Source organism: Odocoileus virginianus, chromosome 17 (genome assembly GCF_023699985.2).
Source record: "Odocoileus virginianus isolate 20LAN1187 ecotype Illinois chromosome 17, Ovbor_1.2, whole genome shotgun sequence".
In the NCBI taxonomy this organism is placed as follows: Eukaryota; Metazoa; Chordata; class Mammalia; order Artiodactyla; family Cervidae; genus Odocoileus; species Odocoileus virginianus.
This window is the reverse complement of record NC_069690.1, coordinates 35,486,370-35,615,742: the sequence shown is the minus strand read 5'-3', so window position 1 is coordinate 35,615,742 and position 129,373 is coordinate 35,486,370. Positions and strand designations below refer to the sequence as shown.

At 42.9% G+C, this 129,373-nt stretch overlaps 2 protein-coding genes and 1 long non-coding RNA gene across 9 annotated transcripts; 1 reads left to right on the top strand and 2 right to left on the bottom strand.

Moving 5' to 3' along the window:
- Positions 1-16,270: 16,270 nt before the first annotated feature.
- On the bottom strand, positions 16,271-79,869 carry ZNF652 (zinc finger protein 652). Of its 4 annotated transcripts, XM_070479319.1 has the most exons (7): positions 79,521-79,869; positions 41,767-41,863; positions 37,154-38,321; positions 33,852-33,999; positions 33,400-33,515; positions 32,801-32,945; positions 16,271-25,381 (listed from the first exon to the last, which is right to left on the bottom strand). In XM_070479319.1, exons 3-7 carry the CDS (start codon positions 38,054-38,056, stop codon positions 24,870-24,872), a joined length of 1,824 nt encoding a protein of 607 aa, XP_070335420.1. In that variant the 5' UTR covers positions 38,057-38,321; positions 41,767-41,863; positions 79,521-79,869; the 3' UTR covers positions 16,271-24,869. The 4 variants fall into 4 exon arrangements, with proteins under 4 accessions (XP_070335420.1, XP_020726894.1, XP_070335422.1 ...); XM_020871235.2 differs by lacking the exon at positions 41,767-41,863; XM_070479321.1 differs by lacking the exons at positions 41,767-41,863; positions 79,521-79,869 and adding an exon at positions 78,566-78,679.
- Positions 79,870-79,879: 10 nt separating this feature from the next.
- Positions 79,880-96,709, top strand: LOC110123382 (uncharacterized). 3 transcript variants are annotated; one of them, XR_002309508.2, is made up of 6 exons: positions 79,880-80,143; positions 85,246-85,358; positions 85,696-85,924; positions 87,157-87,455; positions 91,128-93,742; positions 95,525-96,709. It is a non-coding gene; the product is annotated as an uncharacterized lncRNA (long non-coding RNA). The 3 variants fall into 3 exon arrangements; XR_011492285.1 differs by having other exon boundaries at positions 95,494-96,709; XR_002309509.2 differs by lacking the exon at positions 95,525-96,709 and having other exon boundaries at positions 79,899-80,143; positions 87,160-87,455; positions 91,128-91,914.
- Positions 96,710-110,696: 13,987 nt separating this feature from the next.
- On the bottom strand, positions 110,697-121,303 carry PHB1 (prohibitin 1). Of its 2 annotated transcripts, XM_020871255.2 has the most exons (8): positions 121,215-121,253; positions 120,409-120,465; positions 119,860-119,974; positions 118,248-118,409; positions 115,668-115,810; positions 115,416-115,532; positions 113,181-113,276; positions 110,697-111,852 (listed from the first exon to the last, which is right to left on the bottom strand). In XM_020871255.2, the coding sequence occupies exons 3-8, from the start codon at positions 119,945-119,947 to the stop codon at positions 111,640-111,642; spliced, it is 819 nt and encodes a 272-aa protein (XP_020726914.1). In that variant the 5' UTR covers positions 119,948-119,974; positions 120,409-120,465; positions 121,215-121,253; the 3' UTR covers positions 110,697-111,639. The 2 variants fall into 2 exon arrangements, with proteins under 2 accessions (XP_020726914.1, XP_070335428.1); XM_070479327.1 differs by lacking the exon at positions 120,409-120,465 and having other exon boundaries at positions 121,215-121,303.
- Between the last annotated feature and the right edge of the window lie 8,070 nt (positions 121,304-129,373).

The following is a 129,373-nucleotide window of genomic DNA, read 5'->3' as shown; positions in this document are numbered from 1 at the left end:
CTTAATTGTCCCATGGCTGTGGAATCTTCCCAGACCAGGGACTAAGCCAGTGTGCCCTGCACTGGCAGGTAAATCTTAACCATTGGACCACCATGAAAGTTCTTTTTTTTTTTTTTTTAGTTGCAGCATGTGGAATCTTTAGTTACAGTGTGTGAACTCTTCGTTGTCGCATGGGGGATCTAGTTCCCAGAAGGCCTCCTGCAATGGGAGTGTGGAGTCTTTGCTGTTGGGCCATCAGGGAAGTCTTTGTTTCTATTATCTTGAGATGACTTGGTAGGGAAGCTGGAGACCTGAATTCCTAGCAGCCTGCAAAGGGGCACCAAGGCAGCAGTCTGGGAAAGGCCATTCTTATGTTCAGCCTTGATCCAGTATCCATCAGAAGACCAGCGGTGTCTGGGCAGTAGGAGGAGGAAATGATAGACAGCCTCACAGATGGACTGTGCTAGGCAGCAGCAGTGGAGATTTGAAGCCTTCAAAACCTTGGCATCTCGTGGAGGAAAACCATGATCAAGTTGTTCCATTTCTCCTAGGCAAAGAAAGGAGAGGTAGTTTCCATTTCTCTTTCTACTCGTAGGCACCACAAGGATAACCTGCTGAATCTGAGCATTAGACTCTTGATTATTTGACTGTGGCTTATCTACTAGTAAAGAAGCTATTTCCCAGATCCCTTGGTCTCTGCCTTCTGGCATGGGTGTTCAAAAGATGCAAATATCTTAGCATAAGACAAACCCAACTCAGAATGGCAACATGCCGCGTTAAACACATGCTTATAGAATGAATATCTAGTAAAAATGAAGTTGGAACCTGTTGCTGTTTTGGATTAGTCTCTATATTGCTTCCTCTACTTTAAAATATGAATGGACTAGAATTTTCATATTATTTTGAAAGACTTAAATGAGAGAAATACCAATGTAACAGAGCGCGGTGAGTGCAGGCCACAGCTCACAGCCATTGCTGAGCATCATCACTGGCACCCTGTTACTAGGCAACGGGTCCTGCTCAGTCATTGGTCAGTGCCTCAAATGGGCCCCACCCACTGGCAATCAACAGTCAAGAAATGACAGTGAGGAGATTCAGACAACAGTAGGGTGGTGGTTGTGAGGTGGGGAGTGAAATAAGAGGCAGATCCTGGCCTTCTCCCAAGGCCCTCCTGCTCACCTGGCCTTGGGCCAGTGGGTGAGCTGGGGGGCTCAGAGAACAGGCTTGGGACTGTGTCCTGTAGGGACACAGGGCTCTGTGTCCAGAGCCCTCACCAAGGCCACCCACTAGCCTTGGCCCAGGCCTTGAGGCAGCAGTGAACCTCTCCCCGATCCTTGTCTCTGCAACCTAATAGCAGTGGCAGTCTGCCTGGGTTGCAGTCTGTGGGACCTTGTCTCCTTGCCTTTGGGCAGCCTGAGGAGCCTGAGGGCCAGTTGGGTTGGGCGCCTGCCTCCTTCAGCAATGACAACTGGGCAGGGTCTGGGGACCTGGCCCTGAGGAAGCTGCCAGCTGAGAGCTGCCTCCTCTCAACCAGGATGGGGACCTTGAAGGCTAAAAGTTGTGCCTTGGGACCTGGCCCTTTCTTGTCAGGGCAGAGAATAATATTCATTTGGTAGAGATTTACAGCTACATCGTTACTTGACCATGACCTGACTTCAGGAACAAAGGATCTGATACCAAGAAATCTGCAACAACTAATCGCACCCCTCCCTCACTTTTGCTTTTAAAAGGGCTATGATGAAAGCTTTCAATAACTTTGGGGTTGTTAAGACATGAGTCACCCATCTCTTTGCATGGCCCTATAATAAACCTTTCTGTGATCCAAATGCCAACATTTTAGCATTATTTGGACTGATTGTGCATTGGGCACACTCACCTGCACTGTTTTGTAACATCAACATACAAGTGGAAGGATGAGAAAGGAGTGCTCCAAGGAGGTTCTGGAACTGACCTTCCAAGGGTCAGCTCTGCTATGAACTTGCAGTGTGGCCTTGATTGGTCACTTCTCTCCAGGAGTCAGTTTCCTCACTTATAGAATGAGGGCAGAGACTCCAGGGACTATGAAACATGGAGTTTAGTCCTGGAGAGCTCAGACTCAGAAACTGAAACCTACCTGTCTGACTTTATCCCCTGTCATGTGGAAATGTCTCCTGGTGACTGTCCTGCACATCAGTCTAGAACACAAGAGCAAAAGTGGAGGATGAGAGTCTGAGTCTGGGGCCCAGGCCTGGGTGAGCACAGGGGGTGAGCTCAGGGCCGGGCAGAGGGGCCGTGTGATTGTAAGACAGCTGGTCGGGAGGGAGGTAGGGGTGGAGGCAGAGGGGTTGGAGACGGTTCTGCGAGTTGCTTGTTAGGTGGCCTTGATGGATCCTGCTCTCCTGTCATTCTCACAACATGTGATTCAACAGATGGGGCAGCTCTCAGGATTCTCTAGAATGGGTCCCCAGATATGGTGGAGTTTTCAGATGCTCCACCATTGGTCTACTGAGCTGAAGTTCCCAGCTCTCTCCTTGACCCTTCCGTAGGGTCTGGTAACTTGGATCATAAAGAGATGGAAAAAAACAAATTCTTTGACAAGGGCTCTGTTCTTTCACTGAAGACAGCCAGTATGGTCTTCATAGGCCCAACCAAAACATGTCACATTACCCCCAAGGACATCATTCTATTCATCCTCCTTGTGGTGCCGACCTGGACAGAAAGATGTGGCTCCCTGAGGGCGAGGAAGGTAAATAAGATGGTCTTAATTTGGTAACTAGCTAATGTCTGAAGTTCTAATTTTATAGCTTTCCAGGGTGAGCACTATTTTGTGGTCTGAGATTGTCTGGAATATTATTTGCTAACCCAAGCCACCATCATTTACCTAAGCCTGCATGCATTCCTGTTCTTTAAAAGTTCTGCTGCTCCATGCCCGCATTGGGCTGGCATTTTCCCAGTGATTTCCCTGATTTTAACCCTCCACTGGGTTGGCCTGTGGTGATGAATATCCTTTCATGGGCCCAGCATGAGATGAAGACAAACACAGTCATGAAATCAGAGCATCAGTCAAGGCAGATCAGTGGCTTCCTAAACTGATTTTTACAAAGTCACAACCGGAAAGCAAGAAAAGTAATTTTCAAACTCTGAATGCTGACTGTTCTCATTTTTTGGTCCAATATTCCTGACTCCAGAGGAGCATCTCTCATTACTCTGACTGGTCAACTTCTCATGCCTCTGCTTCTGACCCCTTTCAGGGCTTGATCCGGTCACTTCATACATGAGGGGCTACGGGGGGTCATGCTGCATTCATCCTGCAGGGTCACCTGACTTCACCCCAACTTCAGCACCTGCCCATTTCCTCAAGGGGGAGACTTTTCAATGAAAGTCTTCTTTGGATGAATGTGAGTGCACCCTCCTAGACTGGCTACACTCTCTGGTTACCGTTTCTATCCATCCATTGATAACATTGCCAAATGCAATTTGCTACCATCTGTGGTTATTAGCCTGGAGAGTTATGATCCTGAATAGTTTTCTTCTTCCTTGGTCTTGTCTTTAACATCAAATCTGTATTAATGGATACTGCAGCAGGTGCTTGGGACAGGTGAGCTGTGGACTTATGGGTTCCCTGGAAACTGGTGATTTGGGAGCTAGAGGCTTTCTGTCCACTCTCATGCTTTTTTTTTTTTAGTAAGCCCTCAGATAGTGATGCTGGCACAGGTAGGAGATATATCTGTGTCTACCTATAGCTTTAGAGATGTATTGCAAGGGACTGGCTTATACAATTGTGGGGGCTAGCTAGACATGTCCATGATTTATTAGACAGATCAGCAGTCTGGAACTCTTAGGCAGGGGCTGATGCTGCAATCCACAATGGAATATCTTCTTCCTCAGGGAAACCCCACTGTTTCTCTTAAGGCCTTTCAATTGATTAGATGGTAGTGGATTAGTCGCTAAGTTGTGTCTGACTCTTGTGACCCCATGGACTGTAGCCCTCTGTCCATGGGATTTCCCGGGCAAGAATACTGGAGTGGGTTGCCATTCCTTTCTCCAGGTGATCTTTCTGAACCAGGAATTGAACCTGGGTCTCCTGCAGTGCAGGCAGATTCTTTACTGACTGAGTCACCAAGGAAGCCTTGATTAGATGAGGCCCATTCAAATTATTGAGAAGAATCTCCTTAAAGTCAATAGATGTTAACTAACATAACAGCAAAACCTAGATTGAATTGGTGTTTGATTGAATAAGGGTGCTATAGCCTAGCCAAGTTGATGCAGTCCCTATTAACTTATCTGTGGCAGGAAAGGCAAACACATAACCAGAATATGTGTTGATTCCAGTCAAGATTAATTGCTGCTGCATCCAGAGTAGAAGGAATCCAGTGTGGTCAACCTGTTATCAAATGGCTAGTTGATTTCTCTGGGGAATGGTAGTGCTGTATCTGTGCCATGGCATTGGCCTCTTAGAGAGAGTTGGTTGGCAGTAACTAGATGAATCTTGGTGAGTGGAAGTCCATGCTAGTTGGACCAGTTACAACTTCTATTCCCTGTTCTCATGGATCTCCATTCATGTGCCCACTGGGTGAGCACTGGATTGATCAATGTTAATGGTTAATGTCAACTGGCCCAACAATTCGTTCTACCTGGCATGTAGGGTGTAGACATGGTGGATGTCTGGGATAGTCCTTAATGTGTATTGTGAAGATCTTCACACTTCACACCCATTCCCTTAGGTCCATCTGCATATTTCTTTACAATGCTTCTTTGTTCCTGATCATCCAAACTTTATTTCTCAAGCCCCTGGACAACTAGTCAGACCATTTGCGCCTGTGCATGTCTCTGGCATATTCTTACCTCAGGCTGCTCCTCTTTCCACATGCAATGGATGTTGGCATGGGTGGCCAAAGCTCTGCCCATGGAGGATTCTCCCTCACTGCTCTTCCTCAGGATGACCCAGAGAGGGTGACGATGTAACACTAATCTTTCCCAGAGTGTGTCCAGCAAGCCAAACCCTCTGTGAACCAAGCTTTTCCTTCAAATGATCATAGAGGGCCCCTCACCCCTGCCTCCACGTATCCACCACACTGGATAACTAGAAGAGAAGTACCCATGTGGTGGGAGACATGGGGGTTTGGGCCACACTTCTGTAGCTTATTTGCATGTTTTACTTGTGCCCTCTGTCTTTGCTCAAGTTCAACCCTGAATATATTCCTTACATCTTAGAGTGCTGCTCAGCCCACCTGACCTTGTGAGTTGGTGAACCTGACAGACTTGAGCTCAGGATGGGAAGTTCTGGCTGCATGAACACTGATAGCTGAGGTCAGGTGTTCTGTTTATACCAGGGTTCAGTGGCATTCCAGAAGCTGTTTTGCAGAAAGTTTATAATGATCTTATGCAAATAGAATAGATCTGCTCCAGATCCCATAAGGAAAGTGTTAGTCATTCAGTTGTGTCCAACTCTTTGTGACCTCATGGACTGTAGCCCGCCTCTGTCCATGGGAATTTTCCAGGCAAGAAGACCCCATGTCTATGTAATTCTCCTATTTGGGCTTGCTATAAACGCCACATAATTTCACAGATACCTCTAATGCCACAGTTGTATGGCCCTAATGTGTGAAGTGGTAGGCCTGCTTGCACCATGGCCTGGACCTGCTGAAGAACTCTTTTAAACTCTGGACCCCACTAAAGTTGGGCATCCTTTTGTGCCACCATTTACATGAGTTGAAAACAAGTATGGAAAGATGCCTCCAGAACCCACTGAGGCCCATCAGGCATTACACTTCTTTCTTTAAGTTGGAAGGTGCAGGATGAAACCATTTGTCCTTTATTATGGATGCCCTAGGGGGCTTCCCAGGTGGTGCTAGTGATAAAGAACCCACCTGCCAATGCAGGAAACGTGAGAGACACAGGTTTGATCCCTGGGTCAGGGAAGAACCCCTTGAAGGGGGCATGGCAACCCGCTCCAGTATCCTTGCCTGGAGAATCCCATGGACAGAGGAGCCTGATGGGCTATAGTTCATGGGGTCGCAGAGTCAGACACAACTGAAACGACTTAGCATGAATGCATGGATGACCTAGATCACTGGACCCCTAAACATTTCACTGATGTAGCAGGCCCTGGAATTTTAAGGATAATTTCCCACTCTCTAGAGAACATGTGTCTTAGCAAAGCCTACAAAATACTTGCCACTTCTTGGCCCTGCAGTCTGATTAATAATATCATCAATGTAGTGTATCAATGTGATGCTTTTCAGGATGTCCAGTCATGTCCCTTTGTACTATATTATATCAGAGGCAGGAGAGAGGACACAGATGGAGGGTAGGGGGAATAAGGCTATAAAATATACTTTTATCCATCTAAAGTGAATGTAAATTTTTTCTGCTTCTCTTTGACCGGCATAGTCATTCACTAGGTCAATGGCCATAAACTATGTATTAACACTTGAGGCTGTATCAGTTACCTTTAGCAAAGATACCAAGTCTGACACAGCAGTTTCAATGGAGCTACCATTTGTTGAGTTTGCAGTGAAGCCTGTTTTAATCCTTGAAGCCCTGTCTGTTTTTCGCAAAGGCCAGACTGGTGAATTTAGTGTGGATATAATGGAGATTGTCACTCCTGCCATGTTCTATTAATCATCTTTGTAACTCTTTGCAGATCAGCTACCCTGCCCCCCAAATCTGACACAGCCACTCATTATAATTGAATCCACCTTGCCTCTGATGTTTAAGTGCTACCATCTGCCTCCATTATGTAAGGATCCTAGCATCCCCATTGCTATTAGGAAGTCTAGTTCTGTACCATCAACTCTGGTCAGCAGAGGACAGACACATGGAGCTTCTCAGCCACGGTCTCCCTCTCACCAGAGATTTCTAATTCCTCTGGTAAAAGGCACGTGTGCTCCACGTCCTCCTGTGGAATAGTTATCTGTTGAATTTTCTAGCTCTTCATTGTATGTTCCACTCAAGCATGCCTACTTCTTTGAACCTCCCATAGCAATTTCAGCTTATCTACCTCTCTTAGTGTAGGCTGTTTGCTCTCCCCATTTCCAACAGCCTTCCTAGCAGCAGTATATTAGCACCACCTCCTGTGGAATCTTTCAGTTCAGTTCAGTTGCTCAGTCATGTCCTACTCTTTGCGACCCCATGAATCGCAGCATGCCAGGCCTCCCTGTCCATCACAAACTCCCGGAGTTTACTCAAACTCATGCCCATCGAGTCGGTGATGCCATCCAGCCATCTCATCCTCTGTCGTCCCCTTTTCCTCCTGCCCCGAATCCCTCCTAGCATCAGGGTCTTTCCCAATGAGTCAACTCTTCTCATGAGGTGGCCAACATATTGGAGTTTCAGCTTCAGCATCAGTCCTTCCAATGAACACCCAGGACTGATCTCCTTTAGGATGGACTGGCTGGATCTCCTTGCAGTCCAAGGGACTCTCAAGAGTCTTCTCCAACACCATAGTTCAAAAGCATCAATTTTTCGGCACTCAGCTTTCCTCACAGTCCAACTCTCACATACATACACAACCACTGGAAAAACCAAAGCCTTGACCAGATGGACCTTTGTTGGCAGAGTAATGTCTCTACTTTTAAATATGCTATCTAGTTTGGTCATAACTTTCAAGGAGTAAGCGTCTTTTAATTTCATGGCTGCAATCACCATCTGCAGTGATTTTGGAGCCCCCAAAAATAAAGTCTGACACTATTTCCACTGTTTCCCCATCTATTTCCCATGAGGTGATGGGACCAGATGCCATGATTTCAGTTTTCTGAATGTTGAGCTTTAAGCCAACTTTTTCACTCTTCTCTTTCACTTTCATCAAGAGGCTTTTTTAGTTCCTCTTCACTTTCTGCCATAAGGGTGGTGTCATCTGCATATCTGAGGTTATTGATATTTCTCCTGGCAATCTTTTTTTTTTTTTTTTTTTGTGGACTCCCGGCAATCTTGATTCCAGCTTGTGCTTCTTCCAGCCCAGCGTTTCTCATGACGTACTCTGCATATAAGTTAAATAAGCAGGATGAGAATATACAGCCTTGACGAACTCCTTTTCCTATTTGGAACCAGTCTGTTGTCCCATGTCCAGTTCTAACTGTTGCTTCCTAACCTGCATACAGGTTTCTCAAGAGGCAGGTCAGGTGGTCTGATATTCCCATCTCTTTCAGAATTTTCCACAGTTTATTGTGATCCACACAGTCGAAGGCTTTGGTATAGTCAATAAAGCAGAACTAGATGTTTTTCTGGAACTCTCTTGCCTTTTCGATGATCCAGCGGATGTTGGCAATTTGATTTCTGGTTCCTCTGTCTTTTCTAAAACCAGCTTGAACATCTGGAAGTTCACAGTTCATGTACTGTTGAAGCCTGGCTTGGAGAATTTTGAGTACTACTTTACTAGTGTGTGAGATGAGTGCAATTGTGCGGTAGTTTAAGCATTCTTTGGCATTGCCTTTCTTAGGGATTGGAATGAAAACGGACCTTTTCCAGTCCTGTGGCCACTGCTGAGTTTTCCAAATTTGCTGGCATATTGAGTGCAGCACTTTCACAGCATCATCTTTCAGGATGTGAAATAGCTCAACTGGAATTCCATCACATCCACTATCTTTGTTTGTAGTGATACTTTCTAAGGCCCACCTGACTTCACATTCCAGGATTTTTGGCTCTAGGTGAGTGATCACACCATTGTGATTATCTGGGTCATGAAGATCTTTTTTGTACAGTTTTTCTGTGTATTCTTACCACCTCTTCTTAATATCTTCTGCTTCTGTTAGGTCCATACCGTTTCTGTTCTTTACCAAACCCATCTTTGTGTGAAATGTTCCCTTGGTATCTCTAATTTTCTTGAAGAGATCTCTAGTCTTTCCCATTCTGTTGTTTTCCTCTATTTCTTTGCACTGATCGCTGAGGAAGGCTTTGCTAGGGCTAGGGTCCATTTTCAGAATGCTCCCATATCAATAAACTGTGACCTATTCAACCTTACACCACTCTATATCTCTTGATCTTGATCATAATACTGTCCTGGCTTCTGTCAGTACATACTGGCTAGGTCCTACAACTTCAGAATAAAGAGTCTGAATCAGTCAGAGTCCAATCAGGAGTCAGAAACCACATTGTAATTTGGACATGGAAACTTTAATATGTAGAATAATGAAGTATAATAGGGAACTGGAATGATAAATGATTGGCTAGTGAAAAACAAAGAGAACTGAGAAGAGTATAGAGCAGCAAACATAAGGAAAAGCCACTACCCTTAATGTTGGGATGGAGCAGTCAGGAAGAGGCCAGTCCAGGGTTGAGATCCAGATCTTGTTTAGAGGACATAGTCATGACTCTCAGGATGGCAGAGAAGTCACAGTGGTGCTGAGCAGGTGGAGCGGGAAACTGGCCCTGCAAACTCACCAAATCTGTCCTCCAGGCTGCCTGGGTCAGTCCAGTAAGAAACTTTCTGATGGGAGTGCTGGGAAAGGTTGCTGGCCGCTGGGTGCTGCTGAATGTCCTGCACCAGAACTGGACATGGAAGCTGCCCATGCTGCAGAAGCTGGGAGCTGGAGAAGCTGCAGGAACCTGCCAGGAGTGGCACACGAGAACCAGGAAGGAAAGTGCCTTGCTCCTGCAAAGGTTCTCCATGGCCCTCTAGTGCTGAAGCTTAGCGTCAGGCCAGCTGGCAAAGAAGAAACATGTAAAGGGCTCAGATCCATTCCTACAGAGCAGGCAGTGAAGGGTATTTCTGGAACTAAGAGGCAAAAATTGACAACTGGCACAACTCTTTTCTTCCTTTGGCAAGGCCAGCACTTCCCTGCTAAGGTTATGTTGTGACTTGATCCTAGTTATTGGTCTGGTAGCCAGGAGGAGAGATGGGGTAGGCCCAGAGAGGTGTGCATTATAGCAAGGCAGAGGTCTCTGCATCCTTTTTAAGCAAGAGGGGGATGTTAATTTCTTCCAGGAAGGGGTAAACTGTTTCTGCAGAGCTAGGGGGTTCAGGGAGACCTGGGATTCCTTGGCCCAGTTGTCCCCATTACATCTTTTCCCAACCAGACCCCTGGACTTGTCATAGTAGACATGGAATGGATGAGAATTCAACTTTATCTGGAATTCTGCTACTCTTACATTTAAAAACTGGACTTGATCTTCAGCTATTCTGCTTTCTGACTGCAGAAGATGAGGATCTGTCCTTATATGTTGCCAAGGCAATTAGATTTCTATTGCTGTGTAACAAAAGCCCACAAAGAGTTGCTTTAAAAAAAAATCCACTTAGTATCATGCAGTTATATGGTTTAGGAGTCTGGGCAGACTGGACTAGGTTCTGCTCAGGGTGTCACGTCAGCTGTGCCATAGTATATAACATAAATATGGGGGTAGAATCTCATCATATTAACAGGTTCCAAGGATTAGGGCATAGAATCTTGGGAGGCCATTTTTAGAATTCTGCCTTCTATAGTCTAGCCTGTGGTCCCCAAAGATTCACAGTCCTCCTAAATGCAAAATATACTCAACCCCTTCCAAAATTCCCAAGGGTCTCATCTCACTACAGCATCAATTCAAAGTCCAAAATCTCATCTAAATATCATCAACTCAAAAGTACAAAGTTTTATCATCTAAATCAGGTGCAGATGAATCTACTGAGTAACCCTTACTAAGTACAGCTCCTGGGCACAATTCTCCATATATTGACCCATGAAACTAAAGAAATAACAGGCTCTGGTTCAAAAAGCAGGAAATGTCATCAGTCCAAAGCAGTCATTAAATCTAATCAAGCAAGCTCTTAGATTTCAAGGCCTGGGACACTGGCTCTTGACTGCCCTTGGGGCTCTTGGATCCCCTATTCTTCATTTTTCATGAAAGATAGCACATGTTTTCAGCTGAGATGTCTTATCAACCTGCTTCTTGCCAGTGAAATTTGGGGGACCCAAAAACCTTCTTTCATTTTCCACTCTGTCTCTTTCCCTGTGGGTATAAATTTCTTGAGAACCTTGTGGGCTTTGCATCAGTTGCACAGGGATTAACCAAACATTTAATGAGACAAAAGTCTCTCCCACACATCTTTCTGGAATAATCCCTTCTCTACATTTGGCTTCTGCTGAGAAGGCTAAGGAGCAACAACCCCTAAGCTTCCTATAGGACCCCTGGTTTGCTTGAGATCCATGACAATGACAGAGACTGAACTGTGTTCTCCCCAAATTCATCCTTGAAATCGTACCTCCCAGTACCTTAGAATTTGATTTTATCTGGAAATAGGGTTACTGCCGAGGTAATTAGTTAAGACGAGGTCAACCTGGAATAGGTGGACTCTTAAGCCAGTATGACTGGTATCCTCATAAAAAGGGGAAATACACAGACACACATAACACACACACACGGAGATGCAATGAGAAGACAGAAGCAGATATCAGGATGATGCTTCTACAAGTCATGGAATTCCAGAGATTGCCAGCAACCCCCAAGAAGCTAGACAGAGGCGTGGAACAGACGGTCAGTCTTCAGAAGGAACCAACCCTGCTGACACCTCAGTCTCAGAAACTGTGAGACAATACATTATTGTTATTTAAGCTACCAAGTTTGTGGTACTTAACTGCAGCACCCCAGCAAACTAGTACAAACCCTGATCTCTGGTGACTGGCTCATGGATCTTTCTGAAGTTTCAGCAAAAGGTTTTATAGCCACATACCAGGGCTTTTCTTTAGGCTTTTTGGCAGCCACTTGGCTTCCTTGGTGGCTCAGATGGTAAAGAATCTGCCTGCAATGCAGGAGACCTGGGTTCCATCCCTGGGTTGGGAAGATCTCCTGAAGAAGGGAAAGGTTACCCACTCCAGTATTCTGGCCTGGAGAATTCCATGGACTGTACAGTCCATGGGGTCCCAAAAAGTCGGACACAACTGAGCAACTTTTATTTTCACTTTCTGAATTTTAGTATCTTTTGCAATCTAGATAGGCTGAGAATTTCCCAAATCAGTGTCTCCATTCCCTTTCAACAATTCTTCCCTTAATTTCTTTCTCTCCTCTTGTATTTTACTATCATTAGCAAAAAGAAACCAGGCTTTGCCTAGAGAATTTCGGCTATGTATCTACATTCCTCGCTTATAAGTTCTGTTTTCCACATAATGCTGGACACAATTCTGCTAAGTTTTCTGCCACTACATAACAAGAAAATTACCCTCTCTCCAGTTCCAATAACATATTCCTCACTTCTGTCTGTGCCCTGTCAGCATCTTAAGTTTACGTTTCTATTAATGATTTGTTCATGGAGATTGAGGTTTTCTCTAAGGCAGTTTAGGATGTCTAAATTTCCCTCATGTTCGTTTGACCTGCAGCATCTTGAATGTACATATTTCTACTAAGAGTCGGTTCAAGGCAATCTAGGTCTTTTCTGTCATGCCCCTCAAAATTCTCCTGGCCTCCACCTGCTGCCCAGTTCCAAAGCCATTTCCACCTCTTTAGGTATTTGTTTTGGTACTCTGCTTCCATGTACCACATGTTTTAACTTTCTATTGCTGAATATCACAAATTGCGGGGGGAGGGGGCTTGAAACAACACAAGGCCCTTGGCTTTCACGCTTGTCTTCCGTCGGTCACTAAGCAGCCTCAGCCATTCACTGTCTCACTCCAGTGCGTCAGTGGCATTCACCAATAGCCTTCAGAGTCCACTGTCTTTAGAGTTAGTACTTATTCCGCCTCTCAAAAGCCAACAACTGCACCCCTCAACCCCCACGCCCAGCGCATTCCCTTCTGTAGGGTCACCACTAGTGACAATTTGAACAGTTGTCCCACCTATCACTAGTGATGGTGTCTTCATTACCAGCTGCCCAGCAAGGGTCCCAAATCCCATTTTTGACTCTGCTTCCCTGAGCCAATCCTAGTGCCAACTGTATTAGGTCAGGTCCAGATAAAACTTGGAAAGTCTTCAAGAAGAAGGACTGGACAGAGGTCAAGTTGGGCAGAGTTGAACTGTGATGCATTCACAGCAAAGAACTCAGCTGATCTCACAGGAGGTCAGGAGAGGGCAGCTCTTTAAAACTGTGCACCCTGAGGCAACAAGTCCGGGTCTTTATACTTCTGCACCAACCAGTCACTGGATGTGGGCTGCCCTTGGGGAAGGGAGGAGGTGTGACTTTGGGGGAGGTGGCTGTCTTCAGCTGAGAGCAATCCTGGAGAGACTCAGAAGCTGAGGCAGTGGGGTGGGGAGGGGGCAGAGGGTGCTGGGGGGCGTTAGAATTTGGAAAAGCACACCACAACATCTACTGCAATTATTGTTTTCTGTATCTGCTAATAGGTAACATTTATACTTTTGTGTTCTTTATTGTTGCACAAATTACCCCCAAACTTAAAACAACAGATGTATCATTTCATCATTTGTTGGTCATGAATCTGAGCTCAGCCTAGACAGGTGTCTCTGCCTCAGGAGAGCCAAGCTGCTGGCCTGGGCTAAGTCAATTCCAGACTGTACTGTGCTGGACAGCCCGCTTCCAAGCTCACTGATGTGGCTGTTGGCAGGCCTCAGAAGATCACTTCCAAGTTCACTCACGTGGTTGCTGGCAGGCTTCCGTTCCTGGGCAAGTCCTCCATAGGCTGCCTTAAGTGTTTTCATGACATAGCAGCTGGTGATTAAAGAGGGAGAGACCACGACCCGGAGTCCTTTTTCTTTGCTCCCAAGTCTTCTTGTAACTAATCTTGGAAATGAAGCTGCATCACTTCTGTCATATTCAATTCCTTAGAAGCAAGTTTCTGAATCCAGCCCAACTAAACAGGAGAGGATTGCATGGGGTGCAAATATCAGGAGGTGGGGTCACTGGGACCACCTGTCACAAATACTACCTGGCGAACACTGAGCTGAGCATTTTACCTGCCTGGTTTTATTTAATCCTCAGTGACCTTAAGGGAACTGCTATTAATATCTTCCTTTGCAGATATGGAAATAGGCACAGAGTGGTTAGATAACTTGCTCGAAGCCATACAAGTGACTGTTAGAGGAGAGAAAAAAAGAGTCCAGTTTTGTAGACACACACAAGTCTATGTGTTTCTAATTCTTATACTATCTCCATTAATAACATCTTAGGAAAGTCAAAATTGTTGCAAAGATCAAAGCTAGATTGGGGGCTACCAGCTTTAGGTGCAGGGGCTGGAAGTGAGAGGTACCAATCAGAGGGGTCTAAACCCAGGCAATTCCTAACTCAGGAAGCTCAGGAAAAAGGCTGGGAACACAGAAGGCAGGCCAGAAGTCTGGATAGAGGGGAATTTTGAACTGGCTGTGTTCTTGATGAAATCAGCTATGGACATGAGGAAACCCCTCCTTCCTTTGCAAGTTTATAGTTGCTGAGTAGGGACTAGAAATAGAAGTAGCAGGGTTACAAATGAGCTACAACGATCACTTAGTCATGCCCCTCAAAGTTCTTGCAGAGTTATAAGCTTTTAATTGTTAGACTTAAGTTTTAACTGTTTTAACTGTTAGACTTAAATCTTAGGGCTTTTCCAAGTTATCTTATTGCTGTGTAACAAACCACCCTGAATCTTAGTGGTTTCTAACAAAAATAATTTCTAGTGATTCTCTGAGTTGGCTGGGCAGTTATTGTGCTGGCATCACCTGGGCTCTTAAGCAGGCGTTTAGTTGGAGTGTTAGCTGAGCTGACAGGTCTGTGATGCCCTCACCCACAGGCCTGGAATCTTGACAGGGACACCTGGGACGTCTGTTTCCAGCAATTCTTGTCAGTCAGTGGTCTCACCTGAGTTACCTCAGTCATGTCCCCAAAAAAACAAAGACTGCTGCTGCACTAGGCTCCTGAACCACATCATCACTTTCCTCACATTCTATTGCTCAAAGAAGTCACGAGACAGCCCAGGTTCAAGGTAGTTGAGAATGGCCACTAAGTGCCTACTGGGAGCTTAATGGAGAGAGGGGCAAGGCCAAGACTACAAAAGGGTATGGACACAAGGAGGCATGGCTCATCAAGGATCACTATTATTACCGTTTACCATGCAGACCTTGACACTGCAAGAAAGTAGTTCTAGCTACCTTGGTACAGGCAGCAGGTTAGAAGCCCCACAAGATAGGACTGCAGTGTGCCCAAGACTGACCTGTCTTCACTGCAGGGCACTGGAATGAGCAATGGCTGATCTGTGCTAGGAGCTTCAGAGTCTGGACCCGATCAGAAATAGAAGCATGTAAGACTTAAGATTTTGGAAGACCCAGTTAAAATAACCAGATTCTACATGAAATTGAATTCAGGCTGCTGTTGGGATAAAATAATACACATATACATATACCTTGCTTTAGAAAGATTCTTCAACTGCAGGCAGAACTTAGTGAGTCTTAAAATTAATTTTGTAGTTCAAGGTCAGCATTTAAAAAATAGAGAATATCAAAGTGGATATTTTTCTTGAATTAATTCACTTATACAAACAAACTCATCAATATATATATTGGATAGCCAACTAATGAGAAAATACATTTCTTACTATGGGTCACAGCCAAAGTTTGAAAGCCACTGATTTAGTATATGCTGGCGTCAGGGGCTATCTACTTTATATTCATGAAAAAACAGTGTTAACATCAGTATTTAGTCAGAGTTACAAAATGATAGAAAATAAGAATGTCAGTTCTATGATTTGGGCAGTTATGTTCCATTCTAAGAGGTTTTAAACAAAAGGAACCTTGAACGAGGTTTCCTTTCTAGATGCTTAACTCCCTCAGTGGAATCCTTAATCTGAATGAAATAGGGTGCATCCTGAGCTGAAAGGCTCCTGGCAGAAAATGGTTGCTCCCCCAGTGGCCACAGTAACAGCTCATGTGTTGGAGAATTATTTACTTGCTTGTTGTCGGATTTCCTCCACTGGAACACAGGCTCCATGAGAGCAGAGACTATCTTGTTTATGGTGGAACCCCCAGTGGGCAGATCAGTGCCCAGTTCGCGTTAGGCACTCCATAAACATTTGTGGAGCAGACAAATGAATGCATGAATGAATGGGGAAGGGAGCCTCATCCAAGCACCACATTTTATAATCATTGCTTTTCACTGAATGTGCTCTGTAAGCGTTTTCCATCTGGCTTCTTTTTCTTCAGACTGATTCAGAACCCAATCATGATCCTTTTTTCAAACACTGTTTTCTAGGATAGGTTCAGATTATTGCTCAGTAGACAGAGTAGTGTTACTGAAACCAATCAGCACTGTGCCAGGCAGCAGAGAAAAGAGAGAACTAATCACCCTAACTTTGGCCAGCAGCCGTGAAAACATGCTACCCTTCATACAGAGGTCAGCAGGCTTAGTGGGCTAGACAGCGTGTTATGAAGACTGTCAACTGAGGATAAGGAAGAAATGAAGTGAAGAAAGACACGCAATGGATATGGCTACTTTTTTTTTTTACTGTGAACATTAGCATTAAATTGGTTACCGTACACATCCAAAGGCCCAGCATTTTGGAAATATCATGAAATGGCACACCTTGTACCAGAGTCTCACAAGAATAAAATAGACAATGCTACATCAAGTGGTTAAAAATACACAAAAAAGTAGTTTTAACAGTCTATAAATTTTTATACTTAAAATCATGATTGAGTTGAAATTAAAAAAGTGCATTTCAATTGCTAAAAAAATAATATTGGTATAGTTAACACAAGGGGGGGAATCAGTACATTGAGGGATCTGACAGGATGCTGGAATACAGAGGACTCCAGGAAGCTGGGCACACTTGGAGACGTGGGAGGGAAGCTTGGTTCCCCCTCACCAGGGTTCCCTGGGGCCGGGCAGCTCTCCCTCCCGTGTCTTTCCCATCTTATGAGATCCAGTCCCATTACCTGTCACCTCCCCAACTGAAGACTCCTCTAGACTTCTTTGCAGCATGAGAGGTACCTGCCCTACATGAGTCTAACTTGACCTTCACCTGCATCCTCACAGAGGTAGGAGAGGGACACTGCCCTCTTCTGGACTTGACACAAGTACCCCAGCCACATGGCCTTAATCCTTATGACCGAGCAGGCAGAACAGGGACCAAGCAGCTTCTGTTTCGGCAAACTCCTTTGGACAAATGTTCAACATTCAACAACAAGCTCTGTAAACCTAACGCTGAACAATTCCTGGCAAGCCAACGGGATTTTTTCTTTAAGAAATGAGGAAAAGTGCAAGTGATTTCAGTACTGTCAGGGAAAACAAAAATAAAGACAAACAAGTTATACCTGGCCCCGTTACCTAAACCAATCACAGCTTCAGTTCTCTTTTTCATCAAATGGAGTTACAAGCAGGCGCCTCTGTCTACCTATAATGCTCAGGGTCAGATTTGGCTGGGGAAGAAGGGCCAGGCAGACACCCGTTTGGAAGGCCATTTCAGGTGCAAATACCTCCCACTTCTACAGGCTAAACAGTTAGGGTCTGGGGTTTCCTCTTGGTTGATAACTGACCTGCTTCTTGTGAGGGAGACGCCGCTATAAGCACAAACAAACCTTGTGATTAGAGAGCTGACGAGGATTAGGAGCCCGAAGACAAATAACTGACACAGAGGGGACATGAGCTGAACTCTAACTGGGCAGAGTGGATGCTGTAGCAGACCTCCCACAGGTCAGGATGCAGAGCTGACCCCGATGACTTGCTCCCTGCTATAATGGACACGTGCTCGGAGCAGAGAAGGTAAGAAGCATTTCCTCATTCATACTCTAGTTATCCCTGCCGCTCTTCTTCTTCTCAGAGGTGTGATGGCCCTGCACTGGTGGTGGGATTTGGGAAGCAGTAGTAAGGAGGGTGGCCTTCCTGCTTTGCATTTAGCACAGGACAGATCCCTCAAGGGAAGGTTCTGGCTTTCAATTCAGATGCCTGACCCACAAGGACACCTGACCCACACATCAACCTTTGTTTCCATAAGGCTGAGCACTTAGTAATATGGGGAAATGTCTTAAAAACCAAGATCTGAAAACAAATATTGAGCCAAGAAAGGATATTCTGTAAGAGACTTTAAAGTGGGACGTTGCTTTAGAAGCTGAGAATAAAGAAGCTGAAGTATTTTGTTGCTCCCTTGTGGACAAAGCCAGTACTGCTGGTGGAGCAGAACCACACTGCCCGTGTCAAGAAAAGAGGAAACGGCATACTCAAACTCGCAGAAGATTGAGAATTCATCTGAGGCTGCCTATGTATGGTTGGGGATACAACTCTAGCAGGAAACACCAAAATTATGCCACATAGTTTCTTTCTTTTTCACTTTTGGAAATAGTCTCAGGAGTTGAATGATCAAGCATAGAAAAGGTATTTCTAGGTCAAGTTAGAGATTCTAAGAGAGTAAAGTATTTCCCCATGAGCTTTCAAATGCAGTTAAACATAGCCTCAAGTCCTATGCAGAAAGTGAGTTGGAGTCTCTGGCCTTGCAATCACACAGTCCCCTTCCACCCATAAAAGGCAGGTAAGAAGGAAGCTGTGTTTGTCAAGGGAGCTGGATATTTAGAAACAACGGGACTCTTTGGCGCATCCACTACAGAGACAGGCTCTTTGGTTGACCAAACCCAACAACACAAGTACCAGATTTCCTTCCAAGTTTGGAAGGAAAATTCAGCTCCTACCCTTTCTTGCCCTGTCCCCCAAATCATTTTCAAGTAATTTGTAATATCCCGGATCTCATCAGGGAAGCTCAGATAGTGTGAAACTAGAAAGTGGAGGTGACACTTCTCCGGGGCAAAGATACCTGTGCCAAATGTCTCATACAGACATGGACATGAAACAAGTCAAGTCTGTCTCAGGGATGTGGCTCCTCAGTGTGAGCCCCCCATCACTGCCACTGCTGTACTGCCTGAGAATCCCAGGAGGAAAGCCAGATCTACACAGTGGTTGCTTTCGGTAGAAAGTTACTACATTAAAGAGGCAAACTTCTAGGTCAATAAAGGGGACTACCAAGGCATATTAGAGTAAAAAGATTTAAAACAACAAGAAACTTTCGTTACTTATTTCTGTAGAAATCCACTTTTTGCATTTTGTAAACTAGTATTCCCATTCCAAATAGCCATTGAAATCTTCAAATGTCTAGAACGTATTCCTTATCAAACATAAGCATTCTCACAATTTTGCACTATCCCATCAATAACATACTGTCACCAGATAAAAAGCAGTAAGAATTTATTAACAGCTGCCTTCTTAGACTCCCACTTCATGTGGTTATTAGTTAGTCTTGAAAACCTGAGTACTAGAATTATTAACTTTAAGGAAAGAGACATGACATTTCAAGTCAGAAAGGAAAGATTTTGACTAAGGCCAATATACTCAACTCAACAGCCTTCTTTTACTTAAAAAAAAAAAAAGGCAATCTAATTTCCTTATTTGAAAGAATTGAATTTGTTTTCAGTTTTGGAGGAGAACTGAAAGGGAGCAAGAGACCTGTACACAGCACAGACTACAGTGTTGACCGTGAAAGGTGAGCCAATGACTAAAACGTTTTTATCAATAAGGTGCTCATATCACATGGAGAATACAAAGAAACCTCCTTCTTATTACATCCTTCATATATTACGTATCAACAATATTTTAAAAATTAATTAGATGAGAACAGTAGAAGAGAAAGTAACTGGAAGTTTTTGAGGGATAGGATAAGAGGCAGATCAAAAATCAGTAAGGGACTTCTGATAAACCCAGAGCGCAATTTGAAATTAGACTAAAATAAAATTATGAGTACAACCTTGCAAAATGTTTCTAGAACAGAGCGAGCACATAGAAAGAGGGCATAGCAACAGCAGCATTCATGATCCCTTACTCAGAAAGGGGAGGCATTCAGGAAGACTAAGATGAGAAAAAGATGTTTGGAAGAGATACTTAATGACCTTTCATTTGAAAGGAACATCTAGTTTCCGGTGAAAAACACATGAGGAGTAAGATAAGGATAAAATATTTCATCATTAGAGATGTAATACATGAAGAAACAAGATATAAATAAAAGTTTAAAGTGTAATCTAAATGGGGGAACAAAACAGAAATGCATAAAAAATTCACACCCAAGGTTTCAGCGAGCTGGTAGAGACTAATCAACTGGAATATAGGTGCATTCCAATAGTCATGGAGGATGAAATAATCAGAGGTAGGATTCAGATCAGGAAAAGAATGTTCCAGGATGCTGGCTTTTTGAAGGCACTCGAGAACAGAGTGAGAGGGACTGAAGCGGCAGTGAGAGAGATTAGAGAGATGGACACTCACTAATCTGTCATAAGAAGATTAAAAACAACTCCAGGAGCACTGTGACAATACATTTATTACCAAGTTATACACAGAGTCTAACAAGGTAGAAATCCACTTTGTAAGTAGTTTCTGACAATAGTATAGCTTCTACTTAGGGGATAAGGAAGAGAAGTTTGTTTTCTGGATATGCAATTCTGCAAATGATAAATGGTATACTATCTAATTCTTTAAACAAAAGTACTGAGTTACAGCTTCAAAGCTGGGACAATCAAGGAGTGTGATTTTCCTTTGAATATTGCAAAACCTATCCTCTAAGTCAAAAAGATCTGATCACAAAGTCTATAAAAAGTTCAGAGAGTATAAAAGTACAGAACTACGAAAGTAGATATCTTGATGGCAACTTTTATGGCTTCCATAGAAAGTCTAGAGAGGATCTCTGGTTTGCTTTATCGAGGTAGTGTCCAGGGTTGGAAGGTCATTGTTATTTGTCACAAATGCTACAGATGATAGAAGCAGGTTAGCTAGGCTGTTGCTAGTACATAATAATGCCAGTATCTCTTAATGGCTAATGACCTTTCATTCCTAAAAAAAGAAAGAAAGAAAGATCTTTTGGGAAATTTCCTATCTTGGTTCAGGCAAAGGAAAATTAAAACCCAATATTTACTTGCTCAATTTTAATAGTCTGAAGAAATCCAAGTGAGTTGATTTTTGTAATGGGACATAGTTCATAAAATTCCTAAATGTAATTTATCCCTTTTTCATCAAATACTTCCCATACCATCTGGAACAGCATCAAAATGTTCATCATGTTGGTCAGCAACATAATAATAAAAGTTGTCTCTTCTATACAGTAGCTCAAACAGAAGGGTTTCTCTAACTTTAGTTTTTCTCTCTTTTTTCAGTCATTAAAATCCCACCCACCATTCTGTATTTCATTAACTGAAATCTTTAAGATGTGGTAAGTACACACACACACACACACACACAGAGACACAGACACACACATATATATAAACACACACATCTGCAATGAATTTCTGTTTCTGCTTGATTTTCTTAAAATTTCCAGTGAAATAAAAATTAAACTAAACAAGCATATCCATTCAACAAACATAAAAACTGAAAAAAAAAAAAGTCAAGAAATAGAAAATCAAAAGTTTACAAGCATCTCTTCAGAGTATTTTGCCTTTAGAGTACAAGGGACAATCAACCATATATATAGAGTGTATATAGGGAACATTCTAACCACAGTGAAAATGTTCTTCCAATCAATGTTGGTTTAAGAAAGATGGTATGACTATGGTAATGTCCATGCTGTCATTAATTCAGAACAGAAAATGTAAATGGTAGACTGTAAAAGTATATGTAACTGATTTGTAAAGGCTACTGTGAACTATGTAGTGAAGCTTTATGTGGAGACTTCCCTGCCTGCTAAAAATAGGAATCAAATCACAAATATGCATGGAAAGGAAGCCACATGCTTTAAACTGCTCATCTTATTTTCTTCATTCAAATGTAAAAAATATAACTCTGTATAAGCCTGTCCCTCTCAATTTGAGAAAGCAACAAGCAGCCTTTCATTAAGGCTAAGGAAGAGTTTATATTTGAATGACAAATCTACGCGAAAGAATAGAAAAATGTAAAAAGTAAATTAAAAAGCAATTATCAACTCAAGTTGGGAATTTCTAAGTAAGTCTTAATTCTAGCAATGGTACAAGCCTTTGAAGACAGTAAAATTTAAGTCATGAAAAACAGCCTCAATTTGATATCTATATTAATGCTGAAATGTGGCCTTTGTTGTCTTTAAAATTTAAGTACAGATAAGGGCTGAGAACTCAAATTCCTCCAGAGTTCTTTTTTTCATAAACAGATAACAAATAGGTAATAATTTCTGAAGAAGTCACAGGGTGCTGTACTATAGGTGGGAGGGAACACACCACACAACACAACTTTTATCTTAGTAAAGGATCCCAATCAAATCTTTAACCCTGAGTTTGAGTCTTAAGCATGTTAAACCTGATGCACATAAATGTTTAAGGCTTCATCCTGCAGTTCTTCTATTCAGAAACATTGTTATGAATATTCTTAATGCATTTCATTAGGCATATGTAATCTGACACTGATGAACAGCCAATATGCTCTGAGCAGTTTTCCTGAAGACCACAAACCCCAAATCAGGGAAGGTATACTTAACTAGGGGAAAAATTTAAGTTTCCAGATTGTTCCATAATACATTTCAATAAGAATTGTATTGTGTGACAATGCTGAGTTTTTAAAAAAGATAATACTTTTCTTTTTTTTTTTTGCTTCCATTAAGGGTGGTAGTGATTTTTCTGCTTAGTATTGGTTTTCCTATGTAGCAGATATTTTCTTATGGCTATATTCACTTGAATGAAAAAAGAAATATGACTACCTGAATTTTCCAGTGTGTAGTTTATAGTACACCTCATAAAATGGTTGATTCTGTAAGTCTCCAGTTAGAATTCACAACTGCAGCCCAATACTGTAAATTTATTTAGAATAAAATAAGGTATAACCAATTAATTAAGTTCAATTTACATCTTAAAAATCATTTTAATATTATAAGCTTGGACATGAAAAAATGGTATGTCCGCACAAAGGTGTATACCCACAAACTTGTCATGGAATGGAAATTGTGGAAGTAAGGGGAGGCAGCCACTAAAGATAGAGCAGTCATAAATAAAGAATTAGCTTTTCTTATTGGTTTGGGTACTTGAGTGTTCAAAGAATGTATACAAGCATTTAAAACAGCATTCTTTAGAAGTTACATCCAAAAATAGGGAGAAAAGTATGATACTGAAGGTACTTTCTTGCCTCACTTCCAAACTTTGCTATGCTCACTATAGAAGACAAAGGCAATAATCAGAAAGAAAAAATTTGGAAGTATTAAACCAAAAAGCTAGCAGAGAATGCAGTATTTTAAAAATAGGGACTTAACCTCAATGGAGAGTTCCAGTTTTTCCTACCACAGTTTTTCTGAGCTAATAAGCCAGAAAAGTGCTGCAAATATTTCTGCACACTTAATATTAAAAATAAAAAATAAATAAAAGTCAGGGTTCTGAGTCACACAAAGATTTAAAAGCCCGAGGAAAGAAAAATGAAGAAATTTCAAGATTAAAAAAACTGAGGAAGGAAGAGAGAGAGAAAGTAGACTTCGCACTGGAACTCAGTTCACTGACATGAAAAATTACAAAACTTTTAGCTATACTGAGTCTGGATAAATGTGATCAGTTAAAAATAATCTGTTAGCCCTTCTTCTCAACCTTTCCTATAATGAACCCCCGATAGACCATGCTCTTTAGAAGTTACCCAAACTCTTCCAAACCTGCCCCAAATTAGAGATTGGCTCTTCTTATCACCAAGAAGACTGCTACCAGGTAATTACTTGCAGAGGACAGGGCAGCAAAATGTCACGTTCTTTCCCTCACTGCAATTTTAACTGTGTTGAACAGCTTGAAGTTGTGATTATATCCACTGATACAAGAGATATTTTAAAAGTCATAACCCATTTGTGTTCTTATCCAAATTTCTCAGCCACTATCAGCAACATCATGTTTTGATTTTAATGTACTATTTTATCTTTCCACAACAATTCTAGAAAAACAAAGCAACCTCAAAATGAGCAGTGTAGCAGGAGACTTCAATCTGTCATCCCACAAAGGTTGAATCTGAACACAGTTCTGAGGGAAGTGAGACGTGACTGAGATGAAACAGCCTCCCCAACTTCCTCCTCTTGATGGTATACAGCTTGACTCACATTTTCAAAACAGGCCAGCTTCAGGTGACTTCCCTGGAAAAGGCTCAACCCCCTGCAAATCATTCCATTTAACACACTAACTGAACCAAACAGAACATGGAGGACAGAGCATGTCCATAAGCCTAACAGACCCCCCAAGTGTTAAGCAGAGATTAAAAAACTACCAAGGACTTACGTCAAGTTCTGAAAGCAAAACCTCATTTTTTGCAGTAACTTGGTCTGGAGACCCTCTGAGATACATCTACTTTCTGAAGCACCTTTGAGTTGTACGGATGTAAGAATAACTTTGAACTATAGAAGTTATATGCATCTTTAAGAATCACATTTTGATGATTATAAAAATTTTTTCTATTTTACAACATAGGTCCAGCTACACTGAAAAAATTACACCGCTTATTGAAATACATTTCATTTTAGAAACAGACTACTAAAGAAGTCTATACAAAAACTCTAAAATAATTTCTGTAGTAAAATAAAGAGTGCATTAGGAGAGCTACACAAAGAAGAAAATTTCTGTCTTTCTCTATAATGCTTGATATACTGTGAAACACAGCTAGCTCAACTCTGAAGCCAGCACCAAAAGCTGAAAATAATTTGTTACGATACACAGTGATACAATTAATGCTCTGGATTAATCTCACAGCCTTCCCGATTAGTACAAAGGAAACCAGGCCTGTCCCCTCTTTGAGGAGAAGTCCAGGATATAAAAGCAAGCATACCTCATCAGCTGATATGAAATTATAAAATTCCACAAGTCTGAGTATTTGAAATTTATAAAAGTCACCAGAAAATGCAAGCAAATTGGGCTTTACTTCGGTGGTTCCCTGGTTTAGATGACAGTTCCCTCCGTGAGCTCAAGGTCTTCTCGTTCACTCCCTCGGATGTGCTGATTCACCAAGACAATGACAAAGCTCCTGGTGGAGGCTGAGGGTCTGACAGCTACAGAAACGCTCACCAACCCCCTCTCTGCAAGCTCACACCGGGGCACGCGACTCGTGGAGAACACACTTAAGGAGATGGATGTTAGTGATGCTGTGCGGCACTGCTCTTCTCTGCCAGGTGCCGCAGAAACGTGTCCTCACCCTGGCCTCTGTTGTTTAAAGGCTCACTCTTAAAGAGAGCTGGAGGTGGGGGGAGGTGAGGGACGGGGGGGATGGGCAGGTGGTGTGGGTGGTGAGGGTGAGCGTGGATGTGAAGGTGTGAGAAGGGGTGCGGGATGGGCCGCGGGGGCAGAGTGCCGACAGGGTTCATACTGACGGGAGGGGCGGGGGTCGTGGGGGTGTTCACCGCAGAAGGAACTGGGGTGGCTGGGGAGGTTGTGAGTGGGATCTGGACAGCAGGCGGCACGTTCACGGGGCTGGTCACCCGGAAGCACTTCTCCTTGTGGGCCTTAAGCATGTTGGAGAAGCGGAACCGCTGGCCGCACACGTCACACGGGTAGGGCTTCTCGCCTGTGTGAGTCCTACGGTGCCTCTTCATGTTGGGGCGGCTGGTGAAGCTTTTGCCACAGATTTCACAGATAAAGGGTTTCTCTCCTGAGATGAACACAGACACAAAGACATGATTAACACTAGGCGGTAAGTATGTGCTCCAGCTACCCCTCACATTAAATAAGGAGGTTACCACTCCTCTCCCTTACTGCATGTTATATTCTAATAGTCATAAAAGAGTCCCCCAAAGTTGGGACTTCACAAAAAACAGCAGACACAACTAAAACTTACATACAACCTACTATTGGGGCTTGGTTAAAAGAAGATAAAGAAAAAAAAAAGGCATCTACAAAAGTGAGCTTCCATATCCTACAGGAAGAAGTGGTTAGATGGCTTTCCTGTGCTCAAGGGGACCAAGCCCACAGATGAATCTCTGCTTTTAAGCTAGGCAAGCTGATCTGTAGGCAATTTCTGACATTCCAACCCAAAGTAGAACTTTGCTGAAAATGTCCCATGGAGTAAATAAGTCCCCTTATGTCAACTCGTACCTAATCCACAGCATGTGGCTTACTTTCTGGTATCTGGGGAAATGCTGGACTGACTCACCCTACAACACGGCTTTCACAGTGCAGTGTTTCTCTACCACATGGGACTGTCTGCAAGCCTGAAGAGCACTCGGTAGTCCTGGCTCCGGTCTACTAAATGCCCCCAAGACATCCTGACCATCAAAACTGTCCCCATACCATTTCCAAATGCCCATGGGTGTGGGGAGGGTTGAAAGGCAGGCTACCGTTCCTGGTGGAGAACCTTTGGGACAGGGACTCAAAAAGGAAACAAAACCCTGTAACTCTAAGTGCGCCTAGGGAGGAACTTGGGTTTGGGTTCTAAGGGATTAGTTTTTAAGCTTTCCTTTGGATTTACTGCATAGTGGACTTACTGCTTATTCTATGCTGTTTGCCTGCCCCTCTCCCTCCCTACTGTTTGGGAGAAACAAAATGATGTTTGAACATACATGTCTGTGATCACTTCATCCAGGATGCTGTGGTACGGTGTGAAGTACCTGTACACACGTACGTCAGTGACCATGTGCTTGTTTATCAATGCTCAGTCTATGGAGCTTCTATCTTTACTGCAGCTCCTGCCTCAAGAGTTTGCTCTCACTTCAATCATTGCTCCCTTTCTTTCTAATAGATGTCCTTATTCTACTCAGTATAAATAAAAGCTACTGCATATTGTTCTAATATGCAGTATTACTTACTTACTGTGTTCTAAGATCTCATTAACTTTTGGTGATCCTGACAGTCTTATGAGGGATGTATGCTGTTACCCCTATTTTACTGATGACTAAATTAAGAAACTTGCTAAAGGTTCTATGGCTAGGGCAGAGGCAGGATTGAAAATTCTGCAGAATGGCTCCAGACACAAAAAGCACAGCACTTTACACTCCAATGCTTTGTGCCTTCCTGCACACACAAAGGAATGTTATTTTCTTACTGTTTTCCTCCACTTTGAGATGTCTAACCCTTCGGCAAACACCTCTTTATCCATATTGCAGTCTTTACTTCTCTCTGCCTTTGAAAACGGACATCTCCTGGTGCCCTCCCTCCATGGAAGCCAGAATGGTCCTCACTTCCTGAAGACTGAATTGAGCCGTCAGGACAGACCAGTTTTCTCCACTGTACTATCTGCCGACTATCACTATCTGTACTATCTGCTGACTAGAATATTTCTTTTATCTTCCTACCTTTCATTATTCAATCACTGCCATTCTTCACTGTGATTCACATTCATCTTTCTAGATAAATTCTGTACCCATTTGCTTTCCTCCTTTTTAATCCATTTCCTCCAATTAAAAACTTAAAATTCTACATTAAATGGAACCAATCAATTGTGGTATACTTATCTAACAGAGAGTGTCATTAAAAACAGTATTTTAAAAAGTATAGAAATGTAATTGTTAACATGAAAGTCTATATTATCTGTAGTTTATTAAGTAAAACAAGCAAGTTATGAAAATATGTGCATGTGTTATCAAAATGCATACAGGAAAATATGGAAAAACACAACAAATGTTACAAGTGATTATCTTTAGATAATGGGTTGTTTTATTCTATTTTTTATGCCTATATGTACTTCCTGTTTTCTAAGATAAACATGATTCATTTGTATAATAAAATGTTTTAAAAGCACACCTATCTGATAACCTATTAATCCCCTTGACCCTTTCCTCCTTGACTCTCTAGAGTTAATATTCTTCATTCCTAATAGCCATATGGAACCAGAGCCAAAGGATCTAATCTTTGATTATTAATCTAATACAGGCAAACACTCTCCATTTCACTAATCACTTTGTTGGTTCACTATACATGTTACTCACTGAAAGTTTATTAAATATATGGACATGTAACTTTCTGTTATGTGTTCAAACCTGGGTCCAATACTGGATCGCTCTAATCATCTCTCATTTATAGTCTTCCAGGCTATAATGATTTGCCACAGATAGATCAAAAACTATTAGAATTGGTCTACCACAAATCCACGTAGTCAAATTTAAATGAGTCCTTTGTACTACTTATTAATCTTTTATCCATTTCTTGAGGTCCTACCAAATTTCCCACATTTGCTGTTCGAGATATAAACCCACAATCTCACATAACTCTTAACTCTCATTATTTATTAGACCCCATCTTTTAACTGTGCTAATGACTGATGATAAAGTTTCCCTGAAACCTCAAGGCAAGATTACAATGAGGCTGAAACAAGGAAAAATAAAAATATAATATTTGAAATCAACCACCTGTACAATGTCCTATTTTAAGGAAATGTTAGTAAATGGGTGGCTGGAGGAGGTACTAACATCTTAGTCCATCAAAGTAACTAGAAACACATATATCAATACATCTTATGATGTGACCTAACTGTTACATACAGATAAAGCTAACCTAATTGTAAGAAATAGTATTATAGTGAATCTGAAAAACACATAATATAAATGAAGAGAGAATCTGCAGGGAAGATAAAAAAGAGCAAGAATTTGGCTAGTTAGCTGTCTTCTGCACTGTTCAAAGGAAAAAGTGATCTGGCCAATAAACATAACCACTCTAGTCTGCTTATGAATATCCGTGAGCAGCATCAGAAATCTGTATATCTATATATCTGGCCTACCGTAAGATTACAGTCCTTCATCTGGATTACTGCAACAGCCATCTGACTGGTTTCACCTTGTCTATTCTTGCTCCCCACTCTCCAATCCACTCTTCACAGTGTGTAGCCAGAGTGAACTTTCAGACAGTTTTGTCACACTCTGCTTAAAACCATTTAAGGACTTCCAACTGTCCTTAGAACAAAGCTCAAACTTTTCTACATGGCTTATCCTGTGATCCAATACTTCCTTATTGCTCTCAGGTATCATGTCTTACCATATTCCCTGCCTCCTCTCCTGCCCTGATTCGTCAAATTCTAGCCAATTTCATTTAGTTATACTTACTATGCTCTCATCACCAAACCACTGTTAGGCCTTGCTTGTCTATCACCCTAACCTGACAATAAGGTCTGTGAACCTAGGGACTATTTTAGCCTTGTTCAGTACAGTAACCCCATTGAGTAGATTCTTAACCTCAATAAATAAATATTAGTTAATTCTAAGACATGCATTCCCCCCCATATTGACATCTGTGAAACTGATATATACCATAACAATCGATGGCATTTCATTCTTTAATTTGCAGCATTTTCTTAGTGATATATAAACTTAGCTTTGTCATGGAACTGATGACTTCCTGAATTCAATGAAGGTTGGGACTCACCATTAAGATCATTCGATTACCTTCCTTGCCTATAGTTTCCTGTCCCTGATGATCTTGTGATTATAATTTAGCAACTAATATAAATTTTACTTTAGGCAAAGAATATTCTGACCAAAGAACATAGAGTTCTGAACCACCTATCATTCAGCCTTTTCACTGTAAATTAGCAATTTTATTAATATATCATTAAGACTATTTAGCATACACACACACAAAGACTATTTAGCACACACACACACACAACAGACTATTTAGCACAGATCAATCCCTCTGATCCTGACTGGGTATGCTGACAAATTCTGCAAGTTGAGAACCAGACTCTGGGATGGTGCTTTTTGCCCTCATGATGTCCTGTGTATCCTTCCATTTTTTTACTTGCTTCATTAAATTTGTATCAGAATAACTAAGTATGTGTTTCTGGAGTCAGATTGCCTTGGACAAGTTCTTTACTCTCTAAGCCTCATCTGAAAAATGAAGATAATAATAGGTTACTGTGATAAGTTAAAAATTTGAGGAAAGTGCTTAGGACAGTATTTGATACACAGTAAACATTCAATGCATTTTAGTGCTACTACTGCTATTATTATTACTATTATTATCATCATTACTATCACTGGACTATAAGCTTTTTGAGGGCAAAAACCAGGCCTTAATTCGTCCTGTATCTCTAGGTACTTAGCACTATGCCTGGTACAAGGAGAATCAGCAATTATTCTATGTTGAACTCACCCCGTGTCCACACCATCCCAGGAAACCCTGCCTGAGGGCTGGTCGCTTCCCTAGATAAGATCTGCCTCACTTCTGTTTAACTGCAAAGAAATAGCCCAATCAATGTCAGTTCCTGCAATGGCCTTAATCCCCACCAAAACACACTCTACAAGTAGTCCAACCAGCCGTAAAAGAGCTATCTTTTTTCTTCTGTAAAAACTAACCCTTCTTGGGTCCTCTCCAAGGTACTACTGTCATCCTTATTTAATATTGATACCAGTGGAACCAGAGGCCTACAGGAGTTGCATAATTCAGGTAAGGTCACACTGCTAGTGAGTGGCAGTGCTTTCCGAGTGTGAGCATCATAAACAATATTAAAAGGCAGATGACAAACCAGGGGGAAGTATTTTAATACTGCTGTTAAACAAGATCCAGGGGACATAAATATATACAAAGAGCTATTATATAAAGAGCTACCACAAACAATAAGAAAAAGCCAAACACTGCAATGAAAGGATGAATACAAAAAAGGCACAAGCAATTCAGAAAAGAAAATATACTGATACCCAACAAGTGTACTGAAAGAAATGTTCCATCTTACTTAGCAATTAAGTACAAATTAACACAAAAAGAAACCATTTTTCACCTATTAATTCAACAATTATTTTATTTACATTGGACAGGGTTGAGAAAATGAGTGTTTTTATGCACAGCTGCTAAGAGTGTATATGGACAGCTATTTGGCAATACATACCACCAAGTCTTAAAAATACACACATCCCTTTGCCCTAATAATCCAATTTCCAGGAATTTATCTAAGTAAATAATCATGGATGTGTTAGCCAGAAAGTTGTTTGTCACAGTACTATTAATAACAGAAAAATTGGAAAAATCTAAATGTCCAATGGGGAACTGGTTAAATAAAATGGAGATAATATCCTTAACAGGACTATGGTAAAGGTTAAATTGATTAAATGAGATAATGTATGCAACGTGCTTAAGATAATACTTGGCATATATGTGCATAATAAATGATGGCTATTATTACAACAAATTTATAAGGACTATTACACAACCATTAAAATGATATTACTGTTAATGACACAATACAGTAAAATAAAAGTAGGTTATAATAGAGCATAAAGACCCAATTTTTGTTTTATTACTATATATGAATATATAAACAGTTTTTCACAGTATCTATATATTAAGAAATTACAGAATTTAAAAAATATATATCCTTAAATGTTAACAGTAGTAATCTTTCACTGATAAGATTATAGATCATTGCAATTTTCATATTTTCTAATATACTTTCATAAGTATGTACTACTACTTTTTTTTTGTTTGTTTGTTTTTTTTTAATTTTTATTAGTTGGAGGCTAATTACTTTACATCATTACAGTAGTTTTTGTTATACATTGATATGAATTAGCCATGGATTTACATGTGTACTACTACTTTTAATGAGAAGAATAAACATTTAAGTGAATATAAGTGGCTATATTCCTTTAGAAGAAATAGGAAATGTTCAAGTTGCCTATCTGGTCAAAGAAGAATATGTTAAATATATAATATGAAATGTATACTTCAGTTTCATACTCTGGACATTAAGGGCCTGAAGAAAGAAAGAAGGAAAAAGGAGAAAGAAGAAAGAGGAAGAAGGAGAAGGAGAGGAGAAAGTCCAGGTAGCAAGAAGCACAGGGAGACAGGCAGAGAAGAGGTGAGCACAGAGGCAGAGAAGAGGCGAGCACAGAGGCAGAGAAGAGGCGAGCACAGAGGCAGAGGCTTACACGGTGGACGTTCCTTCTAGTCTTGCAACAAACATTAACTGGGCATCTACTATGTGCCAAGCACTGTTTGTGAGTGTGAAACAGCTTCTGCCATCAAAAGACTTATTTTCTGCTGAATAGTTTCCTGCTGAATTAACAAAAAACTGTGCCCTAAAACCGACTCAGAACTAAGAGTCTATTCAAGAACCACCAGACTTTAAGGGGAGAATCTGTTAAATACTCTGATATATACTGCTATCTGCTTAGGCTTCAAAGTTAGCATTACCTTTTGAAATGCAATTTACTTAAACTTCTCTCGTGACTCTTCTCTAACTTATTCCTCAAAATCTGAGGTGCTCTGCTCTGAAGGGGAAAGAAGCCCATCAGGCAGGCATTCTTCCTTGGATTTTAAATACAGAAATGGGAACTACAGAGACCCAGACATGGACAGAATTTCCTTACCACTTGTAAGCAGGCTAAGCAAGATAATCTCTTGTGGTTCTTTCTAGTTCTGCTACTCTGCAGACTAATAAAACCTAGAATTCTGTGACTGGATTTTATTTAAAAGCTTGAAAAATGTTTCATACTGTTCAGTTTGTGCAAAGACATCTAATTCCAGAGCATCAAGATGAGACAGAGATACAATGCCTCAGTGTTTACACTGGGCTATTATTCTAACTAGCTCTCTGAAGGCTGGGTGATCAAATGCTTACAAGACAAATCTATGCTATGAAGCATATACTCCTGAAAACATAAAGCAGTTAAAACATTATTTAACCTCAGTTGATGGTTGTGTTCATGAAAAGTAGTGAATTTTGATAAATCAATTCCAATCAAACTTTAAGAATACTGAGAGGGTATTCTGCTAAAAGCAGTCAATACCCTCCATTTTTTAAAGACATAGACTCGTTTCCTCAGAAAATAACATATACATGTAAACAAAAAGAGTTTCATATAATTTCAGGAGGTCCTGTGCCCCAAATACAGAGTCCATCACGTTGAAGGAACTCACAGTTAAAAGGCACTAACAATACTTTTTGAAATCAATAAATTGATAAAAGCCTAATTTTTCAATATTATAAATTTGTATTGTTCAATATCAGATTTATGTAAAGCGGCATTTGCTTTAGCCTGCTTAGGATGCAGGCTTGTGGTTTAGAATTTTAAGTAAACAGACTCAGAGGTGATCATTAGTAAGTGCCTGAGACACATCTGTACCTTTCTCAAGAATTCCTTACCAGTGTGTGTTTTCATGTGCTCGTCGAAGTACTGCTTCATGTTGAAGTCCTTGCCGCACCACTGGCACATGAACTGCTTGTGCCCGATGTGGATGCTCATGTGGGAGCGGAGCTGGTACTTGTACTGAAACCTTTCGTCACAGTTCTGCATTGGACACAGTGGAGACTTTTGAATGCCAGGCATAGCAGCTTTACTTGCGCCCACCCTATATAGTCCGAGATTAGGCTTATTTTTCATACTCAGAATAGAACCTACTTGTGTCCAAATGTTTGGCTCTGCTGTATTTCCAGGCTGAGTTATTAATAAAGGGGAACATTTCTTAAGTAATTATCACTGAAGTATATCCAACTTCTCTGAATTAGTGAGAAATGTACAATAATTCATCATGTGTTAGTCCCAATTTTAACCTAATCTAAGAAAGTCAACACCGTGTTAGAAATGACTGCTCTTTACCCAGAAGTGAGCTAACAACACACTGCGCTCAGCACACAGGTCTGATGGTTCCGTGCAAACGCATGCCTTTCTCCCACGGCTCACCACGAATACACACACACAAGCCAGCCCCACAGCTGGGCCTGGTGGGCAGCCCAGGCCTTACCTCACACCTGAAGGGCTTCTCTCCAGAGTGCTGCAAGGAGTGCACCTTGAGTGACATACTGCGTTTGAATGACTTTCCGCAGGTTTCACAGGTAAATGGCATGTCTTTTGTATGTGCTGCAACACAGAACGCACTTAAGCTCAAAATCAGTTCACCAAAAGGCTCAAACTGGAAGAGAGCTATGTTCTGCTGTAAGGACATCTTAATTTACTACTCTCTAATCTGTGAGGCTGTAACAGCGAAGTTGAAAGAATAACAATGTTGAAAAGAAACCTGGGTGCGGAAGACTCTACCATCCAATCTGGTGATGCTTACCGAAGACATGTTGCATTTGGTTTCAACAAGTCAAAACTGATTCAAGTAAGGCAGTTTCTCATATCCTGCCCAATTCAAAGCATAAAACACACCAAAGAACAAGGGAAAATTATAGGTGTTAGAGAAAAGCAACTTACCAACCATATGTTTCCGTACATGAGCCATGGTATAGAATTTCTTCTCACAAATTTCACAGGAAAATTTCTTTTCTGCATATCCATGGACAATCTTGATATGTTCATGAAGGGACCAGAGTTTCTTGAACGATTTATTACAGGAAACACACTAAGCAGGATAAACAGAAACAATCTTTATTTATAGGGGTTTCCAGACGCCTCACCTGTGGCCCAGCAGCTGAAACTGGCCAAGGTGAATGGGTTGCAGTATTATAGTTCCTTCGACCAAGGACTGAACCCTGGACACCGCGTAAAAGTGCAGAGTGCTAACCACTGGACTGCCAGGGAAGTCCCATGAAGTGGGTGTGCTTTGGATTTGTGGTACAGACCAGAATCCAAACAAATGCTATTCTTCCATGAAGTCCAGATTTCAAAACCAACATCTTTATGTTCCATTTCCTAAGATGAATTTTTTAGAGACACTTTGGGAGTATGAAAACAATGACAAAAAGTAAGACAAAAGGAAATGCAAAGTTCCACTAATATCAAAGAATTGACTGCTTTTATCAAATTAGTATTGTACCTTTGAAAAGAACCTTCAAGTTTTGTTTTTTGTAAAATATGGATTACTGTAAGCAGCTCTTTCCTACACATGGGTTACTATGCAGTTAATATGTGTTTACCAGAGAATACAAACTAATTTTAAATTAACATAAAAGCAAGATAAAACAAAGCATACGTGAATGGTCATAGATCTACAGAAGAATAACAATATTTTTGTAGCTTAACGAACATACTCAGAGTTTTCATTAATACAAACTACTGAGATTTTACTATATTTTCCTAATTAACATTTCCCTCTGGCAGAATTTAACATAACCCCTCAGCTGCTGGCATCCTCCCTTTTCCTGAGGAGCTCAGATCCAGATCTCACACAGGCTTCTGTAGGAGACACAGGCAATCCACCTACTGCCCTGTATTATGCATCATTACTAGTCTAAGATATCATAACATGTATCAAAATAAAATACTTCCGGTTAAAAACAGTATTAGGAAGTTCTAGGTAACCATCAGACTCTGTAATACATAAGGGAAAAAGTTGTTACTTGCTGCAAAATTGAATAAACATCTCTAAACACACTGTCACTTCAGGAAATGAGGACCAAGAAGAGTCACAGAGATAAGTCTCTAGCTGGATACTGCTGGAGGAAAGGACAGACAAACCCTATAAGCCACTCATTCTGTAGAGCACAGTTTTAACTTTTACTAGTTATTAGGTCATCAGGATGAGAAATGCAAAACAAGTTCATTCAGCAAAATCCACAAAACTTAAATTATAAGTTTAAATGAAATTACGGTGAGGAACAGTGAATTCAGTCACACAAATAAAGGATTTATTAAATGTTTTCTTTTCTGCATTTCTTGTTGTTGTTTAGTCACTAAGTTGTGTCTGACTCTTTGGGACCCCATGGACTGCAGCCTGCCAGGCTCCTCTGTCCATGGGATTTCCCAGTCAAGAATATTGGAGTGGGTTGCCATTTCCTTCTCTAAAGGATCTTCCTGACCCAGGGATTGAATCCGCATCTCCTGCACTGGCAGGCACTGGCATGCGGATTTTTAATCAGCAGAGCTACCAAGAAAGCCCCTTCTGTACTTAATGAAGCAAAGTTAAAAGAAAAAAACACAAAAAACAACTACACAAAGATCCAGATTAAGAGACACCTTTTCAGCAATGAATCATTACAGAACTAAGTTTGACCCCTAGGGTGCAGCACAGCATCGCACTTCCTCTGGCCTGAACTGATGAACCAACTGAGAACCAAGCCCCGGCACCAGGAGTTACTGAATGACAGGCGCCAAGATTCAGTCTTCTTTTATTTACCAAGTATGTCAGAGGTCAAGTCACATCTGATGAATCAAAATGCAGTGAATTCTTAGCAAATATCATTTACACATATATTTATCTGTACTTTATTTTTGGCAGCGCTGGGTCTTCGTTGCTGCGTGGGCTTTTCTCTAGTGTGGAGAGCGGGGGCTACTCTCTAGCGCAGTCAGTGCTCAGGCTTCTCACTGTGGTGGCTTCTCGTTGCAAAGCACGGGCTCTAGGCCACAAGGGTTTCAACAGTTGCGGCACATGGGCTTAGCAGTTGTGACTCTGGGGCTCTAGAGCACAGGCTCAATAGTTGTGGCACACGGGATTAGCTGTGGCATGTGGGATCTTCCTGGATCAGGGATCAAACCCATGTCTCCTGCATTGGCAGGCAGATTCTCCACTACTGAGCCAGTGGAGAAGCCCCTAATTTATATTTTTTAAAAACCTCTTTAAAGTAATGATTTCAGTTGCTGATTAAAAACAAGAAAGAAAAATGAAAAATAAGGAATATTCCAAATCAGGAGTACTCCAAGAAACACACTGAAACCAAACGATTTCATCTTCTACAAGAAGTTCAGCTTACGTATGGTACAAGAAATCTCTATTTTACATATCTTTTGGAGACATTAATACACTTACCTTTCATGAATGTTCATATTCATAAATATGCACTTACATGTGCAAACCAACATAGCTCAACATAATATAGTTCACACAACATGATATAATTAGCACACCTCTTAACCTATCACAATACAGTCCTTTCAAGAAAGACATCAACCTGGTTTGAATACCATGTTTTGTTATGTTAATACTACACAGTAGCATTATATAAGCCTACCGCCTACCAGGTAGGCAATATGTTCAATCAGCTCAGCCTCCTTTAAAGTTTGCATATTCCCATGAGCTTAGCCTCTTGACAAATTTAGTGCTGTTATCTCTCCACTGCTTTAGAAGCAAACTCACTCCTGGAGATCTTCCATTTCCACCAGTCTGAGTCATTATGGTTTTTGTCCCCAACAGCTGCACTAGAGCCTGGCATCCTTTCAAACCTTAGAAAAGGACCTCTCTCTACTCCTGACTTTTACTTGGCATCTCCCACCTTGACAGCGAAGACACCAGAATGAACTACATTACATGTCCTACAAGAGTAAATCTCAGTGCCAAGTCGGTGTTGACTTTACCTCCTTGTCAATCACCTATAACGGATTCCCCTTTCCAATGGACCTGGGTTCCCACTAGTCCAGCGTCGGTTAAATTTATGCTTTTGAAAGAAAATGTTAAGCCTGGTTTTGAAAATACCAAAGCAGGGGCTTTAAAAAAAAAGATAAATTGGTGAAAACTGTCCCTTCAGCCTCTATTATATTTATTCTCTTGGGCAGATACCAGGTCAGTCTGAAACAGCCAGGTTCTATCCTGGAAAGTTTGCCCTCTTGGTGATAAGACCTACCTGAATATTTTTTTCACAGTCTGTTTGCTGGTGAAGGGACAGCTCACTTTCCAGGACAAACTTCTTGCCACACTTATCACAAATCTGCATGCGCCTATGAGTAACGTTCATGTGCTTCTCCAGGTACCAGCGAGTATTAAACACCCTGGGGCACTTCTCACAGGTCAGAGTCTCTTTCTCTTCACACTTAGCTTTCTGGACTGGTGCTTTGGGCTCCTTTGTGGCCCGCTTCTTACGCTTAGGAGGCTCTACACTCTTCCTACGACCTCTCGTAGCTCTGGGAGTAGGGGAAGTGGCAGCTGCGGCAACAGAGGCAGCTCTCCTGGTTCTCCTCTGTGTAACGCTGACCTTCTCCACCGTCTTCTCCTTTTTCTTCTGCCTTTCATTCTCTCCATAGTCATTGCTGTCATCCGTGGCCTCTTCCTCACTCTCTTCCTCTTCCTCCTCGCTGCTTGTCTTAAGAACAGGAGTCTCTTTGGACTGAGAAGAGACACCCTTTTCCCCTTTAGACACATTTAACGTTTGATTATTAAGGTTTACCTCCACTATGATCTGCTCCCTTTTGTAGGAGACTTCCTCCTCCTCCTCCTCTTCTGTGTCATCAGAATTCTCTCGGTCTTCTTTAACACCGTGCACGTCAGACACTGCTCTTGTCTCCCTGAAATACGGCTGCTCCTCTGTTTCATGGAGATGTGGCTTGCTCATCTTGGTGTCCACTAACACAGAATAAGGACTTCCTGATTCCCTTTTGTACACTTTGGTGGACAGGTCGAGTTCTTGGTTGGCACCATGATAAAAGGAAGATGGCACTTGACCACGACGGCTATCTTCTTGTGCCATTCCTGCTACGTGCACAGCACGGTTTTCAACCAGCTCCTGACAAGAACTGGCTGTGTGGCTCATTAGTAAGTGGCCTAATTTATTAAGCAGTTCAGACTATAGAGAATAGGCTTAAAACAGGGTAATTATTAAGACTCAAATCTTTTTCCATCCAACGAAGAATCACTCAAATGGGGCGGGGGGGGGGGTAATTCCTGGAACCTGTGTGCAATTCTTCCAGTGTGTTGCAGCACCAATGCATAAGTCAAAAGGTTTGGTATTATGGCAAGAGCAGAGCACTAGTGATTTTCCTTTTGCAGAGAGCTGCAAGTGACTTGGAGCATCTTATCTGCAAAGAAAAGCAAAGAGAAAAAAGATCAGATATTTCTTATTTCCTTCTTATAGCATGCACTGACATCATACAACAAACATACCTTAAATGATTAAACTCTTTATATACACAATTCTTTATCCTGCTCAAATGGTTCAGTGTGGGCCATAATTTTACTGCATTACATGAATTCAACAAACATTTTGTTAGAATGTAAACTCTAAGACAGCAGGAGTCATTATCTGTCCCATTCACTGAGATATCCTTAGAGCTTAGCACAGTGACTACCAGCACTTAGCTGGTACTCATTACATACTTAATGATGCTTAGTGAGCATCTCTTTTTGCACAGCAGTCATTATCCTGGACATACTGACATGGCAGAAAATATGGTCCATGTCCACAAGGTTTACAGTTTAGATAAGGCTTACAGTCTAGATACACAGTATGTGAGGTCCATGAAATACATAAGAACCTCATGCTGGCTGGCTTTCTTTTCAACATCAGACACCACCATCCATCACAGTGAGAGCTTAAGGAACAAAGGTAGTAGTGGTCTAGGCACTGTGGACCTGAAAAATAAAGCAGCTAACTGACATAACAAGAGAAGAGAGAGAGAGATATCCCTGGCCTTAAGTAATTTATAATTGAGGTATAGATATCATTGTTTTCAGGTTTATTAGAGTAATTTCAAAGTTGCTAGGTATTTTAAAATTTGTTCTATGCATAGCTCTCTAGATTCACTCAATAGCCAGATGATTTTCATGTGTCAGCTGTACAGAAGTCTAAATTCTAAGAAACAATAACCATAAAGCTGATATGGTTCCAGGAAAAATAAAATCATACATTAAAAAAAAAGATGAGAAGGGTGCATAATTTGCTTTGTGACGTACCTCACATTGCTGCTTAGCCAACCACTTAACTTCTGAGTCACATAAATATTAACTACAGGCACATACCCTGTCTAATTAACAAAAGGAAGGAAGCTAGTACTTACTGAATACCTGCTATGTGCACAAACACTGTAAAGGTGCTCATTATTTGTTATTTCTATTTAATGCCTACTACAAAACTTTGGGGTGATTTTTAAACTTATTTTAAATCTTTCATCAAAGTAATCACTAATAAAAAAGCATCCGCAGTTTTACAAATCAAATATACTGCAAGGTTTATAACAAAAGCAGCCATCCTCTACCTACTTCATCCCATCTGAGTCCTTTCCCAGAGACAAAAGTGTTTCTTTTAGCTGTTCTGCTTCCTTTTCCCCCTGTATTTACTTTTATATTTCTAAATAATGTGGTTATATTTCTTTTCTTTTTTTTTTTGGCTGTGCCACATGGCATGTAGAATCTTAGATCTCCCATCAGGGGCTGAGATGGGGCCCTTGACAGTAGAAGGGTAGAGTCTTAACTACCAGACCACCAGGGAAATCCCTGTGATGATATTTCTATTGCATGACTCCCCCCCGCCCCCCCCCCCCCCCCCGTTTTAGACACTACCACTTATCTCCCACTATAGTTTTCTTACCTTAATGCTCTCAACTCTCCTTTGATCCTCCCAATATAGTTGTATCACTTTTTTATAAAGTATTTATTGCTTACATTATTATGACTATAATAAGTAATTCACAACTATTTCTATCATTCCTCTGCTACTGTCTCTCTTCCATTGTCTAAAAAATTATTTGAGGGAATTCCCTGGTGGTTCAGTGTTAGGATGCTGTGTTTTCACTGTCAAGGGCCCGGGTTCAATCCCTGGTTGGGGAACTAAGATTCCATAAGCCGTGTGGCATGGCCAAATAAATTAATTAATTAACTTTAAAAAATATATTTTACTTTCATTTTAGTAGAATTTCAGAAAGGAGCAGTGATAAATGCCACCGTGCTTTACTTGACATCTGAATAAATAAATAAATAAATATATATATATATATACTTCTTTGTATTTATAAAAGAGGAAATTATGTCTATGAGAGGTTAAATAATTTGTCTAAGATCACGTATCTGTTAAATGATAGAAGCAATATTTGACCCCAGGCCTGCCTGACTCCAAAGCTTTATTTCTACTATGACAGATGACATTCCAAAATAATTTAAACTCAACTCTTCCTGTAACCATATAGCTTTTTAATCAGTTTTGTACCTTGTATTTTAAGTAGGAAAATCACAGTAGCTTTATTTTACATTGCCCAAACTTCTGAAATAATGTAAACTACTACAAGTACCAGTAAATAAAACTTACCCACATTAATTATCTCAAATTAAGCAAGGGAAGAGGGACAGTAAAATTCAATTAGCCAGCAAAAAATAGGAATAGAACAAAATCATGAAGAAAAATAAATGAAAGGATGTCCTCTATGGTAGTCATTAATGTGTTCTTCCCAAATATCCTGGCCCTCAGCCTTCTGGACACAGGACAGGCCTGTACTCTCTGACTCTGCCCTCCCCAGGAGCTGGGAGGGGCACGTGACTACTTCCGGCCAGTACAGCTGAGTAGAAGTGACACGTGGACGAGCAACATGAGACCCTCCAGGCCTTCCTCCCACTGGGACAGCGACCAGCAACCCTCAAAGTGATGACTGCTATGGCTGCCATCAGCCTAGGACCCTGAGTAACAAAATGACCCGCAGGATATGCACAGTGCAGCAATCATTAAAATTCTTTTGTATTTTAACTTGAGGGAGAACATGTTTTCAAAGCCACTGAGATCTTGTGTTGTTTATTACTGCAGCATAACCTGAGTCTCTCCTAGCTGAATCAGGTGGAATCCAGAAGTGTGGTACTGTCTCATCAAAAAACCTAAAGTATATGGTGAAGGCTAAGGAGCTAGGGAGAAGGAGGTAAGGAAAAACTTATCAGAGGCTAAAAGGATAGCAGCTCATAATGTGCAGTGGTGAAGAGAGCTAATATGCCTTGAGAATTTATAGCTCTAGTGGGAAAATGGACCATTAAGAGATTGTGTTGGTTACTGCTGGCTGCATTTAACAAATTATTGGATGAATTCAGAAAAGAATTCATCAGTTTCCAGTGATTTGTGGGGTCAGAACAATCAAGTGCTTAACCCCAAACTGAGAAGGTCTCTGAGCTACAAATGCTGATCAGAGTTCAGTCTTGAGAGAAGAATCAAGTCAAAGATTTGGCCTTTACAACCACTGATAAAACCTCCCAATTGATTAAGGTACTGCTGAATGAAACAGCTTTTCTAAAAAAAGACTGAAGAGGGGTTCTCTCATCAAAACAGCCTCTTAGTCTGTTTTGCTACTAAGCATGTTGCTTTGATGTGAATTAGTTCAAATGCTATTAGTAAATAAGGAAATGATGTCAATATAACACAGAAGTTAAGTTGGTTTATATGCACTTTTCTCTTGTTGGAAGTAACCAGGAAAAAGCTTTCCCAAATTTAAAAGAAAGCCTTAGCAATATATGAAAACACCAAGAACGAAGCTAAATATCCCACTTATGTACCTTCCTTTAATGCAAGTCGTGGCTGATTTAGCTGCTTCATGAACCACTGCATTTTCCATTTTATATCTGGTGAAGCTGAGGATATATGTTTCTCCTCCTGTGTTTAAAGAAGAAAGTTTTTGACTGCTGATTCATACACCACACCACAGATCAAATTTTTACTGTAATGAAATTAGTTTCTATTATAAGTGAATGTCTTCAAGACCCCAAAGTCTCAGAGGAAGAAACAAGCATTCCAGAGACTGAGTCTGTAAAGCTTCAGCCAACTGATGCTGACTGCATATGCCAGTGGAGATTTAATATGCTATTGTTTTTATTTTAATTACTTTGTTTTAACTAGTGCACTGGTTACAGTGGTCCACAGATTTTGAGTCTGCACAATCCTATTTTTTCCCATAAGCCCTGTTTATTTTAGTGTGCAATTTTGCAGAATTCAGGAAAGCATATCTGGCATTATAGCAGAAATACCAGTACTCAAAATTAAGTCAAGAAAGAAGTATGACACCAATAAGGCAGAGCCACACAACAAATCTATGAATTTATGGTTAGAAAGAATTGCAGAAGCGGCTAGGGCACATGGACATGACTGGAAACAAATAAGTAAAAAGCCAACTAAGTTTTTGAGGGTTATACTGTTAAAAGGACCATCAGCCTACACTTGAGAGGCTGTGACTATTCAAGACGTTTTCTTTCTTTTTGGCCGTACCATGTGGCATGTAGAATTTCCCTGACCAGGGGATCAACCCCATGCCCTCCTCAGTGGAAGCGGAATCTTAACCACTTGACCACCAGGGAAGTACTCAAGACTTCCAGAAATGATCTTTGGGTTCCCAAGCATCCATGGCAGGAGGTGGATTAAAAAAGCTGTTCATCCCCTTAAGGGGGAATATTCCCCATTGTCCGTTTGGGATACAGCCAAGGAACACAACAGGAAAAAAGGAGGATCAAGAAGATTAAGCCAGGGAGCAAAGAAAGAGCAGACAATTGAGTTAAGGAGCAAACTCGGGATCTCGTCAAGAACATTCACCATCCCTGGAGGGGTCCCCTCAATGACTGTTCAGGGGGACTGCAGTATTTGTTGTATGTCTCCTGTTCGTCCCCTTTTCAAATGGGAGTTTTTGGTTTTTTTTATCATCCTGCCACTAGTCACCACTGTACATTGTTTGTGAGGGCAGCCAATCATTTGTCAATTTTTTTCTTAAGTCTATGGATCAAAAAGAGCAACATTTGGGCCCTGTGTAGAGAAGACTATGCATCATCTCCTCACGAACAGACCACCAGGATCACATCCTTGCATCCGCTCGGAGATCCTGGACTTCAAGCTTAATGCCATGATTGGATAGGAACTTGGGTTTCCTACCTGGGGAGGAAGTGAGTATATTTTTCCCGTGTGAGAGAGTAGATCAACTAACTGGTGGCCAAAAGAATGGTGCTATTAATCAAATATTTTCAGCTGTCTGCCTGGCATAGGCATGTTATGTTTCCTGGCCCTGCCTAGTTACATGGGACCATCGTGTTGCGAAATAAGCAATGTGAGTCACTTCTGAGCTAATGAGAGACCCTCTGGACTTCATTTCCCTCTTAGCATGATGACCAGTAGAGTACAAAAAGGTGGCTGGTTGTTCCATCAGCCTGGATTACGGCGTGACACAAGCGGAGCTCCCCTGCTGATCTATCACAGCCACGAAGTGAGAACAAAAATTCCTTCCCTGTTTTAGTGAACCAGATTGTGACATGGTTTGTTATGTAACACAACATAGCTGATGCAGTTCTTTATGAATATATATACATACATCAATGGTTTCAGTCTTAAGCTAGACAGGCAGAATTGCTAGGTGAAAGTTAAAAAATCAGAAAGATAATGAGATTAATTCTCTACTTAATAAGTTAGAAAATAAGACTTTTCCTTCTTTAAAAAAAAACTAGACTTAAAGGGCTTTATTCTATTTTTTTTGTGGGGGTGGTGCTGCATGGCTTGTGGAATCTTAGCTTCCTGAGCAGGGATTGAACCTGGGTCCTGGAAGTGAAAGCACTGAATCTTGACTGCTGGACACCAGGGAATACCCCTCCCCTCCTTTTTTTGCTTTATTCTATTTTTAATGACGTACACATATATGGGAGTTTCCCTGGTGGCTGCAGTACAAGAGATACAGGTTCGATCCCTGGGTCAGGAAGATGCCCTACAGAAGGAAATGGCAACCCAGTCCAGTATTCTTGCCTGGGAAATCCCACGGACAGAGGAGCCTGGCAGGTTACAGTCCATGGGGTTGCAAAAGAGTAGGACACAGTACACTTCAGTCGCTCAATTGTGTCCGACTCTTTTCGACCCATGAACCACAGCACGCCAGGCCTCCCTATCCATCACCAGCTTACCTACTAAAATTAGCAACACATATATGGATTCCCATATGAAACTGAAAGTGACATCTCACTATTAATAAAATCAGGAGAGCTCACAGAAACATCAATAAATGACACTGTTACAATATAAGAGGCAGTCTAATGGTTCACTCTGAAATACATATGGGCCTTCTGCTCACATTTTACTTTCTTAATTTGATTTTGGCACCTTTTCCCTTGTCTGAGTTTTGATGATAATCTTCCTGAATTTTCTTTCCAGAAAACTTAAAAATATCTCATAAGGGCACAAATGAGTAACTTTTAAAAAATCCAAAACCACATTAGAGAAATTAAAACCTTCCATGTTCCATTATCCAACTCTTCGTGTGTAACTGAGGATAGAGTTCTATCCTTGCTTATAGAGTAAGAGTTCTAACTTACCTATTACAGACCATCTTAACTTAGTTTTTAAGAAGACAAAGTGAATATATTGAGCTCTAAGAAACTAAAGATAGAAGAGGCAAATGAGAAATAACCTTCACTGACATTTAAAGCTGTTATATAGTATTAAAACAATGTAAGTCCATCAGTTCTTAAAGATAATTTTCTAAATTGTCATAAAATAAATTCCAAAATAAAGTGGGTCATTCTTTAGTGTTTTGTTATAATGAATGTATATAACTTGGGGGAAAATGTGGTGTGTATGTCAGGGGTACACAAGCTGAGAAGCAGTCAGCCCTGGTACTCTGTAAGTTGGACCAGCTATCGGGAAGAAAATACAATTTTTTTTAAAAGTTACAAAATATGTCAGCATATATATAGATAGTAAAGTACAGCTTCCAGAACGTGCTTTTTTTCAATGCCATTTTCGCCCAAGTGGACTACAAAGTAAGTTTATGCAGCCCTCAAGGGTGTTTATTTGAATTTAGTTTTAAAAGGAAAATAATTACTTTGTTCCCTGAAAATTTTAAGTTAATTTCAACAAATTTAACTTTTTTTTTTTTCCTACTAAAATATGTACCTGTGCATTCTCCTTTTATGTTAAAAAGATTCTATTTGCGATGAGTCTTTTCAAGTTGAAAAGGCAATCTTGTAAGGTCTATCAATCTGGTACCTCAGCTTTGCTTACTCCACACTCCACTTCCTTCGGAGCAATGGCCCGACCTGTTTCCAAAGCTCAAACCACCCATGTGCTGCCAGACCCTGGTCCTGCCAAATGGAGATTTCTAAAGTACACAACTACCTACAAGGCTCAGGCCAAAACTAAAACCACCAAGAAATGGAAAGGAAAAAGGAGGGAGAGATAAATATGTATCAGCAAAGTTCTTTTGAAAAATAATTCATTAGAAAGAATGGACAAGATGGGTTTGTGATAGCAAGGGTCTGATGTTTTGGTCAAAGCTTTCTTGCTCTTGCTTAAGGTTATTCATTTTTTTCTTATTGGGAAAGTATGTTAGTGACACATTTATCAAATAACAACTAATCTCAAAGTCTTTGGATGGTCAAGTAATTATTTAACAACTATTAATTATATGTTTAATATGAATTTAAAAAGCAGAAACCTGAAAGTCTGGAAGATAAATTGCATTCAGGTGGTAAAATCAGGAAAGTTCTGTGAAGGATAGTACATTTCAGGAAAACCTGAAAGGCAGGCAGGTTTCAGACTGGCAGAAATGAAGGCAGAAGAAGTCATTTCTAGCATAGGGAAATAAGAATGGGCTAACAGTGAGGTATACTCTTGAACAAGAGACAGTATAAGTTGTTTAGTTTTACTAGAATATAGAGCTTGAGCAACAGAGAGATGGCAAGATAGGGGAGTTATTGCCATATAGTGACAAACCTTAAACCCGGGGCTGAAGAGTTTGTAGTTAGTATGGATGACAAGACAGAGCAAAGGTTTTCCAAGAAGGAACTAATATAATTAGAGTCGTGTTTTAGGGGTCAAATTGTATCATAACAAACAACTGTAGACTTATATTTCAGTATGTCTTTGAAATATATACATATGTGCCCTGCTCAGTTGCTCAGTCGTGTCTGACTCTTTGAGACCCCATGGACTGTAGCTGCCAGGCTCCCCTGTCCATGGGCGTTCTCCAGGCAAGAATACTGGAGTAGGTTGCCATGGCCTCCTCCAGTCTCCCGCATTGCAGGTGGATTCTTTACCCTCTGAGCCACCAGGGAAGCCCAAGAATACTGGAGTGGGTAGCCTATCCCTTCTCCAGGGAAACTTCCCAACCCAGGAATCGAACCAGAGTCTCCTGCATTGCAGGAGGATTCTTTACCAGCTGAGCTGACCAGGAAGCCCAACATATACATGGTAAAACAAATACACAATTAAGCAAAATAGAATAAATTTAAAATATGTAACTAAATTGAAGTAGAAAAAAACTGAAGTAGGAAAATAAGATAATACTAGGAATTAGTGTAAAAACAAAATGAAAACACAATTTTATTCTAAATCCTATATTAGTACAGACTAAAATTTAAAATATCCAAATGGCAACTTTAAAGAGTTCTTTACAAGAATGCATTCTTTATGAAATAATTAATGCCCTACTTAGTGATTAAACTGAGTTTAAGACTCATGTTCACACTAAAACCTTTATACACACACACACACACACACACACACACACACACACAATACAGCAGGTTCTACTTTCAGTAGGCCTAACATAAGTGAAATCTTACCATGTCCTGTTTTTTCCTTAAAAATAATCTGTGAAAGCAGCCACTATGAAAAACAGTATGGTGATTCCTCAAATTAAATTAAAAATAGAACTACCTTCAATCTAGCAATTCTACTCCTGGGTAATTTGCTCAAGAAAATGCTTATGTTCATTGTAGTATTATTAACAATAGCCAAGAAAAGGAAGCAACCCAAGGGCCCATCAATATATGAATGGATAAAGAAGATACAGTGTGTGTGCATGCACGCACGCACACACACAGGAATATCACTCAGCCATGAAAAAGAATTGGCTTCCCTGGTGGCTCAGTGATAATCTACCTGCTAATGCAGGAGACGCGAGTTCAATTCCTGGATTGGGAAGATGCTCTGGAGGAGGAAATGGCAACCCACTCCAGTGTTCTTGCCTGGAAAATCCCATGGACAGAGAGGAGCCTGGTGGGTTACAGTTTATGGGGTCACAAAAGAGTTGGATATGACTTAGCAACTAAACAACAAGAACAATGAAAAAGAATGAGATCTCGCCATTTGCAACAGTATGGATGGATCTAGAAGGTACTAAGTAAAATAAGTCAGACAGATACTATATGACTTCACTTATATGTGGAATCTAAAAAACAAAACAAGTGAACAAACAAAACAAAACAGAAACAGAGTCACAGATAGAGAAAACAAACAGGTGGTTGCCAGAGGGGTGGAGAATGGGGGGAGAAGAGAAATAGGTGAGGAAGATTAAGAGGCACAAACTATCACTTACAAAATAAATGAATCATGAGTATGAAATGTATAGTGTAGGGAATATAGTAAATAATTATGTAATATCTTTGTTTGGTGACATATTTGTAACTAGACTTATTGTGGTGAAATTCATAGAAGTACTGAATCACTATGTTGTGTACCAGGAACTAACATAATGTTTTAGGTCAATTATAGGCCAAAACCAAACAAACACACTCACAGAAAATAGGATCAGATTTGTGGTTACCAGAGGCAGGGCATGGAAGGAGGGGGACCTGGATAATGTGGTCAAAAGGCATAAACTTCCAGTTATAAAATAGTTAAGTAACATACAATATCATTAATATAATTAACATTCCTATACATTATACACGAAAGTTGCTGAGAGTAAATCCTAAGAGCTCTCATCATAAGGAAAATTTTTTCTATTTCTTTCATTTTGTGCTTATGTGAGATGATGGATATTCACTAAACTTATGGTAATTATTTCACGATGTATATATGTCAAATCATTATGCTGCACACCTTAAACTTATACAATGCTGTGTGTCAATTACATGTCTATAAAACTGGGTGACAAAAATCTTAAGAAACCTTTCAGTACACAGTTGGTGCCCCCTATCCAGGGGTTCCACATCCACAGATTCAACCAACCTCCCATTAAAAATATATATATTTGAAGGCGAGGGTGGGATGATTTGAGAAATAGCATTGAAACATGTATATTACCATTTGTGAAATAGATCACCAGTCTAGGTTCAATGCAAGAGACAGGGCGCTCAGGGCCTGTGCACTGGGATGACCCTGAGGGATGGGATGGGGAGGGAGGTGGGATGGGGGTTCAGGATCCGGGACACATGTACACTCATGGCTGATTCACGTCAGCGTATGGCAAAAACCACTACAATATTGTAATTAGCCTCCAATTAAAATAAATACATTAATTAAAAAAATTTAATTGCAGAAAGTTCCAAAAAGCAAAACTTGAGCTTGCAGCACTCAGGCAACTATTACACAGCATTTACACTGTGTATACCTAGTACAAGTAATATAAGTACTTAGAGATACCTACAGGAGGATGTGCACAGGTTATATAAATACTATATACCATTATATACAAGGAAGCATTCTTGATTTTGGTATCATAGGGAGTTCTAGAATCAATCCCTCATGGATACTGAAGGATGACTTTACCTTGTGGTGTACACCAGAGGTCTGAACTACTTACGATGATAAACTGCTACATAATTTTAAATAGTAAGAATCATTTAGACCCTTCTGTCCTTGTTCTTTTATATAAAACAAAGCCGTATTTTTTTTAAACAAAGCCATATTATTATGGTAAAGAATGCATGATCAAACAGGCTTAATGATGGGACTGATAACCAGGGTTCATTTTTAACCTAAATTTTGGTATTGTCAACCCTTATATTTTACTAATCTATGTCTCAATCTGCCAATCTGGAAGATGGAAGTTAAGAAAACAAACTGCAAAACTTGGTAAATTCTACTCTCTGATCTATGAAACATATACGGTAGTGGAGATAATTATACACATTTACATGATACTTTACATATTATATAATGCACATTTATCATACATTTGTTAAACATTAACTAAGTGCCTGCTTTCTAAAAGTGCTCACAAAATTGATCTGGGTTACACTAGAAAAGCTATCAACACCAACACCAACACATAAAAGGCAACTTTACAACAAACAAAACCTCAAATGATATATATCACTGAACCATATTTTAGATAAACATCACAAAGTGTTCTCAGATGCCTATATTTTATATAGTTGAAAAATGTAACTAATTTTAATGCTGTCTTATCTAGCAAAATTTAATGTCAAATAATTATTTTTTAAGCAGTCCATTTAATCCATTAGCTATAAGAGATGAAATTGAGAAATGCCTGTCACCTCCGATTTTAAACAAACCTTCTGTAAAAATAAAATTTCACTGTGGCTTCTTACATATGCATTTAAATGAGACTGTCACTGTGTTCTTTGGTGATATGCAAGTGAAGCTAGAAGAAGAGGACAAGGGAGAGGTACTCTTCCTAAGTACTACCTGATTACCTTCAAGCATCAACAGTCTCCACATTTCCATATAAGACAATAAAAACTAAAGTGCACCACTCATCACATAGTCGGCTTAAGCAACCTTAACTTTCACCAATAACTCCCTAGGGTCAAAGAAACCAAACACTAAGTAGGCTACACTGCAGGACCTGGGTGATCACAGTATATTTTCACAACATCTTTCCCATTATTCAGTTTAATTCATAAATGTTATCTACAGACAGAAGAAATATAATTTAACAATGGAGTTATTTTTGAAAGAAGAGTAAGAGTTCTGTATTACTGTTATCTTTCCCAATAAAAACAAACAAAGTCCTGGACACATGAACACTCTCAGTGCCATTAAAAACAATCAGAAAAAACAAAATAATCAGAAGAACGTAACAACAAAATACATAGTTTTTGGAATTCTCAGTCTAGCTTTGACCAAAGATTGTTTTATGGAACAGTTATTGCATTTAATGTACTAGCCCATTTTCAAAATGGCTATCAATATGAGTATCTTGATCATTATTAGTTGATATCCTGCCTATGAGAATGAGAAAAATTAGACTTAAAAGGCCTTGCGCATCTTACATTTCTTAAGCTCCTAAAGGTAACATGCTAAGTTAGAACTGAGACCTATTTAGCAGGTACAGATGTTCATACTATGGCTACCTATACGGAAGCCATCATGAGAGGCCTATGTGTATGTTGACTAGATCACTGTGAACTTGAATTAAAAGCTCATTTAGAAAATGAAAATCAAGAAATTCTCTCATTACATTCATTCATGATACTTTACAAAAATAACAACCACAGTATTCAGATGCATGGCCAACACCAGGAAATTATAGAATTTAAATATTTGACCTGCATCCATGCCTGCTCAGTCATTCAGTCATGCCCTACTTTTTGTGACCCCACAGACTATACCCCACCAAGCTTCTCTGTTCATGGGATTTTCTCAGCAAGAATACCATTTTTGGTTATACCATTTGTGGTTACCATTTCCTCCTCCAAGGGATCTTCCTGACCTAGGGATCGAACCTGAGTCTCCTGCACTGGTAGGTGGATTCTTTACCACTGAGCCACCTTGGGGGTGGGATATTTGACTTACCAAAAGACAAAGGATTGTTTATGTTTTCTCATTGTTGTTGTTGCTGTTGTTGTTCAGTTGCTCAGCATGCTGGATTCTTTGTGACCCGATGGACTGCAGCACACCAGGCTTCCCTATCCTTCACTATCTCCTGGAGTCTGCTCAAATTCGTGTCCATTGAGTTGATGATGCCAATCAACCATCTCACTCTCTGTTGCCCCCTTCTCCTGCCCTCAATCTTTCCCAGCATCAGGGTCTTTTCCAATGAGTTGGCTCTTCGCATCAGATGGCCAAAGTTCTGGTGCTTCAGCTTCAGCATTAGTCCTTCCAATGAGTATTCAGGGTTGATTTCCTTTAGGATTGACTGATTCAATCTCCTTGCAGTCCAAGGGACTCTCAAGAGTCTTCTCCAGCACCACAGTTTGAAGGCATCAATTCTTCAGTACTCAGCCTTCTTTACGGTCCAACTTTCACATCCATACATGACTACTGAGAAAAACCACAGCTTTGACTATATGGACTTTGGCAGTAAAGTGATCTCTCTGCTTTTTAATATACTGTCTAGGTTGGTCATAGCTTTTCTTCCAAGGAGCAAGTGGCTTTTAATTTCATGGCTGTAGTCACCGTTCCCCAGTGACTTTGGAGCCCAAGAAAATAATGTCTGTCACTGTTTCCATTGTTTCCCCATCTATTTGCCATGAAGTGATGGGACTGGATGCCATGATCTTCGTTTTTTGAATGTTGAGTTTTAAGCTAGCGTTTTCAGTCTTCTCTTTCAAGAAGCCCTTTAGTTCTTCTTCACTTTCTGCCATAAGGGTGGTGTCATCTGCGTATCTGAGGTTACTGATATTTCTCCTGGCAATATTGATTCCAGCTTGTGATTCATCCAGCCCGGCATTTTGCATGATGTACTCTGTGTATAAGTTAAATAAGCAGGGTGACAATATACAGCCTTGATGTACTCCTTTCCCAATTTTGAACCAGTCTGTTGTTCTATGTCCAGTTCTAACTGTTGCTTCTTGATCTGAATATAGGTTTCTTAGGAGGCAGGTAAGGTGGGCTGGTATTCCCATCTCTTTAGGAATTTTCCACAGTTTACTGTGATCCACACAGTCATAGGCTTTAGTGTAATCAATAAAGCAGAAGTAGATGTTTTTCTGGAATTCTCTTGCTTTCTCTATGACCTAACAGATGTTGGCAATTTGATATCTGGTTCCTCTTGCTTTTTCTAAATCCAGCTTGTACATGTGGAAATTCTCAGTTCACATACTGCTGAAGCCTAGCTTGAAAGATTTTTAGCATTACCTTGCTAGCATGTGAAATGAGTGCAATTGTATGGAAGTTTGAACATTTTTTGGCATTGCCCTTTGGGACTGGAATGAAAATAAATAAATGAAATGAAATGAAATGGGCTATGTGGACACTAATACTTCAAAGATGGTCCAAAAGAAAAGATGAAATTAGGTATCCTATATAAAAATGACATTATTGATTTACTCGATAGGTCATAAGTGATGAACTGGACTCTTAGCAGGAGTGATGCAATGAGACTGAGTGGAAAATTTAAAACCACCCACAGTACTAAGGTCACAGGATTTAAACTGGCACTATTTTGGGCTCTTCCATACCACTGGGCAGGTTACTTTACCTTTCGAACCCTCAGATTTCTCATCTACATACTTAAGGGCATCCCTTCCACCAGTGACACTTACTGTTTGCACGCTTATTTCTTTCCATTCTCTTGCCTATTTCATCTGGTCACCTAATGCTGCACAGTAACCCCAATCTTTTCAACAGGAAGGGCTATCATTTATACTCCCCTTGCCACTCTCATGATGCCCCTTCCATGTCTGCATGCGATGTTGTTTTTAAAAGTTGTGTTTAGGAATTTGCATTTAAGTCATACTTTAAAAAAATTTTTGCACTAACCAAATATAAAAAAATAGCCTACCTTAATTTTCGGTTAGGCTCTCCAGCTTTTACCATAATTTCCATTTGACTTTCTGAACACTAAAATTAGTTTATTAATCTCAGGATGGGGATGCCTAAGTTAAGGGTATATATTACCTACAGTCTTGAAGGAAGTATGACACTAGATGGGACTGGCCCATAGCCTGAACCACAGTGTAGGTAACTTATTCCAAAACACTGGGTCCACCACACTTTCTCAGAGTAGAGAGAGATATGACCATGCTTAACACCATTCCTTGGATGATTCAATCCTCAGCCTTGATCAGAAGGCATTCACGACAACATGCCAAATAGGATGTAGAAGAAATCTATGAAGCCTCAGATACCTGCCATATCCATTGCTACCTTATTTTTAATGGTCCTTAAAAAAATAAGTTGTAGGCTGAGTGAAAACAAAACCAGGTGGCAATGCCACAACTGTGTCAAAAAGGTAGAGACATGTGTCAGCAACCTGAGCCAATGGTTCTGCCTTCTCTTTTGGGAAGTACAGCTGAATACAGAGAATAGGTTGATACTGGGATGTGGGGTGTAACCCTAACCACACTGAGTTATGGTTAAAGAACTGTCACGAGACATAGAGTGAGTCACAGTCTTGGAAGTGACGGGACTCTACCAAAACTGCTGCTACTCAAACATAGGGTTTATTTGTGCATGCCCAGATATCCTTTCTTCCTCTAAGGAGAGAAACGTTTAACTTTTTTTTTTCTGATTATTAAAGGCAAAGTTTACAGGTCAAATGTGTTTATACACTAAGTGTTTTGTGTCCAATTATAGCACTCTACTCTTCATTCACATCTATCATCTACACACAAAGTACCAAGAATCTAATATAAAGAGAAGATATTTATTTATTCCTTCAAATCATTATTGTATTGATCCCAACCTTCATAGACTTAAATTTGTTTGGAGAGCAAGAACAAAAAACAAGTCACAATTGCCCAATAAAACAAATGGTATTTTTTAAAAGCACTACATAACTATTTAAAAGGGCAAGAGAGATGTAGAATGTACAGCTATGGAAGACCCCATGAAGAGCATGAGATCTGAGCAAGGTCCTGGAGGATGGAGGGATCTCAAGAAGCAGAGAGGAAATGAAAACATAGGCTGAGGAGAGTGAGGCTGTCATCATGAAGAAGCACAGCATACTCAGGCCCAGTCAAAGAGATCTTACCAGGGGTTATAAGCTTATAAATGTGGTTAGTGCAGGGACAGAAAATGGAAGGGTCTGACTATAGGGCTAAGAGATACGGGCATTACTAAAAGTGGCAGAGAGCCAAAAAAAAAAAGGGAAAATCAACAGGATTTTCTCATCAGATGTGAAGGATAAACAAAGAAAAGTAATGGACTTCCCTGGTGGTACAATGGATAAGAATTCGCTGCCAATGCAGGGGACATAGGTTCAAGCCCTGGCCTGGAAAGAGTCCACATGGGGCAGAGCAGCTAAGCCCATGTGCCGCAATCACTGAGCGTGCGCCCTAGAGCCCACACCACAACTACTGAAACCCGGGCACCGAGAGCCTGGGGTCCACAACAAGAGAATTCACCACAAGTAGGAGCGTGTGCACCACAATGAGGAGCAGCTGCCGCTCACGGCAACTGAAGCAAGCCCACGTGCGGCACCGTAGACCCAGTGCTGCCAAGAAGGAAAGAAAGAAAAGTATCAAAGATGACTTAAGACAATTTGAATTTCCATAGCTAAGGCATCCTAATTTATACAGTCATGTTTGAGATGCAAATTAGCCATTCAAGCAAAGATATCAGGTAATCAATTGGATAGAAGATCAGGGGAGAAGTCAGGACTGGAGTTACATATTTTGGAGACAGCAGCAGACAGAAAGAATTTAAATTTGAGGACTGGGAAGACAGCACAGATAGAGAAAAGAAAGCTTTAGGGCACTCTAAGAACAAAGGAGATCAGTCCTGGGTGTTCACTGGAAGGACTGATACTGAAGCTGAAACTCCAATACTGTGGCCACCTCGTGCAAAGAGTTGACTCACTGGAAAAGACCCTGATGCTGGGAGGGATTGGGGGCAGGAGGAGAAGGGGACAATAGAGGATAAGATGGTTGGATGGCATCACCGACTCGATGGGCATGAGTTTGAGTAAACTCCGGGAGTTGGTGATGGACAGGGAGGCCTGGCGTGCTGCGATTCATGGGGTCGCAAAGAGTCGGACACGACTGAGCGACTGAACTGAACTGAACTGAAGAGCAGAGGAGAAAAAACCAACAAGGAAGAGTGAAAAAATTAACACTGAGGTAAAATGAAGAAGCTAAACTGCAACACACAGAAGCCAAGAGATTAAAAAGAATCTTTTTTTTTCCCCAAGAAAGAACTGGTCAGCTGTATCAAATACTGCTAAAAACACTGAGTAAGACAGAGACCTGATGTGAAGAACAGGCCCATTGGAAAAGACCCTGATGCTGGGAAAGAGTGAAGGCAGAAGGAAAAGGGGACAACAGAGGATGAGATGGTTGGATGCCATCACTGATTCAATGGATATAAGTTTGAGTAAGCTCTGGGAGTCGGTGATGGACAGGGAAGCCTGGTATGCTGCAGCCCATGGGGTCGCAGAGTTGGACACGACCGAGTGACTGCACTGAACTGGAAACAGAGAAAAGTGATCACTGAATTTAGTGGCTGAATAATTCCTTAACGTGAAGGCCCCCTTGTCCTTCCACAGCCTCCTTCTCCCTGGAAAAACAGGCGTCTTGAGTTAATGAGTACAATACATCCCCTACATATGAATGAGTTCCATTTTGAGAACACATTTGGAAATCCAATATGCTTTTTAAGTCCAACAAAGTTAGCCTAAGTACGCAACTAACATAATCAGCTATGTAGTACTATACTGTTATAGGTTTATAATACTTTTCACACAAATAATACATAAAAAACAAACATAAAAAAGTTTAAATCTTATAGTACAGTACAGCAGTACCAGCTACATCACTGCTGCTTTTATGCTTGCTTCAGGACATCCTGGGCTTGAAATGCAGTCTGGTACATTTCAAGCCTACACACAGTACTGTACAGTAAGCACAAAAGCGCAGCCACTTGTGAAGGATGCCCGCACACGACAATGTGTGGCCACATGGACACCAGACATGCGAACGAACTTATGTGACTGCACGTGCGAAATGTGTACATCTTTGAAAGTCTGCAACTTGAAGGTTCGTATGTACAGGACTTACTGTGTAATGCTGGAGTGCTCAGACCTGGGCTGAGTTCTAGAGTTTCTACTCCTAGCTGTGGGGCTGAGTCAACTAACCAGCCCGTCCTGAGAGGAGCAGGGAATGGCAGCTAAGGAATGGAAACTGAAACAAGACTCCAAAAACACACAGTTTGATTTGGTTTTCAAAGACGGGAGAGATTTGAGTGTGTTTAAATGCTGATGGGAAGGGACACCTTTTACCACAAAGAACCCACTACAAGAAAAGATTTTAGAATTCCATTATAGTAGGTTAGTCTATTAAGCTTTAAAAAATTACGTACAGAAGAAAAACTATGATAAAGTCACAAACTTAATCTCCACCTCATTTCAGAACATATCAACCAAAAAAAAAAAAAAAACCCCTATCTACCACAATAAGTAGTAACAGTAAATAAATGAAAAGTAGAAAAGTACCTAATCTCTTGGTTATATTAAAACAGTAATTCCAGTATTAAAACACTAGGTAATAAATCATAAAAGCTCAGATATTTTAAAAGCTAAGGAAATCTATAACACAGCTACCTAAAACCATTTGGAATATGCTCCTGAAATACTTTCAGTCTTTAATACATTCTCAAATCTTAAGTATTTTTTTCCCTTTGGTCTTATTGAAGAAATATGCTGTCTAGAGATAAGCTTTCTATAAACTTGTGTACAACAACCACATAAAAAATACTAAAACATTTCAATGTTCACTTCAGAAACTTCTAAAATTTAAAACCGCTCCAAATTAAAATATGACCACTTCAAAGAAAAAGGGATAATTTCAAAGTTAAGACCAAAACAGCTTTTGATACAAACCACTGCATGCTGCAGAGGCAGTAACCTAGTTTCACTTTGAGTGTAGTGTTTGTTGCCCTCAAGGGATCTGCAACTTTCAAGAAAGGTTTTTTTTCACTAAATGCCATATAACAGGTAGAGCAGTGGAGAAAAAGCAAGTCAAACACATCTCAATAGTTCAGTTTAAGGAAAGAAAAGCAGACTCCTTATGAACATATACATATACAAACATGCACACATATACATGTATCATACTGACAAACTTACGCTAGTTACTGGCGACAAAACACTAAATTTTAACTCAAGGCCAACCCATAAAACATGCTGCAATTTAACAATGTGTTTGTGAGGAGCAAAAATCCCTCAGCATCACACAAAATTATTCTTCACTATTTGCTCTGTGGTTCAACAATTGGTCAGGGGTAACCTGAGCAGAGAAAGCTGGTGAAGATGTTCAAATATACAAAGGTTTTTCCACACACAATTCTTAATTACTTTTCCCCAAACATGATTCTCTATATTGAGCTGTGAATGACTGTGCATATTTCAGTAAGACAAAAATTCCAAACATCCATATTTCTGAGCAAACAACCTGTTCCAAGGCATTGTCTCCCTATAAGCGCCAGAGAGGTTACTTTGAGGGTATAAAATAAATTAATTAGTAACAATACACACTTTAAACATTTATATTTTAACTGCACTGGAATGTCTAGAAAATGAGCTTATGAACAGCAAAGGCACCGAGCCCAAGAGGAAACGAACAGACTCCTGGCTTGCAGACAAATGAGTGGGTAGAGGAAACATTTATGTGGGGATGATTTTTATATGATGTTTTTCTTAATCTAAAGAAAACCACAGCTCTTCACAGCATTTGTGCTATAAATAGATGTGATCAGTCAAAAACCTGAATATTTATTTGCCTACTTTTTTCATTTTAAATAACTTTTGTCATAACCCAAATCCAATGAGTGATCAAGATAAGCAAGCCAATATGACCAAGCAGGTTGCCCAGTCAAAGCCTTACGGACATATGACCAAGACAGATTCTCCTTCACCTGTTTATGCTGAAGAAAATATTTTAAATAGTAATGTGGACTTTTATTGTAATATCTTTAAATATACCTTCCTCACCAAAATCAAAGTGTTTTCACACTGGTTCACATCAATGCAAAATTTCTATCAACTATTTTTGACAATACTTTTAAGAAACGTTGAGAGTTTTAATCACATAACTATTGTTCAAGTAACTGCTTCCTCCTTCCGCAGCTCCCCCCTCCCCTGACCAAAATCCCACATCAGTCTAAGAATTACAGAGTTCCTGTCAAATGCGTGTAAGTCTCCTTTATAAATAGAGGAAATTAGGGTCCGCTGGCTAAATGGTGAGTGAGAGGGACTCTGAGAATTAAGAAGTAGTTGAGTATATAATTGCTATGCTCTTTTCTCCCTTAAACTAAAATCCAATCAAAGGATGTTGTTATTCTTTAGTTGCTAAGTCATGTCTGACTCTTCTGCAACCTGCCAGGCTCCTCTGTCCATGAGATTTCCCAGACAAGAATACTAGAGTGGGTTGCCATTTTCTTCTCCAGGGAATCTTCCCCACCCAGGGATTGAGACTCTTGCTGAGTCTCCTGCACTGTAGGCAGATTCTCTACTGTTGAGCCACTGGAGAAGCCCATAATCAAAGGTTAGATGACAGTTTTTTTTGGGGGGGGGAGTGGAGGTGAGAGTTGCTGGTAAAGAGGTAATCTACATATTCTAATATTTTTACAATGAACATGTATTACTTCTACAGAAATAAACAGAACAACAGATCCTAAGCTTAAAAATTAAACGAATTAATCAAATCTATTCAGGTTCAATGTATAAGATCCTTTAGACGCAAGTGTTGATGAAAGCTGGAAGAAAGTGCAAACATAATTTAACAAAGCATAAAAAACACAAATCTACACCAAGCCTCAAAATACCAGCAGGTATTCAGTAACACTCAACAAGTATTTAATGAGCACCTAACCACATGTGAGGTACCACAGACATAACTACTAACATGCTAATATGATCCCTGGTCTCTGGAAGCTTACAATATTGCCAATTAGTTTATAAACAGGGTGGCGGTATAGTCCTGATTTATACCTATTTCTCCCAGAGTAATTATTAATAATGCCCTTCTCACATATCTCCCAGTCTGGACAATAAATTATATGGTTACATATTTATGCAAAAAATAAACATACTATTGTTCCTGCATGGCAACAGGTTTGTAAAATGCATATCATTTCCAGGTTTTATCTTTTTAAAGTCATTCTACTAATTTTTATTACACGTTAAATTTTAAAAAATTATTTTAGACCTTCATCTCATTCTGATATATACCTATCATACAATAAAATAAAAGATTTGCTTCAATCAAGTAAGCGAAAATCAAAATCTGATTTTACCACATCAAAATGTATGCAAATAAACCAAATGAATAAAAAATAAAAACTTTAAAGACTATAAGCCCCTTGAGATCAGATAGTTCTTTTTGAAATACTACTTCAGCATTCTAGCCTGTGTCTAGCTCAGTACTGAGAACATACTGAGGTCCAGATATTTTCCAATAAAAGGAAACAGGACAGGAAACATCTAAGTCTGAAACATCTTGTCATAATGGAAAGCAAAGAAGCTATCAAAGACTATCAAGGTTGTGTCAAAAGACTCAGAAGCCAGCCTGATAAGCTCCTAATGGATAAAAACAGGACAACTGAGTTATCAACAATGATGAGCAACCGAGTGCACTGAAACACATCAAATACGCTTAAATCCACTGGTTACCTTTGGGGGATGCCAAAAGAACAAGCTCATTCTTCTGAAAACTGGTTAGTGAAGGACAAGAGTCAAGCATTCAACTTGCCATTCCTATCAGATCTGTACCTCAAGGAAATCAAATATTTGTTGAGGGGAAATTTCTTTTTATAGAAGTATTCTAATTGAAGAAGAAATTATTTTTGTATCATTTTGCAATCCATAATGAATTAATAGATATAAACAATGATCATCAGTGGCTGTTGATCAGTACCAAAGAAGAAACAACCAACACTGTACATCTCCTGGTAGAATTATACACCACCACCTAGTAGTCTTGCCCCACACCCACAAAAAAACTGAACCTTAATCTGATCCAGTCTATAGATCTAAAAACCAATTTACAGGAAATAAAAAGGGACCAAGGAACATGTTAAATGGTGTCACATGGATACAATCAGCACAATCCAGACTATGGAAGATTATCCAATAAATGACATGCATTCCTAAACAAAAATTCCAAGGAAAAGGAAAAAGGAAGGCGAACCTATATATTTTAAGAGATTTAATAGACATACTAGCCACTCTCTCTTTCTTTGGCCCTTAATTCAACATTCTAGCCTGTATCTAAATGTTGAAAAACCACACTGAAAAAACAGTCATGAGTCAACTGGGAAGTACAGACACTGATTACTTAATGATGGTCTGGAAGCTTTTTTAGTATAATGGTATTTGTGTTTTTTAAAAAAGAATTTTCATATATAAAAATAACATGATATGACATCTAAACCACTTCAAAGTAATTGGAGAGAGGGAATTACAGTGAGGGTGGATATATATGAAACAAAATCGTGTGTGTGCTTGGCTGCATCCAACTCTTTGTGACCCCAGGGACTGCAGCCCACCGAGCTCCTCTGTCCATGGAATTTTCCAGGCAAGAATACTGGAGTGGGATGCCATTTTCTACTCTGGGGACTCTTTCTGAACCAGGGATAAAACCTTCGGCTTTTGCATCTCCTGCACTGGCAGGTGGATTCTTTACCACGATACCACCTGGGGAGCCCGATGAAACAAGATTAGCCATGTGCTGATAATTGCTGGGCTTCCCTGGTGGCTCAGTGGAGAAAAAAACATTTTATAACTACAATTAACTCTAAATTAACTTTTTGATATGACTAAACTAAGGAATTACAGAGGTAATATACAGTTTGAAAATCCCCCACATTATGACATTTTCTTTTCCACAACTTAAATTTCACATCTCTAGAAACTATAATATAAAATGTACCAAATACGGTATGTGTTTGATATAATAAAACTTTAATTCCAAATATGCTAACACAGAATAATAAAAAAAAAAGTTAAATATGTTCGAATAAAACAATTTGCCTAGTAAGATCATCACTCGGTCAAGACTGGTTAGACAGTAGACACTACTGTATTCTATACACTAAGTCAACTTTTAATTTTTCAATGAAAGGACAATAAAATTGAACTACAAACTTCTATCTTCATGTGGAACTTACTATGTAGCTCTGGCTACAGGTAAGGTTTTAGGTCTATATTCCTTACATGCATAGCCAATGTTTTATTAAGAACTGGCATTAAAGCTGCCTTACATGTGTTCTCTAGCTGACGGACTACACAATACACTCTGTCACCTTCATATACACAGGTCCAACTAAGAAACCATTAGCCAAACAAAGTATGTGTATGTTTATAAACAGAGGCCTATGGGTGAGCAGAAGACCATTTTAGATGATTTTCTAAATCCGCTGTACTATGAGGTCACCAGGACTCTCATCTTCAGTCAGTGCTGTGGTGTTGCTATCACCATAAGTACATTATGTGCTCAGTTGCTCAATCATGTCTAACTCTTCTGAGTCCATGAACTGTAGCCTACTAGCCTCCTCTGTCCATGGAATTTTCCAGGCAAGAATACTGGAGTGGGTTCCCATTTCCTTTTCCAGGGGATCTTCCTGACCCAGGGATCAGACTCACATCTCTTGAGTCTCCTATGGATTCTTTACCACTGGGCCACCTAGGAAGCCCAAGCGAGAATATTGGAGTGGGTTGCCACTCCCTTCTGCAAGAGATCTTTCTGACCCAGGTATTGAACCCAGGTTTCCTGCATTGCAAGTGGGTCCTTTACTATTTGAGCCACCAGGAAAGCCTGTAAGTAAAATGGCCTACACCATTTCACCGTATAAAAATCAGACGCAAGTACAAGCCATAGCAATGGTTCTCCACTGTTAAATGAAAAACTACCTTCCTCCTTCCCTGGTTTGCTTTCTCTATCCTGAGTCAGTTCTAAGCTGCATTTTATGGTTTCTAGAACAAGGAGACTACGTAATTTTCCTCAGTTCTAGGATGTTATTAAGTTCTTATTTTATGGTCAATTTTGTGGAAGGTCCAAATAAATGAAGCAGCTGTAGTTTCTGACTGAGGATCCAAACCTCAGGTTCATTCTGGGCTGTTCCCTCTACCTTACCCCAATACCTAATGAACCAACAAGTCCTGTTTTTAAAAACTGACATGTCCTCCCTATTCCAATTGCTAACATAACCTCTGTGTTCAGGCCCTAATCAAATCATACACACATTACAATAGTCTTTCTGCCTCCTTCTTTTAAACCACCTTACACAGAGATTTTCTAAACTACACTTTCCTAAAGAATCTGGATCATGTCATTTCCTACAAAACCATTATTGGTCTCTAGAGCCTTGGAATAAAGTTCAATACCTTAGCAAAGCGTTCCAAAGCCCTCCTCCATCTGACCCAACTGACTTTTTCAGACTTGGCTCCCCAAATCCTTCTCTCCCACCTAATGTCATCATGCTATTTCTAAAGTGCACTCTGACTTTTTCCACTTCTAAACCTTTGGTTATGTCATTCTTTGTTTCTATCTAGAACATCACCACTCCACCCCCCAACAGCCTATATGACTATAAAGTTCTAAGCACCATTGCAGACCTAGCTCAGAAGTACCTATCTCCTTCATGAAGCTTTTTTCTTTTTTTTTTTTTTCATGAAGCTTTTCTTGACTACCACTTTTGTTTCCAAGAATGCTTAGGAAGATTTTTATTTACTTATAAAAGGACATGCAAGCTAATAGAACATTCAACAGTTTTGTTTAAGCTGGGAGGAAAGTGATTTTTAAAAATCCATACCCATGTGATGTTGCCAATTTCTTCTGCCTCTTCCATAATGTAAACTGTTTCAATAAATCATTTAAATATAGTGAGTTTGGATGCCACAGTTTGCCTCAGGAGGGATTCTCTGCATTAGCAAGTGAAGAGTGAAAGATACCCAAGTAGTACCCCATCTATAATAGTTCAGTGCAGTCACTCAGTCATGTCTGACTCTTTGTGACCCCATGGACTGCAGCATGCCAGGCTTCCCGCCCTTCACCAGCTCCTGTAGCTTGCTCAAACTCATGTTCATAGAGTCGGCGATGCCATCCAACCATCTCATCCTGTTGTCCCCTTCTCCTCCTGCCTTCAATCCTTCCCAGCATCAGGGTCTTTTCCAGTGAGTCAGTTCTTTGCATCAGGTGGCCAAAATATTGGAGTTTCAGCTCCAGCATCAGTCCTTCCAATAAATATTCAAGGTTGATTTCCTTTAGGATGGACTGGTTTGATCTCCTTGCAGTCCAAGGGACTTTCAAGAGTCTTCTCCAACCACAGTTTGAAGGCATCAATTCTTCGGCACTCAGCTTTATGGTCCACCTCTCACATCCATACGTGACTACTGGAAAAACCATAGCTTTGATTATAATGGACCTTTGTCAGCAAAGTAATGTCTCTGCTTTTTAATATGATGCCTAGGTTGGTCATAGCTTTTCTTCCAAGGAGCAAGTGGCTTTTAATTTGATGATTGCAGTCACCATTCCCCAGTGACTTTGGAGCCCAAGAAAATAATGCCTGTCACTGTTTCCATTGTTTCCCCATCTACTTGCCATGAAGTGATGGGATGAGATGCCATGATCTTAGCTTTTTGAATGTTGAGTTTTTCACTCTCCTCTCACTTTCATCAAGAAGCTCTTTAGTTTCTCTTTGCTTTCTGCCATAAGGGTGGTGTCATCTGCATATCTGAGCTTACTCATATTTCTGATATTTCTCCCAGCAATCCTGATTCCAGCTTGTGCTTCATCCAGCCCAGCATTTCACATGATGCACTCTGCATATAAGTTAAATAAGCAGGGTGACAATACACAGACTTGATGTACTCCCTTCCCAATTTTGAACCAGTCCATTGTTCTACGTCCAGTTCTAATTGTTGCTTCTTGACCTGCATGCAGATTTCTTAGGAGGCAGGTAAGGTGGTCTGGTATTCCCATCTCTTTTAAGAATTTTCCAGTTTGTTGTGATTTACATAGTTAAAGGCTTTAGAGTAGTCAATGAAGCAGATGTTTTTCTGGAATTCTCTTGCTTTTCCTATGATCCAACAGATGTTGGCAATTTGATCTCTGATTCCTCTGCCTTTTCTAAATCCAGTTTGAACATCTAGAAGTTCACGTACTGTTGAAGCCTAGCTTGGAGTATTTTGAGCATTACTTTTCTAGCATGTGAAATGAGTGCAACTGTGTGGCAGTCTGAACATTCTTTGGCATTGCTTTTTTTTTGGATTGGAATGAAGACTGACCTATATATGGTATTCTGCTGCAAAACCAGCACCATTTTCTCTTTCAAGAACCACTTAATATCTATATTCTCTCAGAGCCAGACAGTGCAACCATCCTGCACAAGTTAATTTCTTAGTAAAATAAAAGGTAGCTATGTGCTCCTGGAGATAGGGACTTGTAACTGGACTGAAAAGGGTATCACTCTGCAAGAACTATACTTATTCATATTATAAATTATGCTTCTGCATGGTCACAAGAAGGGTGGGGGAAAAAGACCTCCAAACCTACCCTAATATAGCCTTGGGCAGACATCTGTGAACATCAAAAGATAACTTTCAAAGATAACAATGTCAAAGATACTTTAAATTTATCTAGACAAATATAGAGATACATTATACATGGTATGACTATGTATGACTAAAATTAATCTGTGAACAGATATTCAAGCTTATTTAAGCACAGAGTTTAAAAGCTTGATTTAGGATGTTTCCAAACAGAAAAAGAGTATTAGTTAAAAAATTAGTGAAATCTGAACTAAATCTAGAGTTAAGCTGATAGTAATGTACCAGCACTGGTTTCTTGGTGTATGTAAGACTTTAACAATAACAGAACTAGATGAAGAGAACCATATTCAGTATTTTGTAATAATGTGTAAGGGAAAATAATCTGGAAAGAAGGTAAAGATGAATATCTGAATCACGTTGCTATATACCTGAAACTAACACAACACTGTAAATCAATTATACTTCAACAAAAATAAAGTTAAAGTGTTTTTTTTTAATTAAAGTTTTTAAAAAAGAATTAATATATGAGAAAAGGATCTCAAAATCCTATTTGCTGTTGTTGCTGTTCAGTTATTAGGTTGTCTGACTCTTTGCAACCCCAGGGACTGCAGCACACCAGGCTCCCTTGCTGTCCCCTCACTATCTCCTGGAGATCGCTCAAATTCATGTCCAAAACCCTATACAAATGTTATCGTTATTACTATGCTTTGTGTTTATATGATTTTCAACTTTATCCATAAGATATAATCATTGGGAATATTTTCACATTCTACCTTTATTATAACTAAATGTGAACAAAACGTCAACACAGTGAAGTAATTTTCAAATGCTAATTTTCAGTTTGCCAAATATACAATAAAAATGTATCAACTTTAATGTTCTTACCATTTTATTTTACCTGTTCTAACAACTATAAGAGGACAATGAATTTAGCTAAAAATAATTACAGATTCATTTCTCTAATATAAAGTACTCAACTTTTAAAATCTATGTAGAGCAAGTAACAAGCTCAGAAATATTGATATGTAATTGCTTTTTAAGTAATAATTTGTTTTCAATTTGTTTCAGAGTAATGTGAAAGACTAAATTATATTATTTTAATGGCTGTTAGGTAAAACTCTCAGTATCAGAATTAGGTTAGGAAACGGAAACACAGTCATAGAAAAAACAAAAATAAACCTTTAAAAGTACTGGACCTTGGGACTTCCCTGGTGGCCCAGTGGCTAAGACTCCACACTCCCAATGCAGGGGACCCAGGTTCAATCCCTGTTCAGGGAACTAGATCCCACATGCTGCAACGAAGACCCGGTATAGCCAAATAAATAAATAATAAATATTAAAAAAAAAAAAAGAGTACTGGACCTTAAACTCTACCAGTATTCCATAAACCACAAGAAGTCTATAGAGTTATTTAAGATTATCAATTGCATTTATAATATTTCTATAGACAATTAGTTGTACTGTGTTACTGTAACATTTTTAAGTATATATTTTAACCTAAGGCTTTCTTTTCATAACCAAGAAATAAATGCATATACATTCATCTTAAGAAAAAAGAGAGAACTGGATGAGGTTGATATACAAGTACCTGTTTTAGTCTACAAACAATAAATGCTGGAGAGGGTGTGGAGAAAAAGGAACCCTCTTACACTGTTGGTGGGAATGCAAACTAGTACAGCCACTATGGAGAACAGTGTGGAGATTCCTTAAAAACTGGAAACAGAACTACCATATGACCCAGCAATCCCACTGCTGAGCATACACACCGAGGAAACCAGAACTGAAAGAGACATGTGCACCCCAATGTTCATCGCAGCACTGTTTAATAGCCAGGACATGGAAGCAACCTAGATGTCCACTGGCAGTCAAATGGATAGGAAAGCTGTGGTACATATACACAATGGAATATTACTCCACTATTAAAAAGAATGCATTTGAGTCAGTTCTAATGAGGTGGATGAAACTGGAGCCTATTATACAGAGCAAAGTAAGAAAGAAAAACACCAACACAGTATATTAACGCGTATATACAGAATTTAGAAAGATGGTAACGATGACCCTATATGCGAGACAGCAAAAGAGACACAGATGTAAAGAACAGATTTTTGGACTCTGTGGGAGAAGGTGAGGGTGGGATGATTTGAGAGAATAGCACTGAAACATGTGTATTATCATATGTGAAATAGATCACCAGTCCAGGTCCAATGCATGAGGCAGGGTGCTCGGGGCTGGTGCACTGGGATGACCCTGAGGGATGGGATGGGGAGGGAGGTGGGACGGAAGGTCAGGATGGGGAACACATGTACACCCATGGCTGACTCATGTGAATGTATGGCAAAAACCACCACAATATTGTAAAGTAATTAGCCTCCAATTAAAATAAATTAAAAAAGAAAAAAATACCTGTTTCACATTTTTTCTGTGAATCTAAAATTATTCCAAATTTTTTTTTTTTTTTTTAATTTTAAAAAAGAGAACTTACAGGGGTAGTACAAATTGAGGTATAACCACATTAATGAAAAGATTTTCTTTGAATTAAAAAAACAGCTTTATTAGTTTTTCTCAAAAGTGAGGACTTTTTTTTCCTTTTATTTATTTTTATTAGTTGGAAGCTAATTACTTTACAAAAAGTGAAGGCTTTTAAAACTTTTTTTCCCATGCCACGTGGCTTGCAGGACTTCAGCTCCCCAACCAGGGACTCAACTGCGGCCTTCAGCAGTGCAAGTACAGAGTCCTAACCACTGGATCACTAGGGAATTCCCTTAAAAACTGTTTGTTTTTTTAAAAACTGCTTTTTTAACTTTGATGTTTTTCAACATTTTCAGATTTACTTGGTAAAGACTATCAATTACCAAATGGACTGAGTTTTTCCAGCAGGATTCACCTACAAACATGTATAGATATGTTTTATGGCTTAAAATCCCAAACTGGCTAATGCCAAGATAACCGGACTTCTGACAGTACCTGGTTTGGCCAATATAGACCAGAATGTTATGTGACTATGGAATAACCTTCATTAGAGCAACTCAGCACTACTTTCCTAAGTGTGAAGTGTGCATATTTTTGGACCCAGCTATCGAGAATTCCTCATTAATAGATAATAACACAAATATAAAAAGATATGTATACAAGGGTATTCATTTTATAGCACTACTTAATATAACAAAAACTTGAAACATAAATAATGATACACACACAAAAAAATAAAAAATAAAAATAATGATACACACAGATCCTGGCATACTACACAGTCATTCGAAGGATGATGTAGGTTTATATTAATTGACACAGAAATATGTCCACATGAGAAAAAATGAGAGTAAAAGTACATGTGGGAACGGAATCAAGCAATCCCACTACATAAAACTATGCACATACAACTATGCATATGTATGCTCATACTGAGAGATACCTAGGATGGGGTAAAGATGAAGAAGGAGATCTTTTGTTTCTTCATATTTTTCTGTAATCCTTAAATAATTTTGGATAAGCTTGTATAATTCTTTAGAAAAATAATAAATTATTCTTCATAACACTATAGAAGCAATTTGTTTCACATTCAAGTAAGACACTAAGTACCCAAATACGTAATTAAAAAAAAATGATCCCCTGTTCATGACTGAAAATGGTAAAATATTTGTTACTGAACTTACTGTAAACAATAGCCCTAGAAAGCTGAGAAATAGTTCTATTATGAAAACATCCAACATTAGCCAAAGACTCTAGGTTGTCAACGTCAACTGCAACATTAGCTATGTAATTTTGGCTTATAGACATGACAGACACATCTCCGTATTATAATGCTTAGCTAGAGCTAAATTACAGTTATAAATATCAAGTTATTTCACACAGAGTCTACTTACAAATAGACATATATTGTTTTTAGTGTTTACACCTTAGCTTAGCTCCGTTAATAGATTTTTTTGCACAAGCAACACAAATCTGTCCTGTTGCCAAGGATTTATGCTTCCATACCAATGAACTGGGGAGCTGCAAGACAACTTACAACATATTCAATATTCTCTATTATATGAGAGGTGCAAAGAAAAATGAGGCTTTAAAATGTTAAATGGTTCCAGTAAGGTCAACAGCTACTTGATGGCACAGCTTGGTCTATTACCCAGATTCTGGTCCTAAGTGTCAAAATGAATTATTTCTACATCCTCATTAGGACTCAGGCTTCCTTGATAGCTCAGATAGTAAAAAATCTGCCTGAAATGCAGGAGAACCGGGTTCAATCACTGGGTCGGGAAGACCCCCTGGAGAAGGGAATGGATACCCACTCCAGTATTCTTGCCTGGAGAATTCCCTGGACAGAGGAGCCTGGTGGGCTGCAGTCCACGGTTTGCAAAGAGCTGGACACGATTGAGTGACTACACTTTCACACACACACCCATTAGGGCAGTGAAGATAAAAAAGACAATTTCAAGTGTCAGCAAAGATGGAAACCAAACAAGACTTTCCTATGTTACTGGCAGAGATACAAAAGGGCACATTCTCGCTGGAAAACAGTTTGGCAGTTTGTTAAAAAGTTAAAACACACACATCATATCATCAAGCAATCCCATACCTAGGTATTTACTCTAGAGAAATGAGAATTTATATTCACCCAAAACTAGAAACAATCCAAATGTCCTTCAAGAATGAATCAACAATCTGTGGTATACCCACACAATAGGATATTACTTGGTGATAAAAAGGAACAAACTGTTGATACCCAAAAAACTTGGATGAATCTCATAGGCATTATGCTAAGTGGAGGAAGACAGTCTCAAAAGGTTACATACAGACTGATCCTATTTACAGAGCGCTTTCCAAAAGAGAAAACTATAGAGATGGACAACAGATCAATGGTTGCCAGAGTGGAGGGTGGGGGAGAGCACCAATGCAAAGGGATTACAGGAAAGAGTCTTGAGTGATGGACTTGTTCTCTATCCCGACGTGGTGGTGGTAACATGAATCTATACAGGTACTAATACAAAGAACTGTACACATGCCAAAATATCAATTTTACTGTACATTAATTTAAAAAATAAAACAGGGACTCCCCTGCTGGTCCAGAGGTTAGGCCTTCAGGCTTCCACTACAGGGGCACAGATTTGATCCCTGGTTGGGGAACTAGGATACTGCACACTACGTGGCATGGCCCAAATATATATTTTTTAATAACAATTTAACGAAATTACTTACATAGTCTCTGGCTTCTAAAAGCCAGAAATATTTATGGATTTTTAAATTTAATTTTAAAACTAATTTTTCAATTACCAAAATAAAATCATTTGATGGGTCTTTTCCTACAAAATCTCAACACCAAGAAAAGAATACATTCACTTTGGCAAGATATATAACCTCACTTTGTCTTAACTTCCCTGTTGAAAAATGGGGTTAATAATACCTACCTCAAAGGGTTATATGAGGATTAAATGATAGATAAATAAAGAAAAATACAGACATATTCACAGTATACATAACTTCAGATACGGAAATGAAAGAAAACTCCAACCAAGTAACTTTTAAGTTTTGTCCTTCCATTCAACCAGGTTCTGATGATTGCTTTTCTGACAGAGCCATCTCTGAAATATAGTCCAAGCCCAGAGTCTGATTTTCACACAGAGGTAAAAATTCACCATTGAGTCCTTGATGTATTTTTATTCTATAACCATTTTACACAAGTTAATTGTTATTTAAACCACACTTTGTGTTAAAGGTCATGCTGTATATGTTTATTACATTTGTGTATGTTTATATGTATTTGTATATATTTCTTAGTCCACTCAATTCTACAAGTAGCCAGTGCTTGACTGTATGTGTGTGTGTATTAAGCAATAATAGGTGTCCCATCTTTTAGAAGAACATAGTTTAAATGCTAGGCAAAATAAGAGTCCAAAATTTTAACCTTTCCAAAGTTTCATCTTTAAGAATTAACTCTCTTTATGCAATAACTGGGCTTCCCTGGTGAGGCTGAGTGGTAAAGAATCTGCCTGCCAATGCAGGAGATGCAGGTTCAATTCCTGAGCCAAGATCCCCTGGAGAAAGAAATGGCAACCCACTCCAGTATTCTTGTTGGGGAAATCTCACAGACAGAGGAATCTGTCTGTGGGTTACAGTCCATGAGGTCTCAAATCAGACACAACTTAGCGACTAAACAACAATAATGCAATAACTAAGGCCATAACTATGATGATTTCCTTCATGCCACGTTTCTTAACACTTCAAACTCATACCATTAAGCACAGCTTTTCATTTTACCACTCCCCCCATCCCGATTTAATCCAGTAAGCATTTGTTTAGCATCAATTTCAAGAAAATACTTTTTGTTAAGTTCTACTTAGGGCAGTGATTTTCAAACTGTCTGTCCCAACCCAATTTTTACAAACGAAACAGTGGAAAATAACAGACTGTCTCACAGATGGTAAGACTAAGTCCTGTTCCTGGAGCTTTGCTTCAGCTGTAGGTGGTGGAACACAGGTGAGGGAATACATGTGGGCATGCACATACTGCTTCTCTCTGTGGATCATGGTCCAGAAGTTTGAGAAAACAGTGTTACGGAGAATTAAATAAACACCAGTTCTAGATTTAGAAGAGTCCAACCCTGCAAAAGCCGGCTCCTGTGGACATGTCTTTAGGACTCTGTACCACCTGACCTTAGAGACACAAGTCATCTTTAAAGAAAAAAATCTAACTTTCCATTTGAGGTGATGAAAAGGTTGAGGAGTTTCTGAAAGGCAGAAAAAACTACCTTTTGGATACAGTTTTAATTCCTCACAAGTTGGAATGGATGCTTAAGTGTATAGGTTGTTTACCACAGTCTGATAGGAGGAAACTAGCAAATTGAAATGATATAATTTTTAAATTAGAAAAATTATTTAGTATACACATGCAAGGATCAAAAATTTTAAGTACAGAAGAGAATACAGTGAATACAGCAGCATTACTCATGACAGCTACACAAGAAACAATCCAAATGTCCATTGATGGTAGAATGGAGAAATAAATTATAATGTATGTATACAATGAAATATTATATGAGAATAAATGAAGTACTGTTACACACAATATGAGTGAATCTTATAAGCCATACTCAAATGAGTACATACTGTATTACACTTACATATGGCTTAGAGATTTTTCACAATAATATATCGCTTCTTCATTCTTTTTTGTAGCCATATAAAATTTACTCAGTTGCATGAATATACACTAACTTACGTATCCAGTTCTTACTATAAGGATTTAGGATTTTCCTAAACACTTACTGAGTTAATTTAAATGACTTTGTATGCCTAGTGCGTACACCTGGTATGCTGAAGAAAACTGAAGAGCTCAGGATGCTTCAGGCAAGGTTAAGTTCAAACTCTTGTTCAGTCACTCATTCATGTCTGACTCTTTGTGACCCCATGGACTGCAGCACACCAGGCTTCCCTGTCCTTCACCATCTCCTGGAGTTTCCCCAAACTCATGTCCATTAAGTTGGTGATGCCAATCAATCATCTCATATTCTGTTGTCCCCTTCTCTGCCTGTCTTCAATCTTTCCCATCATTAGGGTCTTTTCCAATGAGTTGGCTCTTCAAATAATACACCAAAGTATTGGAGCATCAGCTTTAGCAACAATCCTTCCAATGAATATTCAGGGTTGATTTCCTTTAGGATTGACTGGTTTGGTCTACTTGCTGTCCAAGGGACTCTCAAAAGTCCTCCAGCACCACAATTCGAAGGCATCAATTCTTTGGCACTCAGCCTTCTTTATGGTCCAGCTCTCACATTCATACATGACTACTGGAAAAACCATAGCTTTGACTATACAAATCTTTAGAGGCACAGTAATGTCTCTGCTTTTCAAGACGCTGTCTATATTTGTCATTGTTTTTCTTCCAAGGAGCACTTGGCTTTCTTCCAAGCCACTTCCAAGTGGCTTTTAATTTTACGGCTACAGTCACTATCTGCAGTGATTTTGGAGTCCACTGTTTCCACTGCTTCCCCATCTATTTGCCATGAAGTGATGGGACCAGATGCCATGATCTGAATGTTGAGTTTTAAGCTAGCCTTTTCACTCTCCTCTTTCACCTTTATCAAGATGCTCTTTAATCTCTTTAATTCTTCTTCACTTTCTGCCATAAGGGTGCCGTCATCTGTATATCTGAGGTTATTGATATTTCTCCCCTCAATCCTGATTCCAGCTTATGATTCATTCAGCCAGGCATTTCACATGATGTACTCTGTACATAAGTTAAATAAGCAGGTTGATAATAGATAGCCTTAACATACTCCTTTCCCAATTTTGAACCGATCTGTTTTTCCATGTCTGGTTCTAACTGTTGCTTCTTGACCTGCATATAGGTTTCTCAAGAGACAGGTAAAGTGGTCTTGTATTTCCATTTCTTTAAGAATTTTCCAGTTTGCTGTGATCTACACAGTCAAACACTTTAGTGCAGTCAATGAAGCAGAAGTAAGATGTTTTTCTGGAATTCGCTTGCTTTTTCTATGATCCAATGGATGTTGGCAATTTGATCTCTGATTCTTCTGCCTTTTCTAAATCCAGCTTGTACATCTGGAATTTCTTGGTTCACAAACTGTTGAAGCCAAGCTTAAAGGATTTTGAGCATTACTTTTCTAGTATGTGAAATGAGTGCAATTCTGTGGTAGTTTGAACATTCTTTGGCACTGACCTTCTTCGGACTGGAATGAAAAATGACCTTTTCCAGTCCTGTGGTCACTGCTGACTTTTCCAAATTTGATGGCATATTGAGTGCAGCACTTTAACAGCATCATCTTTGAGGATTTGAAATAATCCAGCTGGAATTCCATCACCTCCACTATCTTTGTAGTGATGCTTCCAAAGGCCCACTTGACTTCACACTTCAGGATGTCTGGCTCTAGGTGAGTAATCACACCATTGTGGTTATCCAGGTCATTAAGATATTTTTTGTTCAAACTCCAGCTGTTAGTATATTAATATAGGAAAAGTCCATGGGCAGCTGGGACATAGTTTTAAGAGGAACTGTGGGAAAAAAACAGATTTATCTACAAAACTGAGGTCACAAGTGATCTCCCTGCCAACCCCTCAAGAAACAAAACAGCATTTTACTGTATTATTTTTGCATTTCAGTATTCATTGGCCACTGATATTATTCTAGATATATTAAAATGGTATATTCAAAAGGGTAAAAACAATTTATAAGGGCCTAGTTATAAATCTCATTTTATAGCTCACACAGTATAATTAAGAAGTTATATTCTGGGACTTCCCTGGTGGTCCAGTGGTTAAGAATTCACTTGCCAATGCAGAGGACACAAGTTGAATCCCTGGTCCAGGAAGACCCCACATGCTGTGGAGCAACTAAGCCCGTGCGCCACAACTACTGAAGCCCCCGCACCTAGAGCTTCTGCTCCCCGAGAGAAATCCCCACAGTGAGAATCCCATGCACCGCAACTCCAGAGCAGTCCCTGCTCAACGCAACTAGAGAAAGCCCACAGGCAGCAACTAAGACCCAGCGCAGCGAAAAATAAACCAAAAATTTCAAAAAGATTATTTAAAAAAAGAAGTTATATTCCACTGAATCCCCTGAACTGAATCTAAATCACAAAGCTGAAAGTATAAATATGTTGAAGATTATATTCTACACTAGCATTGAAGTCAAAAGGAATCACCCACACTACCTATCTTGGTGAAATCCAGGTAGAGTCACAATTCTCTGATATCATGGTCTTTACATCCATGGAAAAGACCAAAAATCATGCTCAGGAGCCATTCTTTGCATTATTTCCATTCTTATTCTCTTCCAACAATCCCTTCTCACCACACACCAGCTGGTGTATCAAGAAACTGACAAAAGCAACAAGCCATCTACTGAGCCATTTGACTCCAGTAAACTAGACAGAAAAAAAAAAAAATAGCACCACTTCCAAAAAAAAGTTTACTTAGCAAAATATATTATAGTTGAGAAAAAGTTATGTTAACTCAATCATCTAAACCTTATTTAGTCAGTGGGTTCACAAAGTATAAATGCTGCTGTTATACATTCTGGCCAAGGCTAAGTTTTTTTCAAGTGTTCTGCAAAGTCTAAGGTGAGTCTAAGACCATTACTTGCCAATTCCTCTTTATCAGCAATCCAATACTAGTGACCGATTCCACTGATGGGCAAACCCCTAAGTGGCTCAATGATAAAAGAAAATAAGGCTTAGCAGATTCCCTTGAGCTATTTCCTAATGCATTACTGATGTCCCTACCTTATTGGAAAAGTCTCTAGCTAACTCTTGGGTTATGGACTTATCACAGTGATAGTTTGCAAAAATGACAGAATAATATAATTCTATAGAACTCAAGAAACCCTATTTTAAAAGTTCTGTGTATTGAATAAAACTGTATATGTTCCCTGAAACTACTTTTCAAAGTAACTAGAATCTTAAACTATGTTTATGTATGTGAAGTCGCTCAGTCGTGTCCGACTCTTTGCGACCCCATGGACTGTAGCCTACCAGGCTCCTCCACCCGTCCATGGGATTTTCCAGGCAAGAGTACTGAAGTGGGTTGCCATTTAAAAAAAAAATAATGTATTTTACCATAAACTTGCCTTTTTGACTAAAAACAATACTGGGAGCTATACACACAACCTAAAGGTATAGGTCTAAAGTGGAGAACTGATCAAATTTGACAGGTAAGGGACCTTACTTTTCTTTCCTTCACCCATTAAAGCAAAAATGCCTTAGGCACTCAAACTTATAGCCCTAATAATAGTTTATGATCAAAACCTCAGAAGAGCAATGAGAATTTTTTTTTGAGAATTTTTTAAGAAAAAAAATGTTAGTAAGTTTTTTCAAATATCAAAGATAGCTGCTATATAAACAAACAGATTAACTAAAATAAGCATCTGATGTCTTCACTGATTCCACCAAGCATTTATGACTTGCATTAACCATGAAAACTTACACAAGGCTTTGCACGTGATTCAACTCTGGACACAGAACTCACTGAGCTACATGAGTGTCCTAAAATACCCATTTCACCACGTAAGCTCTGCAAAGGCTTAAAACAAGCACAGCCTGTGGGTTAACACTGTTGAATTTGGAGCTAAGTTTTATTGTCTCCACCAAGTTCAGCCAGCCATAGAGCAACAAATCAAAGTTCCAACAAGCACGGTGCACCTGCAAGACTTAGGTATGCACCAAGTTAAATATTTGCAATTTTTTCATCTCAAATTGGCACAAATTAAAGTATGCAGATCGCAGCACCAGACTTCTAAATCCTGTAAGCCAAAATGATCAGGAGTTTCACTCCCACATCACTCCTGTCCTACTATTGAGTCCTTAATGTGTATATGTGCCTGTGTTCCAGAAGTTCATATGTTTTATCTCTAATATCATAACAAACCCCATTCTTCTGATGAGGAAACTGAGGCTAGAGAGAGGTCAAGGTGACTAGTCCAATGCTGTAAAGGCAGCAGAGCTTTATTCAAATCTAGTTCTGCCTGGCTCCAAAGAACCATCTCCCTGATCCTCCCTCAGCGAAAGTCACTAACTCCAACACCAACTAACTTTTATTAAAATAAATTCTGCTTATCAAGATCATTTTATCAAAATGCTGTCTGAAATGATGACAATAGATGAGAAAAACATCATACCTAAAACAGTAGCATAAGACTCAGGAATTCCTGGCGAGGAAATGCAGTCACCTCCTTTAGTTCCAAAGGCTACGATTCAAAATACGAGAGAATCCAGTTGAGTTCTTTTTTGCTCTGGTTGTCTCTCAACTGACTTTTTAGAACAAGGGAAATGAAACTCAAGAGTATATTCACATTTTGGTGACATTTTCTCAAACTCTTGAGAAAAGGGTGATTTGTTTTTAAACAGTTCACTTTTACAAGTCTGCTTCTTCGAAAGGTTTCAGACATTCAAAAACAAAATCACATCAGCAGCATTACTAATCAACTTTTTTCTACAGACTTGAAAAGTATTTTCTTACCACACTACAAGATTACTTCCCATACTGAGAGCAGAAATGGAAACAGCTCTGGGTGTCACGCATCAGATCTTGAGGCCACAGTTGCAGAAAGTAGGTGCTGTTTCCCTTGAGTAGAAGCTGCTGATTTGAAACCTCCTAAGGGAAGGGTGTCTGAAGAAGAGCCTTGAAAAAACTACAGCAAGCTGTTTGTGTTAATGAGAGTGAGCTGCCGGCACCACTACTCCGGGTTTCACTGCTATGCAATTGTTTTCCAGCTTCCAAGCTCTGAATTTGGCAAAGAGAATGCTGTTCTCACAGCCATATGAGTTATATGATCAGCTGCTTTGTGGTGTGTGGGTGTTTACCTACGTAAGTGACTGGTTAGAAGAGGTTCTGTGATGTTAAATCAAGGAAGCACACTGTCCCCTGAGATTTTAATGATTTGTCATATACTACAGAGAAAGAAAAGTAACATATTTGCAATTGTGAAATTCCTTGGGCTTACAATAGGCAAATAATTTCTGACAGTAAAACTTTAGGCATGACATGAAAAAATATATATAACCTGCAATATATGCCACCTCAATCATGTTTATTAGATAATAAAAATGCAGTATTTGCAATCTCAGCATGCTTTCAAATTTCATAAGATATACTGCGTAATTATTAGAATAAACGCTATCCTTCAGGTAAATGAAACAGGTTTTATGCAAGAGTCCAAGGCTCCCTTGCCATCCAAAATGCTGTTAATACCATAAATTCCTTAGCCTCTCAGAAACTCCAAAATACCAAAAATATGAAAGTCCTAAAGGATTTTGTAAGCGAAAAATATTATCAGAATTACAAGCTCCTGGAGAGCTGGGGACCTGTTTCTTTTATCTCACTGTCCATCATAACACTATCACACACTGTCTCCTGACTGAGATATGGTCAAAAGGCAAAGGCTGAGGGCAGGGTGATTTAAACAAGAATAGTTGATATTTATGCCGTGCTTATTGTAGAATGGTGCAACATTCATACCTAGTTCTAGATTTTAAACATGGAGACTGAATTTCCTTATTATAATTAAAGTCCTTCCATTAAAACAAAATTTAAAAATGGATGATTCTGATGGTAATATCACCCTGAAAAAAAGACATGAAATCACATTTAATAAAGCTGAAAAATCTTCACAGAGCAGGTACTCTACCATGGGAAAGATAAGGCCTTCTTTTAAGAGATCAGATCAGCCTCAAACAACACAAAATGATTCCAGATAGGCATTAGAAAACAGACCATTGATTCTGCTGTTGAAATCTGCTACATTTAGAAGATAGTGCCAGGCACATTTAGACACATTTAGACAAGTTACTTTGACTCCAGTTTTAACTTTTTCTGAAATTCTCACATACATTCTTTACTGAAAGACAGGGAAATGATACCGTACAAATACCTAACTCACTGTAATTAAAGAACAAAACACAAGGGTGCATATTTCATCTAGTTTGTTGCTTACTACTCAGGACCAAAGTAATGCCAATCCTCAAGAAAGAAAGAAAGCAAAACACAAAACTCAAAGAAGTCCTTTCAATACAGATTTTAACCTCGGGGCCCAGGACCAGGCTCAAGATGACAGTAACGGCATACAAAATTATGAGTGTCTATTTCCCCTGGAAGAGGGTCCTAAAGGCTTCCATGAATCCAAAGAGAGGTTAGGAACCACTAAAACAGACATTTTCAGAATCCCGAAAACGCAGCAGTGTACATTTTCAACAAAATTATACTAAAGGCAGTATCTATCTGAATATATGTGCACAGTCCTGATAAAAACATCCCAGATGCCTGCCAGCCCTATCACAGTACAGCTCACCACTCTCAAATCAGCCCTACATGGGAACACAACCAGCATTCAGGGCACACACTCTCACACGCCAGCCACAGCAGCTCTTCATTCCCTAAGCACACACATGTTGTCAACAAAGCATGTGCTATTTGCCATTCCCAGAACAATACGGACCATGCCATCTCTGGAAAAGAAAACAAACACATTCGTCCCAAAATATTACCCTATATATTTACTATGCCTTGACCACAGATGTTAAACATTACAACAAAACAAACGAAATTTTTAAAAAAATGAAATTCCCACACGCCATAGGTAATTAACTGGGGGAAAAAACCCATCACTCAGGTATTACCGGGGATCCACGGGAGATGTAATGTATACAGGGGAAACACTGGAAAGATGATACTTGAACACAGAGGCAACCTGAGGACAATCAAAGACAGACTCACACGGCAACATCCTGAGAACATGGTTGTGGAAAGCACCCTTCTCCAAAGGCAAAAGCACATTCCTTTGATTGGCACAAGCCATTCCTGACAATGGATCCGCGATGACAGGGACTGTTTAGCAATCAGGAAGTGTGTGTGTGTGTGTGTGTGTGTGTGTGTGTGTGTGTGTGCGCGCGCGCGCGCGTGTTGTGGGGGAGGGATGTGCTAGATGTGATCAAAGACTGGCCCTCTTCAAGAAGGGCAGACGGGATCTTAAATCGTGAAGACAGTGTTCCAGGGTGAAGCAGGGGTATTTTTCATTTCTGGCGGAGACATTCTTCGACAATGAACATGTTCTGTGCAGATGTAACGGGGGTGTCACTACCTTTAGTGGCTCCCATCTAAAAATCTTAAGCAGAGCCTGATTGGAGGGGAGGCTGTGGTGGGGGTGGAGAAAGGTCTGTATTACCCTCTGGGTGAGTATTGGGCGGGTGTACACTTAGATGCATTTTTATCTCAGGCGGCACAATACTCCCGGGGGTTGGTGGTTTGGGCGCAGCCGCAGGGCAGGGGAGGCAGTGGGTGCAAGCCACCAGCAGCGGAGCAGGAGAATGCTGGAAGGAGGACCGGTGCAAACCTTCCCTCGGCCCGCTACCCCGTGCAACCCCAGCTTCCCCTCGGGCCTCTGGGCGAGCGCACTCTGCAAAACTGGAGCCCAGCCCGGGTCCGAGAAAGAGGGGGCGAAGGGACAGAAGCGGGCGCCTCCAGCCAGGCTCGGGGCCAGAAGAGCTCAGCGCCCGGGGCCTCCTCGCCGGATGGGGGCTGCTCCGGCCTAGTGCACGCAGCTGCCTCGGCGAAGGGTTAACCCGGCGCCCAGAGCCCCTGTCGGCTCGGCGGGCGGCGGAGAGGAAGGGCTGCTGCCAGGGGCGCAGCCGCGACTGTGTCGTGTGCGTGGGGGGCAGGGGCCCCTACTCACCCTGGCCGGCCGCCTCCGCCTCCGCCGCCCCGACCGCCGCCTCGGCGGTCCATCCCTGCGGCGGGGGGCCTGTAGCCGCGGCGCTCGAGTAACAACCGCCGGCCGGGCCGGCCCCTCCCCCCTGCCCAACGTCTGTCCTCAGGGCCGCTCCGCAGACCCGGCCTCGGCCGCCGCCGCCGCCGCAGCGCTACGTGGCCGCCGCTCCGACGTCTCGCGACTCCCTTCCGAGCGCGCGAGGGCGAGCGGGGCTGGCGGGGCGGGCGGCGCGCGGGGAGGGAGGCAGGGGAGGGGGGGGGTGTGCGTGTGTGGTTCTGTGTGCAGAGAGGGGGGCAGGGAGAGAGAGAGAGGGCGAGCGGCGGCGAGAGCGCGCGCGCGCCCGCGGCCCCTTCCCTTGCCGGCCCCCCCACCCCCGCCCGCCCAACAGGGAGCCCGACACCTCCCTCCGCCCGCCCCCCCTGGCATCCCGGCCGCTGGGCGCGGCGGCGCGCATGCGCAGCCCTCGGGGCCGGCCCTGGCGCACCTTTTCTCCCTCCTGCCACATTGTGAGCGCTTCGCCTCCCACACGACCGCCGACTCCCGCTCCACCCCCGCCTCCCCTACTCCGCCCACTGCCGAGCGCCCAGGTAAAGGCGTGGAGTGCGCGTGCGCGCCGCTCTCCTTGGGTCTGGGGGCGTGGCTGCTGAAAGGAAGCCGAAATGTAGAGTAGGAGGGAGCTTCGGGCTGGAGAGTGGGGGCGTTCCACGAAGTAGAGAGCGGGTTAAGATTAGGGAAAGTGAAGTTCAGAAAGGGGGCCAAGGTAGAAAAGTAGGTCCAAGCGAGATTTAGTAGAAGTCAAGGAGGTTTTTTGGTTTATAAAGTAAACAAACAAAAAACAACTTAACTCTGGCCCCCTTGTTACTGAAGGGCGGTGTGGGTGACAGAAGACAAAAAATACAGAATGTAAGCGGTAGTGGGTTATTTGTCTGATGAATGGGACAGCTAATAAAAACGAGAAATTTAGAGATCGCCCAGACTTGTCAGAAGAACAAATTTAGAACCCTGCTTGTCCTGCTGCCAGAAATAGGGAAGGGGATTGTGTGTGTGTGTGTGTGTGTGTGTGTGTGTGTGTGTGTGTGTGCAGGCGCGCGCGCGTGTGCGCGATTGTGCTTGAGATATGGAGCTGCCGAAAGAAAGGAAGCCTCCATTTAAGCATTACAGCATCATGACTAATTAGCTATTAATCATTAATATAATTAATGGTACTATTAGCTAACAAGGTAGCATTTATCCAAGTTCATCGCCAAGAGAAGCTGTCCATAATTGAAAGCGCTTGGAGTACAGGGAGGGGAAATGAACCAGGCAAAGTAAAGGCCTCCAGTGGAGTAGAACCAAGTCATGACCTTTCCCACCATAAACCAAAGTTCCCTGCTATTTTCCAAATTTTATCTTAATTGGAATGCTTTATTATTCTTACACTACACTTAATAAATGTTCTTGCACTAAATCTAAGCTCTCAACATTTTGAATACGTATGCAGCTCCTTCTCCAAAAATTGCACCCCCAAAAATTCCTGTGGGGAATAAAATGACCCAAGTCTGGGAAAAGGGAAGAGATTGAAACTTTATAAATAAAAGGGTTCCAGGGCTAACTCTATCCTTGGCTACTTCTCAAAACAGATGCTTCGTTTTTATTACACTTGGACTCCAGGGATCATAATTTAGCAACTTTGGGTCATGTTCTTCAATAGTGAGTGTCTTCAGTGGATAAACGCTAAAAATAATGTCATATTGAAGCAGGTGAGAGAAAATCTTCAAGAAAAACAGGAGGAAACAAGCATATGTAGTAAAAGGAAAAACTTAGATTCAATGTGAGAAAAACCTTGGCATCCATGGAGGCCAGTGAGCCTAAAACATTTCACTGAGATGTTTAACTTTGCCTTCTTGAATATTTGTTCCATCCCTTCTCCAATTCTGCCTCTTGAAAGAGGGATATGCATAGTGAGGGCTGAAGAACCAAGTCTCTAGGAGTTTCTACCCACGGGCCAAACCTCTGAAGGGCTCCTAGTCATTGGAATAGTAATATTATCACCTTCCACTTCAAGAGTGCTTTATGGTTTTTGCAGACAGATTATATCCATTATCAGATTTTCCAACAACCCCATGATGCAAGCAGAACGGGTATTATTCCCAATGAAGGCAATTCAAGCCAAGGTGTGTCTACTGGCTCAGCCTAAGTCACCCAGCCCAGTCAACAATGGAGGCAGGCAGGACTCAGTCTTCTGACTCCCAACATGTTGTCCTCTCAAAGGGTTTAACAGGCCTTCTTGGAGAAATGGCTGCGTTCTCCCGTGGAGTGAAAACAAGTAGCCTCACCATGTAAGGGATAATAGTTCTAATATTCAGTTTTACGTATCTCCTTTATTTCATGTTTTTTCCCTCTTCGCTCTCTCCAGGCACTTGGGACTTGACCAGTGTATTTGAAGCGTTGGTGACAGGTACTTTGGAAGGCCTTGGGCCTGGCGTGGTGATCCTAGTTCCTCTGCTCCCCCTTAACTCTTCCCCCTTGAGAACCTACCAGAAGAAGTGCTGTCATCATTTTGCTAGTTTCAGGCCTCCGTTCTTCTGCTTGGCAGTCATTACAGGCAATATTTAGCGCTCACATCTGGCCTTATTGGAAAATGAGACTTCTGTCATCCTGGTCTCCTGGCCCTGGATAATTCTTCACTATCTCATTAAGGCCATCAGCCAAAACCAGCAAAACTCCTTTGCCCCCACCCTTTTATTGGCCATGCCATGTAGCTTGTGGAATCTTGGTTCCCCAGGGATTGAACCTGGGCCATGGCAGTGAGAGCCCAGAACCCTAACCATTAGGCCACCAGGGAACTCCCAAACTCCCACCATTTTTTTTTTTAATTTAAAAATTTTAGTAAAAAGTTCTGTATATTTTGACAGCTCTGAAAACCTTACAGATTTAATTTAAACAGCAGCAGAGCCATCTGGCTCCTATAAGGTGACCTGGAGAGCCTGGTACAAGCTCCCGATTCACTGCATTTCTTTGCTCCCCAAGTTTCCAGGGGTGTAGCCCTAGTCAGTACTAGTTCTTTCCACGTGGAGGGGCAGTGGCTGTGGCTCCCTGCCTACTCACGACTAGTGTTACCCCATGTATTGCACCAGACTTGGGGCCAGAGTTCTGTTCGGGGTTTCCTAGGCCCTCATACTTGTGGTGCTGTGACCTTTGTTCAATCGCTCCACCTTTGAGATTTTGTAAGAAGAGGGGATTATATGGCTCTTAGAGCCTTTCAGATGTAATACCTAGGATTCTCCTTTAGAAAAGTTGACTGTGTCCCTTAATACCTTGTAATTCCATTCCTTTCCTAAGAGTTACTATCCAATTTCTCATCTTGAAGCCCTTACTATAGGAAACTTGCCCCTTTTACAGAATGGATACAGTGGTCCTGGACTTCCCTTTGGTAGCCACTTGTTTCTCAAGTGATAATGTCTAGAGACAACCCAGAAAGCTGGACTCTGGCTTGTCTGCCAAGGGGCTTGTGTGTGTGCACTTGTGTGTATGTGTATATAAGGTCCATGGGCGTTTTCATTCTGTGCCCTCTCAACTAGTGTGCCCACCCCCACTAAAATTCCAATGAAAAGTTAAAACAAATGCCAGAATGCACTAAAGGGTCAGGTATGTGAGTAGAGCTCTTTTGCTTTGGGGACAAAGATGAGGGAGGCTCTTGAGGCTATTGGCCACTTTGATCTCAGCTGATTTAGCTGCAGCATGGTCTGGGACCATCATCTGGTTCAGAGCTTCGTACAGCTGTGGTCTCTACACATCAGCTTCTCCAACTGAAACATCTCAGAGTTTGGGTCATAGTTACTCTGGTGTCCTTATCATCAAAAGGCATTTTATATATATATATATATATATATATATATATATATATATATATATATTTAGTTATACTAGTTTATTGCTATCAATCCATCTCCCTCCACCCTCATGCTCAGTCATGTAACCCCATGGACTCCAGCCTGTCAGGCTCCTCTGTCCATGGACTTTTCCAGGCAAGAATACTGGAGTGGGTTGCCATTTCTTTCTCCATATAATTTTTTTAAAAAGCACACTTATGTGACAACTTCTACAAATCTTTCTTTTACAATATTTCACTTAGTTCTTCCCTCAACACCGGAAGGTAGGAAGGGCAGAAAATGTTTGTTTCTGCTAATTTTTTCAAAACAATATATTAAAAACAAGGTCCAGATTTTAAGGGTAACATGGCCAGAATGAAATCCTGGGTCTCTAGGGCCCAAGTCCAGGACTTGTCTGTGATACTGTACTGCAACCCTTTTCTGGACACCATACAAAGCAAATGGAACACATGTGGTCTCTGCTCTCTGGAAGTTTGGACTCAAATGGCCAGCCACAATTCTGGCAAACATAAAAGGACAAAAAGACTCACAGGCGACTCACATATGCCAATAAAGATGAGTTAAATAGATAAGGAAAGCCAGGTTTACCTGGCCTTCTAATGTGTTTGTTTGTTTGTTTGTTTAATTCCAGTTGGGTAGAAAGGAAAATGTTAATGAGGCTAAGGTTTTAGGCCAGTCCCATCTGCCTACTTGCTTTGCACGTGGAAAACTGTTTGTGGATGTACTGCATGCTCTTTCCCCTTTCTGTCTTCAGCATTCTATGAACCTTCCTGAAATATCTACCAAGTGTCTGTCATGCAAGGTGGGAGTCAAGGACCATTAAGAAATTACCTCTACCCTCAAGCAACATCTGTGACCGTTTTCCTAATCCAAACCACTGTGAAAGCATTAGTTAAGCCTGTGTTTACCATCTCTATGGATGGAAGGACAGATTAACTTAGTCCCCATCCTGTTGTGTGAGGGCCTCAGATTCATCTTTATCCACGCAAGATGGCCAATTAGGACAGTAGAGAGGTGGGCTTTGGAATTTGAGAGAGGTTGTTACTGCCCTAGAGAAACCACCTGAGTTTCCTGACTATTTAAGCAAAGGCCAAGAGGAACCCTGGGGTTAGGGAGCGTGGGTGGCCCAGGGCAGGGACCTACAACTAGAGAACATCTTCCCTTCCTAAGGGGACTACTGCAGCTCGATTCCTCTCCTGGGGGTTCTGCCTCAAGGACCATGTACAGCTGAGTGATCTAAGGCAGTTAGGCTCGAACTGTGTTTGAGTTGTTTAAGAGGCTCACAGCTTCTTTAGGAGGCAGACTTAATTGTTGTGTGTAATTGATGTGACATGTGCCCCAGAGGCATGCACTGAGGTCCAAATGAAGAGATGATTTTTCAAAAATTGGAAGTAATTAATTAAAGAAGACAGCTGCACGGGGCTGTGAGTTAGTGCCAAACTCTGTAACCCTAAACCAGCCAACCCACCCAACCGGCCTCGCCACCTGAGGAACAATCCTGCAGGTCTCACGAGGGTGGGATGCAAGACCTGGGATGCAGTGTAGGACGTGGGGAATGCAAGGGTGAAGGACAGGGCTCAGGGAACCCCCTCTTAACTTTTGTGATCCTCAAAAGCATTGGCTCTGGAGAGCAGTTTGGGAGTCAAAAGAAATGTGTTGGGGTGCTAGAAAACTGCAGGAAAGGGGAGGCAAGGTCAAGAGAGGTGTGTGAGATTACATGGGGGAGAGGTGGCAAAGGGGATGTGGGTGTCTGGAGCTGGGAGCAGCGGGAGCTGGAGTGTTTGCGGGACTGAAGAATGATGGGGTCCCTCCGATAGGGCCTGGGAAGATCTGCCAGGTTGCAAGGACCCTGAAGGCGGAGTTCTGAGGAGGTGGAGCCTGGATGTGGGCGCAGGAACACCGTGCCTGGGGCCTCTGGCCGTCAGAAGAGGTGTTCATTAAACCCCTGACCTGAGGTCACTGAGAGAGTTGTGGCAGCTTTTCACAGGAGCTGGGTTAAGAACAACAATAACAAAAATAATAACAACAATTAACGATAATGAGGCCTTATCTGCAGCAAGTTGTTCCTAGAGCTTTGTAGGCATTAAGTCATTAATTCCTCTGGCCCCTCAGGGCCACTTTTTTAGAAGTAATGGAGGTGCTAGAGAACACAGTTAATCCTGTGTGGTTAGGCCTCCTGCCGTCTGCTGGGTGGGTCAGTTCACATCCCGAGGGGGTAAAATTCCTTCCTGTTTCATACAGTGTTATAACCTTTTGTATTTACTTAGAGTTTCTGAAATGATGCTGAAATGGGGGTGAGTATAGAAAGGTAGAAACCAGCCATCACAACGTGTCTAAACAACTTGGATGTGAAAACTCAAGTCCCACCTGACGGCACCAGGCTGAACAATATTCTGCAGTGGAGAGTGGCTGCAGATTACCAGGGAGCGACCTGGAAGTGATCATCTGCTTGAAGTCCTAACTGGTGGCAGGGCTGAGCCTCAGCCTGCACACAAGGTAAGTTGGAAGATTTCAGGTGTTTCCCCCCCCACTCCCCGCCACAGACGGAAGTTTAGAGGACTCAAGGTGAATAAAAAAAGGAGGGTCATTCTAGATTGGAGGAGTTACATGGGATGGAGCCTGAGAGCCAAAGCTTGAGCAAACCTAGTGTCAACAGTGACTAGCCTTGCAGATTTCAGCTATTCTTTCATTTATGTGTTTCATATAACAGTGACTGCGAATTATACACACCCAATCCAGAGACAGACTCTCACTTACATCCCATAGATGGTGAGAGTCATCATCATTATCCTAGTCCAGATCAAAGACAGCAATATAGTCTTATTAGCAGTATAATCTCAATATACTTAAGCAAAATGGGTGTCCTCGTCATCCTTGGGTTCTGGAACAGCAGGGATAATCCTCCCCATTAATCTAGAGGGCAGGTGCAACACGGAACAGGAACTGAGCTTCTCTGAATCTCAGAGTTGGGCGGAAGAAGAAACTGTATCACAGCTATCACCATTCATATCAGAGAAATAAGAGGGACCAGTCCTCACTATTTGGACCCTTGCCATCCCTCTGGAAACAGTCTTCCCTCTTTTCCCTGTGTTAGTACAGAGAATGTCTACCTGCAGAAGGTACGAGAAGTTTCAGGGCTTGAATACCAATCTCGTTTGTAGATTACATCAAAGAACATAAGGTGTTATATGATGAATTTAGGGAACAGAGTATTCTGATTAAGCAAATAATCTGGTTTTTAAAGTATTACTAAACATATAGCAACATTTGAGACATACTAAAATCATTCTTTGTTTATATAAAAATTCAGGTTTAACTGGGTGTCCTGTATTTTATCCATTTGCAGGTAAACTTCTATGCAATCCAAAACTACTCCTTTAGAGTTCCGTAAAGAAAAAAAGCAACAGAAAGGAGAGTTGTTTTTTTTTTTAATAGCTTCAGGTTCATTGGTACCAGAAAATGGGGACAGAGAATATAGGGAAGAAGAGGCCCCAAACCAGTTGTCCATCAACTCAGAAGCACACTCATGGTCACACGGGGTATGTGGCTGAGATATCGCCAGGTCTTTCACTGGCTCCGTGTCAAATCAAACACTTGTTCCCAGGGATCTCAGGGAAGAACTTAAGACAAAGCATCACCTACACTCTATATTATCCAACACAGATGGAACCCCACCTAGGGATAGGAACAGATTGGTGCAACTTCTATTGCTCATTTCATTTTGCCAGCAGACAGGAAGAAGGTGAGAGCTCCACTGAGCAACGTGTTGCCATTCAGAGGGCCTGCGTGATTCCTCTGTGCCATAGAATCCCCTGCAGCTTGGAGACCTCCTTCCTATCGTGTTGATGGTCTTGTGGAAGCTACGTTCTGCTCTGCAAGGCATTGACTGCAGCCTTTTTCCTGGCCAGATTGCTGTTCTTAGCATGTACTGAGCACCAAGATGTCCCCAGCTTATTGAGTGCGTTCCACTGTCCTAAGTGTTGCACCTCTGTTAGTCTGCAGAATCCTTCCGACTATACCTTTTGAGGTAGGTATTCTCATTTCACAGATGAGGAAACAAAGACAGAGAGAAATGAAGTAGGAAGTGATATCAGTTCAGTTCAGTTCAGTTCAGTCGCTCAGTCATGTCCGACTCTTTGCGACCCCATGAATTGCAGCACGCCAGGCCTCCCTGTCCATCACAAACTCCCGGAGTTTTCTCAAACTCATGCCCGTCGAGTCGGTGATGCCATCCAGCCATCTCATCCTCTGTTGTCGCCTTCTCCTCCTGCCCCCCATTCCTCCCAGCATTAAGTGACATAAGGTCATGTAAATCTTACATGATGGAGTCAGGATTGAATCCAGGCGGCCAGACTCCTACAGCTGCTCTTTGAACCATGGTGCTGTACCACCCAACACTCCAATTACCTCACGCTTCTGCTCAGAATTCTGGAATGGCTTCTGTGATAAGCAGAATAATAGCCTTCTAAGTATGTCCACATCCTAAACCTGGACGCTGTGAATATATTACCTTATGTTGGTAAAAGGGACTTTGCAGATGGGATTAAGTTACGGATCTTGAAATGTGGACCTTAACCTGGATTATCCAGTGAAAGAAAGAAAGAAAGAAAGTGAAGTCACTCAGTTGTGTTTGACTCTTTGCGACCCCATGGACCCCATGGGATTTCCCATGCAAAAATACTCAAGTGGGTTGCCATTTCCTTCTCCAGAGGATCTTCCTGACCCAGGGATTGAACCTGGGTCTCCCGCATTGCTGGTATACTCTTTACCGTCTGCCAGGGAAGCCCCATTAATCCAGTGGGTCCATTAGAGTCAGAGGAGAAGTGACCCGGAAGCGGAGGTCAGAATGTTGTGATCACTGGCTTTGAAGATGGGAGAGGGACAAGGAATGTTGGCAGCTTCTAGAAACTAGAATAAGCAAAGAGCTGACTTTCCTGGAGCCCCCAGAAGGAACACAGTCTGCTGACACCTTGACTTTGGCCCAGTGAAGCTCTTGACCTCCAGAACTGTTAGATAATAAATCTGTGTGGTTTTATGCTGCCAAGTGTATGGTAATTTGTTACAGCAGCAGTAGGAAACTAATTCAGCTTCCATTGCTTAAGGGGAAATCTGAACTGCTTTGCAGGGCATTCAGGGGCCTCATGCTATCTTCCCCTCGTCTGACTGCCTGGCTAGCTTATACCCACCCCACCCCTGTGCCACCCTCACCATTCTTTACAGATTGAATTGCTTCATGATCTTCAACAGCCATACCCTTCCTTATGCCTTTGCCTGGAACACTCTCTCCTCACTTGTTTGTCTGGCAAACTCCTCACGCTTTATGTCTCAGCTATTATAAAACAATACCTCCTCTGTGAAGCTTATCCTACTTCCCCCAAAGGAACATAGGACTCCTTTCCTGTATCTCATGCCTCTGTTGTTTTTCATGTTCACTCCCATTAAAGCAGATTGTAAGAACTCGTCTGTTCCCTTCCTGGGTTATGAGCTATTTGAGGGCAAGGACCTCTCTTTTCAGCTTTGATCTCCCTTAGCACCTAGCATGGTCCCCAGCACATCAAAGAAAGGTCCCCAGAGAACAGAACTCATATCTTGACCTGTGCCTACACCCGTGATGCAGCCCCTCCAACCCCATTTCACCAGTAACAAGCGTTTCAGGATGTCATCCCTTCCCTTCCCCGGTGAGAAATAATGACAAAGAAAATCAGACATGGAAGTGTTTCAAGTTTTCTTTTAAAAGTAGCACTCATAAAAGTTTTGTGATATTCCAGCTGTACCTACAGTAGAAAATGCTTCCTGTCCAAGTCTTGATTTTTTCAGCTGAGAAATGGATCAGAGACATAGAGCTGTGGCCACTTTGCATCCTATTGTATCCCCCGCATCTACCCTGCTCTTGACTTGGGTGAATCCTCTGATGTTGGTTGGTAAAGGTCTTGGGAGAGGTTTTTCCACATTCTTGGGATTCATCACTTCTCTCTGATGTGCACGCCAAGGCTGGGTCTCTTGAGCGAAGGTTTCCCCACGTCACGTTCTGTGTAACTGAGTTCCAGAACACTGAGTCAGATGAGCCTTCCAAGCCTCCAGACTCACCCGAGGGCTCTCCCCCAGACGCATCAGATACGGGGCTTCTCTCCAGTAGGAATTCTCTGATGTGTAAAATGGTTGACAATGCCACCCAAATGAAGGCTTATTCACTTTTATTGTTTTTATTTTCCCGTGTGAATTCTCTGATGTTTAATGAGAAGTAAAGGGCAAGTGGAGGTCTCAATAAAGGCCTATTAGATACCCAGCTCTGGGCTGAGGTACTCGAAAATGTAAGGAATGTAGCCAGGACATGGAAGCAACCTAGATGTCCATCAGCAGACGAATGGATAAGGAAGCTGTGGTACATATACACCATGGAATATTACTCAGCCATTAAAAAGAATTCATTTGAATGAATTCTAATGAGATGGATGAAACTGGAGCCCATTATACAGAGTGAAGTAAGCCAGAAAGATAAAGACCAATATAGTATACTAACTATATATGGAATTTAGAAAGATGGTAACAATAACCCTATATGCAAAACAGAAAAAGAGACACAGATGTACAGAACAGAATTTTGGACTCTGTGGGAGAAGGCGAGGATGGGATGTTTCGAGAGAACAGCATCGAAACATGTATATTATCAAGGGTGAAACAGATCACCAGCCCAGGTTGGATGCATGAGACAAGTGCTCGGGCCTGGTGCACTGGGAAGACCCAGTGGAGAGGGAGGTGGGAGGGGGGATCGGGATGGGAAATACATGTAAATCCATGACTGATTCATGTCAATGTATGGCAAAAACCACTACAATATTGTAAAGTAATTAGCCTCCAACTAATAAAAATAAATGGAGAAAATAAATAAAACATAAGGAATGGCCCCTGCCCTCTAGACGTTTTCAACCTGGTTGGAGAAAGAAGACTTGTACGCAAACAGCTGGGGAGCACCAGACACTGTGTAGTCCTCCCAAGCGATTCAGGGAAAGGAGTGGACAGCCAGAGATTGACTGGATGGGAAAGGTGTGTGAAAGAGGTCAGCCTTTAGCTTGACCTGAAAAGATGGTAGAATTGAGGCTGGAAGAGAAGAAGAAGGTGTTTCCATTGAAAGAGAAGCAAAAGGAAGGATGGAAATAAAGAAGGAGGGGCGGCAGGAAAGATGGAGGGAAAGAAACTTTCTAATGTAGGGATTCGCCTGTTGATTTAGGAAACCCCCACAGACTTAGGGCAGCGGACTTTGAAAGTTTTCTTCTGATGCTTTTCTTGTTTTAGCACTGATGCCACTTTCACTTCTGCAAGGCACATCTAAAAAGAACTCTATTGCTGCCTTGCACAGGCCAGCCCCACCCCACCCACCACCTCCACAACATTCTTAGGGCCCACTCCAGTTCCACAACCAGATGATAGAGGCACCAAATGGGGAGACCCCCACCCACGAGAAGCCCCGGGGAAGCACCCAGTAGGCTTATATTCAAGAATATGGGAGCTCTCTGCCCCCACCCTCTTACCCCACCATCACGTCCTCTAAAAAAGTTTCTGCACAGGATCCTGACCTTTACAGAGAATGACGGTCATCAGCTCTGAAACCCTTTTACTTTTGTCAGTTTTATAGATGTTTTCTGAAAACATTAGGAGTAGGGACACTTCATAACTTTTCCTTATTTTCCCCATTCCACAGAGAGCAGTGGACAAGCAAGCCGAGTGGAATATGCAGTGTCTCATCTTGGTTAAATTGTTGGAGGACTTTTCTGCCAATTATAGTGGTTAAGCACTGACTCAACGTCCAACAACTGCATAAGAGCTTAGAGCCTTCATTCATGGACAAGTTTCAAAATGAAGCAGCGTCACCACCTCTCATGGGCGATGTAGTCAGAGGACAGAGGAGAGTGAATTTCACCCTTAACAAGTGGCTGCTTTCTGGAGAAGTGGCAGGATCTGGTATTTCCCAGCACGGTGAAATTGGGAAGTGCCTTTTGCAGCCCTTCTCACTTTCATGGTTTGTTTGGACATGGAATTCTTAAGCTCTTAATTCTGTCCCTACTTCCTGTGTCACTTCCCTAGGAGACTGAATTCAAGGAGGGCGGGACCTCCTCCCCAGGGGAGGGGGGAGAACAGAATGGGGACTGATGCCTTTGGGCTCTTACCATGTAGACATCCTGTTGGCACATTCTCCACTGCTCCCCAGCAAAGCACACTCTGCTCTGTGAATAATCCAGGCAGGAAGTAAAAGTGATCTGTGCAGCCACAGTGGAAATGCCCAGACTCTCAGGAACCCCAGATGGTCATCCAGTCTGATCACACATCCCATTCTGTTTTCATTATTAGTGTCTGTCCTATCTGTTCATGGGCTCCCCCAGGACAGGAGGCATATCTGCCCTAGTCATCATCAGAGCCATCTTACTACATCACAGTGCCTGGTACAGAGTGACTGTTAGTAAATATTTGTTGGATAAATCAACTATAAACATGGAAGTGGTTCCCTTAAAGAGCTCTTTGCTCTTTCTCAGCTACTGAGTTAGAAGACGAGTGAGCTGGTGGTGAGAAGGGACACCGTTGGATTATCATAAAAGGAGCTAGAAATGTGTAGGAGGGCTCCTAAATGTTCCAGTTGTATCTACTAAGCAACGGGGAACCTCTGCAAGTTCTTTAGGTCACCAACAGGAGATGGCGAGCTGGTGGGGGCTGTGTTGTCATTGTTCAGTTGCCCGGTCGTGCCTGACTCTTTGCAAACCCATGGAGTGTAGCATGCCAGGCCTCCAGCTTCACCATCTCCTGAAGTTTACCCAAGTTCATGTCCGTTACATCAGTGATGCCATCCAGCCATCTCATCCTCTGACACCCTCTTCTTCTTCCGCCCTCAATTTTTCCCAACCGTAGGTGACCCCTGGGAGTGGGGACTTTGCAGGCTGTATTTGATCTGGAAGAGGGTAGGGTCACCTGAAGAACAAGTACATCTTTTTGAAGAAGTCTAACCATAGTTGTAAGCTCCAGAGATGACTTTTGTGACTGAAGGGTGAACATTTTAGCTAGGTGAGTGTCAAGAAAGTGGTAGGAATTCTAGTGAGCCTTGATCCTGAGTGAATTCAGAGCTGGCGTTGGGAACAGAAGCAAGCAAGTGCAGTCATGGTCAAAAATGGCCAACGAGGAAGATGCCTCGGGACTCAGCCCAGGATCCTGGTATTGCACTACGTGGAGTGGGGGGTGAAACCAAGTGGGAAGATTTGTCTTTATTCTGAAGGCAGAGGCCATGGCTTAAGGATCAAACCCACGGCTCAGAGCAGAGCACCGGACACATCATAGCTGCTTAATACATGCTTGATAATGAATGAAATGGGCTTCCGAGTGGCTCAGTGGTAAAGAATCTGCCTGCCAACCCACAGTAGACGCGGGTTCAACCCCCAGGTCGGGAAGGTCCCCTGGAGAAGGGCATGGCAACCCACACCGGTATCCTTGCTTGGAGAATCCCGTGGACAGAGGAGCCTGGCAGGCTGTAGTTCATGGGATCGCCAAGAGTCAGACAAGACGGCACACAATGAGTGCTTGGGTAGTTGGCTGGCTCTGGGAGTCACTGAGAATGCAAGAGCTCGTGGAGGCCTACGCAGCTGTGTTTACCATCCTCTCTTCGTCCTTCTCAGCCTGCCCTCTGGGGTCCCACCTCTGCATTAAGCCAGAAGACGTTCCCAAAGCTCACCGCTCCCTCAGTGGACAGCACCAGCTGGGTCTCAGCCTCAACTGATCAGGCCATTCCCTCCTTTCTCCTGGGGGCTCCCACTGCCAATAAGATCCCACTCAGCCCCCCACCCAGTCATCAGATTGTTGTTCACATCTTGTGCTCTTCGATCTCCTCTGGGCAGGCAGGGACATGCCACTGCTAGAAGCCTGGCCTTAACGAACACGTGTGTGTATGCACACACGCCCCTCTCCCTGTCTCAGAGCCTCGTCTGGCCCTCCGCCCCTGGCCTGGCCCATCTTTATGAGACTCGGGCTCTTCCTCTCCAGGTGCTGAATGTAGTGTCTGATTCGAGAGAACCAGGCATTTTGCAGGTCTGCATCTGTGGCCTTGGCCTCCCTCAGGGGCTTGGGTTGATCCACCCATAAGGAGGGACCTTCCAGAGAGACGCCAAACCAGGAGTCTGACCTCATGACGCCCGCAGCGCCTGGAAAGGAGGGTACCAACTCTGCTGTCCTGGCCCAGACCCAGTTCTCTCTTCTGGCATCCACACCTTCACCTTCCCTGGCTCCCCTCCAGGCCGACAGGACCTGCCCCATCTTGGGAAGGATAAGCCTGGTCTGGTGAGTAAGAGGAGAGTGAGGACCCCCAGCATCTTGGTCAAATCATTCCCTGGCTCCGTGCCTCAGTTTCCCCCCTGAGAAAGTCTGCCCCTGGTTTCAGGGTTAGGGAGTTAGTTCCCTGGTCTCACTTGGGAAGAAACCCAAACTAGTGTTGTGTTCCCTAGCAGCCAAGACCTGCCCGCCCCGCCCTGCCCCAGGAGGCCTTGCTAGCTGGTGACGCCAGGCCAGCAAGGCAGGGTCCTGCAGGATGAAAGCTCAGAGAAGCCAGAGCAGGAATAATAATGATAATCATCAGCTGTGGCGTCTCAACCACCCGGGAATGCAAGGCCCACGCCCTGTGCTCCCCACACCCCGAGACACTCTGAGGGCTCCTCTCCCTTCATTTTATTGCAGTGATCCCAACACTCAGCCATTCCCAGCCCAACCTATTTGGGTTCCCAAGGACTGCAGTCCAGCTACCTGCTCACTCAAGCCCCATGGGAAGAGTGAGCTCGACAAGACCCACTTGTCGAAGGTAGGATGCCCGGCTCCTTGGAGACTCAGGCTTCTGGGTTTCCCAGAGAAGCATCTGGCCATCCCTGGCCTGAAGCACTTTCCCACAGACCCATTTCTGTCTGATTAGCATCAGGTCTAGGAGCTTTGCCTGTGTCAATATAAATTTGCATTCAAGTCCTGGCTGGGCCACAGATGAACTCACCATAGGACCCTGGGCGAGTTTTGTTTTGATTTCAACATTTTGTGTCCACTACCTCACCTGCCCCTTGCTCACTGCAGACAAACTGAATCTTGTAGTCCAACATGTGGCTGTTGAAAATCTGGCTTTAAATCACTTTTCCAACCCCACTGTTCATTCTCTAGATGCCAGCCAGAGGTGACTCCTCACTGCTGGTCATGCATATCCCATGCTTTCCCATTCCAGAACTTCTGTCCTTCTTTGGGAATGTCATTTGCTCTGTTTCTACCTTGTCAGGACTTCCTAGCCTCTGAGGTCCAAGCCAGGGACATCACCTCCATGACTGTACCTGACTCCCCACCCACCTTAGAACGCTTGTTCCTCTTTGTCTGAGCCTCAAGCCCCTGGGTCTCCCCTGTACCATGGTTTGTGCAGATCCCAATTTGCTCACTGAATCATTGGTGTGCTGGAGTCTCCATCTCTGGGTCCTCCTGGTGCCTTGTATATCACCCTGCATACACAACACATGCTTGATAAGTGTGTTGGGCATAAATTGTGGGAAATAATCATCCCCACCCTATTAATTTCCCCACAGAAATGTGCTTTGAAAAAGTAAAAGTAGTTATTTTGACATAAAATTGTATGCATGTGTGTTCTCCCCAGCTTCCTCGGGGGTAGTGGGATGCAGGTACCCAAGTGGCCGGGGAAGGCATTAGCTCCCTGGTGTTGGGCCAATAGGTGGAAGGCTTTCCTTAACCAGTCTGGTCCAGTCTGGTCTTGGATTCTGGCTCAAAGGAGATGAGCACTTCCCTCCTCAGAGAATAGCAATCCCATCCCTTTGGGGCTTCTAAACCTTAGCAGCCTCTATGCCCCATGGGACTCATCCACCAGCAGGACTCCTAGATTCAAGTGTTGTAAAGAGATGAGTGGTTGGATGTGTTTAGAACCCTCTCAGCTGGATCCTTATGAGAACGCCTTGGAGCAGCGTTCACTGCTGCTGCCTGTTTAGTGTTGTGAATAATATCAATAGTAACATAACTTCGGCAACGCCTTGTATTTACTTAATGCTTTTCTCCAGGGAGCTCAACTAATCTTTCCCTCATCTCCAGAAGGAAGAGAAGGACCAAGGCGATGAAAAAGTGAACCATTGGGGCCACACTTTGAGTACAAGCATCTTTTGTTCTAAGAGGTAAATGTAAGATGTAGCATTTCAGATGTGTGGAACTGATAAAGTAGGAAACCTGTTCATGTCCTGGGACCTGGAACCTATGACTTAAGCATTTTCTCCCAAATCAAAGCCTGTGTGAGATGACAGCTCTCATAGTGAGAAGTTACATCTCATCAGTAATAAATTTTGAGAACGCACCCTTAACATAAGTTCAGTCACTTACAAATCATACACATGACCCAGTATCATTATATTTCAAGATACAAAATACTTGGGTGAGGTCTGTTTTTAACAATGGTAGGAAGTGTAATTCACATTTCAAACAGTGACCTTGATAATTACAAATTATAAAGCAAGTTCGGTGGCCGTCATTGTGTTAGACCTGATCAGATTGTCCCTGTGTTACCCTCTGGATGGAGCTGACCAAGAGCTCCTGTGAGAAGCACCAGTGCTGCCACTTTCTTGTGTGCTAGCGCTTGCTGAGTTACAGAAATCTTTAACCTGCAGCGCCTTTGCAGAAGTCATTTTAATTCCCATGTCCATTTTGTGAAGTTAATTTAGTTCAAGTTGGATAATATAATCCATAACATCATTTAACCAAGCAATGGAAACTGCGATATTAATACTTTGTGGTTTTTTAGCTATGAGCTAAGGATTCAGGGAGCCCTGTCAGCCCCTCTGGTGTCACCCCCTCTGGTATTAGCTCCTCTCGTGTCAGCCCTCTGGTGTCAATCACTCTGGTATCAGCCCCTCTGATAGCCCCTCTTGTGTCAGTCCCTCCGGTATCAGCCCCTCTGGTATTGGCTCCTCTGGTATCAACCCCTCTGGTGTAAAACCCTCTGGTATCAGCCCTCTGGTATCATCCCCTCTGGTGTCAGCCGCTCTGGTGTCAGCCTCTCTGGTGTCAACCCCTCTGGTGTCAGCCCCTCTGGTGTCAGTCCCTCTGACATGCCTCCGCGCCTCTCCCAGCAGCCCCCTGGTGTCTACCATGGCCTCTGGCTTCATGTCCCATGAATCATGCTTGATTCAGTCTAAAGGGAGTCTTCTGCAACTGCACCTCATTTCCATCACTGAACTACCATTTCCTCCATCTCTAAGCCCCTCTTGGCTGTCTCAGCCACCTCAAGCTCACCCTTTTTTTTTTTCCTTTTAAAAAAATGTTTATTAAATAAATAAAATAAATTAAATGTTTAGTGATTTATTTATTTTTGGCTGCCCTCGGTCTTTATTGCTTCAGGTAGACATTTTCCGGTTGTAGCCTGTGGCCTCAGTAGTTGCTTCACGAGCTCTAGAGCATGGGCTGAGTAGTTGTGGCGCACGGGCTTACTTGCTCCACAGTTTGTGGCATCTTCACAGACTAGGAATCGAACCTATGTCCCCTGCATTGGCAGGCAGATTCTTAATCACTGGACCATCAGGGAAGGCTCACTCTTTCTCTCTCTCTTTTTTTTGACTGTCCCATGGGGCTTTTAGGATCTTAGTTCCCAGACCAGGGATTGAACCTGGGCTCTCTGCAGTGAAAGCGCTGAGTCCTAACCCCTGGGCTGCCAGGGAATTCCCTGGAGCTCACCCTTCCTAAACCTCCTTTGTCAAGCCTACTTTGGTCCCTTTCTTCCCCATCTCTGATGAGGACACCACTAAACACTCAGACTAGAAACTACAGAGTCATTTCTTCTCTTTCCTCCTTGCCATCCTTCCAAACTAGTCCACTTTCTTTTGTTTTCTTGAGCAGTGTTTTTATTTTATTATTATTTTTAATTATATAGTTGCTGTACAATATTGTATTGGGTTGGCCCAAAAGTTTGTTCAGGTCTTTCCATAATGTGTTCCCTAGTATGTTGTTCAGTCACTTAGTCACGTCTGACTCTCTGCGGCCCCATGGACTGCAGCCCGCCAGGATTCCCTGCCCTTTACCATCTCCCGGAGCTTGCTTAAACTCACATCCACTGAGTCGATGATGCCATCCAACCGTCTTGTCCTCTGTCATCCCCTTCTCCTCCTGCCCTCAATCTTTCCCAGCATCAAGGTCTTTTCAAATGAATCAGCTCTACATCAGGTGGCCAAAGTATTGGAGCTTCAGCTTCAATTGGAGCTTCAACATCAGTCCTTCCAATGAATATTTAGGATTGATTTCCTTTAGAATGGACTGGTTCGATCTCCTTGTATGTTATAGGTGTACAATATAGTGACTCACAATTTCTAAAGGCTATACTCCATTTATAGTTATTATAAAATATTGGCTGTATTCCCCATGCTGTACTATATTTTTTATTTTCTAATTTTTCTACATTTATTTTTTATTTTATATCAGAATACAGTTGATTTACAATGTGTTAGTTTCAGGGGTACAGCAGCGTGATTTGGTTATATATAGACATATATCCATTCTTTCATGTTCTTTCCCCATACGGGCTATTACAGAGAGTAGGGTTCCCTGTGCTCTGCAGTAGGTCCTTGTTGTTTTTCTGTTTAGTATGTGGTAGTGTGTATGTGTTAATCCCAAACTCCTAATTTATCCCTCCCCCTGTTAGTCCACTTTGTAAGGGCCCTCCCTTTGGTGTCTCTGGCCCTTACCACTGCTGGGCCACTAAACCAATCAGCCTCCTTGCCACTGTTCTGGTCCCTCTCATTTCCCCTCCATATTTCTGCCAGAGAATTCTTTCAGATACATGAGTCTGATTTGGGTCTCTCCCTTCCTAGCCTCTCCACATGCCTCAGGCTTAAAGGATGAAGTTCCACCTCTCAGCAGAGGATTGTATGGCTGGGCCCTGCTGACCCTTCTAAGCTGGTCACTCCCAGCTACTCTCTCTGCTCCCGACTCCCAGGCATTCACCCAGGAGCCACACCTTGAATACCATGCTCCCTTCTCAGCCTGCTGACTTATTCTACTTGACTTCTAAGACCAGTATGCCCAGCACCTTCCAAACACTGAAAGCAGGGAAGTTACTCCATCTTCATGCACTCTAGCACTTGGTATGAAATGCTTTTGTTTTATGCTGAAATGTGATTAGCTGTCTGTATGCTCTGTTGGTTCCTGAATGCTTAGGCGACATCTATCTTATTTCTATCCCTCCTTCCTTCCCTTCCTTCCTAGCCTGGTGTGGTCCAGGCTGTCTGTGAAGCACTGTCCCCTGGACATGAGGCATTGGGAACTTCTTCCCACCCGTCTCCTGCACTGTCTCCTACTCCGGTCCCCAACGGCTAATGCTGAAAAAGCAATCCTCTGTACCAGGTACTGTTCTAGAAGCCTTGGGCATACTAGCTCGCTTAATCCTCCCCACAACACCATGAGGTTGTCCCTTTTGGCATCTCCATTTACTGATGAGGAAGTTGAAGCACAGAAAAGTTATGTGTCAGTCCCAGGTGGTGGGGCTAGTCAGTGGCTGAGTCAGGAGTCAGACTCAGCATCCCGGATACAGGGGCTACTGGTCACCCCTGGTCAATGCCGTGCCACCTCACCCAGCCCTCTCACTGTCCCCCCTTCCCTCCACAAGAGTGGGTGCTGTTCCCAAGGCCAGTTGAACCCCCTTCCATCCTGCCCGGGGTGAGACTGAGGGTCTGGTGGCTCAGCTCCCTCTCCCCGCAGAGGGAAGGACGGACATGACAGGCTCCTGCTGGTCACCCCCGCCCCACTGTCCCTGGGGCCACTGCCTTCCTGGGCCAAGGCTCTTTGCATGGGATTGGAGCCCTGGTCTCAGTGGATCCGAATCATCTGTCTGGGAATGTCTGCCTGAACCCTGCCCACATGCCCCTCGGGCACCTGGAGGACTTTCCCCACCTGTTTTACCTGATCAACTTCCGGCCATTACTCACATGTCTTCTTCTCTGGGCCTTTTTTTTTCTATTCTGCCTTGCTTCCCCACACTTCCTTCCTGTTCTTCTTTCTCTTTACAAGAAGACTGGGTATTTTTAACCTGAGGTTTCCACTCACCTCTTACTGTCCGGCTGGGACTAGGTGGGGCTCTTGGCATGGTCTGCCAACCATGGGGGTTACAGTCTGTGGCCTCCCTGCCGAGCCCAGCCTCAGCCCTCACCCTTAGCCGTCTCCCCTAAGCTCTCCCTTCTCCACTTACAGAGGAAACACCCCAAACGGGCTGTTCACTGAAGCTTTGGAAATTGTTCAGGGCAGGTAGGGAGCTGACTTCCTCCCCGTCCTGCGATGCTGGGAGGCTGCTATGGAAGGTGAAGATCACTCACACTGGAGCCTCACCAGGCCTCCAGGGTCAGCTCTCAGCCCACCGGTGTGACCCTCATTGGGAAGCGTTGGGTGGCTGCTGCACCCTTGTCTGTGTTGTTTCCGCATTTTCGGAGAGGCAGCTCTGACTCCCTCTCTGCTCTCCTGTGCTGTCCGACTCCCTGCCTCCTGGCAACGCTTCCTGCTTCACCTTCCGCCTCAGCCCCAGCCCGGTCCCCCATCACTCTGTCCTCACCGGCCTCCAACCAACCCCCCGTCCAGGCTTCCCTGCCCTGCCGGTGCTTAAAACAAAAACTTGTATTTGAAGACCAAACAATTGCAAAAGGAAGATAACTGGGCTTCTAGAGTTTCCCAGTTATTATTTATTTTTAAGTTTGGTTTCTGTGCTCAGCTTTCTTAAAGAAGAGAATAGTGGCAACTAAAGGAGTTGATAGCTTAGATTCTCTTTTAAGCAACTGGCAGTGACTCACTGCAGGCTACTGGGCCCACGGCTAATGTTCTCTAAATAATTGATAGGCGTAAGGACTGCCCCGGGCAGTGCAGTATCCCACTGTGCCCTCTGAGTCACCACGAAGGATTAAAAGTATATTCAGCATTGTTTTTATGTTGTGCATGTATGCGTGCCGAGTCACTTTTAGTCGTGTCCGACTCTTTGCGACACTATAGACTGTAGCCCGGCAGGTTCCTCTGTCTGTGGCATTCTCCAGGCCAGAACACTGGAGTGGGTTGCCATGCCCTCCTCCAGGCGATCTTCCTGACCCAGGGATCAAATCTGCGTCTCTTACACCTCCTGCATTGGCAGGCGGGTTTTCTTTCTTTACCACTAGCGCCACCTGGGAAGCCTGTTTTTATGTTGACTGTGCTTTAAAAATTTGAATTCCTTAAAAAACAGGCCCTCCCCCCCGCCCCCATATAACCTATATAGTAACTAGCTGATTACTGATTGGAAATGGGCCTTCGGGCCTTGTAGACCTGACAGAGTTTGTGCAGCCCTCATCCCCAGCCTCGGCCCCAACCACGTCTCTGCTTCACACTCTCTTAACTGACCCACCACTTCCCCTGGTCAGCTGCCCCACGGTCCACTCCGAAGCAGCGATGCCTTCAGGCCCACCGTGAGCTGGGACTACAACTCTGTCCTGCCTCCCCTGTTTCCTGGCACCCCTTTTGGAGTTGGTCAGTCATTCAGTCTATAGACACTTATTGGGCATCCCCCATGAGCAGAGTGCCATGCTGGTGGGTGCTGGGACAAGACAGAAGAGGTTAGTGCCACCTTCAAGGGGAAAGCTCTCCCACCACGAACACCCAGAGAGCTGCTTACTGCAAGTTCACAAGAACTCTGTCTCACAATCGAAGAAGAAGGGGGAGTCAAACAGGTGGGTTTTATCAGAAAAGGTTTCTTGAAAGGGAGAGGCTGGAGTCTAACTTTGATTCTCAGTAGGGCTGTCCCAGCTGGGCAAGTAGGTGCACAGGGCTGTGAAGCTCATCTGGGAGTGGGACCAGAATTCCCCACCACCTCTGCCCGGCAGCTGCCTTGTGAACCCTGGGCTGCCCCTTCCCCCCGGGCCAACTGGGTGATAAGGACGGGGGACCAGCCCCAGCAAGGAGGAAGTGGCCTGGCTTCCTGTTTGTTTGTAAATCTCAGAGCAGCACCATGGAGCCATGAACCTCAGCTAAGCAGAGCAACCCCAGCCTGAGCCAAGAGCTCTGGGGAGCTCGCCAACCAACCCAGCAAGCCCTCAGCCAGCTGGGACTCCAGAGCAGGGACCCATCCACGGCAGCTGCGCTTGGATGGCCAGCCTGGTAGCAGCCATGCCAGCTTGGCAGGGACAGGAGGTGGAGTAATGAGTTCTCCAAAGAAGTTAGAGTCACACACTCACAAAATGAAGCCTCTGGGCAGCTCCAAGGGCTCAAGTAATACCACCCCCCACCTCAAAGATTATTTCCTAGGACCCTGGGCACATCTCTTTTGCCCTAGAGGGAAACCTTGTGCAGAGATCATTGGACCCTTTGAAAAATGGAGCTGCATGCATTGTGGTTTTGTTTGCAACAGCAAAATACATGAAAAACCACCACCAAGTCATTCAAAAGCCAATTGGTGACAACAAAATATGAGATTCAGGGGAAGTGCTGCAGCCATTCAAAAGAATGGGGTGGATTTGTTTGTGCTACTGTGGTGAGATGTCCAAGATAGTTCAGTAAATGAAAGCAGTCAGATATGGAAGAGCATGATCCCTTTTCTGTAAATAAGCAAGACAGCAGAGGACACATTCATATAGGCTTAGAGAGGGATGTGCTCCTGAATGCTTGACTTTTCATTTTCTGAAAGGAAATTTAAGTGACCTAACAGTGATTATTTTGGGAAAAGCAACTGTGGGAGAAAAGTGGTAGAAAGGTTTTCACTGTTCACTATTTATCTTCCTGTGCTATTTTCATTTTTAAGTGACGTATATATGATATTAAATATAATATTTAAAAAACAGTACCTGTGGGTACTGGGATTGTGGTTCACTCTGTTTAATTCTTTACACTTCTCTGTATCGTTTAAAATAAAAAATATTAGGCTTCCCTGGCAGTCCAGTGGTTAGGACTCTGTGATTCCACTACAGGGCGCATGCCGTTTGACCCCTGATGGGGGAAGATCCCACATTCTGTGTAGCCAAAAAAATAAACAAATGAAATTAAAATATCAAAGCAATAAGTATTATTTTTAGGCCAATTTAAGGAATTAGGCAGTGTGAATTTGCAAGATTAAACAGGGTAGAGCTAGGATCACACATTCTCCAGAAAAATTGACCAGAGGAGATGGGGAGAATGCTTTGCTTTAAGATCTGTACACATGGGTAAGAGCGGAGCTAATTCAGTGCTCCACTTTATGGATTCCTATGGCAAATGTTTGAACTGTTTCTGTTTTCCTTTTAGCCATTCCATTTCCCTGTTTCTCCTCCCATTTCATGGCCTCATCATTTAACTTTTGACCTGAACCAAGCAGGAAGAAACAGAAATCCGAAGGGAGAAGAAGATACACAGTATGACTTCAATACACACGACCCGATCACCTGTCACTTGACTTAAGTTGTATTCACTTCTTTTTAAAAGATCTGTGTTTGACTCATCTTCTGGTCCCCCGAAGCATCTAGCCCAGGACTGCACCCAGTAGGCACTCAGTAATCACTGTTGGACGAGTAAATGGACCAGCTTGTGTATATGACACTTGTCCTTTTCAGGTCTATTCATTCACAGAGCATCCCCGCAGTGGGAGTCCAAACTACCCCTGAGACTATCAGATTTTATTTTGCTTCTCCTCATGAGTGTTTGGGGAGTTGGAAGGAAACTCTTGGGGTCTCAGAAGGAGAATGTGATATCCCCTCTGTGTCTCACTAATCTATTAAAAACTGGTTAGTTCCCCCAAACTGATCTCAGGCCAAAGCCTGAGTATCCAACACCATTAAGAACCTGTCTGGTTTTAGAAAGAGTTAAAGCTGAACTAGTGGTGATCTCCCACCTGGCAAAGAGAGGGGTAGCACCAGTTTGGCTGGTGGTTGGGGCAGAGTATTTGGTATATTTACAGTCACAGATGCCCAGGGGGTTCTATATCAGGAAGTTGACTGCAGAGGGTCACCTCTATTTACTTACCCTCCTGGTTAAGGATAATGCTAGCTTGCGCTAACATCCTCCTGGTCCTTTCCCTGGGATCTTTATCTGAACATCTTGTACTTGTCAACACAGCCTGGCACCTGCAGCAGCTGGAAGGTTGCTGCCACCTGGTGGAGAAGAGACGCCACAGCCCTGGGCCTGAAACAGACTTGAGCGATGGAAGGAACCTTTGAAAACAGCTTCCATAGGACAGTGGATTTCAAAATTTTGTAGCCGTGGATCTCTTCCTTTAAGACCACTAAGTGACTGAGGCCTTCCTGTAAGACTGCTAAACTCAACACTGCTGTGGCTGTAGCAGGGGGAGCAGGGACTCAGAGCCCCAGGGGACACGTTCCACACTCCCCCGAGCTCACTTGGCAAACAGCTGTTTACTCCCTCATTGCAAGGATGGGGAAATGGAGACTTGGAGATATAAAGAGATTTGTTCTAATCCTTTGTATGAAACACATTTTGGAATATGTGCAGCCAACTTGTACCCCCAATCTCAAGTAAGGAAGGTCTGAACACAGCTTTCTGAATACTAAATCAAGCCTCCTCTCTCAAGACATCTGGGCTCCGGGGAGGAGGAGCCTGGAACTCAACTCCTCCAACATCTTCTTGTTTGAATCAATCCAGGGGCAGACCCATGATGGTCCCTATGCCCCTCTTCAATAACTGGCCTCGAATCAGGGACACGTAGATGCCCAAATAAGTTTTTTGATATCTGACATTAGGGAGAGGCAGGCAGTCCCTTTGAACACTAATAGGGATGGGAACAAGGAGAGTTGGGCATCTCCTGTGTGCTGAACCCTATGCTGAGCCTTTTTACATCTGTCATCTCTCTTATTCCTGCAATGTGGATATCTGTGTCCTTAGTTTTTTTTTGTGTGTGTGTGTCCTTAGTTTTGATGAGACAAAAAGGATGGTTAAAGTTGATGAGTAATTTATCCACGGTCTCCCAAGCTGGTAAGTGGCAGAGTCAGAATCCCAACATGAATCTTTCTAATTCTAGAACCTATATTCTTTCACAAACTTAGTTGTCTTCTGGGGTGAGAAACCTGGGACTTCCAGGCCAGCTCAGAGTTTCACAGTGTCAGCAAGGCTGACCGAGGTGCCCTGGCAGGAGGGCCTTAGAAGGCATAGGTGCTGTCTCTGATTCCCAAGTGCTATGGTCTAGCTGGGGATGGAAGTGCGCCCACAAAGGGACTGAAGACCCCACACGCACTTGCACACCCTGGCAGGAGGGCCTTAGAAGGCATAGGTGCTGTCTCTGATTCCCAAGTGCTATGGTCTAGCTGGGGATGGAAGTGCGCCCACAAAGGGACTGAAGACCCCACACGCACTTGCACACCTGTGAGTGCCAAGGATTTATAGGACAGGGGCTCCTGGGTATAGAATCCTGGAAGCTGAGAGATGAGATGGAAACAATACTAGATGGAGGGTGGATGCCAGATTCCACCCTTGGCCTTACCACCTGCATCCTATGGGATGTTGGGCAAGTGTCCTCCCCTCCTCCCCCAAATGAAGGGACTGTTCCTGAGGCCCTGAAAACCTTCTGCTCAATTCTGTGCTGTTGTGACTGCAGTGGAGATCCCCGAAGGAAGTGAGTGAGCTGGAGGGTTGTGGACATGGGAGAGGGAAATAGCATTTCACACTGAGAGGCTGGTGGAGGCAAGCAAGATAAAGAAGCCATTGTTAGCCAGAGATGGCAAGCTCCTCTGTTCTTGAATGGCTGGTGGAGAACAGGGTTGGCACAATCTACAGTGAGGAACATCTATAGGTTCTTTTAGGGTCTCTGATTGTCCAGGATAGACACTGTCTTAACCAAGAGACTCTCCCACCCAGCAGCTAAATGTCCCAGAGGCACCATCTCTGAAGTCACTGCTGCACTAGGCTCCCTTCCTTGGCTCTGGCCTTGCCTGGCTTGGAAAGGACAGTCCAACAGCAAACCCTCCTGGAGGGCAGACAAATGGAAAAGAAGTGGTTTTACCCCAGGCCTGGAGATCCTCAGACCCCTCGGTGACTATGGGGTCACCTAATTCCCATCTGTCTCCTACCCCATTCCCACTCTGCCTATTCCAGAACCATGTGCAGCTACGGAGACAGCTGGTGTTATATGTCTGTGTGCTGGGGCCTCGATGTTACTTTGCTTCCCAGTTCACTATAGCCTCGGACAAAATCAAGGACTTGGATGACAATTACATCATACCTGACGTAAAGCCCTCAGGTCTGAGACTTCCAAATTTCAGGGTTCACCCCATCTCTAAGGCTATCTAATCTCCTTAAGTCAGAGGTCAGCAAACATTTCCTATAAAGGGACAGACAGTAAATACTTTAGGCTTTGCAGGCCATATAATCTCGGTTATAAGTATTCAAGTCTGCTGCTGTGTGCAAACATGCATAGTTACTTTCCAACAAAACTCTACTCATGAACACTGAAGGCTGATTTTCATATCTTTTTTGTGTCACAAAATAGTATTCTTTTGATTTTTTCCAACCAGTGAAAACCACTGTTAGCTCATGAGTTGTACAAAAACAAGCAATGGGCTGCATGTGGCCTGCATGCCAGACTTTGCCAGCCCCTGACCTGAATGTTTGCAGCTCATTCAGGCAAATTTAGATGGTCCAAGCCTGTCATCAATAAAAAGCTTTTCTGGCTAATCCAGGTGGTTCCTCTGAACTTCCCTGGATGACAACAGCTTCCAGTTCCTTCAAAGTAGCCTTGCCCTTTTAGCTGTACTCTCTCTTCCAAAGTAGCTTGATTGGAGGATGCTGGAAATACACCCTCCTCCTTCTCCACACAGCGTCCTGGGCAAAGCTGTCCTCTTTCAAATCTAAACTAGCTTCCCCAGGCCAGTACATTTCCATTCTCTCCTCCAGCCATGTGCATCTGGGCCTTGCCAAAGCATCCCAGCCTCTACCAGCTGGGACAGGCCTCTTCACTCCTTTTTTTGTTCAATCCTCAACCCCTCTGTTGCCAGAGTTCCAGAGCTAAAGTCTTTTGAATAAAAGGAGAACTTATGTGTAAAGAAAGGCGGGAAGAGGTCAGCCACAGGCAAATTCCTGGAGAAGACGGATTTTAAATTGGACTTGAGACAAAAAGGAACCAGGATTGAAAGAGGGAGGTGAGAGAGGAGAGGTGCTCCAGAGAGAAGCAAGGGAGGGCAGAGGAGCGCGAGAGGAGAGTCCGCACAAGCAGGCCGCAGGAAGTGAGAGGGTGGTGGGACCTTTGTGGATGGGTCCGTCTGCAGGACTGTGAGCCCTGCTTCGGAGCAGCCTAAGGCCACTTAACATAATGGCGAGGGGAAAAGCCCTCACCTCACCTCTAACCTCAGTCCTGTATGTCTATTCTTCATCTCTTTATCTGGCTGACAAACATTCAGTAACTGCCACCAAGAGCCAGGCATGTTTGACTTGGGGGAAAAGGTCATGGGGGTTGAGGGGAAGAAGAGGAAGGGGAAATGTTGACTCGCATAAGGGTCCTGCCCTCCTTAAATGTAGGGCTGGAGGGAGAACACACACCTGCCACCCAAACGAGCACGAAGTGCTTCACAGGATGCGGATCAGGGAAGGTGTGTGCGTGCTAGAGAAAGAATCTGAGCTGGCATGGAGGGTGTGGAGGAGGAAACAGAACAGACTCCATCTTGGGCTGGACTCTGGGCTTTGAGCTCTGTGCCCAGTATCTATGGCAACGACATACCAACTGGAAAACCAGACCCGCGGATGGAAGAGCCCCAAGGCTCCTACCTAGACTTTCCACAGCCTAAAAGAATACCCTAATTATCTGTGTAACTGAACAGAATCATAAATTCTATTATGCTTATTGAGGTATGACCACGGGCCTATTGATAATTGTCCACTGTTAACTACCTAGGCTTAAGGCATATGAATCAATGGATTAACGTTGATTGTATTTTTCTTTTCCTTTGTTCAGGCTAGTTTCAGGGAATTTGGGGGGGTGGGTTTGGGCACGTACACTTAGGGTATATAAGGTTTTCACAAAAACTGGTTGGAGTCCTTGGCTAAGAGGAGACTCTGCTTTGGGTCCCTAATAAACTGCACTCCACTATCTGCATCGTCTTTCTGGGTGAGTTTGTCTCTTGAACGCATGGCTACAACAGATGGGGGACATCTGGACTCGTGAAATGTGGGGGAAGGGCTGACTGGAGGAAGTGGCACTGTGAGCAGAGGGGTGCAGCGAAAGTGGGGGGTATGCCGACAGGGGCAGTTTGGTGTGTGTTTTCAGAGGGGGGTTTCAGCATTCCATTTGGGACTTGTGTCACGTGAGTCTGTCCCGAACAAAGTAGGCCCCTGTCACCTGCACGCCCCGTCACCTAGTGCTACTAGCAGCTGTCCCTTTCCACTTGCATTTTCCAATAGCACTCCCCACCCCATGGGGCCACGAGGTAGGTAAGCGACAGTAAGCAGTCAAGTATGTTAGACTAGAAAAGCAGCGAGAGGAAGGCCTCGAATGCCCGAACAAGGTATTTGCACTTTATTAACCAAGGGAGGCTTCCCTGTTAGCTCAGCTGGTAAAAGAATCCACCTGCAATGTAGGAGATCCCGGTTCGATTCCTGGGTCAGGAAGATCCACTGGAGAAGGGATGATAGGCTACCCTACCCACTCCAGTATTCTTGGGCTTCCCTTGTGGCTCAGCAGGTAAAGAATCCACCTGCGATGTGGGAGACCTGGGTTCGATCCCTGGGTTGGGAAGATCGCCTGGAGAAGGGAAAGGCTACCCATTTCAGTATTCTGGCCTGGAGAGGGTTGCAAAGAGTCGGACGCGGCTGAGCGACTTTCATTTCACTTCAGCCAAGGAAGGAGTGGCTGCTGAAGGTTTTTAAGGAGAAAGGGGAAGAGAGCTACTTAGAAAAATGAAGTTTGTTGACATATATTCATTACTATGTATAAAATAGAAAACTAATGAGAACCTACAGTATAGCACAGGGAACTCTATTCAATGCTCTGTGGTGACCTAAACGGGAAGGAAATCCAAAAAAGGGGATATATATATATATATATATATATATACATACGTATGTGTGCTAAGTCACTTCAGTCGCGTTCGACTGTTTGTGATCTTATGGACTGTAGCCCGCCAGGCTCTCTGTCCATAGGATTCTCCAAGCAAGAATACTGGAAGGGGTTGCCAGGCTCTCCTGGTCAGGGATCTTCCCGACCCAGGGATTGAACCGATGTCTCATTATGTCTCCTGCATTGCAGGAGGGTTCTTTACCACTAGCGCCACCTGGGATATGTATACACATAGCTGATTCATTTTACTATAGAGCAGAAACTAATACAACATTGTAAAGCAACTATACTCCAATTAAAAATAAAGAAAAATGAAGTTTGGAAGAGTGTACAGGATGAACAGGAGGCCAAGGAAAGGCATCAATTACAGCTTCCTGTGACTGTCTCACCCAGGTTATTTTCAGTCAGAATGGGCTGCTTTACCCACAGGATTGGCAGATGGCAAAGGTCAAGAGAGGGCCTAAACACTCTTTCCTGCTGACGGCTGGACCACCGGCTCATTAGAAGAGCATCTGCTACACCAGGCTTGGACAATATTCTGTTGTCTCTCTCTTTCAAACTGACCCACCTGGGGATGACGGAAGAGCTCCGCCCACTTTGGTCCATACCAGCAGAACTTGTATAAAAGGCAGCAACCTTTGAGGGTCTCCTTTCCCAGGTTCCCCCAGTTCAGGGCCCAAACAAGAGAGCTATTCAGCCTGACCAAAGGAGACAGGGACGAAGACCCTCCCTGCGTGGCCCCCTCCCAGGCCAGGCCAGGCCAGGGCTTTTGATCCAAGGCCAAGAGAATCCTGAGCTGATAAAAGCCCATTGTGGCAGGCCTTCAGGGGACTCTGGGGCTGAGCAGTCACTTAACAGCCCTTGAACATTTGTGAAAAGAATTACTTGGCGGAAGTCAAGGCAGAATGAGGCCCCGGGCTACCACTGGCACCAATCGTGGCAGGGAGGCTACAGACAAAATCAGCAGGAACTGGCCTGCCTGCTGCTGAAGGGCTGACCTGGAGGCAGAAAGAACTCAGAAGCTAGGGAGGGCTCCCCTCACACACCTGGGTGGGAAATCCAATCTCCTGCCAAATGCGGGAAACAAACTGCTCTTTTAAAAAGGGCCTGGGGCAGAGAGGCGCCTCCTGCACTGCCCCCCCACCCCCCAGGGTGTCCATAGCAATAAACGGCAGGAAAGGAGGAAGGCCGCCGAGTGGAAGCAGGTCTGGAACCTATTTAGCAGTCAAGCTCTTTCTGCTCCAGTCTTCCATGCGTTTTGGGCTCAGGCACCTCACCACTTGCAGGCATCGCTACTTACTGCAAAACTACACAAGTAGGAAGAGTTATCTTGAGATGACTGATGCCAGGGAGGTGGTGAGGTGATGGGCTGAACAAGGCTCGCTCAGCATCAGAATGAAGCTGTGGTGGGAAGTTCAGCTGAGGGTCACGAGCCCATCACACGCATGTCGGCATGCTCACGGTGGCGGGAAGGGATGTGATCCCTGCGGAGGGGCCCTGGGTGGGGAGCTGGGTGGGTGCCGGGAGAACTCCGTCCCCGGCCCACCCCTTTCCCAGCTGACAGCTGGCCCTACCACTCTGGGAGAGGAAATGCAGAATCCAGGTCACAGACCAGCCTGCAGAGGCCTCTTAAGAGGCCGCTCTCCTTGGCCAGGTGGTGAGCCTGGGATTAAGCTGAGAGCAGAGGTGAAAGCACAGTGTGGGTGCTGACTGCACACTTGTTTCCGTTTTGTTCCTGAAAGGATCTGAGGTGGGTGACCGGCACAGCTCATTTCTCAATCCTGCCCCCCCTCCCCACGCCCTTCAAAGACCAAGGCCTTTCCACATCAAAGTAAAGCAGAATAAGCAATACAATCCCATGACAGGCAAGGCACCTGAAGCCATCTACTGTGTCAGTCCAACCAGAGCGCACTGAGGGCTTGGCACAGAGTATTTTATGTCAACCCCTCTTTCAGCAAATGTGCCTACAGCTCCCAACTCAAAGATAACAAAGGAAGTTAACAAACCTCCATCCGACCTTACCTTCTAAGTACCCATGTCATGATAAACCTCACTTGACACCACTGATTAATTTCAGGCTGGGGATGGATCTGGAACACGGCAACCCAGTGTTTTCTGAAACTAAAGCATTTCCTGCCCTGCCGGAGAGTCTGTCCTCTCTGGTGATACAAATGTGCACACAAAGACTGCTGGAATGTTCTGTCCTGAGCCCATGGTTCCCACAAACAAAACAAACCCATAAGACTGAGCTAGAAGGTCTGGGTGTCATTTATTGACAGTAGTTTACACACATTTGTCTTCTTCCCATGGTCATTTCCTTCAAGGCACAGGCACAGAGCCCTCTAGAAGGGCAGTCTCTGAACCAAGGAGCCAGGAACACTGGATGCACACGTCTTTGGCAGGCCCGTACAGCTCTGGCCGGATGCAATCCTTCAAGCTGGAAATCCGCCGGGTATTTGAGACACGAAGGTGGGAGGTGGAGAGGAAGGCCACAGGACTCTCATCTCGGTCCAGGCCTGCTCTCTCTATTCAAATCCATTCCAGGATTCTGGGGCGAGGGGAGAGCAAATCAAATCAGGCCCACCCACCTTCACGGAAGCAGATTCTTCGATCCGTGCCGTTTGTACACACCTGCTTCCGCTAGTCCCGCAGTTACAGAGCATCAGCTTTATGGTAAGAGATGGATCACTTCCTCTCTGACCCTCCCAACACCTCTCTTCAGCTGGGTCTGTGCAGGAACCACTGGAGAAATCTGAGGCCTGTGTTCACCACTCATCTGCGTGTGCCATCTTCCTCAAATCCTGAATGAAGGGCTGGTTGGAGGCTACAAGTTTACTCAGGCCTCCCACTGACTCCCAGCTCATTGACACACAAGGCCCTGCCTTTCTTCTGCCAATTGTCAGTGCCTGGGCAGGAATGCCAGCCGGCCCCAAAGATAGGAGCCAAGCTGGTCTGTGTAGGCACTTAGCAATTTTGGGTAAGAAGGTATATTAAAAAAAAAAGGGGGATGGAAATGAGAAAAATCAAAGAATTTAATCTGATTGAGTAATTAAGAGATCTGAAGTGATTTTAGTTTTATTTCCTTCACTTTAAGCCAATCATGAAGTTTCACAGTGATTTCTGGGGCAGGAGAAGGAAAGTGGTGCTGAGCAACTTCGGGGCTGTGGTCCAGATGGCCCAGGAGGCGTGGGCCTCACTGGGGCAGCTGGAGGAGCACCGACTGCCCGGCGGGCAGGTAGGTGATGTTCCGCGAGCGCGACAGCTGGTACGCGATGTCTTCCGCGGCCTCCAGCTTGCGCAGCTCGATCAGGCCGTCGCCTGCGGTGGCGAGTGAGTTGGCGATCAACTCCGCCGCCTTGGAGTCGCCCTCCGCAGAGATGATGGCTGCCTTCTTCTGCTGCTCAGCCTGCGAGGGTGGAGGCAGAGACCAAGATGACACCCTGGGGCATGGATGGTGGGTTACAGCCTAACAAGGGCTGCGTTAGGCACCCTCTCTGGGTTCTGAATGAGCTCTGGGATTTTGAAGGGCTCAACAAACACTGTTCACCCAATTCTCCGTTCCCCCATCATGCCCACTGCTCACTACTATAGGGACACATTTCGCTTGGCTGTATAGAGAGCTGTCTTATTTCAAAGTCCTCAATAACATTAACAGCAACTGAGGCCAGCCATCTACTATGAGCCTGGAGGATCCCAGGCCACGGAAAGCAAGAAAGAAAGGTAGACTCAATCCTCATCTTTCCTTCCAGGCCGAAGTCAAAGTGACTTTCATCAAAACCAGTGCAGCCAAGTAGGAGCAGCAGGCACAGGATGCTCCTTAGAGTGCGGGCTGAAGGGGTTCCCGACCAGGAACTTGGGCAGCCAGTACAAGACCTCCTGGCTTTCCCAGCTCTTATCAACAGGAAGATGTCTCTCTGCAATGCATGACCTTCAGAAGGGTGGGAGGAGAGCACTGTGCAGAGCCTCTCTGAGATTAACACACAGCTGCTCAACTGAGGCTCTGGGGCTGTTCACTCAACAAATGTTTAAGGATACCTAGTATCTACCTCAGGCACGGTTCTGGACATGTTCTAGAAGCTGGAGAGAGGCAGAAAAAAGAAAAAAAAATCTCCACCCACACGGAGTCTATATTCTTTGAAGTAAAACATCTACCCATATATCTCTCTTTGCTTGATTCTAAGGACTAAGGCATCTTGGATTAGGAATAAAAATCCAAGTGTATTAGTGGTGGGAAGAAGGAGATACATGAAATAAATACACCTTTGCAAAGACTGGAAGACCAGGCCCTGTGCAAATCCACCGCATCCCAGCACACTCTGACACATCTGGATGGATTTAGTGCTTGAAAAAAATCCAGCGACAATAGTATATCTGGTGTAATGTTTGATCCTTTAGGCTGTCAGCTTTCACTGTGTAACCAAGGTTAAAAACAACTTCTCAGTGAAGCTGAAAATATTCCAGAAGAAACATTTTTATTTCTGGGAGAGTGTTTTTGATCTTAGGGACGTGGAAAAGAAATTACTCTTCAATGATTTAGGAACATAACCTCACATATCCCTGACTAGACCCTAAAGACTCTGGAACCAATTGCAGGAGTACAGTCCTTTCAACCCCCTTCCGATGATCCCGGAAGAAGAGATGACAGATGATGAATTTCCAGGCCACCCAGCGAACGGGGCGGCTGAGCACAGGAGAAAGGGGAGAGAGGCTCCTGCCATCTGGTTGAGCACTCACCTTTTCCACCACAAATCTGGCCCTCTCTGCTTCCTGCTGAGCCACCTGTTTGGCTTCCACCGCTTCTGTGAACTCCTTCCCGAAGGTCAGATGCGTCTAGGGGGAGAGAGTGAGAGCAAGATGAGGCATTGTAATTGCTTCGACAGGGCTGCAGCAGAGCCCCCATGGCGGTGGAGGAAGAGGCCAGGAATGGCTCTAGCAGCTGGAGACGACATGAGGCCAGAACACCCTTCCACCTCCACATCCGTGTCCAAGCTGAGTTCACAGCCCAGAAGCCTCAGCTGCCTGAAGTGCTCCTGTCCATCACTGTCCTCCGGTAGGAAACAGCCCATGGGCACCAGAAGGTGTCTACTCAACGGACCACCTCCCTAGGGGAGGAGAACTGTGGGCTCCAGGACCCCCACCACCGACAGGGGCTCTTCCAAGGCCCTTTGATGACCTGTTCAAAGCCCCTGAGACCAGACGGAAAACCGAGCCCCTGAGAGTGAGGCACGCAGCTGGTTCTCAGGGATTCAAGAGTGTGAGGCTCTCTGCTTATAGATTAACCAGTCCACTGCTTTCTCACAGCATCCCCACCACAAAACAGGAAGAGGATGAGTGAGACTTCCAAATCATGATTTTGCAAATCACAGTATTCCTTATGAGCAAGCGCTTATGGTAAAAGGTTTAAAAGAAAGAGAAAGCAGGTAAAGATTACTGTTAGGGTGAAGGTTTAAAATTCTGATTATGCATAGGCCTTCCCTAGTGACCAAGTGCAAACAATGGGAACAGAGCTCAGCACTCCTAAAGTCTAATTTATTTATTTATCTAACTTTTTATTAAACGGGAAGAATAAAGGGGAGAGTAGTATGGGTTTTGCTATCAAATTCTACTTGGGGTGCTATCATTCCACCCCCACACTCCCAACTTCTGCTTTAAAAAAAAAATAAGCGGCTCAAAACCTCTTCTGGAGAGTAAATTGCAGTCCATTGTCTTTTCAGAATTTTTAACACTTCTAACTCTTATACTGCAGCTGTTCTACCTTGCTTGCTCCATTTCTGGATTCCTGTTCAAAGTTTGCGGAAGAAAATACGATCCTGAGAAATGAAAATGAAATGCGCATATTAAGGAATAAAATTTTTTTCCAGAAGAGCCAGCTGAAAGCAGCAAACTCCCCATGAAACCCAATTTTCTCCTCACACCTCTTAGACACTGTTTCTTGTGGTCAACCTGCATTTCCCCAGAATGGACTATGCGGTTAAAATTTAGCAAAATGCCAAGGTTCTCCTTAGGTTTTTACTACGTTCTCATGGCCGAGATGTTTAGATTAACACTAAGTGGGAGGGCCTGAGAAACTGCTCTGGCCACAAGGGCCAAGTGGCTGCAGCCTGGCGTCTTGCCAGTGGAGGGAACCCAAAAGCCTTCCACGGAGGCAGCGCCCCGGGGTGAGCGACGGGTGTGCGCAGGGTGACTGTTTAAACAGCTGCACAGAAGCCGAGTGGGGAACGGTGCCTTTCCCCAGCGACGCACAGGAGGACGGAACAGGAAACACTCTACTTCACTACCCGAACAAATCACTCCAAGTGATTCTTCCCAGAGAATCAGAAACACGACCCCTTTCCCTCACCCTCCCTGATCTGTAATGCTATCTTGCCTGTATTGCTTTCTGTCTGCACTGCGGCATTCCATGTCGTGTAAATACACAGACCACACACTCTCAAGAGGGTAACTCATGCCTCAGAGATGCCCCCATACCAGGCTTTGGGGGACGGAACCATTCATTTACGCTCTATCACCTTTCGTGGGGAGTTCTCAGGGTTCCCGTCACGGCACTTCAAACCCTAGGTGTCAGGAAATTCCCAAGGGTCAGGCTGGGAGGTCTGGGCAAGGGAGAAAAGACTATCCAAGCTGCTCCCTGGTCTCTTGGGTACTTTCTGTCTGTGTCAAAAGAGGTAAACATGACAGCACTTCCCAGGGAGCTGTGAGGAACACTCAGTCTGGGGAAGGTAAAAAATCTAGTGGCTAGGGACCACCTGGGGAGGACCAAAAGTCAAAATAGGAATGTCTGCGGCACAGGAGAGGTAGAAGAATCCGCATCTGAGAATAAACCCAAGGAGACTGTTGCATACCACTAAGAAGGTTCCATCTTTTCAAGTCTTCATCAAGGAAAGTGCAAGGTACGACCTCATAGTATCTACCCAGAAATGGAGCCAGGCACCCCCACCCCCCACCCCCCAGGCTCCCCAAGACCCTTACCAAGGATACATCATCCAAGATGAGCCCAAAGGTCGCTGCTCGCTCTGTGAGGTCATCGCTCACCTGTCTGGAGACCAGCTCTCTCTGGGTGATCAGTTCTCCAGCATCAAAGCGAGCCTGGTTCCAAGGGAAGGCAGAGGAGCCAGTCATGATGGCAAAGAAGCAGAATCCCAATCAGCCATCACCAAGCTCTTCCTGCCACTGAGTGCGCTCTTGGGGGCTGGGCTAGAGGCCGAGGCCCTGCTCACTCACCACCACGGACTTGAGGATCTCTGTAGTGATGGACGGCAGCACGCGCTCATCGTAGTCCTCTCCAATGCTGGTGAAGATGCGAGGAAGCTGACTAGCAACCGGCCGGAAGAGGATGCGCAGGGTGATGTTGACATTCTGTAAATCTGAGGGCAGGGCACAAATGCTGGAGTTAAAAATACAAATCACATGGCCTCCTATGACCTCCCCTATGCCAAATCTGCTACAATTTATAAGTAAAGTTGCTGATTAACAAATCCTTCAAGGTGAGGTGCACAGGTTCATGGTTTCTTTGGTAGAGAACCCAGCAGAGCACCAGTGCTAATAACTCCCCAAAGGATTCTGGTGATGACAGCTTTTTCGTGTCCTGAATGCCCTCTGACACGAGCAAATTCTGATTACAGGTCTAGTAGGTGCCATGGAATCTCTGGAATAATGAATATTTTAAGCAAAGAAATAGGCCAATGCCAAGAATTCTAGGATAAGGCCTCTCCAAGGCCGGGTTAAATGTGGCTCAAGGCAGGAGTATGCTTTGGAGAGGTGATTGTGGGTCCAGTGGACTAGCCGTCCAGGGACTGGCTATGCCTTAACTCTGATGTTTACTTATTACACGGCCCCACTAAGCCTTAGCCTCTCTCAGCTTATTTCCTCGTCAGTACGAATGGGGATGATATCATCTGCCTTCCAGGCATGTTGGGAGAAACTGAAGGAGGAAACGGGTACAAAAGCACTCTGTCAAATATGCAACAGAGGTGAGGGGTTATCAGACTCATCGAGAGACCGCTTCTCATTACCAGTCAAAGCAGTCAAAGGACCCAGGGAATTACAACTTCCCCTGACAATCCAGCTGTGCTTGGAGCTGAGGCACTGCTTGCAGTCATCAACAATATGGACCAAGTGCCCATGAGATGAGTTCTGAACCAGGCACCAGAGTGGGAAATGGTTACACACGCGCTCATTAAGGCCTTTAAGATAAGATGTTTCTTAATGAACCCCACCCCACTGTTGATCTCCTCTGAAGCAGTAGGCAGGCCAGACCCTTTAGAGGAGGCTCGTCCTCTCCCTCGCTGGGAGAAACAGGATAGATTAGACAATACCCTGTCCCCTCCCCTGTCCAACAATACTTCTCATTCTCAAGCACCAGCACAGACGCCTGTTCCTCACAGTTCCCCTCTGCTCTCCTACACACTGCATTCACCACACCCCAATTCTCAACGCCTGTCCACATCTGTCTCCCTTGCTAGATCGAGCTCTTAAAGGCTCCTGCTTTACTCATCAATGAACTACCCCACCCTCCAACCCAGCACAAAGCCTGACACGACTGTAGAAAGCAAACATCTGCCAAGGAACATCCACGTGACCCTCTCCTCTCGCACAGAATGGTCACAGCCAAGCCAGCATCTGCCGCTCCATTTACTGCGGTGCACCTCTGTGTGTATGATGTGGGGGAAGAACCGTGATAGCAATTCATTTCAGGCTCCAGCTAGGGAGTCAGTGGCATGTCAGACACCAGATTGCTCTCAGGGACGTGTGCCTTGGCCCAGAAGGTAACAGTGTGACAGCAGCACTGCTGGAGACATAGGCCTTGGAAAGCAAGGCAAAGGGTAAGTCAGCTGTGAAGGCAAACACAACAGCTGGAGATCAGTTTACAGTCACCGTGGGGGAACAAGAACTGATGGGAAGGGTCAACCAAGAGAGACAGCAAAGGCACATTCAGATTTCTTTAAAACTGGATCGCTATGCAACTACTGAAATGTATCTGTTCATGTCTCTAAATTCATACAGTTGTGTATGTATCTTGAATATACAAGCACACCTCATTTAATTGTGCTTCGCATACACCGTATTTCCTACAAATTGAAGGTCTGGGGCAACACTGTATCAAGCAAGTTTATCACCACCATTTTTCTAACAGCACCTTCTCACTTCATGTCTGTGTCACATTTTAAAAAATATTTATTTGGCTGATTTGGGTATTAGTTGTGGCACACGGGATCTTTTGCTGCAATACGGGGACTCTCTAGTTGTGGCTCGTGTGCACCCCCTTGGTTGTGGGATCTTAGTTCACTGACTGGGGATCGAACCAGTATCCCCTGCATTACAAGGAAGATTCTTAACTACCAAGAAAGTCTGTGAGTCACATTTTGGTAACTCTTACAATATTCCAAACTTTCCCAATATTATTACATTCATTATGGTAATCTGTGATGTTACTACTATAATTCACTGAAGGCTCAGATGATGGTTAGCAATTTTTAGTCATAAAGTATTTTTTAATCACGGTATGTACACTGTTTCTTTAGAGATAAAGCTATTGCACCTGTAATAGGATACAGCATGGGATAAACATCTATATGCACTGGGAAACAAAAATATTTGTGTGACTCGCTTTACTACAACATTTGCTTTGTTGCAGGAGTCTGGAACTGAACTTATATGTCTTGAGGCATGCTTGTATATTTCTTTCTCTGTAGCCACATAAAACTCTTGAGGAAAAATATTTAGGGAAGTTCAACCTATTCTGGATCCCACAGCACCCGTTCCACACACTCTACTTCTACCTGACCCACAGATGAGACTCACCTTTGCTACCAGTGATTACTGGCACGTTACGTGGTCGAGAGCGGCAGTCAAAGATGATTGGTTTCTGTACCCAAGGGATGAGGAAGTGAGTCCCTTCTCCTACGACAATGTCCTGAACTCCCCGGAACCGGTCAAAGATGACAGCTCTGTGCCCAGCATCCACTGGGAATGAAGGATAACAACAGGTCAGAAAAAAACCCTCACCCTTTAACCAAAAGGATCATGCCTGAAAGACCCCTGGTGTGTTCTGTTCATATAGTAGGTCTCTTGCTCTGTCTTCCCACACTTCAGGACTCCAGAGGATTCTTAACAGCTACAAAACAAAGCAATCACTTTCTGTTTTGTGTCCTCCCAAGGACTTCAGTAACAGGATCTATTCTCAGCATTCTTCCTCCGTGAAACTGGCTGCTGATTTTCTGATTAACCACTCCACCCGTGAACTCCCACCAACACATTCCTAGGAATCAGCTCCCAAAACTTCCTTCTAAAACTCACAGTCCATCCTGGTTCCAATTTAACCCAGTGTTCCCAGAAACAGCACCCTTCCTATGGCAATCCTAAAATTTGGAAGTCCTCATTTTTTTCTTTCCAACAGCTTGGTTTCTCTAAAGTCTGAAGGGGTTATAGAACTGTCTTGCTAATTTCAGAAAGAAATTAATGATGGTGATTATAGTCTAGCCATGCAGGGTGGCCAAAAAGATCAGTGTATAAAGCTGGGCCACAGAAGCTGAGTAGGCTTTTCTATCAGCCACTTTCTGTCTCTGCCTTTTTGGACTTTACAGTTGGTCCAGTATCCTCACTCTGAAAGTAATCCTCCTGCTGTCAGAGTCTCGCGTGAGGTGGGTCAATCTACTGCTGTTTTCCAACAGTGAAGTTAAGAGAATATCAAAGCAGGAGGGGTCTTAGACACAAACTAGTTCAGTCCTGCTGCTTGACCAACGAGAAAGCTGAGTCCTATGGAGGGGAAGGTGACTTGCCTAAGGTCACCCAGAAAAGTAGAAGAAAACCTAGCTGGTTTTATTTTTTAAATTTTTGGCCACACCGCTCCACCTGCAGGATCTTAATTCGCCAACCAGGGACCAAACCTGCGCCCCCTGCAGTCTTAACCACTGGACTACCAGGGAAGTCCCCAAAAGACAGCTTAAAGTCTGGTTACACTGTTAAAAGCTGGGCAATGCATCTCAAAGATATTTTCTCGGGAACAACTCAACTAGAGCAGAGCAAAAGTTTCTGCTCAGATCAAGGTCACCAAAGGTCTAAAGACCTTGCTGAGTTACTTCCCACACAAGCAGAAGAGAACGCACTCTCCATTTCAACTGGCCAGCAAAATCCTGACATACTGCTACAGCATCACTTTAACAAGAGAAGGTAGAAACACCCAACTAGGTTGGGAGACTCTCTGTAAATAAAGGCTCTGAGAGAACCTATGGCTACAAGGACAGAGGTTCTGATGACAAGGCCATCATATGGTGCAGGATGGCAGCAGGTGAGCCTTCTTGGTCACAAATATATTCACAGCAAGCGCTTGCCAACAGGAGTGTCACATGGGCTAGGCAGACCAATGAAAATCCTCTGGCAAAGGTCAGTGACCCACCACCCCTCAGCGCCTCACCATTATACAAGGCAGAGTTCACCACGCCTCCTGCAACGGCTAAGGCAAGACCAAACTTGCCAATGGACTCAAACACTTTGGCAGCCATGTCTCCTTTGGCTGGACCCACTCACACCTAAGGGGGTAAAAACAAAACAAACAAAACAACTCAATCCCCAATCCTCAGAGGAAGCCCTCTCTGAGGCATCCCATGCATTTCTCAAGCTAGCAATTTATTTCCCCATTCCTGAGAGCTCTAAATCTTCAACTGAAAGACATTTCATAAATAACACTCTGCAGCTTGTAAAAGTGTATAATCAATTCCTCTGATCTTTTCCCGCTGCCTTCTTTTTCTACTACTTAAGAAATGGCCACTCGGGTATTGGTTCAAAATGGGAAGAAGGCATGGGCTGGATTACCCATAGAAAACTTAGCACCATACCAAAACAGCCTCTCATCTCCTGGACCTGCAGGCCCCAGAAGAGAGGCTCCAGAAGGGGGGTTGGTTCTGTGCGATTTTGATTCAGAAAAGAACGTGATTCCAACAACAAAACAACAGTAGCAGCTAACCTTTACAATAGGCAGTCTTCTAACAGCAATTTGTGTATTTAATCTTCACATCAACCCCTATGAAGTAGAGGATTACACAGATGAGGAAACTGAAGCACAAAGAGAAGTTAAGTTACATGAGAAGCCTAAGATCAGGCAGCTATGAAGGAGGCAACCAGGATTAGAACCTGGAGGTCTAATTCAAGAAGACCGACCACGGTTAACTCCTCACCACGGTTTCTCAACATCAGGTATTAAGAATGAATGACCTGTTATTATGGAAGCAGGCCCTGGCTGACGTTCTGGGGCCAACAAATCACGAGAAATAACAGGGCCAAAAAGGCACTAAACAGCTGCACCGCGAGCAACAGCCCTGGAACAGGTCGGGGTGGGGGCAGAGGCGGGGTGGGCGGGAGCGCGCCTGACCGCTCTACAATCTGTCCTTGCACTTAAACTTTGTCTTTTCTCCGCCCCACTGTCGTCGGCCACTTCAGCTTCTCGCCCTCCTTCTCAGGCCTCAACTTCTAAGTATCTTCATCTCTATCCGTGCACTTAACTACTCCATTCCCGCGATCAGGACGCCCAGTCCTGACCCCTCGGCCTTTCCATTCCTAATAGCTTCTGGATTATTCCTCACCCTGCCCCCATACACACCTACCTCCCTCTACGCAACTCCTGGCTCCTCCCAGGCTCACCCCCTTCCCCTCCGACACGAGGCGGACCCAGGCACACACCCTGCCCGCCCCAACTTGAGACGAATGGGAACGCTGAGGGGGAACTGCAGAGACGCCAGGACGCAGACCACAGCCGCTCCCCAGCATTCTCACCTGCTTCCACTCTGACCTCCACATGAATTCCCCAGCCACAGATTGCGCGTGCGCCGGACAGCTCCTCCACGTCCCCGCCCTACTACCAAGATCCGCGCTTCGGATTGGTGACGACGAGCGCTATGCATTCTGGGAACGGTGGCTTGCAGCCTTACTGTTGTTCCCAGGCTCTTCGCAGGTGAACTACAATTCCCAAAAAGCCATGCAGGGGCTGACCTGCGCTGAAAAACCTTTTGTCTTTGGTGGTACTGAAGGCCCAGAGGTTGCCGCAAAGCATTTAGGGAGCCGTAGTTTCTTGGGGGCTAAATGCACGTGCCTGTTGTGAACTGAAGCTGGAGGCTACCAGAAGATGAGCCCTAAGGCGCTCAGAAGGAGTAGCTGGGCCTGCTGGCTGATGGACGAGATGGGCAAGGGCAAGTTTATGGCTGATGAACGAGGGCGGGTGTGCACGCGGGATAAAGTTGCGAAGTAACTGGTGGACTGAGAGACGGAGGGGCTATCTTTCCAAAGCCCTGTCTGGAAGCGACCTGAGTTGTGGAACATTGATTGCCAGAGTCAGAGAGAACCTTAGAAATCATCTGGACTAGAAAGTGAGACCCAGAGAGAGGAAGGGAGTTAGGGTCATGCAACAGTTTAAAAGGGGATTGGGCTTAAAGTCTGGGTTCGGTGGACACATTTTTTAAAAAGTCTTATTTGGGGTGGGATGTTTCAAGAGAACAGCATTGAAACATGTATATTATCTAGGGTAAAACAGATCACCAGCCCAGGTTGGGTGCATGAGACAAGTGCTTGGGTCTGGTGCACTGGGAAGACCCAGAGGGATCGGGTGGAGAGGGAGGTGGGAGGGGGGACCGGGATGGGGAATACATGTAAATCCATGGCTATTCATTTCAATGTATGACAAAAACTACTGTAATGATGTAAAGTAATTAGCCTCCAACTAATAAAAATAAATAGAAAAAAAAAAAAGTCTTATTTGTCGGGAAGGGGAACACATGTAAATCCATGGCTGATTCATGTCAATGTATGGCAAAAACCACTACAATTAAAAAAAAAAAAAAAGTCTTATTTGGAGAATTTGCAAAGATAGTACAGAGAAGATGTGTAATCTTTACTCAAATTCACCTACTGCTGACAATTTGCTCCATTTACTTTTTTTATCTAAAGCAATAAAATAGCCAGTTATTTTATCAGCAAATTGGGTTTACTTGAGAACAGCAAAGAATTGCAATTCTTGGTCAGCAATTTATGGCAACCCACAGGCAAATCTGCAGAACAAGGAAGAGGACTTTTTTTTTAGTGGAGAAGGGTGACTTGGAAGGGACTGTCATAAACAAAGAGGAAACTGGGGATTTGAAAGTGTGGCTTTTCATTGTCTCAATTGTGACAGTCTCTTATTGGCTGGGCTGTTTCTGAGCAAGGAGAAAATTTTCTTTCCTTCTGCTGGAAACTAAAGTAGTAACCTTCTTATTGGAGATGCAAAGCTGTCTCTTCCTGTTGAGTCTCTACCTGTTGATAGGTTGTGAGAGTTCCCCTTTCTGTACTCCTGACTCAATTTAAAATGAGGTTTCTGCTTATTAATTTTCACATCTTATCATTTGTTCCCTCCTTTTCTCCCTGCCTCCTTTCTTCTCTTTCTTTGTATTCTTGAAGAATAAAGGGTATCCTCTTACATAACTTGAATCAATTTAATCTAACTTCTGCATTCCATTTTTTCCATTGACCCAATAATGAACTTTATAGCAGTCTTCTCCCCTCACCCTCCAATACAGGAGGCAGTCAAGATTAGGTACTATATTTATTTTTCATGTCGGTTTAGTCTTCTTAATTTGTCCTCAGGCTTCCTTGCCTTTTGTTATATTAAAATAGAAAAAAAGAATGTTCCGGTATTGGGTTTCTCTGATGTTTCCTCATAATTAGATTTGTTGTTTTGCATTCTTAACTGAGGTAGCTAAGTGGTGTATGGACACTTAACTTTAATGAAACCAGGCCCATTTCTGGATTCTAGTATGATTGGATTCTTTCAGCTTCTTTTTCCTGCATTCCTCTCCTCTCTGTCTCTCTCCTTTGTCCCCGCTTGGCACCGGTGGGGTAACAAAGGGCCAGAGATATGCATGGCAGCACTCTCCAGGTAGTATGTATTTACCCTAAGTGCCCACAGGCTTTTCCTCTGCCTACCAGAATGCACACTCTATGAGAGCTGAATATTTAGTCTACTATCTTCATTGTTCTATTCCCAGAACGTTCGACAGTGCTTGGCACACGGTGGGCACTCAGTAAGTATTTATTGAATGAATGAATAATGAAGAGCATTGAAGTGGCTGGTTAGGCAGACTGTGGCCAGGAAGCGCAAGGCGGTATGCTCCAGAATCCTGCAAGAACAGCCATAGTATTGTGCGCTTCCCTTCTCCTCTCACCAGCAGGATGCTGAAAATATGAAAAGAAGAACAATTCTTGTATGTTTTATAACTTTCAAGTCTGTGTATCTACAACATCCCACATGAGCATCATTACAACCCCTTATGTTCTACAGATAAAGAAGTCAAAGTTCAGAGGTTAAATCACTTGTTTGGGGTCACTCATCTAGTCAGAGCCAGACTGGACCGGATCACACGTCTTCTAGGTCTAAGCCCTGTTTCCACTTCCCCTCTGTGTCCTGGGAAGCAAAGGCAACAGGAAAACTCATGTGACATGAGGGCACTGTGTGGACCTGGGCTAGTTGTAGGTGGAGAGATGGGAAGGATAAAGGATAATCATACTAGGGGGGTGTCTGGGAAGAATTTAATTGGGCTGAGGCAAAAATTAAGGAAGAGCAGCATTGGGGCAGTGTGGAGATTCCTTAAAAAGCTGGAAATAGAACTGCCGTATGACCCAGCAATCTCACTGCTGGGCATACACACCGAGGAAACTAGAATTGAAAGAGACACGTGTACACCAATTTTTATCGCAGCAATGTTTACAATAGCTAGGACATGGAAGCAGCCTAGATGTCCATCAGCAGACGAATGGATAAGAAAGTTGTGGTACATATGCACAATGGAATATTACTCAGCTATTAAAAAGAATGCATTTGAATCAGTTCTAATAAGGTGGATGAAACTGGAGCCTGTTATACAGAGTGAAGTAAGTCAGAAATAAAAACACCAATACAGTGTATTAACGCATATATATGGAATTTAGAAAGATGGTAATGATGACCCTATACTCGAGACAGCAAAAGAGACACATATATAAAGAACAGATTTTTGGACTCTGTGGGAGAAGGCGAGGGTGGGACATGTATATTACCATATGTGAAATAGATGACCAGTCCAACTTCAATGCATGAAACAGGGCACTCAAAGCCAGAGCACTGGGACAACCCTGAGAAATGGGATGGGGAGGGAGGTGGGAAGAGGGCTTAGGTTGCGGGACACATGTACATCCATGGCTGATTGGTATCAATGTATGGCAAAAAAACACTACAATGTTGTGAAGTAATTAGCCTCTAATTAAAATAAATAAGTTAGCATTTTTAAAAATTAGGGAAGAGCAGCTTTGGGGTGGCAGCTTCAGGGGTGGATCCAATTTATTGCTACATAAGGCATTTCCCCTTCAGCTCTTCTTCCAGCCAGGTGTGCATGTTGGTGTTAAGAAGAAATACATCTTGAACACTGACTGTGAACCACTTGCTTCATAAATACAGTCTTATTTCAATTCAGTTCAGTTTAGTTGCTCAGTCGTGTCCAACTCTTTGCCACCCCATGGGCTGTAGCACACCAGGCCTCCCTGCCCATCACCAGCTCCTGGAGTTTATGCAAACTCATGTCCATTGAGTGGGTGATGCCATCCAACCATCTCATCCTTTGTTGTCCCCTTCTCTTGCCGCCTTCAATCTTTCCCAGCATCAGGGTCTTTTCAAATGAATTGGTTCTTTGCATCAGGTGGCCAAAGTATTGGAGTTTCAGCATCAGCATCAGTCCTTCCAATGAATATTCAGGACTGATTTCCTTTAGGATGGATTGGTTGGATCTCCTTGCTGTCCAAGGGACTCTCAAGAGTCTTCTCCAACACCACAGTTCAAAAGCATCAATTCTTTGGCACTCAGCTTTCTTTATAGTCCAATTCTCACATCCATACATGACTACTGGAAAATCCATAGCTTTGACTAGATGAGCCTTTGTTGGCAAGGTGATGTCTCTACCTTTTAATATGCTGTCTAGGTTGGTCATAACTTTTCTTTCAAGGAACAAGCGTCTTTTAATTTCATGGCTGCAGTCACCATCTGCAGTGATTTTGGAGCCCAAATAATAAAATCTGTCACTGTTTCCACTGTTTCCCCAACTGTTTGCCATGAAGTGATGAGACTAAGATGCTGTGATCTTAGTTTTCTGAATGTTGACTTTTAAGCCAACATTTTCACTCTCCTATTTCACTTTCATCAAGAGGCTCTTTAGTTCTTCTTCACTTTCTGCTATAAGAGTGGTGTCACCTGTATATCTGAGGTTATTGATATTTCTCCCAGCAATCTTGATTCCAACTTGTGCTTCATCCAGCCCAATGTTTCTCATGATGTACTCTGAATATAAGTTAAATAAGCAGGGTGACAATATACAGCCTTGACGTACTCCTTTTCCTATTTGGAACCAGTCTGTTGTTCCATGTCCAGTTCTAACTGTTGCTTCCTTAACTGCATACAGGTTTCTCAAGAGACAGGTCAGGTGGTCTGGTATTCCCATCTCCTTCAGAGTTTTCCACAGTTAATTGTGATCCACATAGTCGAAGGCTTTGGCGTAGTCAATAAAGCAGAAATAGATGTTTTTTTTTCTGGAACTCTCTTGCTTTTTCGATGATCCAGCAGATACTGGCAATTTGACCTCTGGTTCCTCTGCCTTTTCTAAAACCAGCTTGAACATCTGAAAGCTCTTGGTTCACGTACTGCTGAAACCTGGCTTGGAGAATTTTGAGCATTACTTTGCTAGTGTGTGAGATGAGTGCAATTGTGTGATAGTTTGAACATTCTTTGGCATTACCTTTCTTTGGGATTGGAATGAAAACGGACCTTTTCCAGTCCTGTGGCCACTGCTGAGTTTTCCAAATTTGCTGGCATATTGAGTGCAACACTTTCACAGCATCATCTTTCAGGATTTGAAATAGCTTAACTGGAGTTTCATGACCTCCACTAGCTTTGTTTGTAGTGATGCTTCCTAAGACCAACTTGACTTCACATTTCAGGATGTCTGGCTCTAGGTGAGTGATCACACCATCGTGATTATCTGGGTCGTGAAGATCTTTTTTGTATAGTTCTGTGTATTCGTGCCACCTTTTCTTAATGTCTTCTGCTTCTGTTAGGTCCATACCATTTCTGTCCTTCATTGTGCCCATCATTGCATGAAATGTTCCCTTGGTATCTCTAATTTTCTTGAAGAGATCTCTAGTCTTTCCTTTTCTGTTGTTTTCCTCTATTTCTTTGCATTGATCACTGAGGAAGGCTTTCTTATCTCTCCTTGCTATTCTTTGGAACTCTGCATTCAAATGGGTGTATCTTTCGTTTTCTCCTTTGCCTTTCACTTCTCTTTTTCACAGCTATTTGTAAGGTCTCCTCAGACAACCATTTTGCCTTTTTGCATTTCTTTTTCTTGGGGATGGTCTTGATCCCTACCTCCTGTACAATGTCACAAACCTCCATCCATAGTTCTTCAGGCACTCTGTCTATCAGATCTAATCCCTTGAATCTATTTCTCACTTCCACTGTATAATCATAAGGGATTTGATTTAGGTCATACCTGAATGACCTAGTGGTTTTCCCTACTTTCTTCAATTTAATTCTGAATTTGGCGATAAGGAGTTCATGATCTGAGCCACAGTCAGCTTCCAGTCTTGCTTTTGCTGACTGTATACAGCTTCTCCATCTTTGGCTGCAAAGAATATAATCAATCTGATTTCGGTATTGACCATCTGGTGATGTCCACGTGTAGAGTCATCTCTTGTGTTGTTGGAAGAGGGTGTTTGCTATGACCAGTGCGTTCTCTTGGCAAAACTCTGTTAGCCTTCGCCCTGCTTCATTCTGTACTCCAAGGGCAAATTTGCCTGTTACTCCAGGTATTTCTTGACTTCCTACTTTTGCATTCAGTCCCCTATAATGAAAAGGACATCTCTTTTGGCTGTTAGTTCTAGAAGGTCTTGTAGATCTTCATAGAATTGTTCAACTTCAGCTTCTTCAGCATTACTGATCAGGGCATAGACTTGGATTACTGTGATATTGAATGGTTTGCCTTGGAAACGTACAGAGATCATTCTTTTGTTTTTGAGATTGCATCCAAGTGCTGCATTTCAGACTCATTTGTTGACCATGATGGCTACTCCATTTCTTCTAAGGGATTCTTGCCCACAGTAGTAGATATAATGGTCATCTGAGTGAAATTCACCCATTCCAGACCATTTTAGTTCGCTGATTCCTAAGATGCTGATGTTCACTCTTGCCATCTCCTGTCTGACCACTTCCAATTTGCCTTGATTCAAGGACATAACATTCCAGGGTTCCTGTGCAGTATTGCTCTTTACAGCACCAGACTTTACTTCCATCACCAGTCACATCCACAACTGGGTGTTGTTTTTGCTTTGGCTCCATCACTTCATTCTTTCTGGAGTTATTTCTCCACTGATCTCCAGTAGCATATTGGGCACCTACTGACCTGGGAAGTTCATCTTTCAGTGTCCTATCTTTCTGCCTTTTCATACTGGTCATGGGGTTCTCAAGGCAAGAATACTGAAGTGGTTTGCCATTGCCTTCTCCAGTGGACCACGTTTTGTCAGAACTCTCCACCATGACCCATCTATTTTGGGTGGCCCCACACGGCATGGCTCATAGTTTCATTGAGTTAGACAAGGCTGAAGAAGTGGTATTCAGAGAAGCCAGGTAACTTGGTTACTATCACATGGCTGGCAAGTGGCAGATATATCTTAAACCATAGCCTGTGCTATTCCAAGCTGTGGGACTGCGCAATCTGTAATTAATATCCAAACAGAGGTTGATTCTGCTTCCAGGATCAGTGCCATAATGGGAAGGATGGTAACTAAAGCAAGTAATTATAGAAAAACAACTCTTTCTTTATTCATTTGACACATGTTTATTGGAGGCCTCTTGCATCATGCTAGACACTGGAGATAAGTGATGAAGAAGACAGAGAAGGCCCCTGTCCTTGTTAATTTACATTATGGGATGAAGGGAGAGTGGTGTATTCAGATAAAATAGAAGTACACAAAGGAATAAATGATATGGAATTTTGACTAGCTGTATGAAGGAAATAGACAATAAGACAATGATGCAGTAACAAAGTACTGCAAGTCACAGAAGAGTGGACTCAGTTGACTTAAACAATAAAGAAATATATCAACTAGCAAGTCTCAGGGGAGAGCTGGTCTGGTGTTGGGTAATTCAGTGGCTCACCAAACCCTCAGTGACTCAGAATGTTTCCATCTTCCGGCTTTGCCATCTTCAGGTGTTGACTTTCATCCTCATGCTTGTCCCCACAAGGACACGAGATGACTGTAGAAGGTTCAAGTTTAATGTTCTCACGCAATAACCAAAGGCCAGAAGGCAGGAAAAGGGCATGTCATGTTTTTGGTCCCCTTAGATGAGTGAGAGAAAGTTTCTCAGAAGTGCACAGACTTCCACCCATGTGCTATTGGACAGAATTGTGTTATCTGCCCCTTTCAGAACAGTCACCGGCAAAGGAATGGCATTAAAGTGTTGGAATTTGATGAGCCAGAAAGTCAGCCTCTGGGACTGGGGAGGGCTGGCCTCTCTTCAACCACATGACAGCCCAATATGCTAAGAAATCAAAATGAGGCTGTTTGTTAGCAAGGAACAGGATGCAAGGGAGCATGGATGTTGGAATTGCGACCAACCGTGTCTGATACGGTGCGTCTGTTTTGAGCGAGCTAGTCAAGGAGGGCTCCATGAGGAAATAACATTCACAGCAAGAAATAAAGAAGTTAGATGTGAAAGGTTGGGTGGGATGGGAAGAGAGAATAACATTGACATGTCCAGCCCAAGGAAAGGCATGGCAGAGAGATTTAGCTGGTAAAGTGACAAGAAGCCCTGTTTAGATTCAGACAGTTTATTACTAATACAGACACCAGAAGGAAGGGTAGCCAAAGATGCTAACTCCTAATGA

What these genes read in the sequence shown, in the direction of transcription:
- ZNF652 (XM_070479319.1), bottom strand. Translation starts at nt 38,056, where the DNA reads ATGAGCCACACAGCCAGTTCTTGTCAGGAGCTGGTTGAAAACCGTGCT. An exon ending in ACTGTGAAAAAAATATTCAG is followed by an intron (nt 34,000 to 37,153) that starts GTAGGTCTTATC and finishes TATCCTGCTTAG; the next exon opens with TGTGTTTCCTGTAATAAATC. An exon ending in GCACATGAAAACACACACTG is followed by an intron (nt 25,382 to 32,800) that starts GTAAGGAATTCT and finishes TGTTCATCTCAG; the next exon opens with GAGAGAAACCCTTTATCTGT.
- PHB1 (XM_070479327.1), bottom strand. Translation starts at nt 119,947, where the DNA reads ATGGCTGCCAAAGTGTTTGAGTCCATTGGCAAGTTTGGTCTTGCCTTA. An exon ending in AGATCCTCAAGTCCGTGGTG is followed by an intron (nt 115,533 to 115,667) that starts GTGAGTGAGCAG and finishes CCTTGGAACCAG; the next exon opens with GCTCGCTTTGATGCTGGAGA. An exon ending in CCAGATTTGTGGTGGAAAAG is followed by an intron (nt 111,853 to 113,180) that starts GTGAGTGCTCAA and finishes CCACCCTCGCAG; the next exon opens with GCTGAGCAGCAGAAGAAGGC.